The 144,179-nt window shown below is 32.1% G+C and overlaps 1 long non-coding RNA gene across 1 annotated transcript; it reads right to left on the reverse strand.

The window, feature by feature from the left end:
- Positions 1 to 137,901: 137,901 nt before the first annotated feature.
- LOC115881301 lies at positions 137,902 to 138,273 on the reverse strand. The gene is made up of 3 exons (XR_004050021.1): positions 138,221 to 138,273; positions 138,072 to 138,172; positions 137,902 to 137,961 (listed from the first exon to the last, which is right to left on the reverse strand). It is a non-coding gene; the product is annotated as an uncharacterized LOC115881301 (long non-coding RNA).
- Between the last annotated feature and the right edge of the window lie 5,906 nt (positions 138,274 to 144,179).

Genomic DNA, 144,179 nt, shown 5'->3' on the forward strand with positions numbered 1-144,179 from the left:
TTTTAATACCTATATTTATGTTTAATCAATATTCTTACTAAATCTCACTTTTTTAAATTATACAGGGTGACCCCTCCTATATTACACTGCACTAAGAACAACTTAGTTGCTCTTTATGAATAGCGTCACTGAATGTTTGTCGACATTACTGCATTGTTTTTTTTGTGTTTTTCTGGTTATTTAAGTGTTTTTAAATGTATAAAACTCATGTATTTTTAGGCAAGTAAAAGAAGAATATCCACTTCTACTCTCTATATGCCATTCGTACAGTTTTATTAATAACAAAGAAAGTCTATTGAATAAAGTAATATAATAAGTAATGTAATATAGTATAGTAAATTGTCCTGATGATGCAAATAAAGTTTGCGAAATGTGGACAAAAATAAAATAAAGACTTCTGTTCATATTTTTTTCGTTGCCAACCTAATTATAAAAAAAAAACAGTAACAGTAAACAGTATCTACCAATTTGAATCGATAACACTAGAAACTAGACTTGGAAATATTGTACCCAAACTTAAGAAATAAGTAATAACATAGCATTTTAACTACTAAAAAAACGAAAAAAAAACGGCGTCCAGTTGGCTGAGAAATGACGATCGATGACGTTTCCCATATAAATCTATACTAATATATAAAATCCTTAAGTGACTGACATACTGATTAATCACGATCCTGCTCAAACCACTCAACGTAAGAAGCTCAATTTTGGCATACAGGTGGATTCTAGGGTGTAGAGGTTCGATAAGAAGGGATTTTTCGAAATTCCAGTTCCAAGAGGGTGAAACCGCCCCTCAAATATTACAATATTTTTTGTTTAAAATACGGTCAAGTTTCCGAAAAAACGCTTAAACACGTATATTTTATTTTGTTTTTTTACATATTTTAAGATTTTTTAAAAACGTATACAGGTGTTTCAAAAAATCTGGTCATTGATTAATCACGATCCTGCTTATAGCGCTTGACGTAAAAAGCTGATTTTTGGAAAACAGATTGACTTTAGGGTGTAGATGTTCGATAAGAAGGGATTTTTCGAAACTCGAATTCTAAAGGGGTGAAACTATCCCTGAAATATTAAAATATTTTTTATTTAAAAACCGGTGAGCTTTTCGGAAAAACTCTTAAGCACGTATATTTTATTTTGTTGTTTTACATATTTTAAAAATTTTTATAAATTGATACAGGGTGTTTCATAAAATATGACCCTTGAGTAATCACGATTCTGCTTAAACTGCTTGACGTTTAAAGCTGATTTTTGGCAAACGGATTGACTGTGAGGTGTAGAGGTTCGATAAGGAGGGGTTTCTCGAATCTAAAATTCCAAGAGGGTGAAAACGCCCCTCAAATATTACAATATTTGTTATTTAAAAAAACGTTTGGTCTTCAGGAGAACACTTGGACAAGCATAATTTATTTGTTTTTTTACATATTTTGAAATTTTTTAAAAATCATACAGGGTGTTCCAAAAAGTTGTGTAATCTCTTAACCACGATTCAGCTTAAACTGCTTGACGTAAAAGCTTATTTTGGCAAAACGGATTTTCGAAAGACAAATTCGAACGAGATGAAACTACCCTCAAATATTACCAAGTTATATAATAATATCGCCATATTGTTTTCTTATGCTGACATAAATGTGAGAAAATTTTATCCAGTTTGTATGTTAATGGAAATTCTTGCTTTGCTTTATTATCACCATTACAAATGATTAATTTGACGCGAACGAAGTCGCTGGTACACGCTAGTTTACATATAAAATGACACCGTTTACGCCATTTTTTTTTCGATCATACGGTATTTAATTGTGCATATATGTATAAACTGAGTTAAAGCATTACAATAATAGTTACTTTTATACAAGACGATAAATTGGTATTTTATCGTCGATCGAAAATATTAATTGAATTAATTTCGGAAGACGATAATGCAATTTTATCGTCGTGTATAAAACAATCTTTTTTTCCTTAGCGAGTTACCTTTTAAAAAATATTCAGAAATTATTATTTCAAGGAATTTATTACGAGTAGAAAAAATATTGTGCTGGGTTGGCGTTGGTTTCTATGTAATTTGACAAATAAATAAAGCTGTCTCTTTAGTTGTCAGTTTTGAGTCAATATTTTTTAATTCTCTTTCGTGTCTATTGCTGATTGAATTGGAGTCAGAAATGGCTCAAAACGAAATAAGTAAATTACCAACAGATATTCAGGGCATTTAAATCCCGAATAACTTATGAAAAAGAATACAAAATTTTTCAAAAATGGAAGCAATTAAAAAACGTGCGAGAAGAATTAAAGCTTTTAACCTATCCTCACTGTTAAAGTATCATTTAATCTACCCTTGGGGTTAAAGTATACTATTTTTGATAGATATAAGGCAATTTTAACAATTGCTATGGAAAAAAAATATATTTATATGAAAGAATATCATCACTAAAAACATGAATTTCATAAAATACATTTTTTTATATTTACTCGTTGCGTTAATATTGTAAATTATAACAACTAAATGGCGATAATATTGTTAATGTGCTACCATAAAACGCAATAATTACCTTGTTAATCAATACTTCTAACTAATTAATATTTATAATTCAATTAACTAGAATTTTATATCAAATATATAATAGGGTTCAATATAATTTGGTCCAATTCAAATATAATCACGTAAAATTTTATTTTTTAATAAAAACTGATAAAAGAAATATTAAACAACATAAATTGATAAAATAATAAATATAAAACAACAATATGAAACAAACATAAAATTCAAAAACAACTATACCGAAAAATATGTTGAGCAAAATTAAAAGAATATTATGTAGTGATAAAACAATAATCATGAGAAAAAGCTTTGAGAAAAAAAAGTATCTAAGAAAAAAAAATATATTACGTCATTAATAAAAAGTATTAAACAAAACAGAAAAAAGTCCAAAAATATGTTAAATTATTTAAATATAGTAAATTGAATAATTTGATATATTTAAAATAATAAAATATGGATTAAAGTTCAGAATAAGTTGTTCTCCAGTCCATTGCAATTAATCAAAAGTTGAATCCACCCCCATTTTAAAGTGTAAAAAATATTAGCATAATTTTGAAAAAAAAATATCAACGAGAATCAATAATTGTGAAATAACTTAAAAAAGTATTAGTACTCACCCTGATCGTCATATCCAATAGGCACAATCCACAGAGTAATTCACAAAACGACAGCAATAATAAGGTAGTATAATTTTTATTATTGCAACACAATAACTAATCAATAAATAAACTTCAGTAAATATTTAGTATTAAAAACTTTGATACCCTTGGAGAAATGAAGCCTTAAAATTTTGACTGCAATTTCACAAAATTGAAAATATTTCAAAAACGGTACGGTTTAAGTGTAATAAACCTTTACCAAATTTACCTTTATTTTAATCGTAGAAACTAAAAATGTAATAATACACAGGGTGTTCCATTTAAAACAATACAACTTTGATATTTTTTATTTATTTAGGACACTCGGTATCTTGTAAAAATATTTTTAAATTGTAGCTCTAATAGTTCTTCAACGAACCCAAAACTTACAATTTGTAAAAATCTAATCGTTTAGCTACAATACTCCGTGTCGTATGTGGTGAACAACCCTGTATATGAAAACTCTGACTTAAAGGTTTTCTATAAAGACTTAAATCTCTTCTAAAATGATTTAAATTTTGTAAAAGACTTATGCTTGATTTTCATGCATCCGTTATCCGACGATACGATGATACGATATTAATTTTATTGGTTGAAATTAAAGACTTCGATTGGTCAGAAACGGTTAATGAATCGCGTTTGTTTAAGACTTTTTAAATTTCGTAATAAAGACTGAAATCACAATTCATTTTGAAAATGACTTATAATCAAATGACTTAAGTCATTAAAATGATTTAAATAAAAAAAAACTTAAGTTTTCTGAGAGGCTCTAGCTCTGTATCTGATCACAATAATTACTTAATGAGGTAAAATCAAAAAGCTTCAACTTTCTGTATATGATTTTTTGATTATTTTGAATTTTTACTTGAAGGCCAAGCAGCAAGAGACGACGGCCCAGCAGCAAGAGACGTGGCAACACCGAGAGGACTGCGCTACAGCTTGAAGACTATGGTCAGTGGTAGATAGCAAAAAGACAAAACAACTACTAGAGCACAAAAAGAACCTAGTAGGTACGGATAATTGTAGGTGTCGTCACCGGAAAACCTGCTGTGCCACTGTCCGGCACTGGAACACAAGGTTTTCTGTTTAGGGCAAGGTTTTTTTGGAGGGACTAGAAGAAGCAGCACAAGCCAACATCAGCGACATCGGGAAGCAAGCATCAAGAGAGGAAGGTTTGGTACAAAAACACAGGGTATCGCAATGGACCCAAGGCCTCCGAGTGAGGGATCAAACATGATCCCAAACCCCAACAACCTAACCTAACCTAACCAGTAAGAACCAGAAAATAATATTTTTTATAGATTTTTGTATATGGTTAGTTAGTTATCTATTCTGCCCCCTGTATCCTATGAATAATCTTAATAGACCGTTAAATATCCGATTAAAAGAACATTAAAGATTATTTAATTATGTCAAGAGTCATACTCGTTAAAACATTAAAATTTTAAGGTGAAGAAACATTAAGAACTTTCCCGGCTGTATACAAACCAGTTGCACTATACTGCAAAGTATAAAGGATTCTATTTTTACTAATGGTGAAAATATCTGAACGGTTTTAATGATAATGAACTTGTTGCAAGGTTGTAAGAAATACTTAATATTATATTATCATTACGATGTTCTAGAAAAGAATTTAGCATGTTCTACTGTTATCATTATAAAGATTTCATTTTTCACATAGCGGAATCCTTTCGTTTAAAGATGCCGTTTGATAAAAAAGGCGTCAGGTTCCCTTAGAGAATTATATGGCCCCTCTAGTATTCAGGTACTACATTTTTTGTCTCTTGTTAAAAAACGCCACATTGCATGATTTTTTTTTGAGAAAAAAAAAATTTTTTTTAATAGCAGACCTACAAAATATACAGGGAGTTTCAATGTTCCGTGGACATAGAACAACTACATAGTTTTTGAATCGAAATAAATAATTAATTGCACACAATTTACCTCTATAAAAAAGTGATTGGTTTGTGCGTTACATTTAAGCGCCTACATATCTGGTGTGCGAAAAAAATATTTTCAAGTCAGTTTCGGAAAAAACTTTTTTTTTCAAAAAGTATGCGCGGTGGCGTTTTTTTACAAGAGACAAAGAATGTAGGAAATACCAAAATGGTCATTTTACGAAAAAAAAAAAACAGTCATCTGTGGATTTGGAAAATATTTCGACATAAATTTATGTAGACTTTGTGTACTTTCCGTACTTTTTCTTGATTTTCGTGAAAGTCAAATATTAAAGCGCTTAGCAAAACATAGGCACCCCAAATCTCGTTCAAATCTGAATAACGGTTCTAGAAATATAATGCCCTCTAATGGACAAACGAACACTTTCATTTAGAGGTAAATTAGGTCCAAAGAACTTATTTTGATTCCAAAAATGCCTACATAGTAGTTCTATGTCCACGGAATATTTGGACACCCTGTATATTTTACTGTACGGTGTGACGTTTGGTCCTACACATAGTTTTGAAGAGTTGACAATGCTAAGATGTATTTTTTACTAAGAAGAAATGATAAACATTTTAATAATGTTGTCTTATTTGCGGAGAATTGAATTTTGAAATTAAATTAAGGTATCTAAAGTTCTGAAGTTATCACAATCCCTCAAAACATAGAGTGGGGTAAAAATACATGGGATAGTATCAGAAATATGAAAAATGTGTCATATCTTATGCTTGGCTTATGTGAAACATGTATAAAATTATTATTTTTAATTAATATATTTTTTTTGCTAAATCACTAATAATTAATTATAAACAATATTTTTTTATGAGATCTGAAACTTAAAATATTTTCTTTTAATACCTATATTTATGTTTAATCAATATTTTTACTAAATCTCACTTTTTTAAATTATACAGGGTGACCCCTCCTATATTACACTGCACTAAGAACAACTTAGTTGCTCTTTATGAATAGCGTCACTGAATGTTTGTCGACATTACTGCATTGTTTTTTTTTTCTGTTTTCTGGTTATTTAAGTGTTTTTAAATGTATAAAACTCATGTATTATAAGGCAAGTAAAAGAAGAATATCCACTTCTACTCTCTATATGCCATTCGCACAGTTTTATTAATAACAAAGAAAGTCTATTGAATAAAGTAATATAAGTAATGTAGTAAATAGTATATATAATAGTATAGTAAATTGTCCTGATGATGCAAATAAATTTTACGAAATGTGAACAAATTTAAAATAAAGACTTCTGTTCATATTTTTTTCGTTGCCAACCTAATTATAAAAAAAACAGTAACAGTAAACAGTATCTACCAATTTGAATCGATAACACTAGAAACTAGACTTGAAAATATTGTACCCAAACTTAAGAAATAAGTAATAATATAGCATTTTAACAACTAAAAAAACGAAAAAAAAAAACGGCGTCCAGTTGGCTGAGAAATGACGATCGATGACATTTCCCATATAAATCTATACTAATATATAAAATCCTTAAGTGACTGACATACTGATTAATCACGATCCCGCTCAAACCACTCAACGTAAGAAGCTCAATTTTGGTATACAGGTTGATTCTAGGGTTTAGAGGTTCGATAAGAAGGGATTTTTCGAAATTCCAGTTCAAGAGGGTGAAACCACCCCTCAAATATTACAATATTTTTTTGTTTAAAATACGGTCAAGTTTCCAGAAAAAGCAGCTTAAACACATATATTTTATTTTGTTTTTTACATATTTTAAGATTTTTAAAAACGTATACAGGTGTTTCAAAAATCTGGTCATTGATTAATCACGATCCTGCTTATAGCGCTTGACGTAAAAAGCTGATTTTTGGAAAACAGATTGACTTTAGGGTGTAGATGTTCGATAAGAAGGGATTTTTCGAAACTCGAATTCTAAAGGGGTGAAACTATCCCTGAAATATTAAAATATTTTTTATTTAAAAACCGGTGAGTTTTTCGGAAAATCTCTTAAACACGTATATTTTATTTTGTTGTTTTACATATTTTAAAAAAAATTATAAATTTATACAGGGTGTTTCATAAAATATGACCATTGAGTAATCACGATTCTGCTTAAACTGCTTGACGTTTAAAGCTGATTTTTGACAAACGGATTGACTGTGAGGTGTAGAGGTTCGATAAGGAGGGGTTTCTCGAATCTCAAATTCCAAGAGGGTGAAAACGCCCCTCAAATATTACAATATTTGTTGTTTAAAAAACGGTTAGTCTTTCGGGAAAACACTTGGACAAGCATAATTTATTTGTTTTTTTTTTACATATTTTGAATTTTTTAAAAATCATACAGGGTGTTCCAAAAAGTTGGGTAATCTCTTAACCACGATTCAGCTTAAACTGCTTGGACGTAAAAGCTTATTTTTTTTTGGCAAACGGATTTTCGAAAGTCAAATTCCAACGAGATGAAACTACCCCTCAAATATTACCAAGTTATATAATAATATCGCCATATTGTTTTTTCTTATGCTGACTTAAATGTGAGAAAATTTTATCCAGTTTGTATGTTAATGGAAATTCTTGCTGTGCTTTATCATCACCATTACAAATGATTAATTTGACGAGAACGAAGTCGCTGGTACACGCTAGTTTACATATAAAATGACACCGATCTTCATGTCATAGACACCGTTGACGCCGTTTTTTTTTCGATCATACGGTATTTAATTGTGCATATATGTATAAACTGAGTTAAAGCATTACAATAATAGTTATTTTTATACAAGACGATAAATTGGTATTTTATCGTCGATCGAAAATATTAATTGAATTAATTTCGGGAGAAAATAATGCAATTTTATCGTCGTGTATAAAACAATCTTTTTTTCCTTAGTGAGTTACGTTTTAAAAAATATTCAGAAATTATTATTTCAAGGAATTTATTACGAGTAGAAAAAATATTATGCTGGGTTGGCGTTGGTTTCTATGTAATTTGACAAATAAATACAGCTGTCTCTTTAGTTGTCAGTTTTGAGTCAATATTTTTTAATTCTCTTTCGTGTCGATTGCTGATTGAATTGGAGCCAGAAATGGCTCAAAACGAAATAAGTAAATTACCAACAGATATTCAGGCTGAGGCGATAAACGCCATATCCAAACTACATACTTCCATTTAAATCCCGAATAACTTATGAAAAAGAATACAAAAATTTTCAAAAATGGAAGCAATTAAAAAACGTGCGAGAAGAATTAAAGTTTTTAACCTATCCTCACTGTTAAAGTATCATTTAATTTACCCTTCCGGTTAAAGTATACTATTTTTGATAGATATAAGGCAATTTTAACAATTGCTATGGAAAAAAAATATATTTATATGAAAGAATATCATCACTTAAAACATGAATTTCATAAAATACATTTTTTTATATTTACTCGTTGCGTTAATATTGTAAATTATAACAACTAAATGGCGATATTATTGTTAATGTACTACCATAAAACGCAATAATTACCTTGTTAATCAACACTTCTAACTAATTAATATTTATAATTCAAATAACTAGAATTTTATATCAAATATACAATAGGGTTCAATATAATTTGGTCCAATTCAAATATAATCACGTAAAATTTTATTTTTTAATAAAAACTGATAAAAAAAATAAATATTAAACAACAAAAATTGATAAAATAATAAATATAAAACAATATGAAACAAACATAAAATTCAAAAACAACTATACCGAAAAATATGTTGAGCAAAATTAAAAGAATATTATGTAGTGATAAAACAATAATCATGAGAACAAGCTTTGAGAAAAAAATGTATCTAAGAAAAAAAAATATTTCGTCGTTAATAAATAAAAAGAATTAAACAAAACAGAAAAAAGTCCAAAAATATGTTAAATTATTTAAATATAGTAAATTGAATAATTTGATATATTTAAAATAATAAAATATGGATTAAAGTTCAGAATAACTTGTTCTCCAGTCCATTGCAATTAATCAAAAGTTGAATCCACCCCCATTTTAAAGTGTAAAAAATATTAGCATAATTTTGAAAAAAAAATATCAACGAGAATCAATAATTGTGAAATAACTTAAAAAGGTATTAGTACTCACCCTGATCGTCATATCCAATAGGCACAATCCACAGAGTAATTCACAAAACGACGAAAAAAAAATGTAACAACCTAAACAAACACCATGCAAAAATTCCTCCAGTCCGACACTGGCCACTGCAAATAAGGATGGTACCATTAAAATAACTCGTACTTTTATACCGCGCACTCAAGTAGGAGATGAACCGAAGAGAAGGGGACATCTCTTACAATAATGTGTAATAATGTAACAACCTCAGGGATCTAAAAGTGCACTAGGAGTGTGCCGGAAAGTGGTTTTTGCCCAGAGTTGGTCATTTTATTGGTTTAAACTATTTCTTATTAGCACATTATACAGGGTTTCTTTTTTATATTATAAAACGTACCATTTAATAGAAACCCAATTATTTTACTTAATAATAAGCTGATAAGAGATAGTCTTATGTGGATATTAGCTTAAGTAATGTACAGGATTTCGTGTGTTTTACAAGGTTTCTCGTTTATGTGTAGATATACAAATACCGGGTGTATCTCAAAAGTGGCTCAGACCTATAACTTTTTTTTCAGATAAAAAAACGAGATTTGGTATGTTAGTATATGACATAAATTAGAATTGATTGACGTATTCAATTGTTTTTGGTCACTTCCTGTTCCACCGGAAATGACTACAACTTTTGATTTTTAAATGGTACCCTCAGTATTTTTTTACTTTATTCGATAGAAAATGAAATTCTGAATAGAATGACATATCATATGTCAACTTGGAAAAATAGATTTGATCGTCTAATGTTTTTAGTGTCTTGTCCTGGCCAGTTAGAAAATGCTCAAATTGTATTTTTAATCATATCTCAAATGGAACGAGGGTGGCTCATTAGCATATTTGGAAAAAGCATTTTTTACGAATAATTTTTGATACCAGACGCTTGGTATTTCGAGTCAAGTTTGAGTGTTATTTTTTATCGAATAAAGTAAAAAAATACAGAAGGTGACATTTAAAAACCAAAAGTTGTAGTCATTTCCGGTGAAACAGGAAGTGACTGAAAACAATTGAATACGTCAATCAATCCTAATTTATGGCATATACCAACATACCAAATCTCGTTTTTTTAACTGAAAAAATAAAGCCACTTTTGAGACGCACCCGGTATACTCTTTTCACATCAATAGGCCATATTTTATGAAACTAAAGATTTAAAAAAGGCGTCTATTAATCTCAAAGAGACCTGGTTTTATAAAAACAAAAGAAAAAGCAAAAAGACTCAAAGTCTCAGTCTCAACATTTAATGTAATAACAATAATATAAAAATAATAATGTAAACTAAACTTTGTACTGATACTATATTTCTCCTAGCGCTCTTAGTTTGGTTTGGATATTTTGGTTAACTACATGATGAGCGTAGTAATCATGCAGCTGGATCCTGTACCATAAGAACACCCTGTACAACAAAAGTATTAATTAAAAAATACAAAAAATACTTGTTCATCGCCTTCTGGCATTTCTTGATGATTTTGTTTAACAAAAAATTAAAAAGCTTAAATGAATGATGTTTATGTTTTTTTTTAATTTTTAGTAATGTTCTATGTTCTTTTAGTTTTTCTCAAACACTTTTAGAGCGCTTGCACACACACCGGCAAAATCGGTGCCGGTGCCTGTCCTGAAAACGACTGCAATATAAATAAATTAGCTCCTTCACACATACTTATATACGGTAAAATAATGGTGGACCGGCAAATATAATAGAATTAAATACAACTGTCCGAACGGATGCAAAGCCGGCAATTTTTGATACCCCTGTATACATTTCAGGAAGCAATTAGATTTTTTAGTAAAGTTTATTTCTCTGGCTTGAAAGCCAGCACAAGAATTAATTCTAAAAAGTAATGTACAACGTGTTGACAAACTTTTTTATTATAGCATGCATATTTAAATATATTTAAATATCTCAAAAACCAAAGCTTTTAAACATATCAAACCCTTATAATAAATGCCTTTTTTTCCAAAATCCAAGAAATATTCAAAGTCCAAGAATCCACAAATGAAGTAAAATGATGTTCCATCAGAAAACATATAACTTTGGTATGGATCTTACTTTTGAAACACCCTGTATATTTCAAAATAATTTTAAAATGTGCACATTGCCTCCCCACGTATACCCATAAAATATTTTGTTTCTACATCCTTCCGTTTTCGTATAATCAACCAAGCGAATGAGGTGCTGTATTTAAGATGGAATACACTTTTTCCACGGTTCAAAAAGTTGTCGGAAATAGGGGTTGCCACGTTTCAATGTTTTTCCTACTAATTTATACGGGTCCGGCAACAATGCCTCGAACGTCAGACAACTGTAACTCCTATAATAAAAAAAAACTTACAAATTTTGTATATGTGGCTAAGAACACAATAACTAACAACTTACCAAACTAAAGTATATACTAGGATGTATTTCAGGAAAATATTTTAACTTCTACAGGGTGGTTCAAAAAAGTGTGAGTAAATCGGGATGATTTATTTCTAACGGAACACCCTGTATATTATTGCATTTTTTGCTTCCTTTCTGATCGCTATAATACATAATCAAAGAGGTATTATTAAATGTGTTTTGATAGTTTCAGGAATATTAATAAATAAATAAAAAATAAATATTTTGTTTACCCTTTAGCTACTAAATTATTAAAAATACAAGAAATGTCCTAAAATCAAAACTATACTAGTTATTTACTATAGTTGGTCTGTACTTACTTTGCTATAAGTATCGCAATCTTAAACCATACAGGGTGTTCCAAATTCTATGCCAATTCGCCATTCGTTTTTTTTAATGGAACCGCTAAACATTCAACAATGCTTTAAATACAAATAAAAATTGTGTGTGCACTATGTGCGCATATTTGAAGTAAACCCTCTTACTAACAGCTATTAAAATGAAGGATTTGACCGATACATATTTTTTTATGAATGCTTTTTCTTTTTTTTTAACTTAAAAAAAATTAAAGTTAATATAAAATCGTATACTACCTATTCTAGCTTTATAATTTACAATGTTTTTTTAATTACTAAAAAACGATAACTCTGTTACCCGGCCGGCTGGCTTTGGCAGCCGTGGCCATTAAACCAAAATACTACTCTATATCTCTGACTACTACTAGGTGCTACCACAGATTATACAGATTATAAACTTTGTTTTTTCTTTATTGTTTTTCGTGGTTCCAATTTTCGGAATCGGGTACTAGTTGGGTTACTAGCAGGCCCTGCGCACTCTCCGCGAAACGTCAAACCACGAAATTAGTTCGACTTCAAGACACCGTGCGCTAGTGTCGCCTGGCGGGAGAAAGCGACAACCAATAAGAATTTTTCTGTTTTATGATTGGTACTGCTCAAAAGAGGGGCGACCGGCTGAATTTTAAAATTCTTCAATCTATCCCCGTCGTCCTTTGGGCTTGTTCGTGGTTCGATCTAAATTTTTGTAATTGTTACGAAGTGTTATTGTGTTGACTTTTTAAAAATGGTGTTATATTGCTGTGTGTTGGGCTGTAAATCCTCTAGTAGATCGTCGATTTTACATAGTATGCCAGTGGATAAAGAGGTAAGTGTACTTATGTTTTTGACCCGTTTAATAATTCGTATATGTAGTATATTTTTTTAGGGTTATGCAAATCCAGGAGATCCTCTAAAAAAACTTGCATTTGAAGTATTTTAAAAAAATAAAGTAAAACATAAAAGCCTTAAATAAAACTAAACAAGTCCCTTTATAAAGTTTAATGTTTTTATTGCTTTTGTTGATAAATATTGTTTATATTATAATGTAAAATGTCTGTATAATGTGTATGTATGTAACGTAAAGTACTAATCTATATAACGAATTATTTTTTATTCAAATGTTGAATGGATAATATTATAGTATTATTTGATGATTTTTAATAAAATTTTTGTGTTTCATATTGGTTTTTGTATTATTGTGCCGTATCAGTCTTATTAGAAATATTATATAGATATTGCTTTTTTCTAAACGTGAAAGAATTAATACTGTTTTTTTTTTAGTTTTCTGTAAAATAAAAGTTACATTTTACAGAATACTAAAAAAAAACAGTATTAACTCTTTCACGTTTGGTAAAAAAGCAATAATGCAATTCAATTTTAAATTCCCAGTACCTGGCGGGAAAAATGAAGATTTAGTACGTCTTCAAGTCACCGAGCGCTGTAAAACGCGTTCTCGATAAATGACGAGAGTTGCCAATCTAAATGTTTTTGTTCTGTGGTTACTAGTTTGCGCACATAGCACGCCCTGTTATGGCCTCTAAAATTGTGCACAGCGCCTGACCGGCACAGTTATTAGAGAGATATGGGAAAACCGAATAGCGTCATGCAGTATTTACGCGTACCTTATCATGGTTACGATATGCGCGAGTCAATTTTTAACGCAACACCCGCTAATAACGTAACCGCCTGACGTAATTTGCGGATCAAGTACACCAAGCGCTATTTCTAAATAACGTTTAAAAATTGCTTAAATGGGCATGTGCGGGTATTTGACAACCGGGGCCGGCCGACGAGATCTTTTATTTTAGGTTATGTTTGAATTATTACTTCAGTTTTATTAGGTAATTTGGTATTTAGGTAGCTGGAATTAGTTTTAATCAAATAAATATGGCCCAAAATATGGATTCTACCTCTTCTAATATTAAATAACCTATAAAGAGGCTTAGGTTTACAGCAGATGACGACTTAGCCTTTCTAAGAGAATTTGTTGCTTGTTGCCCTAAACCCACTGGCAGACGTTGAACAATAAAGCACTGGAAATAAGCGCTTTAGCCCGTTAGTTTTAAAATACCTAGTAAACAAAACAATTTCAAAGTTTTAAATTCAAAGTTAGGTCAAGTTTCGCCACGCGAACAGAATTCTTTCCGATCCGATAACTATAAATGAAGAGAGTTAATACCACCTCACGTAAAGGAAATAACACCTGGCCTTATTAACGTCCATGCACGCTGTTCGGTTTAGCGAGATCTCTCTATTACGCTGTTTATTGTTATTTTACGCGAGTTTATTTTTGCGCACAGGAAATTTTACTCGTTTGCACATCGTCATAAAAAATAATTTTCGTACCACGAATTAGGGACAAGATTTTTATCTGTATACTTATAGGATACCGAATCTGTGGTGCTACTAACCAACAATTTGTTTTGTATGGTCTGTTTTTGTTTAAATGTTTTGTTCATTATTCATGTTGGGGATTTATTTTTAAATTAATGTTATTCGTTAGGCAACCAGTAAACTCATAGAATATGTATTTCTTCTGCATAGTCAAAACTGTCACTCTAAATTGTACCTAACCAAATCGTCACTCCAAATCGCCGTCTTTTTTAGACAGATGTCTTTTGTCATTATTCAGTTCATTATTCGAATTCTCAGAATGTTGTTACCAAAAGTTTCATTAATAAACTAAAATTTTAATCAATCACAATTGTTTATCTCCATCATTTATCGGATTAATAATACAGAAATATGTAATAGTACAGTTCAATTACAAACAATTCATTATTTATAGTGATTTACAATAATTTTATTAAATTATACCAATATACTCGTTCATTATTGGTTTGAAATAAATATGACAGTGTCCCCCAATGTAAATGCGAGTTACTAACACTAAATTCTAATTCTAAGCTGGCAAACGAGTTAGATGCTTTACCTAGACCGTTATTCAGAAGCTACAAACCTATCGAAGAAAATATGCTTGAAAATTTACTTCCTAGCAGAAAATCAGACCATTGGTACACATCAAGGTTGGTACAGTATCAAGTTTATCGCAGTGATTTTCTTAGCCGCGTATGGCACAGATCGCTACCCAGGGTTTCCACAAGCTTATTTTTCATCGTGGTAGATTATCACGAGATAGCGGGGTTAAATTGTTTTACAAAGGGGTAGATGTACTCCGAATGGGGTAGCTGAGGCCCCCCAACACTGCCGCTTCACTTTTCCTACCACTAGCTCGCGCGTCACGGCCGTCATTCAAGGCCGTGTGTCACCATGGTGTTCCCGGTATACATATATATTTTGACATGTTTATTTTTAGCTGGTTAGTATTGAAAAACATAAAAAGTTGCTTTGAATGTGGTAGACAGACTTTTTGTTTTAATAAAATATAGTATTAAACTATTTCAGTATTATCAAATAAGAAATAATAAAATGTATAAATACACGTAGTCATACAGTGAGACATAAACATCTTCTGTTTTATTACCAGGATTCAGGATGTACCATGTCGAAAATAATAGAAGGGTATTTAAATTTTTTTGCTAGACTAAACGTAAAAGTTATATGCAATAGCAATAAAACTAATAGAACATTATTATTAATAATTATGTAAATTAAGATACTTATGAATAAATTGAGTTTTTTGAAGAACTTAATTTTAGTTTTTAAATATACATAGAACATGAAACATAAAAATTAAAAGTATTTCGGACTTCCAATGTCTTTATTTATTTTGCTTACACAACGTTGCAAAGTTTAGTAGGTGGTAGTAGTTTTAGGATTTAGTTTAGTTTACACTTGATAACAGTCAGTGATACTTCTGACAGAAACGTTGTGTAAGCGTAAGCAAAATAAATAAAGACAATTGAAGTCCGAACTTCTTTTAGTTTTAATACTGAATCATTGTCTACCACATTCAAAATAACGATGAAACATCATTTCCTAGCCCAGTGATGAGGCTAACCTTTTGAGCTCGGTGTGTCAAAATTTTAAAAAATCGAAACACAAATTTCGTCGCGTGTCCAAGCCGCGTCCAAGCTACTGGAACAAAATGTTCGCGAACATATAAAATTAAACAGATACTAAGTGAAAATTGTGAGATAGGTAGATTTATAAATAATAAAGCCAACAAGTACAGCTAGCCTAGGCCTATTAAAGAGCGCGGAGCGCTGAACGGCTAGCTTGTACGCCAGAGCGTGCGTCTGCCTATGCTAGAGCGCGCGCGTTCTTTTTCCGACGGGTGTCGGTAAATCAAAAGGAGCGAACGGCGTGCATTTCGGCCATAGATTTAGGAAGAACAGATATCACATTGTGCATTTTAACCCGATCAAACAATCGGAGGTTGACTACGTACTGTAAAAACCAACTGAGATAGAGAAGGCGACATTGCCACATCTCAAATTTGCGCCTACCTATCTACTTCGTTTGATTTGCAGAAAAGGTATATCAATAAATCTCAATTTCTTAATTAAATTAATAGTTTATTTTTAAAGAAGCATGCGTAATAATATGGTTATTAACCAGAGGATATATGCGTTACTATTAAAGGATATATTTACTGTTTAATGTGCTGAAACGTCTAGAACTATTATTGGCAACGTCGCTGCTAGTCTTCCAGAATGAAAATGAGCCGTCCGTCCCACCACCCCTCGCGACGGCCATTGGTCAAAACCTAGCGTACTACGTTTAGCGGTGTGTTTGAAGTCGGAATCAAGGCCGAAGTGAGACTTTTCAGTGGTTTTCAGTAGTTTTTGTTTTTGTTTAACGTACTTTTGAATCTGCGAATTTTCAATATGGTAGGACAGTGTCAAATATGTGGAAAAATAAGCTCAAATTACCCGAATTTGTCTTTTCACAGGTGGGTATTGTTTTCGTCATTGTACATAGGCGTCCCACAAGGGAGCCTCTCAAAATTAAAATAATTTCTAATTATATTTGTTGAATTTTGATCTATTAAAACAAGAACGTAGTAGCCGGTAATTGAATTATAATTCGTCTCAATTACTACCTAACTGTTGTAGATCATAACAAATTTGAATATAAACGTTGCATTTGAAACGTTATTATAAGCCAGAAAGTGACATTTTTTTTTCTTAAAATTGCGTCATATTTTGGTCATTATATAAGAGATATTGTAAAAAGGAATTTTGCTCAACAAAATAAACAAAGGTGTTTACCCGAACTTTTTTACATTTTACTGCTTTTATTATATCTGCCCCTTCGGCCTTGTTTGAAAGACAATTTTTTTACCACCATTACAAAATACCTCTTCCCTAGAGTTATTTGTACGGTGTGTTTAACTTTTTGTCAGAATGGGACGAACTGTAAATAATTTTTAGGCTACTAATTTTATACATATCTATATACAGAGTAACCCAGGCCTCCAAAAAAGCTTTTTACCATCATAATACAAGAAGAAGGCCGAAAGAGTCAAGTTTTGTCTTATATTTTCAAAAAAACACAATTTTCTCATTAAATATTGATTTTAGGTATAGGAAGTTATTAATAATACAAGATTAAACAACTATTACACCGTACTTCACAGGAAGCTATCGATTGCGAACTAACTAGATCGTTACTAATTACTAATTTTGAAAAGTTCTTTTTAAGATCAAAAAAGGTAAAACTAAAACCTAAACTGTCATTTGAGATTAAACGGGAAGTTCTAAATAATGTTGCCTATTCTAAACAAGAAAAATTTATTTATACGTTTTATAACATCTCTAATTAAATTTGGACAAAAAGAATATTTCTGTTTGCTGTAGGTAATTTTCTCAGGAAAAATACGTAAATAAAAATGATTTTTTAAGTCAAAAAAAGTCAAAAGGACAAGTTATTCCAAAAAAGGACTGTCCTTTTCAAAAAAGGACAGGTGGCAACCCTAGGTATTTCTGGAATGGAAATTTAATGGCAAATCTACAACTTTAGTTTGAAAATATGTTCCGGCTACCTATGTTTACAAAAATGTCTAAAATGTGCTTTGCCATCGCCTCCATATTCTGAAAAAAAAATGAAAGAAAAGTCACCAACCACAAACCTAATATAGAACTGTTTCAGAAACTTGAGTCACCCTGTAAATATTCAAAAGTAACTGAAAGTTTATATAGAAGTAACTGAAAGTTTAAATTGAAAATCGACGTTGGAGCGATTTTCGAAGACTACCTACTAACGTTTCAACATAAGTATATATGGGATATTAATGATATTATTATATTAGACCTTATAACAAAACTCATCTGACGAAAAAGTGTTAATGTAGTATATTAACATGGAGTAAAAATTTTACTAATTACTTTACTTTTACTTTACTAATTAAATTCCTTCCAAAAAACGATACGCCACTGGCCATTAGAACATTCCCAATGCGCCTAGTTGCCGGGGTCGGAAATTTTAGACTTCTCTGTCTCTTCTGTCCTTGTTTGACACATTGGAATGTTTGATACACTTCCAATGAGTATTTATGAATGAAATGTTCGGTCTATCTTTATAATGTCTTTGATTTCGGCGGACATTGTACCGGACACTTGGAAGGGTCTCATTTAATTTCGGCCGTCCATCTGTGATTTTTATTTTTTACCGAGTATTCGACAATGGGAGACGCAGTTATTGACTGGGATCGTGAAAAACATTTACAACTAATTTGTTTACACAAAGAAAAGATTTTATAATTTTAATTTTATTGTGGGTTGAGTGTGAATAGCTATGTAGCTAGACTTCGTCCATATAATTTCATTTTTGTTAATAAAGACCTTTATGATTATTTTTATTAAAAACCGGAATTATTATGGGATTCTGAAATTAAAAATTACTACTTAATAGGAAGTTTGACATCGGAAATGAAATTTTACCATTACATTTTTAGAAATAAATATACCGGGTGTTTCTGAAAAATGGTTCACTTCTATAACTTTTTTAATTTTTTAGATAAAAAACGATATTTGGTATGTTAGTATAGGACATAAATCAGGATTGATCGACGTTTTCATTTATTTTCGGTCACTACCTATTTCACCGGAAATGACAACAACTTTTGATTTAAATGGTACCCTCGGTATTTTCTTACCGTATATGATAGAAAATGATATTCTAAATAGAATGATATATTATATGTCAACTTTCGACATTTTCAATTTAAAAATGGCCATAAATAAACGTAACGACAATTTTACTCCAAATACCAAGTATGTGGCACCAAATTATTCGTAAAAAATGCTTTTTCCAAATATGCTGAGCCAGCATCGTACCATTTGGAAAATTTGAGTTATCATTAAAAATACGACTTGGGCATATTTTAAGCGGTCATGAAAGGATACGAAAAAAATTACGCGATCAAATATATGTTTCCAAAGTTCTTTGATTACAAATTAATAGTTTTAACTCAGTCTTGGCACTCTAGATTGAAATTTAAAATGCTATTTTTATTTAATTGGAATTGTCTAAAATTGACGTATGATATGTCATTCTATTCAGAATGTCATTTTCTATCAAATAAAGTAAAAAATTACTTAGGATACAATCTAAATATATAAAGTTGTAGTCATTTCCGGTTAAACAGGAAGCGACCGAAGGTAATTGAATACGTCAATCAAACCCGATTTATGTCATATACTAACAAACCAAATTTCGTTGTATTATCTGAAAAAATAAAAAAGTAAAAAAGTGAGTCCCTTTTGAGAAAGACCTGGACCTGTAAATGAATACAGGTCTTAAAAATACACTATAACGAATAATCTACCAAAAGACCCCTGTAACCCTCCGCCTGCTAAATATTGATTCTTCAACGACAAAAGTTCTTAAACTGTTTACCGGTTAATTTATTTAATAAAATGATTGCACTCGAAATCCGGGCACTCGAAAAAACAGCGACTACCTAAACGCATCCTAGATCTATAGAGCAAACTGGTTGTCGCATTCTTCCCCGCGCCTCAGTCCTCGGGACCGATGCGATGGGCTGTGCCGTCGTTTACGACCTGCTGCTACGAGTATATAGTGTGAATTATATATATTCGCGAACGTTTTGTTCGAGTAGCTTGGACGCGGCTTCCACACATCACAAAAGTAAAAACTAAAAAATAGGATATTTTTAATTTTTGTAAATTGATTTTTTTAATGCCATTGAAAATTCAAAACCCAAAATTATGAAACCAAGGATTTACATTTAGGGACTTGTTTTACTTAGTAGTACTTACATACATACACATGCACGTGTAGTTTCAGAATTAAATTATTAATTATCAATGTAGCTAAAAATATTATTATTATGAGAGGCAAATATTTGAATTATGATTTTTTTTATCTTTGAAGATGCGTGTTACCAAAAATAGGCGCGCGTGTTAGCATTGGAACTGGTTTTGCTAAAACTGTGTTTTTTTTTTAATTACTAAAATGTTTTTGCTAAACTATCTACCGGGTGCGTCTCAAACTTGCTTTTTTAACTGAAAAAAATAAAAAATTAAAAAGTTATAGGGGTGAGTCACTTTTGAGACGCAACCAGTATAATATAAAATGAATGTAAAACAAGCAAATTCAACTGAATTATTTCTTTAAATTTACCATCGAAAAAATTACACTCAGATGCAAATAAAATCCAGCGGAGAAATTTTTGGCCAAGTTTAAGATGTTATATTTTTTTTTAATTTTAGGCCTCTTTCCTTGTTTTTCAGCAAACTATATATAAAACAAACATATCAATTTTAATTCGTAAACTCAGTTTATTATAAACTTAGTATTTGACTTAATCGAAGAGTTGTTTTTTACCCATTTACTCACAAAACTATTACACACTGTGCAATAGTTTTGTGAGTAAATTTTCATAAAACATTATTTTTCGATCAGAACCATGTCTCATAAATAATTTTGTTTCTTCAGTCATTTCAACACATGCCTTGATTGATTTTTAAGAGCAAAATGAACTTGCCACAATCATTTTGCAATTTTTTCAATTATCGCTACTTTTTGATGTTATTCTTCATAATGACGAGGTGGCTTTGGTGATTATTGTTATGTACGATTCTATATGGTTCTTAGTGTCGAAGATTGTGCAAAAGTCGATTATGAATCAGAAATTATGAATATTTGCTTAGTCCTTCAAGAAGAATGGAAAAACATAACAAAAAATATATTTGCAGCCTCATAACAGTATGAACTGACGTCTACAGATAGTATTAAACAAACAGTTGTTTTTTTAATATCCTTAGTTCTGTTAGTGTTACTAATATTTATCAAAACCTAGCTTGTATCGTTAAAATATTTTTAAATTTTAATATAGAGTTCTAATCAGTGTCGATATGACATTACGACAATAGACACCAGAGCCACCTCGTGATATTGAAAAGAGATTGGTCTAGAGACCAAACCAAACCAAACCCTTGAGTATTTTACTCCACAAACTTTAATTTTTGTTAAATTAATAAAAGGTATATCACACAGCCACCTAGATTTTTTCAAATAATAAAGATTTACTGACGCAAAATCATAAAAATTAAAATATCTGGGAAAATCTTTGTCTGAGGGGTGGGCAACCTTAATAATATTTTGAAGATATATAAATTCCCCATTGAACACCGGAAAGATATACTAGGTGTTCCAGTTAAAATAAAGGAGTAACTTGGCTTTTTAAAGTACTAATGTTCCATATTAATTTTGTCTCACCCTGTATAACTTTTCGGGTTAAATTTCAATTTGGTTTAACATACAATGGTTACTGTAATTAAATATCAGGCTATACAAGGTCAACTAAAATTTAGGTAGCTGTTATCGAAATTTAAAATTTACTCTTTATTTTCACAAAATGTGAAATATGTAAAAATCCTTAGATTTTAGATATATGCTTCTTTAATAAAACTCACCTTTATTTTTTTCCTAGAATCCAAAAATCAATTAATATATAGGGTGTTCCATTAGAAAAAACACAACTTTGATGTGTAACTTTTTTTGGACACACCCTGGATAATTCTATATATTTTTATAAAATGCTTTCAGTTAACCTACATACGCTGCCAAAATTTCATTTCGATATAAACTACCGTTCTCCTTGGAGCTTCCGCGGCGTATGAAAGGTGCCACCCTGTATATGACATAAATTAGGATTGTTTGACATATTCAATTGTTTTGGGTCACTTCCTGTTTTCTGACTACAACTTTTGATTTTTAAATGGCACCCTTGGTATATTTTTACTTTATTCGATAGAAAATAACATTTCGAATAAATATTTTGATATTTTCGCATATGGCTTATTTGAAATGGTAACATGCGGTTCATAACGACAATTTCACTCAAAATACTAAGTGTGTGGTATCAAATTATTCGAAAAAAAATGCGTTTTCCAAATATGCTAATGAGCCACCCTTGTTCCATTTGAAAAAATTGAGATATGATTAAAAATACGATTTGGGCATCTTTTAACTGGCCAGGACAAGACACGAAAAACATTAGACGATAAAATCTATTTTTCCAAGGCCCCTTGATTAAAAATTAGTGTTTTAAACACAGCCATGGCACTCTAGATTGAAATTTAAAATACGATTTGTTTTTAAGCAAAAATGTCAAAAGTTGACATGTGATATGTCATTCTATTCAGAGTGTCATTTTCTATCAAAAAGTAAAAAAATACCAAGGGTGCCATTTAAAAATCGAAAGTTGTAGTCATTTCCGGTGAAACAGGAAGTGACGAAAAACAATTGAATACGTCAATCAATTCTAATTTATGTCATATACTAACATACCAAATATCGTTTTTTTATCTAAAAAAAAAATAAAAAAGTTATAGGGGTCAGCCACTTTTGAGACCCACCCGGTATACAGTTTGCTGAAAAATTCATGGAAATAGGACCAAAACTAAAAAGTATAAAACTTTAAACTTGACGAAAACATTTTCTGTTGCGTTTTTTGCATCTGAATGTATATTTAATTAAAAAATAAAATTTATAGTTTACTGACACGAGTAATACGATTTTTCTCTAATTATACTTTATAAAATTGATTTGATGTTATGAATCAGAAGATGTGAGATCAGATATTTTAATCAAGAATTCATCGAATGACTTGCAGATGAACGCATTATCTTAAATGTCAATGCATTTTGCATACAAAATGCAACTGGATAAGATATTTGTTTTTAAACAATACTCCGTAATATAGAACTTACTACATAATTGAAATATCCATCATTTTACAAAAAATTTGTACTTTTATGTGTTAATACAAAAACACTATTAAAAAATTGTAGACTTTACATTTATTTGCCAAATAAAGTAAGTGCTTTTCTTTAAAATGATGTCTGGAAAAGTAGCAAAAATCGAGATACGCTTTTTCGCTATAAAGCCGACCATATAGGGCACCGCGGGGTATTGGGAGCCATTGGGTAATGGGAGCCATTGTGTAGTTTTGAATAACGCGCCCTGATCTGAGCACTGACAGTTGCGATACGCGGGATCCCCCATTAAATGTTTCCTAAAACCACCACCGCTTTGTTTTGGTACGATTCAATGTCTGTTAGAGAACGCATCGAGTTTACGGGACTTCCTTATAGCGTGCACGTATTAAAAAATTAGTTGTATTTATATTTTGCTTTAGAACAAAATAGCGGTGTTAAACAAAATCTACTGAAGTGTAGGTTCGATGCGCAGTTGTTTTGCTTCTGTTAGCGCATTTAATTTTGTTATTTTTAACTTGCAAATATGTAAACAAACGGGGTAATCGGAGCCAGATTGGTCTCACTTTCCCCATGGTGGTTCAATTTTATTTTGGAATATTATAAACATATTTCCTTATTTTATTTTAAAAAAGGTATAATTTAAATTTTGTTTTAGAATATTCCAGACATATTTTATGTCTTTTGTTTTAACTAAAATAATTTAAATTTTGTTTTAGGATGTTCCAAATATATTTGAAACTTTGGTTTCAACTGAAATAACTTGAATTTTTATTTTAAAATATTTCAGACATATGTATTTTTCTCTTGTGTTTTACCTAAAATAATTAAAATTTTGTTTGACAGTGTTCTTAACAGATTTAAATATGTAAAATAAAGTGGCTTCAATTTCCCCACTGTTATGGGTAAGAGAGCCAATGATAGGGTTTAGTTTTTCTTTTGCATACCAGTAGTGTTTATCTAAAACAGAGAACTGATACTTATATTTTATTTTACACATCACAAACTATCTAGAAAAAGAAAATTGTTGCCAGCAGTGGAATAAGTAGCATTTTATTTCAGGTTTTCCTTAGGTGGCTCTTATTGCCCCGCGCTACCCTACCATATACCGTTGTTTACGATATTTTCCGATGGTGGCAGCACCGACGGAGAATGCACCAAGCCTAATATATTCATTTAATGTATAAGTTACTTCCATTGTATTTGTTTTCCTTGATCATTGAAAATTTAATTATTTATCAATTTATCCCTTGCTACTTTAAATTGATTAACATACAGGGTGCTACAAATTCGAGATACGAGAATTGGTATCTCGATAACCCTAATAGATACGAACATGGTTAAATTGAGGCAAAGTTGCGCTTTGGGATGTTCACAAGATGCCATCAAAAAAGTTTTTAAAAACTTCAAGGATTGCTGAGTTTTTTGGAAAAAACGGATTTTTTAGAAAAACAATTTTATTTTTTCCTGTCGTCACTTTTTAGAAAATCAAAAAACTAATTGCACATTCTCATAGCCACTTTCTTACGGCTATCTGATAGTATTTTTAGATTTTTAAATTAGCTGATAATTTGTGAGATACAGAGGCCGACTTAATTTTTTTAAATACGGACCTGCATTTTTTATTTCAGATTTTAAAAGAACTCGGTCTCCTGAGTGCAATGATATGCCACACTTTATATTTTTTTTTGTTTTGGGTACCTTAACAACAAAAAACTATTTAATTATTATTTAAAATAATTTCAAGTCCGACTCTGGTTTTTTTAATTATTTAATCTGATTATATTCACCGCAACAATATTAATCAGGCTAATTAACATTGAATAAGGAAAATCGAGCCAATTGGAAGATTCAAAAAAATTATATCCAGGTCAGCAATTTAAAGATATTATTTTTATTTTTTTTTATTGTGAATTTTAAATCGCAGTGTTCGATCTAATAATATGCGTAATATTTATCGTAATTATTATACATAAATAAACTTCTACAAACTAGTTTCTAATGCTCTACGAAAGGGTTACCACCATCCCTATTGCACAAATTTATTTTTCGTTCAATTTTATTTATAGCTCTTTCAACTTTCTTCTTATACTTCCGAAAGCAGTTTGAACTCTTTATTGTAAATGTTGAGATGTATTGATTTCACTTTTACAAATGACGTGACCCAAGTAGCATTTGGACGTTATCTAACGTCGGGTATACGTCGCGTTCAATAAACCCGACGTCGGGTACCAACGTCGGTTCGACCGCCTGACGACCTTTATTTGCACCTAAATGGGGAATACAGATTCGGGTCGCCTCGACGTCGGTATCTGACCTAATAGGGAATGTAATTCTACCAATTACCAACGTCATATTACGTTGGATTTTAGTCACTTAAAATTCATCGCTAAGCACTTACATTACGTTTGGTTTCATATTCGCTACCAAGAATACATAAAACCCTAACCAAACTACCTAATTACAAATGGATTCATAATCACTCCTCGAATATAACTATAAGTGCCTACCTAATTTCATATTATAATAATTCTGAATCATTAATCAGACATCAGTTTTGTCAACGGAAGTCACTTTTTATATATCTGATTAAAATACTCCGGAAAACAACGAGCGCCTTCAAAATTAGGTAGATTTATGAAATAAAAATATCTATAAAAAAGTAACTCGCAAAATATTTTTTTTAATTTTCTAGCTGGTTTAATCATAAAACTGTACTGTGGTTCTCCCCAAACTCAACCTTATCAATATTATTCTACTAGAAATCGAAATGAGAATATAAATTTTAAAAAAACAAAAAACGATTTTAAAATGGCTGACTATCTGATACTTGTTAAGAATGGCGGATTTCTGTGTCCGACTTAATATGAACTACCAATATACCAATTCCAACCGGGTCTTCAACATTAGTCGTCTCACACGACCGAAGTCATCAAACCGGACGACCGGCAATCGTATTATGACGTATATAATTCCAACGTACGCCACGTAACCTCACTTTGCGTATCAGTGATTTGTAGATTTGTACAACTATATTTTAGTTTTTGTTTTCTCCTTAAAAAAAATGGGCAGCCACTTTTTTAAGCCTAACCTCACATGTGGGAAGAGAATGGGGTCTGCTGGTTTCCTAAGCTAAAAAATGAAATTAAGATGCACCAGTGTAATGCAGCATCTCTTCCGGATAAAAAAGCATTTATGGGTGGAGGCAAGACATCACTACTACTATTATTATTTTGTAAAAGCCTCGAGCTCTTTCTGTAAAATGTAGATGAATGTCTAAATGCCTTTTTAGTGTTTTTTTAGGCGTAAATTAAGTATGTTTACTTTTGTAAAAACTTTTTATTAGGTTATATTCCTGATGTTCATTAGGTCGCAAATACTACTTAATGGGTTGTATTTACGGACGTAAATAGAGATACGTAAATTAGGTTATAAATATGAACATAAAATACAACAAAATATAATTGGACGTTACTTTAGGGATTATCAGTGAGACGTATCCTATTCGGACAACGGGGAGACGTCGGACTAGTTATATGTACGTCGTGCAAGCCAACGTGGGAACGACGTTGGGAAATTAATAAAAATGGTACGTTGTGATTTTGTACGTTGACAGATCGTTGGATTTACCGACTCGGATCCAACGACGTCGCTTTTAATAGGAAAGCGACGTCACCGGTCGTATCACCAGCACCTGACCTAAATTTGCACAAAGTCTGACGTCGCTTCAGGTCAGATTTAGTTTGAAGTCAGATAGATGCTACTTGGGGAAGTAATGTATTCATTTGTATATTATTTTTTATTATTTTATTGCACTTGATTTTCAATATTCAATGTTTTACTCCACGTCATTGTTAAATTTGAAAGCTTATCAATATTGTAACGATGAATAGATTAAATATTTAAAAAAAAGAGCCGAACTTCAGAGTTCTTTCAAAATCTGAAATAAAAAATGCAGGTCCGTATTTAAAAAAAAATAAGTTGACCTCTGTATCTCAGAAATTATCAGCTATTTTAAAAATCTAAAAAATATTATCAGATAGCCCTAATAAAGTGGCTATGAGAATGTGCAATTAGTTTTTTGATTTTCTAAAAAGTAACGACAGGAAAAAATAAAATTGATTAAAAAAAACGTCTTTTCCAAAAAACTCAGCAATCCTTAAAATTTTTAAAACTTTTTTGATGGCATCTTGGTAAACATCCCAAAGCGCAACTTTGCCCCAGTTTAACCATCTTCGTATCTATTACGGTTTCCGAGATACCAATGATCGTACCTCGAATTTGTAGCACCCTGTATAGCGATAATTATTGAGCAACATTGATATGAAATACACTCACAGTACAATTTACTTACAATTGGTTATCATTGAGATCTTCAAAAGTAAAATGGCACATTCCAATATTTGTTTTTGCTACGCTGGTCATAAAAAATTACAAAAAAGCGCATATTTATTTAAGGTTACATACGAAGCTACTGCTTAGATTTAGAATGTAAAATAGCTCAAGATAATCCTAACGCTTCTTCGTAATGGGCGACGTTAATATAAAGAAACTAATAGTTTCATTACACTAATGACGATGCGTAGGATAAGGAATCTTAATGTTAGAACTCGAAGAATTGTTAAAAGACTAAAGTAATATTTCAAATGCCAATGCATCTTGTGGCGAACAATTCATTTGGCATGGGAAGGTTATACAGACATCAATTAAAAATCAATAAATTAGAATGCGGGGGTGTATAAATAACAGAATCGATTGCCTATACACTTCTATCTCATCAGTGCAGATAAAATATTGTATTCATTCAAATTTGAAAAAAAAATAATCTATTGACAATCTATTTATTTACGGAGATAACGGAAAATGTTAACTATTATACCATACGGTCGAAAAGAAAAACAGCGTCAAAGACCGCTGAGGAATGATAATCGATGATAATTATCACCAAAATTATCATCGATTATTAATTGTTAATCTCTAGACTTTATGTAGGTAGTTGGCCCATACTCTTTTTTATTTTATAATGGCGCTTGTAGAATGTTTAGGAGGGGAGTTAATCACCGCGACCTTATAGATCTATTGTGTGTTCCCCTTTCTTGAGTTATTACGAGTTATAACTCATCATACAGTCTCAGGGCTTTAACAAAATCCAGTATCTGAGACGGCTCCACAGAGGCCAGCTCTCCATCCTCGACATCAGACGTACCAAGGTTCATGGCACGAATGGTCGTCGTCTCGGTGCACTCAGTGATAAGGTGTTCTGGTGTTTCCCCATTTTCCCTACAGAATCTGCATTCGCCGTTGTTTCTCAGTTTCAGCCTACTGAGGTGTTCGTTGAGGAGACAGTGTCCTGTTAGAAACCCCGTGACAATCCGAAGATTGTTTTTACTTAAATCAAGGAAAACCTTTGATTTTTCTCGGTCATAAGTTCTGAGGAACTTTTTCCAGTGTCTTAGACCGTTGGAGGACACCCATTCCAAGTTACGGATGGAGTCTTCCAGATTCTTCCGTTCCGCTTTCAGTTGGTTTCCGTTTGGAAAACAGAACGGTTCTGGTCCAGTTAGTGGAGTGTTCGCTCCTTTTCTAGCTAGATCATTTGCTTTTTCATTGCCTTCTATCCCTTGGTGAGCAGGCACCCAGAGTAGGAGGACTTTATTTTCTTTGCCTAATTTGTTGAGCTTCTCTAGGCATTCTTTGACCAACTTCGAATTGATGGTTACTGAGTTGATCGCGTTAAGTGCTGCTTGACTATCGGATAGGATGGCAATTACCTGTTTTCGATAGTTCCTATCTAAGATAAATTGTACGCATCTTTCGATAGCGCAAATTTCTGCCTGAAGGATACTGGGGTAGGTGCCCATTGGTTCGGAGTATTTAGTTTTCGGCCCAAATACTCCTATCCCTGTCCCTGCTTTGGTTTTGGAAGCATCAGTATACCACGTGATGGTATGGTCTTTTATATACAATACTACAGTGAGGTGCTTCTCAAAGTTGTAAATTCTTGGTATGTCATCCACTGGGAGTTCATAATGGCGCTTACTACCACTTGTCCTAAAGAAGGTTGTACTTTTTTTTACTTTGATTAAAAATGATTTTTCATTGCAGTTTAAAATTCAAGAAAAAACATTTTTGGAAATAGATTTGTGTCCCTGGATACGTGCTATCATTTTTGAATCTTTATAAAATTATTATTAATTTTTGTCAAGTTTTATGTCAATTTTTAGTAAATGACGTCTAGAGTTGTGTCTAGAAAATTGTCACCAATAGTCATTCTCCAGTCGTCTTTGACGCCATTCTTTTTATCATGCGGTACAAGAACCAATCAATAATTTTACTTATATCATAAGCATTTAATTTAAAAATTGAAGTAGAGGGTGTCCCATTTTGGTTGAAGTCATACGGTACTTCCGTTGTTAGTGAGGATATAAAGATGCGGTTTACACAAACCTGTCCCATTTTTTTGTCAAACGAAAGATGCTGTAAACAAAATTTTCATAGCCCTCTTTGTTTCTGAGAACACCCCCTGTATCTTTTTTATTGAGAAAGGTATCAAGAAACTGAAAACTGTTTATTGTAGAACTTTTTGTAATGAGCTTCTCAAAAATATTTAATACTTTATATAAAAATTCCCATTCTCCTCTGACAACAGATTGATGTTCTTCCTCCAAGGGTATACACCCTTCCACTGTTGGGGTTTGGCCTTCCTTGCCCTTCACAGTCGAGGAGCTTGCCTCCGGCTGAGGTGCCCATGAGGTGGAGGCTGGAGGATCTGTCTCAACCTCTTTAACATGGTATCTTCTTAGACCTGATCTTGTTCTGTATCTATAATAGAGGATATATTCTCTATTTCCTCTTTGGATTTGAGGTCAATTCCTATTGTGAGGACCTGACCATGTATCCATGTAATCCTCTCTCGAGTTGATGACTCGCCAACTCGATTTCTTTACATTGGAATTATGAGCCTGGATAAGGCTCTGCAGGTAGATGGTGTCCTTTCCCTTGCTCCTCGGTAGAAAGGCTCGGTTAAGCCAAGACATTGGTGTTCAAACAATAGTCTACTCATAAATTGTAATAAATGTAATAGGCTGAGTGTCGCTTTAAACAAAAATCATATTAACTTTTAATATAAAATGTATAACCATAATATGCTAGTTGACAATAAACTTTCATGTGATTATCATATAGATCAGACAATTAAATCTGCTTTGAGATTATTGGGATTTTTAATAAGAACAACTAAAAATTTTAATAACCCTCAGTGTCTCATGATGATGCGGCACTTGTCAAATCGAATCTGATGTACGCTTCTGTTGCTTGGTCGCCTATTTACGTCACACAAATTGACAGACTGGAAAAAGTTCGGGGGCGATTCTTGAAATACTCTTATTAGCCTTTAAAATAGATGGTGTTTACCCGACTAGAGGTTATAGTAAAAAATGCGCTGTTGAATAGATTCTCGCTGTTGTCTCTTCAAAATGAGAGAGATGGTTTTTTTACATAAACTGTGTAAGTAATGGCGCAATTGACGCGACACAACTGTTACAGAATATTAGTTTCATCATCCCTAGATTTAATATTCGCCATCAAAGTTGATTTCATCTTACTGTTCCACAGACCAACTTATCCACAAAGGCGCCATTGTATCAAGCATGTTCAAACTATAACACTCTTTTACTATCTTCCGATGAATTAGATATGTTTAACATTTCTGCAGCAAGTTTCAAGAATAAAATTAAGCGGTTGCTGTCTAGGACATCTGAGTGAGATCTATACAGCCGAGGGGTGTCTCACTCGGGTAAAAAATGTACACGTACTGCCAAAATATCCTTCCACTGCTAAGTGACTGCCAATAACTATGAAGAAGACTGCCTGTGACTGCCATGGCATTATTATAGGTGACTGCCATAAGACTGCCAATGACTGCCAGCGAATGTTCAAGAAAATGTTCATGTAATTCCAATAGTGAGACACCCCTCGACAGCTACTTAGTTAAGCTGCTGCCACCATTACAAGATTCGATCATCTGGTTTTTGGCGTTCTTTTAATATATTACTTGGTAATTTGTTTAAAGCGAATTTTTCTCTATTTTTTTGTTTAAACTATTTACTATGAATTGTTGAATTTATAATTGTCTATGTTATTTGTATAATGTTCTGTATTCTCTTTTGTTTGCTTGTTTGTTTCTTTACTTTGTTTGTTTAGTTTACCTTTGTCTACAAATTGTAAAATTTTTTGACAATAAAGGCATTTATTTATGTATTTATCTATTAATTGGGATCCTGTAATCCTGTCAGACAATAAAGTTATTATTTATTTATTATTATTTATTAAGACATGACCACAGACAGTAAAGGGTGCCTGGTATGATGGACAGGATAGCCACATCCGGCATCGTTATATGCATTGGTGCAATTCCCTAGCCACGACGCTACATCCAGTGACAAGAGAGTGAGATGCTTCTTAGACCGAGCCATAGTGCTAGAGGTGATTCCCACGAGCACATGATTTAGAAGCTTCCCCACCAACGACAAGGTCTTGCATCTATTAGAGGAAGACATTACTTTCTAAATTTTGATTAAAATCTGTAGTGCAGCAGTTAACCTGTTATACATGACAACATCTATGACGTATTTTAAAAAAATTTCAAAATATTGTAAAATGGTAAACAAAAAGACACCAAATAATCTTATGCTTTGAAATTTTTATTTTTATGCATGGGACAATAATTTAGTAATATATTTTTAAAATAATACCTATAGGGAAATTAAAATAACTTTCGTTGCACATCATAATACGACCACCAGCAAACTCCATAAGACGACGCATGGTGTCAATGATGACGTGCAACGAAAGTTGTTCCAATTTCCCTATACAACAAAATCCTAATGTACAAATTTTAATATTCTATGAAACATAAAAAGCAAGTCTCACATTTACTTCATAATACTGGAAATCCTATTAAATTTCTAATGCACATTTAGGGCAACGCGGAAAGCAACTTAATGTTTTTAAAATTTCCTATTTATGATAATTGAAAGACAACATTTTACTAGTATCTAGGGATTAAAATACCGAAGATACCTAACTAACATCTACTGATTTGTTATTTATGTTATTTGATAAGTGAACCATCAAACTTTGTATAATATGTATGTTTTTTTAAGTTAAGCTTAACTATAAGATCTCTGTTTTATTCCCTTGATTGTAGCAAATCCTAAATAAAAAAAAATAATTTAATTCACAAACATAAAGCATTACAGAATGAGAGGTATTCGTTAAATGCCAATGTACTTTATTTAAAGCCACGTTTTGCATAAAATAAATATAAAAAACGAATTACAATTACGACGAGAAAATTAAATATCGATACATTGATTACGTTTAACTGTGCCTTTACTCTTGATAATCGGTTTTTACTACTAGAAACAAAATAATATACTTATTTATTTTTAAATGGTAAAGTAAAGAAAAATATAGATGACAAAACACAGATAATCACTAATTCGATTTTCAGTTATTTTCGGTTAAGCCAAAACCCTAAATTATCATCGATCGTCATTTCCCAGCCATCTTTGACGCCGTTTTTCCAATCGTATGGTATTTTGTAACGCTGCTAAAGTAGAAATGGATTTATATATAATAAGGTATTAAAAATACAGATTTTGCTATCTTTCTCAATTAATGAGGTCTTTCACAATAAATGCATCATAAATACCTACAAAGTATAAAATTTAAACACATAGGACAATTGAATAAAACTATAATAAGCTAGATTTCTATGCAATTTGACTAACAATAGAATTTCACACCTCAAAGTTATAAAAATCAACTATAAACCAATGAAATGCGGGGGAGTGCAACCAAAACATGCTAATTATTCTACAGATCTTCTGTAGGATGATACACATTAATTTTATTGTTTTCCTAGACTTTTTTAATTTTTGAAAATATTTCTATTTTTAAAAGTGATATTGAGATGTATTGGGATAATAAATCTTAAGCAAAGGTCAAATTAAAATAATTCTGTCTATTTAAAATACTAGACACATTTATGTATCTTATTGCAATTAAAATTTAAGCTTGTTTCTTAAAATAGTTTTAACTTGTTTTTTAAAAGAGCTAGATATAATGGATAATAACCTACCTATTATAGGCTTGCCCAAGTAGCATTTTTAGACACAAAATCAAAACAAAATCTCTGCTGAGAAACATTGCGAAACAGTTCCGTCACATTTTTTATACAAATGTTACATAACATACGTAACATAAATCGCTTTTTGCTAAACCAAAACATTTTACCAAAATATGGTTTCGCTACTTAAGCTATAACAATAAAGATCTCAAGGTCACAAATTTTTCGAACCTTTTGATGTGGCTCACATTTACAGATTTCGTACCCGTTTTGTGCCTGAAAAGTTTCCATAATTTATTTGATATTCTGTCAAATTGATAGAAAGTGACACTCTGAATAGAATAACACTCTGAATAGAATGACATATCATATGTCAACTTTTGACATTTTTGCTTAAAAAATATTCGTATTTTAAATTTCAATCACTCTAGATGCATGGCTGTGTTAAAAAGAGATTTGATCGTCTAATGTTTTTCGTGTCTTGCCCTGGCCGGTTAAAAGTTGCCCAAATCGTATTTTAAATCACATCTCAATTTTTTTAAATGGAACAACGTTTTTTAAAGGTGACTAGTAGCCTTGTATATGAATTTTTAAAGTAGCTCAACCTAAGACGTTTATGGATGTAAAGCACCAGATGGCGGGGCGTATTTCACAGTCTTTTACTAGAGAAAAATATTTTTTGTTACTCTGAATTTTGAAGCGACCAATAAAAACAGAGAAAATAAAAATCGATAATTTTCGGACTGTGCCAATTGAGTTACTAATCGACCAGATACTTTTGTCTATTAGATATGCTATAAAAGCTGAGGTAATTATACAATTCGACCATTGTAAATACCACGACAAATTCCGCAAGGCCGACGAGGGCGATGCTTTCACTGATAAGAAAAAAAAATGTTTGTTTAGATAATTTTCGAGATATTTTTTCTTTCTGAATGCACATTTTTAAAGTATTTTATATGCTTTGTCCGCTTGATCTATTATACTGGTCGCACGTATTGAAGTTCTGTTTCTTCTAGTTTTAAAAAATGTTCTTATTTCTTTATAGTTGTAGTGGTTGTAGTGTAAAATTAGATTAATTTTATTAAGTTTAATTATAATGTTTAGTGTAGAATACCAGAAATAGTTTAGTAGTGTTTTTATAGTTTATTATTTTATAGTTAAGTAGTAAGTGAAGGGATAATTTGGTTATTTTTTCTTTTTGTTTGATTAATTAGTAAGTTTGATAATTTTTTCAGTGTAAAATACAAGAAGTAGTTATGTAGTGTTTTTATAAGAGATTATATTCGTTTATTTTGTAGATGAGTATTAGGTGAAGGTATTTGGGAATTTTTTCTTTTTGTTTTTCTTCTAATTGTAGTAATTCTATTAAGTATTGTAATAGATACATATCTTCCTTCAACTTCGTTGAAAAGTGCGTTATCATATAATTTTGGTTTTCTGGTAGTAGAATATACGAAAAAAAAATCAGATCAAATTTATTTTAAATTAAATTAATCGAGTCTTATTAATCAAATTATTCTAGTCAAATAATAATAATAGTTAGTTTCTAAATATGTACTATACAAGGTGAGTTTCCTACGATGTTCTCTATGGGTATCTCGGAAACTACTGGAGATAGAGAGTCGGTTAAATGAGGAAAGAATTGCAGTTTTGTGGGGTCATAAATATGCGCATTTCGGATTTTTCGGAGAAGTTCAAGGCTTACTAGACATTTCGAAAAAAACAAATTTTGGCTATTTTAAAACTTGTCTCTAATTCCAATAATAGTATAATCGAATAAAAACGGGGTCAACGATGGCTATGAAATGAAGATCGTTGTCATTTTATATGTAAAATTATATGGGAAATATCATCGATCGGGAGATATCATCGATCGATAAAAATTGTAGATCGAAGAAAATTGTAGATAGAATCACATACCTAATGAGTTTGTGTTTTCTGTTTTTTTTCCAAAGCCTTTCATTTTTGACATATGACACAAATATTATGTTTTTTTTTAAATGGAAACCCTAGTTGGCCATGACTTCATAAGAAGCGCCATTCTTTAAGCTTTTCAGCGATATAGGTATAATATGTTTTTTTCGAAAAATTACAAGTTATGGCCAATAATTTTTTTCTTGGCTAATTCCCATACCAATAATACAATTAGTTATGACTCAAAATGTAAAAGTTTTATTATGTTTTCAAAAAAATATCGTAAAATTGGTAAAGCACTCAATTTAGAATAAATAATCTAAGAATGAAATGATTCTTTTATAAACCTGCATTAAATCAAATTAAAATAGGTATGTGTAACTTTTTTTTAAATATTAATAAAGCTAGCATTATCATAAATTATAAATAATAACAACATATCGAAATAATAATTTCTTTGTTAATACGGTTTAGAATTCTTAAAATAACAGAAAGCAAAAATAATCCACAATTTCAAATAAAATAAAAGTTTCACAATTCTTAATCAGCTGATCACTATTAAAGTTCGCAGAAACCCGGGGGCTATATTATTACATTACTCTGAGGAAAATAACGAAAATAATCGATATTTTTGACTCCGCCCCGAAAGGTTCACGATTTGTCCTCCAGTTGGCAGCACATTTCGTCTAGTCGGTTGAACAACTTTAAGAATATATAAACAAGGCTAGTAGGTATATTTGGAAAATGCATTTTCTTACGAATAATTTGGTGCCACATACTTGGTATTTCGAGTCAAAATGTCGTTATGAACGGCATTTTACAATTTGAAATAAACCATATGCGAAAATGTCAAAAGTTCACATATGATACGTCATTCTATTGTTGCGGACCCGTGTGTGGACTCGACCTAACCTAACTTTATGTCCCGCCCTCAGATGACCTTCACATCGCATTAAAGAATAGACACCGTAATGATTCATTCGGACGTTCGAGAAAAATCGAGTTCCACTGGAATGGAGTAGTACATACGAGAACAATAGAAACCTTCTCTATGCACCTAACGATCTATGGACTATTCTAGAAATCTTAGCTGTAGGTATAAAAGCCGGCGGCTGTGGCCTAAAGAGGGCAGATATAAACAAGACGAGTACAGTTGACGCGCGAAATTGAAAATAAATTCCTGTTAGATAAATAAATAGATAAATTGTAAATAAGTTTGTAAATAGTTCTTTAAGACTTTTATCGTTATTGTTTTTGTTAATTAGTGTAAATAAATAGTGTTTAAATAAATTGTGTCTTTATATCCACACGGAACCGACGAAAAACGTAACACTATTCAGTCACAGAAAAGCTCATGAAAGAAAACGCCTTGCGTGACCATTTTCTTTATGTGTGTCGAATACTCGTCAGCGAGTAATGGCTCTATGCATTCTATTCAGAGTGTCATTTTCTATCAAATAAAGTAAAAAAGTAAGGAGGATGTCATTTAAAAATCAAAAGTTGTAGTCACTTCCGGTGAAACAAGAAGTAACCGAAAACAATTGAATAGGTCAATCGATCCTAATTTATGTCATATACATAAAAACATACCAAATCTCATTTTTTTTATCTGAAAAAACAAAAAAATCTTTGGGGTGAGCCACTTTTCAGACGCATCCGGTAGAGAAGGCGTAGCATTAAAAATAAGGTCGACATTGTTGATCGTTGTTTTCATTTTGAAATCCCATAGACATAGACATTTCAGTTTGGTATTTTGTTTCTCTCTATTTTCACATTTCGAAATAGTGGCTGCTGAAAACGGAAACATATTGGACACAAATTGCAGAAAATGTTTCGAAACATTTCCTCTAAAAATTTTGATTCCACATCGAAACATTTCAGGAAACGGCTGTTGCCATAACATTGGTAACACATGTAATAAAGCCATATCAGTGTGTGAAACCCCTCTTTAAGATCGCTTTCACACACGCCGGCACCCTCGATTAAGCATGTTCGGTCTTCCGGTATACGGGTACCAGGACCGGTACTTTTGAAATATTCCGGTATCGGTATCGTCTTTTTCAAGACAGGTATACCGATTTTGGTACCGGTACTGGAAGAGCGGCTTGAATCGGTCCCGAAAGACCGGTTTCAATCGATACCGGAGGACCGGTTACAATCCGTACAGGAAAATAGATTAGTGATAATATGAAAATCAAAAAACCTGTATAAAACGATTAGTTTTTGGTCTATAAAAACGATAAGCTGGATCAATAACGTTATAACGGTAACAGATAGATTTACGATATATTCCGAGAAATCTAATTTATTCCCCAAAATACCGTTTAAGTTACCGTATTTACTTAACACACAGTGTCAGCAGGGGTGGATGGGCCATATGGGAAAACGGGAAAATTCCCGGTGAGCCGGTGGAAAGATGGGCCGGTGGGCCGGTCCCGATCAGAGCTCAAAAAAGATTGTATTAGCAATTGCTTTTAAATATAAACCCCAATTTGTAAAATAACTAAAAAAAAAAAAAAATGTCTTTCTCTGGGGACACTTATAATTTTAATAATCATCTGTTGTTTGTTCGGTTTGAAAATTTTTATTATACAAGGTGAGTCTATAAGTGCAAATATTTTCAGGGCTGGTAGATAATAAAATAAACATAATATATTCTCTTCTTTATCGAGTTTCAAATAAGTCTAATCGAGTTATTAAAGTTTGGAAATTGAAAAAATGATTATTTAAAAATTGAGCCACCTCAGTTTTTCGGTATTTGGATCTCTTTTAGTGCCGTAATATCAGAGATTAAGAAACCATATACCGTAGAAAAATTTGCGGTGAACAGGAAGTTCTAAAAGTTTTCTAAAAATATACAGGAAAATTTGAAAGAAAATGCTCGATTTTTAACATCTTTTTGTAAAAAAAACTCATAGACGAGTTCTGGGGTCGAAATATATTATTTTTTTTTTTGTTTTTATATTTTATTCACTTATATGACTCACCCTGTATGTTTGCCAACTATTCTTTTATTAATATCTGTTCTTGCAGCAAAAAAAAAGAATGAATAGCATTAGGTAAATTTAAATAGTCTCGATCTAAATGTATACTAAGAGTACGGTAGCGTAGATTGAGAACTGAGGGCCTCGGTGCAATATTTTTCGAGCTACCCTTTGTAAAAAAAGTAGACGAATTTGACGCGAACTCTGCGGTTGACGGAGAAAACATATCTATACTTGGTTTGAATTGGGGACGGACTGGAAAGCCAAGTCTGAGAACTAAAAGCCAAGTCTAAATTTTGTTTAAATGTTAAAATGAATTTGTAAACAATTACTGAGACAGCAGAGAAGAGTTAAATAGGTTTAAACTAGATTAGATAATAAATAGCCATCAGTCTGGAAAATCCAAATATTCTTATTATGGACTGTGGAACACATTTATATCCACTGGCTAGGTATTGCCTAGGTTTTTTCGTTTAAGTCATGGCATTATCATACAAGATGATAAATGTAGAAAAGTATAGAGGAAACGTTTCGTGATAAGAACTATATAATAACCCAAAAAATGCTGCAGTTTTAATGCCGACCGCGGTTCATTCAGTTACGGTTCACACGTGTACACGAGGAGGCTGGTGCTGTAGCAGAAAAGAGAGAATTTCTTTCTACAATGTGTAAGAAGTATATACCCGAAAAGCTAAAAGTAATGTATTTCACAGAGGATTGTGTCAGCTGAACTGAATGAATCAGGAAGTCTTATAGTGTTTCAAAATCGTGACTCAAAATCGAAGCTTATTCAAGATCAAATTACCGTTATCGATAATGGAATAATGGAAATAAAGCAGTAGAACCCTGTAAAGCTGAGCCATTTTGTAGTAAAAATTCTGATGTCCGACCCAATATTGGTCTTTACGGAAATTTTGATCACATTACCTAATTTTTTTTTTTTAAAACCGGAGACAAAAGAGCTTTTTCGCACGAGCGAAAAACGCCCTTACTTATATATTAATAAATAAAATATGTTTCTTCGTTATGGTCATTTTGTTTTTGTGGATTTGGGCCGGTTGCCTGTTTTTCCCGGGCCGGTTTCCACTTCCCCATCCACCCCTGGTTACAGGCACGACATCTTTCTATTTACATTTTTTAAAACGGTGTCATTAGGTATATGCTCATTGGGACAAAAACCAAAACTGTTACTTCGGTCTTTCCGATATTCCGGTCATTCGGTCCAACCTGTCTTTCGGTCCATTCGGTCTTTCGGTTCAACCAGTATAATAAAATTGTTTAGTATCGGTCCCACCGATCTAATTGTTGGAACCGGTATACCGGTTGTAAGACCAGTACTTCGTGGTACCGGATTTCGGTACTGAAATCTTAGGACCGAACATCCCTACCCTCGATTAGGTAGCTTAAAATTTAATTGGTATCGACGTGGACAGTTGGTAAGCTGTTACGGATGGGACATGGAATCTCATGTACTTTTAAGTCAATATGCCTATTTGTTTAGTTACTGGTGGCTGGCCTTAGATATTTTTGATTAGCCGGTTTACGAGTTATCGTCGATTTCTTTTAAATATTTCTCCTTCTTATGGCCCTGTATTTACTTAATATGAGCACCAGTCAAGGTAAAGATAACTGTCAAAATGAAGTTTCTGAAATTTACCTATTTAGTGCTGTATTATTATTGAAAAACCTATTCCGACATCGGAAATCTTAAAGATGTATTTATAAATACAAATTAATATGAATTAAAGTAAAATAAAGTAATCAATTACAAGGTTAATTATAGTATTGGTTGCTGGGAATATTCAATAACCTGTATAAATTATAAGGTACTATTAAAATATAAACTTCATTTGACAGTTATCTTTACCTTGACTGGTGCTCATAAGTAAATACAGGGCCATAAGAAAGGAGAAATGAAAGGAGAAATATTTAAAAAGAAATCGTCTATAACTCGTAAACGGGCTAATCAAAATATCTAGTTATTCTTTGAATGTGGGTTTTAGTGCTCTTCAATAAACCTAAATAGAATTATTCTCTAAAGTAATTAGGGAAGCCAATAATTGACCCCATTAAAATTTACATGGGATTTCCTATGTCCCGCTCGACGATGCAACACCCGGTATACCATACCTAACTAAAGCATTTCATCAAGAGTAAACATCATATTTTTTATGACCAAAAACTAAATCGGTAGTATTTTACATTAAAATTTACATTATCTGCATTGCAGAAGAACGCTTCTTTGTATCTTTACATATTTCTTATTATACCATTTACCATTTTGAAGGTTGTACCGAAAAGAAAGACCTGGTATTTTGGCTTATCGCGTTAAATAGGCTCACGAATTCTCTCGGTACTTGCGTGATATATTTTTCCATGTCTTTATAAAGTACGATGGGTTGTTGCAAAGGTTTGCTTTGTGATGAGTAAAGATTGTTATCGAACGAAAGAAGACAAATATATTATTTGGTTATTTCGCACGAGTCGAGGTCGTTCTTGGAGCAATGAAATTGTTTTAATCTTGATTTTTTGTTAAGGTTTCCCCATAAATTTGAGACTACATTGCGAATTTATTTCATTCAAAATAAAATATCATCCGTAGGTAAATTCTACATTCTACTTACCTGCCATTAAAATATATCAATAAGGGAATATATGACAGTAAGTCTACCGCCATAGTAAGTCAATGCGTATCAATGCAAATAACTACAACAACAACACTCCCTTTAATGTTGGAAACAAAAGTGTAGAAAACGTAACAACATTTATTTACTTACCTCGGAAGCATTGTAACAGCAAACGGTGACGCAGATGCGGATATTGTTAGCAGAATCAGGAAGACGCAGCAAGCTTTTGGCCAATTAGAATCAATTTGAACCTCGACAGACACTAAACTAAGAATCTTCATTTCTAACCTCAAACCGGTACTACGATATGGTTGTGAGACATGGAGAATAACAAAAATATCTACACTGAAAAAATTAATTTCTGTATTTGATAACAATATTGAGGGTCATTTTTTCCATAGATTACGGTAGTAAAGTTACCATGCGTTCCTTAAAACTTGTTTGTAAAATCGCTGTATGGCTATTTATTTAATTGTAAATTTATCTTTTATAAAATCGCCAACCTCTTGTACTATTACTATACCGGGTGCGTCTCAAAAGTGGCTCACCCCATAACATTTTAATTTTTTCAGATAAAAAAAACACGAGATTTGATATGTTAGTATATGACATAAATTAGAATTTATTGACGTATTCAATTCTTTTTGGTCACTTCATATTTCACCGGAAATGAGTATATACAAGTTTTGATTCTTACTAAACTAATATCACTGCAGCTACGGTATTTTTTTACTTTATTCGATAGAAAATGATTCTGAATAGAATGACATATCATAATATGTTAACTTTTGACAATCTCGCGCCCAATAAAAAACTGTATTTTAAAATTCAATCTAGAGCCTCATGGCTATGTTAAAATCACTAATTATTAATAAAGGAGCCTTGGAAAAATAGGTTTGATCATCTAATGTTTATAGTGACTTGTCCTGGCCAGTTAGAAAATGCTCAAATCGTATTTTTAATCATATCTCAATTTTTTCAAATGGAACGAGTGTGGCTTATTAGCATATTTAGAAAAAGCATTTTTTTACGAATAATTTGATACCACACACTTCTATTGGTATTTCAAGTCAAAGTTTCGTTACGAACCGCAAGTTATAATTATTTCAAATAAACCATATCCGAAAATGTCAAAAGTTGTTGATATGTCATTCTATTCAAAGTGTTATTTTTTATCGAATAAAGTAAAAAAATACCGACGGTGCCATTTAAAAATCAAAAGATGTAGTCATTTCCAGTGAAACAGAAAGTGACCGAAAACAATTGAATACGTCAATCAATCGTAATTTATGTCATATACTAACATACCAATTCTCGTTTTTTTAACTGAAAAAATAAAAAAAATTATAGGGGTGTACCACTTTTGAGACGCACCGGTATAGTAACAACAAGATATTATTATAGTGAATTTATACACTATTTGTAATAGTCTATTACAATTACTTTTGTAAATTCACAAATCGTTAGTAGATATATACACACACCGGAAAAATCTAGGGATATCATTTTATTAAAGTTAAAAATAAATGTTTTGAATAAACAACCACATAGTTGTATGCCGATTCTTTTTACTTCTTCTATTTCGATTGAAATGAAGTAGTCACACTAGTTATTTCTAAATTTGGGATATTTGCAGAAGTGTTTGTGCATTTTTTGTCAAATGTATAAAAAGCACCTAGCATCAATTGTTCGAATTTAACCTGTACTGGCTATGTTTTTATGATAACTGGCCAAAATGCATTCAAATAACTCTGTTTAGTATTAAACGACACTATGGAGCGTAGACATCTTAACAGAGACGAAATACTAAGGGCCATGGGTATGCTCGAAGCTGGAATGCGCCAAATCGACGAACGCAAAGTGTAATATTACGATTAAGTGCACGCTACCGTGAAAATGCTGATGTTGCTGAAAGGCACACAGGGCGACATCGCATTACTACCCCTCAGCAAGATCATTTTTTACAATTAAATGCTCGACACCGACCGACTCTTACAGCACCAGAGCTTGGTATAGTTCTCCAGGAAACACATAATATAACCGTTAGTCCTGACACTGTTCGCAATAGATTAAGAGAGATCAACTTAAGAAGCAGACGCCCCTGGAGAGCTCAACCCTTAACGAGAGGAAATCGAGAGGTACGATATTTATGGGCTCAAGATCATGTTCAGTGGTCGAATGAACAATGGGTCAATGTTCTCTTCACGGATGAGTCACGCTTTGGTATTCATTCAGATTCGAGAAGGCTTAGGGTATGGAGAGAACCGGGAAATTTTATTCGGTTGGATCATGTTCAGAAAGTGCACCCTTATCAAGGTGGAACAGTTGTGGTCTGGGGAGGAGTCCTGTTAGGCCGAAAAACCGATCTCGTTAAATCTAAGGAAGGTATAGGAACCGATATCGTAAACCTAATTAATATGAACCAAAATTTGTGACGACTTTTCTGTCGTTACCCAAATAGAATGAAAAAAGAATCCGTTGCTCAGGGTTAGAGGAAAGCTGGGTTCGTAGGTAAGGCTTCTGACTCACAGTGACTTTCTAATGTTGTTAAATATTAAAATAAAAAATGATAATATATAGGCTGCAGAGATTTTAATATTGATGTTAAGAATTCAAATAGGTATGGTCAAAGACAGTGAAAAGGGCGCCACTTACTTTGTTTATGAGAGTGGTAAAGTAAGAAACCAAAAAGAAAAATACGATATCACAAGATAGCTAAAATAAAGTAATCAACAACATTAAGGGTCTATAATGTTTATCAGGAATAAAAGTCAGAAATAACTATCCTACATTAAACATTTATTGAAAACGAACACAAGTATCATCAATTAGTCACAGTGATGCCAATTTTTAAATAGATTTGAATTTAGTAACTGTATTCTTTGAACTAAGTAAGCTACTTAATAAAAACAGGTGAAATTTATGTATGTCTCAATACGATGATGTTTCGAAACATGTAGTGTACAAAAACCTTTAAAATGAATACGTGTTAATAATTTTCATATAAAATATCATAGCTAAGTATGAGTGTACTGTACGAATCAAATTATAACTTATAACGTTAAATTAAAAATAATTTTGACTACAATATGTGGGATAAATAGTGATAATTTACCAGGTTATTAAATCTGTTGCCTCAAAAATTATAAAATAAAAGCGTACCTTGTGTATCAAACTTAAGACTTATCTGTACATAGTTTCTTATGATGTAAACAGGTAGTTAGGTATTCTCCAGACTAACAGAAGTGGATGCAGATGACTATGGCAGGAGAAGTCTTCGATATCAGCCAAAAGAAACGATTGTAATGTCAGGAACACTGTCTTAAGGTCTGCATAGGTCCATACAAAATAAAAGTGGGTGAAACATACAATAATTACTGCGTTATTACTGCATACCATGTGGTAATTACTGAGTACCATGTGGTAGTTACTGTGTACCATGTGGTAGTTACTGAGTACTATGTGGTAGTTACTCTATAAATAAAAAATAGTTCTCAGGACAGATACTCAATAAAAGAAACAACTTACGGTCTGAAAATCAGCTTTACATAAATATATTCAAACCATATGCCGATCCAAACCAGTAATTAAATACTCAAATAAACGAAATAAAAAACGGAAATAACTGAAATAGAATTTAGTTAGATAGGGCTATATAAAATGGCGGATAAACTTACGGTGATCATTCCAGGAAGAATCCAAAAAAATACGATCTATACTCTGAATTGCATACTTTACAAGGTTTTCAAATCTCCAAATCGGACACCCATGCAATCGAAATCGAAAAGTGGATTCAGAGTGCTTTTCACTGGAAAATTTGTCGGACGCCGAAACGCGTCTTCTTCCAGATCCAAATTCCCAGGAAAAAAGACCTTCTTCTCAGTTTCAGAAACGAAAACCCAACTGTCATAAATGAAGTTTGACATCTAGCGAATAGATGCGCTAATAAAAAATTAAATATCGGGAATAAGGGAAATGCAATTAAGGAAGTTTGGCATATAGCGAATAGAGGCGCTAATAAACAAGACAAGTAAAACTGTAAGAAATGAAGTTTGACATTCAGCGAATAGATGCGCTAATAAAAATTAAATATCGAGGCAAGTGAACTGTAACAAATGGAGTTTGGTATCTTTGGCATCTAGCAAATAGATGGCGCCAATACTAAGAACGTTAAATCTAAGGAAGGTATAGGAACCGATATCGTAAACCTAATTAATATGAACCAAAATTATCCAAAGCGTCGCTATTGGATACACTCCTTTTGCAAAAAGAGACAAAGGAACAGTGGATTTAGTGTTTTTAAGGAATTGAATATCTATCCTGAAAGATTTCAAGCATTTTATAGAACCAAAAAAGAAATCTTTGATGTGCTAGTTAGAAAAGCCTCAATCATTGATACAAAACGTATATTGAAATCCGGATCGTCCTTCATTTTTGCCAAATTCGAGTAACGCGTTAATAGCACGTGGCGAAAAGTAGAAGCAGTTTTATTTTTGAAGCAGCGGCATGGCATGCTACAATTTTCTGACAGCGCTACTTCAGTGTGCGCTGATACACTTATTGTCGTTTGTTCAATTTGACGTAACTTGCTAGATACATGTTACTTGCCAGGTTACGTGCCACGTCAGATGCTACGTCACTTTGGTGGGGGCTCTCACTTGGCACAAACCTGTCGTTGGAAATGAAGAAAATGAATTTTCCTTAATTGGCTCTTTTATAGAAAATCCATATATCTACAAGTCATCTTAAAATAAATCAAAGAACTACTTTTTCGTTTTTCTTGATAGAATAGTAACTAATGTAAATAGCTACTAAAAATGTCACTAGAAACTTGCCATGACGACAACGCCCTCTTGGTTACCATTTTATTGAAAAATTGCTCTTTATTCAAAATCTGAACTAGATAGGTATAGGAAACCCTAATATAGTTTGAAAGAGCATTTGAATCTACTTCGATTTATTAAAAAAATACAGGGTGTTGTATTTGAAATAACCAAATGTTTATGTAAAATAAATATTTAAAATTTTTGATACCCCTGTATACATTAAACGAAGCAATCAGATTTTTCAGTAAAGTTTATTTCTCCGGCTTAAAAGTCAGCATAAGAATTAATTCTGCAAAGAAATGTACAGGGTGTTGAAATGTTTTTTTTTATTATAGCATGCAAATTTAAATAACTTTAAATACAGGGTTGTTCACCACATACGACACGGAGTATTGTAGCTAAACGATTAGATTTTTACAAATTTTAAGTTTTGGGTTCGTTGAAGGACTATTAGAGCTACAATTTAGAAATAATTTTACAAGATACAGAGTGTCCCAAATAAGTAAAAAATGCTGTAGTTGTATTTTTTAAATGGAACACCCTGTATATTTATTCTATTTTTAGATTCTACGATTGAAATAAAGGTAAATTTTATTAAGGTTTGTCACACTTAAACCTTACCGTTTTTGAAATATTTTCAATTTTGTGAAATTGCAGTAAAAATTTTAAGGCTTCATTTCTCCAAGGGTATCAAAGTTTTCAATACTAAATATTTACTGAAGTTTATTTATTGATCAGTCATTGTGTTGCAATAATAAAAATTATACTACCTTATACAGAGTGTGTAAAATTTTATTTTAAATAATTACTAGCTTTAAACGGCAATAACTTGTTTAATTTAAATGGAACGCCCTGTATATTTTAGGAGAATCAGATGCATAATTTAATTGTCTACCAAATTGTATAATGCCACTTTTTACCTATCCCTTCAAGTTTTCGTAGAAAATGCATTTTCTTATAATTTAAACCTCATTTATCAATATACCCATGGAATATTGACATTTTAGATTGTTTTTAAAGCAACAAATGTACAAAATGTACAGGCTAGTAATATTATCGTTTTTAGCAAAATGATAATATTACTAGCCCATTTGTATGCAAAAAGTAAACTATTTAAATCTTCATAAAAAAGTATATCATTAATTAATTAACCACCATTATTTCCGCCCAAATACCAATTAATTACATACTTAATTATATTCGTGAATAAATTATTCTAAATAAATGTGGATTTGAATCAAAAATCAATATAATAATAAGTTACAAAAATGAATGTCTCTCTTGTTACAAATAAGCATTTGTCAAAAAATTAAATATCATTTTTAAGGTGTTACTTTTTACCACACTGTCTAATACACATAAAAAATTAAGTTTTTTAGTTTTTGGAGCAATTATTATTAATCAACGCAAACAGTCAATTAATGTAGTTTGAATACTGGAATCATATTAATTGGTCCTCTTTAACAAATATTTAAACAGTTTTTTTTTATTTTTTAATGAAATAAACAAACTATATCGACAATATTAATATCTGTACTCTTTAAAAATTTGGTACATCTTCAGTCAGTATTCCATGGGTATATTGATAAATGAATTTAAAATTACATGAAAATGCATTTTCTACGGAAACTTGAAACTATAGGCAAAAATGGAATAATACAATTTGGTAGACAATTAAATTGTGCATCTGATTCTCATAAAATATACAGGGTGTTCCATTTAAATTTAACAAGTTAGTGCCGTTTAAAGCTAGTAATTATGTAAAATGAAATTTTAGACACTCTGTATAAGGTAGCATAATTTTTATTATTGCAACACAATAACTTATCAATAAATAAACTTCAGTAAATATTTAGTATTAAAAACTTTGATACCCTTGGAGAAATGAAGCCTTAAAATTTTGACTGCAATTTCACCAAATTGAAAATATTTCAAAAACGGTAAGGTTTAAGTGTAATAAACCTTTATCAAATTTAGCTTTATTTTAATCGTAGAAACTAAAAATGTAATAATATACAGGGTGTTCCATTTAAAAAAAATACAACTTTGATATTTTTTATTTATTTGGAACACTCTGTATCTTGTAAAAATATTTTTAAATTGTAACTCTAATAGTCCTTCAACGAACTCAAAACTTACAATTTGTAAAAATCTAATCGTTTAGCTACAATACTCCGAGTCGTATGTGGTGGACAACCCTGTATATCAAAAACCAAAGATTTTAAGCGCAATAGTTCAGCCTATCTTGGGTTCCACCACCCTCTCTGTATTTCGGTTGAATACTATACTTACATAATTAAAAAAAATGAGTCAGTGATCAATATAAAATCTAACTATGTCTATTAGATGACTATAAGCCCATGTCTTCTAACGATGCTGTCTGAATTATCTATAGGAGATCGTTGCTAATCTACGCACATATTCGTCAAAAATTATGAAAGTGGTAATAGAGAAAAGTGGAACTGAATGTCATAACACCACCGACTTAATAGTTTTCTATTGTTTTTTTGACGTTAAAAGGATCGATGGATTTGATATATCAATTCCGTGCCTTTTGTTATGAGACTCGATAGATTTTTATTTATAACAAGAACGTATATTTTTATAGATGGAATTTTGATGTTTCTCAAGAGGTCACTTAATTTACAATAGGTTCTGTTGTAATTGGGTTTATAGGCTTGAAGCTTTATAATTTTTGTGTTGAATGCTAAATATGAATAGTCTGTTAATCTATAAGCTTAATCAGTGGATTATTAATTGTCACTTAAGTGTTATGATATAACTTAATCGGCTACAGCATTATTTTCCCATACAGCACGTCCAAATGAAATTACGTTTCTACTAGGGAGACACATGAGAAACAAAATATGTTAAAGTGAACCTAAGTGTTCATCTAGTTCTAACATATACATATGAGATACACGCAGGTTTATATTGATAGAATTGTGTGATACAGTGTTTACTAGTTGTATACCGTATGCACTCAAGATTCTAAAGAGTTTTTTGTATATAACAAATAATTATTAAAATGATGAAATCTGACGTCGATATATGAGACATACAATGTATATGTCATATGTATGTGTGATACTTCGTATCATAGTTGTGCCTATAGTACACACCTTGTAAAAATGTGACGTATACACAGAATATAAATTTCTATATAGACACTTTGTAATAGTGTACTGTTGTGTCTACATTCTAGCATGAAATGAAGGTGTGCGAACGCGCGGATAGCCTCAGCGTAGACACACCGACCAAGTGTATCTTATATGTTCTCTCTCCTTTCTCCTTTCTAGAAGTGGTATGTGTTAGCAGCCATTATTGTTTTATCATTCGAAAGCTTTATATAAATGTTCTGTTTGTGTGTAGTTTAAAAGAGATTTTAAGGTAAGCACAAGTTTTTAATTACTTTGTTACACCTTCCTAAGAGTATTATTAATATTATAGCAGCGACTCTTCCCTTACTCGATACCCAATTTACCAAATTTTGACTCCAATGAATGAAAACTCCAAATATTCTCGTATAATGATAAAGAGGTTAGCTTTGCAATATAATTTTTTTTAATTTGAAAATAATAATCTAAATGGACCAGAGAAAGAAAGATTCTTCACTTCAAAGAACTTCTTACACTGATATTCGGTAAGTTATTGATAGATCAATATACAGGTATGTTTAATATTCAATAATCAGTTTCATATAAAATTTAAGGGTGAGATTGTCAATCTGAGATTGTTAATCTCGAACAATGAGTATGCTAACAAACTAACTGCTTGGAGGGAAAAGAAGAGAACAAAATGACTAAACGAGGTCCACCAAATCGTGGCGATATACCATTGTTTACCATTTTAGTATGTTGTTATACTAGGTACTTATATTTTAATACATTTTGATACAAATTCTGTTCTTTTACAGTGCTTTCTTACTTCTGGTTTCTGCAATGTAAATAATAATTATTATTGTGTTATTTGCGCTAATGCGTTCCATGATATAAAGAAATATAAAAATTTTATTTTTAACCACTTAATCCGTTTTATGGAAAAAAAATGGTACATTTAATGCAAAACAAAAATGGAACAATTTTAAGGCTACTTCTCTTGAACTTACGATCGAGATACTTTTGGAAAATACAAAGTTTTGCCTTCCTATTTTCGTTGAATAAATATTTCATAAAAAGAACGAAAATTTAGGCATCAAAACTTGTATTATTTCCTAAATTCGTTCATAAGAAGTAAGCAAAATGCATACATATACACGCAGTAGTCACAACTGCAATGTGTAAACAGAGTTTAAACGTAATACACAAGCACTGTGTATCCTACGGCACACTGTGTATCCCTTACTTTGTGTACACGTAAATGCTATACTGTGGCCACATTGTGAGGCGAACGTTTAACCTTTGTGCATACGTGTTGAACTACAATGTGTAAACGTATCATATTTACATCGGTGGAATTGTGTCACCCTGTGTCTACATCTAATAATGTAAACACATCGTAAATGTGATTTGATGTGCTGTATGGGTTATAATTCAAAATATACTTACTAATGTGTATCAATTTTTCACAATACTATGTATCCTTTGTTATATGCTTCTACAGTATGTCCCCGGATTGTCTTTACAAGAAGAAAAACTTTTTTATTATTGATATTTTGAGTAAAATGCATTCTTTATAAAAAAAATTTGCTAGTGTTAAAATGGTTAATCGCGTTTATACTTTTCCAAATTTCCTAAAAAGTCCTAAAAATCAGAAGGTGTTTCTATGGTAATATCATTCCAATTTCATTCTTTGATAGATAGTTATTGATAGAATTTTATTCCACGTCATATTTTTTGCTATTTTAAAATGTTAAAGCACAAAATTTATTTAGTTGAATGCTACGGAAAGGGTGATAATAGTTATCGGAAAATGTTATACTTTAACAATATGGTTTAACATCAGCAAAAAATATGACGTTAATTAAAATTAAGAAGAACCATGTGATAATGAAAATATCAATGAATGATATCGAAATAATAATACTATAGAAACGCCTTTTGATTTTTAAGACTACACTAAAATTTAACTATATTTTCATGTTTTGTTTTAATTTTCTCTAAAACGGTATGGAAATCTGGAAAAATATAAACGGGATTGACAATTTTAGAAGAAGCAAAAATTTTTATGAAGAATAAAATATTAATTATAGGCATTTTCCTCTGAATATCGATAATAAAAAAGTGTTTCCCCTTGTAAAGACAATCCGGGGACATACTGTATATGCGTTAGAGGTATTTCAATTTTTATTTGTTAAGATCATACCATATACCGATCTGGTCATCGAAACTGCATGGTCTAGGTTTTAAAGTGTAAGACAGTGATGTCGAAAGCTTAATGGAAAATCAAATGTATTAAAAAGAGATAAAAATTGGGTTGATTCATTTCTTCTATGCGGTATTGCCGGATTTCCATCAAAATTTCTAACCGCAGAAGTAGGTGTTTATGAAAAATATTGCATCTAGGGTTGGAACTTTATTTTTCTAATTGTGAAAATTACTTGTGTTACTCATTTTACTACAGCTGTAATCATTTGCTGCTAACATGGTTAGCGAAACGTGCATTCAGTGCAAAAGTAAAGTGTTTTGGTATATTGTGGTGAATTAGTGTTTTAATTTGTTGTGGTAATACAAAGGTTCCAATCCTAACTGCAAGACCTAGCCCAAGACCAAGCGTGCAAGACTCTTGCGGTCTTTTTTTTTTCACGTTTATACAGGGTCCGGCAATAGTGCGTCGGGCATCTGTAGCTCCTAGAATAAAAAACTTAAGAATTTTGTTTAAGTGCAAATCTAAAGTATGTTTTAGGATGTATTCCAGGAAAATATTTTAACTTCTATAAGGTGACCCAAAAAAGTGTGAGTGGATCGGGATGAATTTTTTTAAACGGAACACCCTGTATATGATTGCGTTTTTAAGATATGAGTAAATATGTTTCTATAGTTTCAGAGATATTAATAAATAAATAAAAAATATATATTTTTCGGCCTTTCTTAAAAAAATTATTAAAAATACGAGAACTGTCCTGAAATCAAAACTACATTAGTTATTTACTTTAGATGATCTGTACTTACTTTGCTATGAATATGGTAATCGTATATCATACAGGATATTCAAAATTTTACGTCAAATTTTCTAAAATATAAAATAATTTTTCTTCGTTTTTTTAAATGGAACACCCTGTATATTATTTTTTCAATGAATGGAGAATTAAAAAATGAACATTTTTTGTATTTGGAGTATTTCAAAATGTTTAACGGTTTCGCAGATATTCGCGGTTTTATATTTCATATGGCATTTTCCATAGTAAATTTTTATCAAAGCCCCACCCAATGAATTTTCTCTCATATTTTACCGTTGAGAGTAGTAGTGGGAACTATCGAATGAATACTATCGAAACATTCGATAGTTGCAATTCATTCGAATAATTCGATAGATTTTCTAAAATATTCGTGCCCAAAATTTCAGAATAATTTAAGCTTGCGTAATATTCGGTAAGAAAATTTCACACCTAAATTTGAAAAAAAAAATATTAATCCAACATGACATTTTAAAATAATTTCAATTTGTTAATAATATTAACAAATGTTATTATATTTTTAATTAGTTACATCAAATGCTAAAACTCAAATGGGTAATATTTCAATATATAGACATTGTAGTTCATTCACATTATGATTGTAGATCTTATGTTTACCTTTTCAACTGTCAAAAAATTTCCACTAAAGTTTCGTGGCGCCTCGAAAAAATTTCCGGAAATTTTTTCAGTTGCCATGGTAACTAGTCAACATTAAAGCATGTTATTGGTTGAAAAGTAGAGGTGTGAAATTTTCTCTCATATTTTACCGTTGAGAGAGCCATATGAAATAATACTGCGTGTATCTGCGAAACCATTAAAAATTTTGAAATACTTTAAATTCAAAAAATGTTTATTTTTTAATTCTCCATCTAATAAAAAAATAATATACAGAGTGTTCCATTTAAAAAAACAAAGAAAAATTATTTTATATTTCAGGAAGTTTGGCGTAGAATTTTGAACATCCTGTATGATTTAAGATTACGATATTTATTAGCGATGGGAACTATCGAATAAATTAGACTATCGAATGGTTAATGAATGAATGATTTCAACTATCGAATGGTTTTATTCGAATAAAATCATTCATTCATTTGTATACTAAAGCATATGTGACAACCTCGCTGTGCGACTAAATGGTTATCGTTGAGCCACGACTATCGAATGCTTTTGACAAATGAAATTTAGTATTCGTTTGATTTTTGTATGCGTCAGTGCATTATTAGTTCTTCCAAATTTTTATAACTTCACCGTATAAATACTGTGCTATTTTTGCGTTTACTAAAATAGTTAAAATACTAAAATAGTAGTTATTTTTTAATTTTATTTATTGACGATTGTGTGCATGTGCAGGTGGTCAAAATTTTTCCGAAAAGTTGTGTGGTTTTCCGTAGTCCGATCTTTCAATTATTTAATTTTATATGGTATATGGTCTATTTTTTAATGGGAAATTTTGAGAAGTAGCAATTTTTAAGAGAGATGAGATGAACTTAAATTAATTTTAAAAGTACATATTTGTATTTTAGATGTTTTAATAATATGAATTAGTTGAACTTAATAATCATATTAAAGTAATGTGGTTAAGTAAATGGTTATCGAACTCAAACTATGGGGTGAGAAAATTAAAATGAAAGTTTTACACGTGCCAATTTAAAAAAAAAGTTAACGATGTTTGTATTTTGTTTATGCTAATTCTCTTACATGTAGTTTTTGCGAAGAAATATTTCATTTATTTTTTAAAGTAAATGCCAGTAAAAGTAAATATAATTTTTAAATAGTAATATAAAGCACCTAATATAAATAATTTTGATTTCTATTTTTTATTTATATTTTTCTTCCATTACACTGCATGCTTAGAAAATTAATAAATGTTTATATTTCATGATTTTAAAATTTGTTGTTAATATCAAATTAGTTCTGTAATTATTATTATTTAATAAACCAACGTTGCCACACACAAAGATTTAGAGACTAAAAAAATATTTATATTAAATGATTTTAAATTTTATTGTTAATAGGTATAACAAATTATTACTGTTATTATTATTTATTAAACCAGTCTTTGCTTAAAAACATTAAAACTTATTTTCCTACATCCAAAATAACAAGTATTATTGCAGTGTAACAATAGAATATTAATAAAAAATGCAGAATATATAGACATACTATCCCTAACTAACTAAAGCCAAACAATAATATTCTTTGCTAATATCAACTAATACCAAAATATGGCAACAGCGCCCTTCATAATGTATTTTTGTGTAAATACTAGCACCTCAATAAAAAAAATAATGTGTCCTTATCTATATCTGACTCCGCAAAAATCAAAGATGCCGGCTTCTTTCATAGCTTTGCCACCGACCGCTGTCGGGTTTCTCGAAAGAAACCTACGTCGCCGGGCGACAACTAAAATTCAGTTAATATTTTATTATAATCGATCCTGACGAATAAATGAATTTCATAAATGAATGAATTTTATAAATGAATGGTTTTTGCTGCCGAATTATTAGAATACAATATTTCAAGGCAGATGACGGATCTATTCGATATTTTTTATTCGAATAGTTTGCAACGAATGTTTTCTTACTAACTATCGAATTATTCGAATGAATTGCAACTATCGAATGTTTCGATAGTATTCATTCGATAGTTCCCACTACTAATATTTATAGCAAAGTTAAGTATATACCATCTAAAGTAAATATCTAATATAGTTTTGATTTCAGGACAGTTCTTGTATTTGTAATTTTTTTTTAATGATTGTTGAAAAATATAATATATAAATTTATTTATTAATATCTCTGAAACTATCCAAATATATTTATTCATATCTTAGGATTATAGAAAGTAATCTGAAAGGAAGCCAAAAATGCAATAATATACTGGGTGTTCCATTTAAAAAAAACCATCCCGATACACTCATACTTTAGGTTTACGCTTAAACAAAATTTTTAATTCCAGGAGCTACAGATCCCCGACGCACTATTGCCGGACCCTGTATGATAATATAAATTGCTTATTTGTTCAAAATTCTTGTTTTAGTTTATTACAAATCGTGTTTTTCCGACTATTGCATTAAGTTTTAAAGAAAAAAATGCTGATTCATTATGAAGGGTCCAGGGAAAAACAGGTGATAAGCCACATCTTGATAATTTTACAGGAGAGCGTTGGACGGCTGGTGGTTAACAGGTTCTTCCCGTGTATTCTATATTTTATTTAGACATATATCATAGGATTAAACAACTTATTGCCCAGCGGTGTTTATACATTTTTGTGGGACCAGATAGACCTACTGTAATATTGTAAAATCCTAAAATTAAGAAATTGGCGCTTATCAAGTTTTTCCCCTCTGGACCTTTCATATAATATATTGAAAAATCAAAGTTTCTTTTTTATCAGTGAAGAGAAAAATTATAATTTCTTTATTAAAGTTTTATTAGCTTTAAATTATTAAAAATCCTATTTATTTGAAGATGTTTATGGTAAAAGTGCTATTAAATTCCGTCGTTAGGTTAGGTTAGGATTTTTAGCCTACCATACCTGTTGGTATTAAGATCAGCAATTACTTATTAAAATCAGCAAATAAAAGTTTTTTTTTTAATTTTACTCAAAATCAGTTATTTGGGTCTGAAAACTTGATTATTAGCAAAGCGTAATAATTCGGTCCAACCACTTATTGACAGTCAGCAACAATAAAATTAAACAAAAATAATTTAGTACATAAATTTAGTATATGAACACGTTGAAATGTAGGCTTAAGATATTCTTACTACTGCAACTTTTGAACTACAGCAACTTTGGAAGCCTTTTCCTATAATTTATATTATTTATAATCTGTTTTTCTAATTGTGCAAGACACAAGTTTAGCTATAGATCTAATAAATTAACATTATTAGTAGTTAATAGAGTACTCATTACCGTACTATATATATCATTAGTTTATATATCATTACTACTAGAGAAATACAAGCGGAGAGTTATGAATACGGACAACAGACAATGCTACTATTTATCGACTTTCAGCAGGCATATGACAAAGTTAAAAGGCCGGAGGTATTTAGAGCATTAACAGAATTAGGGGTTAGCAAGAAACTGACCAAGATGATAAAATTGACACTCCAAGAGACAGTAAATGAAGTTAAAGTACACAAGAAAACAACGGAAAAATTTATAATCAGGGACGGGTTAAGACAGGGGGATCCACTCTCTCCAGTACTGTTCAGTGTAGTATTAGAAAAAGATATACAAAAGATGCGGGAATCAACAGAGAGGGCCTTCTGTATACAAAAAGACACCAATGCTTAGCCTTTGCCGATGATTTTGTTATCTTAGCAAGAGATCGGAAAGAGCTGATATCGGTGACCAAAAGACTAGAAAATCAAGCGCAAAAAGTAGGCTTAGTATTTAATGAGAAGAAAACGAAATTTATGGAGTGGTCAGATAGGGATTTTGAGAAGGGAAGATGTTTACAAATGAATTCTAGTATGTCCTGAAACGATACAAGTTTGAGGAAGTAGACACATTCACATATCTAGGAGCCGTATTTCTAAGGAATCCAAATGTAACTCAAGAAATTATGGCAAGAATAATGACAGGAAATAGATGTGTCAGCGCACTACAGAAAATTATTACGAGTAAGAACATTTCTAGAAGTTTAAAAATCAGAATGTACCAAACAATGATACGACCCATAATGCTGTATGCATGTAAAACGTGGACGTTCAATGCAACGAAAAGTTCGGGGCTAGAGATTTGGGAATGAAAAATAGTGAGGAAGATTTTTGGAGGAAAGAAGATAGACAACATATGGACCAGAAGAACAAATGAAGAATTAAAGCAACTATATCGGACACCGGGTATAACGGAAATAGCAAGAGCACAAAGACTGAGATGGCAGGGACATATTGAAAGAATGGCTGAAGCAAGAATTCCTAGTATGATAATGAAACGTGAAATAGATGGAAAGAGAAGGAGGGGTAGACCGAGAATCAGATGGAAAAAGAGATGGACTTGAGAAGGATAAGAGTGGATGGGTGGAGAATAAAGGCAAAAGACAGAAACCAATGGAGAAAGATAATATATAACCAATCAAGCTATGAGCCTTTTAGCACAGAATATCTAGCTACGCATGCTAGCTAGATATTCTGTGCTTTTAGGCTTTTAGAGCTATTGTATAATAATTCGGTCCAACCACTTATTGACAGTCCGCAACAATAAAATTAAACAAAAATAATTTAGTTTATAGAACATGTCGAAATGTGGGCTGAAGATATTCTTACTACTGCAACTTTTGAACTACAGCAACTTTGGAAGCCTTTTCGTATAATTTATATTATTTATAATCTGTTTTTCTAATTGTTCAAGACACAAGTTTAGCTATAGATTTAATAAATGAACATTATTAGTAGTAAGTAGAGTACTCATTACTGTACTATATATCATTAGTTTATATATCATTACTTGTATATAAGGTATATAATAGCTTATTAGTTTACAATAAATATGAACTATACAAACAGTTATCTACTTGATCTCACTTAAAATTTATTTCAATTTGGTAGCCATGATGTAACTTGCAATGGGTTCCTTTATAATAAACATGCAATAATATTCTATGAGTAGATATTTTATTGTTGCTCGTGTTAGATAAATAATGTACAACCACGAGCATTTTGTAATAATGCGTTGGCGCTACAATGAGAGTCAAAATAGAGACTAATAGGCCAAAAATGTAAATGTTTGTAGATTTCGTCTTTTAAACTTGTTATTTTTGTGATACATATCCTGAGTTAAAAAAACACAACAGACAATACAAAAATAAATCTATCTTTTAAAAAAGAAAAACGAAATTATTGGGTAAACCTACAGTAAGATGACATGTTTTCATGGCTAATCTTACTGTATGTTTGCCCAATAATTTCGTTTTTCTTTTTTATTACAGTCCCCACGATAACATCCTTTGTTTATATCTGTTAATATACTATACGACTGAAAAAAAACGGAATAAGAGTTAGCCTGATGAAAATGAAGATCGGGTCGATAATTTTGGGTTGCCTCGTATAATTGGCAGATCGGAACTTTCATTTTTAATTTAGAAAGAGATACTAAAAAGTCAAATAATTTAGCTACATATTGCTTAAAATGATCAAAATCGGTCCACTAAAACCATAGACTTAAAATAAAATATAGACTACACTATTTACATCTCAACGCGGTCAAACAGTCTTTTTTGTACACATGTTTACTTCTGGGTACAGTCGACCAAGCCTTCCTCATCCAGCCTATGTTGTCACGTCTTTAATATTATCAATATTTTTTTTCTCGTTATACACATATATTGAGATATTAATACTACATTTTATATAGTATATATAAGATAAGTTCTTTACAATATGACAACACCGATTAGAGGCGAGGGAGCCTATTCATTCGTTTATTACCTTGTAGTACGCGTCGCACGTGTGCGGAAAGCTTTGTTGCCGCTATGTCCCCGGCTGTATTAACGCATTTTCTTAGCTTGTAGTCCTTAAGTGTTTATTTTATTGACTTTTTCTGTTCAAGAACTATAAAATATGGTTCGTCAGTGCCAAATTTGCATGAAATTTGACTTAAATAATCCATTTAAGTCTTGAAATGACTTTCGAACGTTAGGCAACTCTCAATTTACCCATTGGGAGTCAGTGGCGTTGTTGTAGAAAGGCGCTTATTTTGATAATATTTTACATGTTACATTACATTATTTACTTACTTACATTGTATCATAATTATAACCCTGGTAATAATTCATAATGTTTTTATTAAAAATATATTCCGGTTTATTCTAAAATTATCTTCAGAATCTAAAATAACATACAAGAATTTTAAAATCATATTACTTTATGAAACAATATTTTTTAATATACCGGGTCGTCTCAAAAGTGGCTCACCCCTATAACTTTTTTTTTCAGATAAAAAAACAGATTTGTATGTTAGTAGGTATATGACATAAATTAGGATTGATTGACTCATTCAATTGTTTTTGGTCACTTCCTGTTTCACCGGAAATGACTATAACTTCTGATTTTTAAATGGCACCCTGGGAATGTTTTTACCTTATTCGATAAAAAATGACACTCTGAATGGAATGAAATATCATATGTCAAATTTTCGCTTAAAAATCGTTTTTTAAATATCAATCTAGAGTACCATGGGTGTGTTAAAAACACTAATAATTTTTAATCAAGGAGCCTTGGAGAAAATAGATTTCAACGTCTAATGTTTTTCGTGTTTTGTCCTGGCCGGTAAGATTCCAAAATCGTATTTTTAATCATATCTCAATTTTTTTCAAATAGAATAAGGGTAGCTCATTAGCATATTTAGAAAAAGCATTTTTTACGAATAATTTGGTACCACATACTTGGTATTTCGGGTCAGATTGTCGTTACAAATCGTATTTTACAAATTCAAATAAACCGTATGCTAAAATGTCAAAAGTTGACATATAATTGTCATTCTACTCAGAGTGTCATTTTCTATCGAATAAAGTAAAAATGTACCGAGCGTGTCAGGAAGAGTGCCATTTGAAAAAGCAGGAAGTGACCGAAAACAATTGAATACGTCAATCAATTCCAATTTATGTCTATACTAAAATAGCAAATCTCGATTTTTTATCTGAAAAAATATATTATTGAGACGCACCCGGTATAAAACTTTAAAATACATCAAAATTTTAAGGTGCCCGTTTTTCGTGCCGGTGAGTGTAGATAGGTTTAAGATAGGGTGGCCAACTTTCAAAATAAAGATATAGGACGAGAAGGTAAAAAAGGGGCATAGGCGTAACATTTTTTGAAACCTCGCCCAAATGTCTAGAATTTACCAAAAAGTTGGTCAACGGTATGCGATTGATGGTCTTCCGTACTTTCCTAAAAATATTTATTCACAAAACTTGCTAAATTAAAACAAACCTTTTCAACAAAACTTTTTTTTCAAAACATAAGCTAACTTACAGCATTATCGCTTCCACAAATATTTCTGGTACATAAATATTTCTTAATTTTCTTTTCTGTACAAATGAATGGGAGTAGCGAAGGACACAGATTACCAATTTTTTAAAGCATTGTGGCGATAAACAAATGTTTTTTGGATTTTGAGTTTGGTATATAAAAAGAGGACTTTTCAATACCTGAGAGAAAAGAGGACAATGGGATCAAAAAGCGGACTGTCCTCTGGAATAGAGTACGATTGGCAACCCTAGTTTAAGAGTTTATTACGCTGTACTGTACTGTTCGGGTTGTTCTCTAATCCAGTAATATTACGATTTAAACCCGACAAAATTCAGAAAGTTTTGAAAATTGGTAGGTATGTTGGGGATAGCATGAGGATTACTAAACCGAAAAGTTCCCACCCCTAAATAATGTGCGTCATCACCCAGGGCATCGTTTCTACCCCCATTTTGAGTTTTTTAGATAATCTCGGCAACGGTGCAATTCTCGACAAAAATACCTATATAGAAAATTGTTCTTCATAAAATTCTCTATCAAAAAGATAATTACACTTTTTCTAAAGTTAATAATAAAGTGGCAAATAGGGCGCAAACAAGAAATAAGCGTTAAAACAGATGCGGGGCTGGTTCTTTGTTTGTCATTGTTGGGGTTAATATACCGCCAACTTTTTTCCACCCCCAGTCGGTAGGTTTGAGCATAACTCCTCTCCATGTTTGAATTTGGTGAAAAACCCGATACGAGTGTTGCCAAGCTGCAGGAGAAGTTGGTGGTAGTTTAGACAACATGACCACAAATTACCTATAACAGATGCGAAAGAAAGCGACTGCATCGGAAACCGCTCGGCAAACCCCACACGCCTATTGAGTGGTGTAAATACACCAGTCGTTTTGTCCGGTAACCTATGCTGCGTCGTATTCGCTTGCTGGAATGACATAGTGCGTGGTTATATGTTTCTTTTTAAAAACGGGTGTAGGATTTTTGTTGAACTTTTGAACTGTTATTTCTAAGTTTTGGTAATTTGTATATCTTATTTAAAATGGGATACAAATGTGTTTATTTACTAAGGAAAAAAAAGATATTTATAGTATAAAAAAATTAATTTATTTAACAAAATTTAATTAAAAATGTGACAAAATAGTACCTTTCTGTTGGTTCTATCGGACTTTTTTCGACTATATAAATCTTTATTTGTAAACTTTAATACATCAAATATTTTCAATCTAATAAATCATTTAATGATGTAAATAAGAGGAAATTTCTCACATGGGTGGTCCAATTCTATAGTTTTCATTATATCAAACAGCCTCTGAGAAATGTTTTCAACTCAAAATGCCTTTAATTATGTTTGACTACAGCAATTAAAAGGGTCTTCAAATACATCAATGTGATATTTGTCTAAAATTTGCAAAAGAATCTGAATCTCTGGATAATTCGAAATTATTTACCTATTTAAAAGCCTTTGATCATGAAAGTGGAAAAATTTGTTCATTTTATTTACTGGAAATGGAAAAATTATTTATATTAAATTTTGATGAGTTTTGCACTGAAGAAAACATTCAGAGGCTGTTTGATATAATGAAAACTATAGAATTTGACCACCCATGTGAGAAATTTTCTCTTATTTACTGATTTATTATTACTTAGCTGCTTTATTTGTTATCATTAAATTATTTATTAGATTGAAAATATTTTATGCTTTAAAGTTTACAAAAAATAAAGATTTATATAGTCGAAAAAAGTCCGATAGAACCAATAGAAAAGTAACTATTTTGTCACATCTTTAATTAAATTTTGTTAAATGAATTAATTTTTTATACTATAAATATCTTTTTTTTCTTAATCTCCTACGAACTGATATAATATGACGAGCAATCTATTAAATTACTGTGAGATTATATGCCTCGATAACATATTGGTGCAGATTATTTTCACCCAAACAAATAATAACCCAAACTATACATTGATGCGGATTGTCTATGAACTCTTTCTGAAGGTTGGTAATCTGTTGTAGTTAATTTGTGACATGACAATGTTGTTGGCTTTACCAACCAGTTTGTTGAAGTACATAAATCGGTATTCATCTAGACTGCTTTCTGCTGAGGTGCAGTTGTATAAAGCTAAAATAAATTGATCTGCTACGTTTGCAATTTCTTCATGAGTAGATTTCTCATAATTGAAAGTTTGCACAATATGTTGTAAATCACTTCTTTTAGCGAATACATTGATTGCATTTTCCTTTGGAAAATAAGCCGAGATTGTGCCACAACCGCTAATGGCGTGTTCTGGAACTTTATTGACAATCTGGTATAAAGCTGCTTTATTTGTTTTCCTCATTAGGCCTTTCGCATCGAAAAGAGGTACTGAAGCTAATTCGAAACTAAAGCACATTTTTAATTCCAGGCTAGAATGAACGGTGCAAATAATTCTTTGAAATAGTAATGTTGAATCAACTTGAACATCATTGCCATTAATTTTCATTGTATTGCTCAAACTAGATATCGGCTTTACGCGATTTGCACAACGCACTTTTAAACTTTTAAATAAAATCCCGTCTTTAACATTTGATGGATTAGGCCTACAGGGGATACCACTTTAAAAAAAAACGCATCCAATACTTTACCTTTAGGGTGATGAGGAAATAAGTACAAATCACCCTTTTTATAGGGGTTATAGGAGAGAAGAACGTATATTAAAATTCTAAGTATAATTTAGTGGTTAGTACTTTTTGTTAACGTTAAACTTTAAATTAATTGAACTGTAGATAGTGCTAGACATAACCAACCCTTATATCTGCGCCCTATTTGCCACTTTATTATTAACTTTAGAAAAAAAATAGAAAACAAATTTCTTGCAGTAGAGGTATATAATAAAATTATATAAGGATTCTTGCCTCTTGCCTCTCTTGTGGATCTCCCAAGCTCACCTGATGATGGAGTAGGGCTCCGAAACCGGTAGTGAGAGCAGGTTGATCCGCATTATGACAAACACAGCGTAGAATTAAATTTCTATATTAGCAGTTAAGTGGCAAGAATCCTTATATAATTTTATTTAGAAAAAAAGTGTAATTATCTTTTTGATAGAGAACAATTTTCTATATAAGTATTTTTGTCGAGAATTGCACCGTTGCCGAGATTATCTAAAAAAACTCAAAATGGGGGTAGAAACGATGTCCTGGGGGATGACTCACACTATTTAGGGGTGGGAACTTTTCAGTTTATTATTAATACATATGATGTCCTGTTTATTTCCACCAATTTTGAAAACTTTATGAATTTTGTCGGCTATATCGCAATTTGAGCCATAATATTACTGAACTACTCAAGGGTCGGGTAAAGCGGGTGTGTGGCCAAAGGAAATATATATTATAACAAACAACAAACAACGCTTTATTGTACAAAAAGCCAAAACAGCTTCATCGACAAAGCACTCACAAACAACAAAATCACAAAAAAATACAAACAACAAAAAATACACAATACAAATAATACAATTCAAAAAAATTTAAGTCTTTAAAATTACAAAAAGAATATACATGGACAATTTTAGAACAGTACACAGTAAATAGATATAATTTTAAAGTTATAAAATATTAAATACTTGATCTTTGACCAGTGTGTGAGATGATCAAAATTTTAAAATTCAAAATTGTTCATAATTAAACATCAACAAAAAGTCCTTTACCGCATATTGGGCTCTCTCCAGTAGGTATGATTTTAGAGCTTTGCGAAATGCGGGAAAGAATGAAAGCGATTTGATATTCAAAGGCAGATGATTGTACATTATTTTGGCATTGTACAGTATTGAACCTTTAACTAGTTCTGAGCTCGGATAGTTATCTAAGTGGATAGTTATGAGATGGCCTTTCGGGAATAGCAGATATGTGCTTGCGGATTAAGCAAACGGATTCAAAAATGAATAAAGAAGAAAGAGTCAGTATTTTCAAATTTTTAAAGAAATTCTGGCAGTGAGTTCTACTGTTTAGTCCCAATAAATATCGAACTGCTCTCTTTTGAAGTCAGAAAACACGATCAAATTTTGTTGCGCAGCAAGTACCCCAGAATGGAAGGGCATAACGAAGATGTGACTCAAAAAGGGCATAATAGGCTATTCTAGAGGTTAGAAGTTAAGTTCCTTAGAAACTGATCTTAGCGCAAAACAGGCAGCGCTTAGTTTCTTTGATAGAGCTTCAATGTGAGAGTCCCATTTTAACGAGTTGTCTACAAGAAGTCCTAAGAATTTACAGAGTCCACGACGTCAATAGTAGTGTTATTAAGTACAAAAGGTTGTATAGTACTTTTATATGACAAAACTTTAGTTTTTGATAGGTTGAGGCATAGGAGATTAGAATCGCACCAAGACTTAATGGTGCGTAAGTCATTGGATATAGTATCATATAGCGCCGCAACATCTGGGCCGCTCCAAGTGAAACTGGTATCGTCCGCAAAGAGGCAGATTTTACCGCTAATGTCTAGATTTGCAATGTCGTTGATAAACACCAGAAACAAAATAGGGCCAAGTACTGAACCCTGAGGGACACCACATTCTATTATATTTCAGAAATCTGCCTAAGGCTTAGCCCGATCCTGTAGTGTCAAATCACACTCAAAATTTCAAACACACGTGCTTTCATTAAGACTTGATTAAGGATTGCAGAGCTTCAGCATTTGCCATAAAATAGCGAAAAATTTGTTACAAAACCATATAAATTATATATCACTGTAATCACAAAACTTCAATATATTTCCATATTGTAACGGAATTTTAAATTATGTCTTTATTTTCCAGAAAATTTAGTCCAAACATAAGGAATATTTTGTTGATGTTTGACTATCAAAATGTTAAAAATAAAGAAGGTGTCTAAAAATGTGCTACAGTACGGACATAGTATAATCCTTTATCTTTAATTTCCTTCTTCATTTGTGTAAAAATACCTAGCCAGTTTGACATAAAACGTTAAATGCCGAACGCTTATTTTGCTACTTTTTTTGGACTTGTGAAATAGACTCTTGAGTGTAAATGCCAGTCTATGACGAATCGTTTTTAGAATTAATGAAGGGGTGATAAAAAAATTTTAATTAGTTTTTTGTCTCAAGAAGAGACATTAAATTTTGGGGTCACCTGCATATATTTGCACTTATCGAGGAACCGCCGCTGGTTTTATGAGTAAGTACATAATTAAGTACTTCATTTAATTCCTGATTACAGTAGCTACTATGAAGAATTACTTTTTTCACGTGCACGCAGTAAAATATACAAAAACTGTGCATTAATAAAATGTCAAGGAGGTGATTAAATAAATATTAAGTTTCTATGGCCAAATCAAAGCCAGATTCTTCTAAGGATCTTTCGTTCTTTGTTGACCTCTTAATCAGCAAAAACTTAATTTGTCTATTAATATTACTAGGATTTTTTATTGTTAAATTCTTATGATTGATTAAAATTTTTAACTTGTAACTTGTATTGCATTCGTCAAAACATATAAATGATTTTCAATATGAATAACATTCAAATATGAGGTTGAGTTCTTGAGTCTATTTTTGTGTGTAATTGGTTGTTTTTTTGCTGACTATCTATGGAAAAAAATTAGGTAAATAAAAAATAACAACATAAAATATTGTTAATACCGGGTGCGTCTCGAAAGTGGCTCCCCCTTATAACTTTTTTATTTTTTCAGATAAAAAACGAGCTTTGCTATGTTATATGACATAAATTAGAATTGATTGACGTACTGTTTGACCAGCGGATCTGAAGCTACGGAAGGAATGCGAGAAAAAAAAAATAGATATTGCCACGTTTATCTATAAAATTGCAAAATTGCCAGACATGAAGTATAAATTTAATATATTTTTATTATATATAATGTGTTTAGCATATATTCTGACGTATATTACTAAGGAATTTTAACGTAGTTCATATTGTTCAATATGTTTTATTTAATAACTTATTTCTTTCATTCTGTATAACCTGCTTATTATGAAAGTTGAAGATTTTTCATGGATATCATTGGCAAACCGGCATCGCCGCTTATGGCCGCCTATTCATCGAACATGATTGGCGAGAGTACGTCACAGAATTTGTTACCACGCAGTTGCCATGGCTTTTACGCCTTTCCTATTCTCTTGCTTTATCCCCAACTTCACGGTCTCTTCTGAAAAGAGTAGGAATATTGAATACTATTGAAATATCCAGTGGCGGTGTCATTCTTTTGATCATTATTACTTTATTTCATTATTTTATACCGGTTATCCTAAACTTTATTCCTATATTTGATAGTTAAGTTGTGTTTTATTGTTTTGTTATCTTGTTATAATGTTTTTCGTTCGTAGTTTTTACTTATTAATATCAAGTTTGATCGTATATTTGTGTTTTAAAATGAATAAATTTGTTAAGGGTAAGACGCTACATAGCCAGACAAGAGAAATAATAGCTAATTTATATAGGTAAGTAGAATAATAATAATATAATTATTAGAATATTAAAATTAAATATTGGCTAAAATGAAAAGCACACATTTTACCTAAATATTTTAGCTAAACTAAAATAAATATAAATAAACGTGGATGAAATCTCATTTGGTTTATTTCCTTGTGTTCATAATAGGGTTTGCGACGAAGAAGCTACAGAGAGTTCGCTTAAGTTGCCGCTTAAACGTAAACTTGAGCGGATATCTCTTTATACCGGAGTTAGCGTATCGGCTATAAAAAAATTCACACAGAAGATAAAAAAGGCTAGAAACTAACCCCGATAAAATGATATCAAGCCCTGGAAAGAAACGACCACGTGAGACTGCTGTTGAAAAGCTCGACGACTTTTTCCAAGTGGTCAGGAATTTGATAAATAGATTTTATCTCTAATTCAAACTCGTCCCCACAATTAGAAAGTTTTTGCAAAAATTGCAGGAAGAATCAAATTTTCCTTTGGCAGGGAAACGCTTAGGGGGGTATTAAAATCAAATGATTTTTTTTGGCGTAAATGTCAAAATAACAGATAAATATTAGTGGAGCGGCCCATTATATTGCAGAGAGAGATATAAATATATACGCGAAATTCGAAGATATAGCCAATAGCCAAGTATTATCTATTTGGATGAAACATATGGGTAGACAATGACCTAACCTTTAAAAAGTGCTGGCGGAGCGATACCATATCTGGTGTAATAGGCAATATTGGATCTACTGGTGAGTAAAATTATGTTTTGTTTGCGCTTCCAAAGTTTGGTTGCAAAAATTTTTTTGCTTGAAATAGTTATATCTAAAATTATGTATTATAGAAAAAAAATATAGTTAGTACAGATATATAAATAAATATACCTCAAGAGTCTTGATCATCTGCTGATGGCAGACATGGTTAGCGAAACGTGCGTCCAGTGTAAAATTAAAAGTGTTTTGGTGTATTGTACTGATTTCGTGTTTTATTTTCCTGTATAACACCAAAGGTTCCAACCCCCAGCTGTAATTATTTCTTCTATTATATTAACAACACAATAATAAAATGATTCAAAATATTTAAGGGAGCTTTAATAAAAGCTTTTAGTGTTTATCTGCTAACTCAACAGTAACGATTCAAACAGCATAAAGTTTTTTGAAAAAAATTATTAATCTGAATATTATATTTATGATACACATTATTTTCATATAACAGCGTACGCCCATGCCTATTTTATGAATGAAATTGGGCGTGTTTTGTTTACAACTGCGTTCCCCTGCCGATACCCCGTAGCTACAGACCCGTTGGTCACACTATACTCAATAATTGCTTTTGGTCATTTCCTGTTTCGCCAGAAATAACTACAACTTTTGATTTTTAAATAGCACCCTCTGTATATTTCTACTTTATTCGATAGAAAATGACACTCTGAATAGAATGATATATCGTATATCAACTTTTTACATTTTTGCCAAAAAAATCGTATTATTAAATTTCAATCGCAGAGTGTGTTAAAAACATTAATTTTTAATCGAGGAGCCTTGAAAAAATATATTTGATCGTAACCACCGTAATAACAAGGCCGGACAGCTGTGACGTAAAAAATCTCGTGACGTCACCAACTGGAGGCTCAACTCTATATAGCAGCGTTGATAATTACCCGATAAAAGTTCAAATTGTGGATCTTTTTTCACTCGCCAGATATATTTCGAAATTTTAAAATGTCTTTTTCGTCATCATGAAGTTTTAAAAGAGTTCTTAAAAATATTATAGTGTATAAAAATAGTTTTAAAAGAATACGGAAAAAATCATACCAGTCAATAAATGTTTATCTCTCACTTTTTATCAATCAAATTTAATAAAGGAGTATTTTAAGTTCACAATAGTGTATAATATGAGAAAAAACAATAAAAAGATAGATATTGTTTATAGTATATGTTATGTATGTTATCGATATTTCACGCCCCCTACTCCGGGGCGACGGCGCCTGTCGTAGCACGTAGCGGAGTGGTATTGCCACATCGATAATAGAAGGGGAAAAAAGTTATAAATCTATAAAAATGAGGTGTTTAAAACTATAAAGTGGTTATAAGTGTGTGCCATTATACAATTTAAAAGGTATAATGCGTTATAATATCTAAATAATAAGATGTGAATATTATATTTAAAGCTATATTTCTTCTGTTTTCTCAAATATATTTATATGTATTTTCTAAAACTTTTAATTATCTTTTACCTCACCTCAAACCTTTCATATTTGAAAGTTACATAAACTACACCTTCTACATCGATTAACTACATGTAATGTAGTTTATGTAGTTTTTAAGAGTAACATGTAGTTTTCCGAACCCTGATAGTAATACTGATCAAATTATTAGCCATGCTTGTTATTTACTAAATTCTTTAAAATGCGATGAAAATAATAAAATATTTAATATAATAATAACCAAACCAAACCAAACTTTTATCTGTGTTCAATATTAAAATTATTACCTTGAATTAAGTAACAGGTTGAGCTTGAAGTAATAAAATATTGTTTTAATGAGTAAAATATGAGGTATGTTTTACCAGAGAACTTGCAAACTGATCCTCTTGAAAGTAGGTTTGGAAAATATAGACAGTTAGCCGGGAGTCAGTACAGTATTTGTGTTCGACATTTAAATGAAGACGAAAAGAAACTTAAGATTCAGTCATTAATGTCCCTAAAATAATTTAACATTTTCAGACAAAACTGATATTGAACAAAATTCACTTACAAAAAACCTTACTAAAGGCAGTCTTGGGTTTCCAAAAGATGAAATAACTAATATAGTTTTATTTGAATATATAATTTTTAACAAAGTCTTGCAAAGCCATGAGGAGTTTCTCAAAATACACAACAAAAAAATATTTTTATCAAAAATATCTTTGGATTACATTAAAAGTAATAACACCATTATTAAAATTTCCGCAATGTACTATTTATAATGCTAAGTTATTGTAAAAATTGTCATAAATTCTATTAGAAATACACGTCTGAAAAACTACTGTTGTCAAAAAATAATGATAGACTTGGAAAAGGAAATAAAAGAAACTTATACAGCATAAATAAATAATACAATGACGATGGATAATGTGAGATGGGATATCAATCTGATGTTTTTCAAATTTTATGTTTAATTATTATTTATTAAAAATTCGGTGCAATTAAAGTTTATATCCATTATATATGTATAAAGTGTATCAAATGCAATCAAAGTTTAGGCCTCCAGTTGATGACGTCACGAATAAGCTCTCCGGCCTTGTTATTACGGTGGTTACGGTCTGGTCCTGCGGCCGATTAAAAAATGCCCATATCGTATTTTTAATCATACCTTAATTTTTCAAATGGAACAAGGGTGGCTCGTTAGCATATTTGGAAAAGCATTTTTTTACGAATAAATTGTTTAAGGTTTTTTTTTGCGAAAAAAAAATTCATAATCGTGCTTCTGGGGTCGAAATATATTACCCCGAAAAATATTTGCACATATTTATGACCCACCCTATAGATGTGAGTCACTTTTGAGACGCACCCGGTATACAAGGTGTCCCAATATTCCGTGGACATAGAACTACTACGTATTTTTAGAGTCAAAATAAGTTCATTGGACACAATTTCTCCCTTCCGTCCTTCACTCTACGTGAGAGTATGGTGACTGTTCCCCTCACTTCCTCGGACCAAATTGTTCGACACTGCGCCATATGTGAGGGTTCGGGGAGGTTGTGGCCCACTAGGGTTTTGACTTGGTCTACCCACTTTTTAGGTGACCTTCCACGTGATCGTCTTCCCTCTACCGTCCCCTCTACCATCAGTCTCTCAATTGAGGTGCCACTCCTGGCAATATATCCAACATATCGGAGGATTGACTGATTTAATCTGGTAACCAGACATGTCTCAATTTTTAGTTCCTCTATAATGGAAATGTTTGTTCGAATTATTGTTCAACTCCACCAACGACCGTGTTTTTTTTTCGTAAATTGATTTTCGTCATTTTCATGATTTTTTATTTAAATCATGACGATCTGCGAGATATACCTCATTAAATTATAAGCAATTAAAATAGAAATTATAGTAGTTTTAAAATGTCAGATCTTGATCTAGCTTACACACTATCTTAACCAACAATGATGAAAATATCTGTAAAGTACCATTCTCTTATAATATAATAACCTTTTAAGTTCAAAGATGTCATATTTAAATTAACTTTACGAGTTAACAATTAATTTATTCTTTTAATAATATAATTAATTATTTAACAAGTTTATTTTCTTAGAGAGCTGTGATCTATACAAACAATTTACTCCACTATGAATAAATAAATAATATAAAAATAATGTTCTCCCTTGAACATGAAAAAACCGATAGTTAGAAATAAAATAAATTTTGTTGCATTTTATAAAGAAAATATAAATCATGTCATCATGTCATATCCGAATTATGAATTTTCGAGAATATTATGAAGAGGCTGAATTTTACTTTATAGATCATACATGGCAGAACTATAAATTTTGAATATTGCTCCATTTTGAATTTGGCTAAATGCCAAAATATACAGAGTCCGGCAATAGTACGTCGGGCGTCTGTAGCTCCTATAATAAAAAAATTGGGGATTTTGTATAATTGTAAACCTAGGCGTCCAGACCAAGACGATAAAAAGTAAACACGATTTTGAGACAAAAACAAGACAAACTTGCGACAAAAATGGGGAAGTCTGGCAAGAAAAACTTGAGACAAATTGTCCACACTGCAAGCCATCCACATTGCGCCGACAACTTAGTCGACAAAATATACGAACAAAACATAGACACTTTGATCTTTGCCTACTCGAGACGGGACATTGAAAAGTCTCCGAATTTTGAAACAAAACAAAAATGTATTGAATTTGTCGCAATTTTGTCGTAAAACATGAATGTTTCTGTCTTGTCGTTGTTTTGTCTGCTTGGTATGGACCAATTAGGACGTATTGGCGATAGAGGTGGGAATTCTAGTTCCTTGGGAGGAACTAGTTCCTTAGTTCTAGTTCCTCCAGAGGAATAGTTCCTTGAACTATGTCTTTAGTTCACAATAGTTCCCCACTAACATTGACATCCCCCTTGCTTGCTAATGCGTTTCGTTGTCAGTCAGAACTATTCACAGTATGATCTGTATAATTTTTATAATGTACGGAGATATAACGATTGTGTAATTGTGTATGATAAAAACATAAATATAGGTAAGTTTTATTGCAGATAAAAAAAAATAAAAAAACCCAAATCAGAATTTAAAAACTATATCATAAATCAATTGGAGCAAATATTACAAAAATTTTACGAAAAATTGCATTTTTTCTTACTTCAAGCTTGTCTAAAAATTCAGAATATCTACTTGGTTTTATAAGATATTTCTTAATTTTAGGGACCTAAACTGAAACATTCCCATAAAATATTTAAAAAACAAACTAAAAATCAAAAACAGTATCCACGACAATTTTCTGTGGTAATTATGCCGCGCCGGCTGTGGCAATAGACAAGGCCGAATCTATCGTCGTCGCCTTGTATTATATCTCGGATCTTCCGACTGAATAGATTCCGGTGAACTAGTCTTTTAATAGTTCCTCTATGTCCGGATCCGATAACATACGGCTGGCACTCCCCACGCCTGCCTAGCATCAATCGCGCTTGCTGATCCATACGTAAACTAGTCTTTTATTTAGTTCCTCTATTTCCTTTAGGTCCGGATCCGATAACATACGGCATACGGCTGGCACTCGCCACTCCTGCCTAGCATCGATCGGCTGGCCCGATCCGTTCGTATGTAAACCAGTCTATTTAGTTTAGTTCCTCTAGGTCCGGATCCGATAACGTAGGGCTGGCACTCCCCACTCCTGCCTACCATTGGGCTACGCGCGCTAGTCGATCCGTCGCATATTATTCTATATCGGTCACAGTCTCGATCCCGGAATAGGTCCTGAGGAACTAGTTCTTTGAGAAACCAGGAACTAGTTCCTTTCATTCCGGGGTCGGAATAATTCATTGGAACTAGTTCGTTCACGAACTACACACCTCTAATTGGCGAAATAGGACGGCATTAGAACACTGGACGGCATTAGGATGTATTTCAGTAGCTCAAAAAAGTGTGATTGGATTGGGATGATTTATTTTAAAGGAACACCCTACACATTATTGCATTTTTGGCTTCCTTTCAGATTACTCTACATAATCCGAAGATATGAGTAAATAGATAGTTTTAGAGATATTAATAAATAAATAAAAAATATATTTTTTAGACTTTATTAAAAAAAATATTAAAAATACAAGAACTGTTCTGAAATTAAAACTATATTAGGTATTTACATTAGACGGTCTGTACTTACTTAGCTATAAATATGGCATTAATATATAATACATCGGGTGCATCTCAAAAGTGGCTTACCCTTTAGTTGTAGTCATTTCCGGTGAAAAAGGAAGAACAGGACACAAACAGGGCACCCTCTACTAGGAGATGCGAAACCTTGTCGTTGGTGGAAAAACTCCTAGTCCGGCGGTAAGGGGAATCCTCTCTGACGACGCGACGCTTTGACTGGTTGTAGTGTCGTGGCCAAAGAATTGCAGCAAGACAGGGATATAGGACTACCCGGCATACCAGGCACCCTCTACTGTGTGTGGTCATGTACCACGGGCGGAAGGTGTAGGGCGTCTTGACTTAACCGCTCGCAACAAGAGGAGACAACCTCACCAAAATCCCTAATCCTACGATAGCGGGACCAGGTCAAAGGAATGCGTGGGTAAATGGGAGACTAGCTTCTACTGGTCTCAACCTTGGGGCACCAGGGGGCAACACATTGTATTTCCGTCTCCCTTACTTCTACATGCCGAGCTTTGTAGAAGTGGACCGACTAACCCCTGCCGTGTATCACCAGCTTTGACAGAACTTCAATGTAAGGACATCAAATTGGCGAGTCATTAATTCGAGGAAGGAGGACCATGATCAGGTCCTCACTATAGAAATAACCTCAAATACACGGAGGCAATAGAGAAAGAGATAGATATACTCTATTATAGATCCGGGACATCACCGGTATCAGGTCTAACATGAGACACCAAGTTAAAGAGGTGGAGAAAATGGAGACAGATCCTCCAGCCTTCACCTCAAGAATGCCTCAACCGGAGGCAAGCTCCTCGACTGTGAAGGGCACGGAGGGCTGAACCCCAACCCAGACAGTGTATACCCTTGTAGGAGGTAGATTCCACTCCTCAGAGGATGAACAGTTGTTGTCAGAGGAAGATGAGAAATACTGTCCCGTCAACAACAGGAAGATCCCCATGTATGATAAGTTAAAATTCAAGAAAGGGGGGCACAATAGACCCTTAAGGTCGCGGTGATTAACCCCCCTTCCACTCATTCTACAAGAGTCGATTTAGACACTGTAATCATCGCCATATGGCCGAAGACCGGGCTTCGGATTCCGCGTAAACAAAGTAGGCCCCTCCCAGATTAGCCTTGTCAGCAAAAAGGAGATAAGTTAAATTGATTTTTATTTTAAGACATAATATATGTTATGTTCTTTATTTTATTATATTACAAAATAAACTAATATCAGCTAAATAAATAATATTGAGTAGAAAATATAATTCAGATAAATAACCTTTAGAAAATTATAGCCCTAGTTATAAGGTTATTAAATCACGCTAGTCACGCTGTTGAATTGTAGGATCCCATACTCTTTTCAGTTCCCAGAAATATAAATATGAATGTTTGTTATTAGAATGGGCAATATCAACGGATCTGCGATTCAAAAGTCATTGTTGAATCGAGATGTCCTTAATTGAAGATCAGATTGCTATTTTTATACAAACCGTAAAGTTTAGTAAATATCTTTTAATCATAAATATCCTAACATTTTCTACTTCCATTGTTTTAACAGAAGGAATATCATTTTAATATAATAACAGAACGATTATATTTTTTGCTATATGTTTCAGATTACCTCACATCTGAATCTGATACACTAGACTAATGTAAGATCTTTGACTTATCATTTGAAATAGCTTAATTTAATTTCAGCTCTAGAAAGTTAAAGCCTACTCGTGAATATAGAATTAATATACCGGGAGTTTCTTAAAAGTGGATTACCCCTATAACTATTTTAGTTTTTTAGATAATAAAACGAAATTTGGTACATATCATATCTATGTCACTTTTGACCACGTCATTCTATTCAGACTGTCATTTTCTATCATATAAAATGTAAAAATACACCGGATATCATTTAAAAATCATAAGTTGTATAAATTTCCCGTCAAACAGAAAGTGACTGAATACGTCACTCATTCCCGATTTATGTTATACAGGGTGCTACAAATTCGAGGTACGAGCATTGGTATCCCGGAAACCGTAATAGATACGAAGATGGTTAAATTGGGGCAAAGTTGCGCTTTAGACGGTTCACCAAGATGCCATCAAAAAAGATTCAAAAATTTCAAGGATTGCTGAGTTTTTTGGAAAAAACCGATTTTTTTGAAAACTAATTTTATTTTTTCCTGTCGTTACTTTTTAGAAAATCAAAAAACTAATTGTATATTCTCATAGCCACTTTATTAGGGCTATTTGTTAGTATTTTTAGATTTTCAAATTAGCTGATAATTTGTGAGATACACAGTCCAACTTAATTTTTTTAAATACGGACCTGCATTTTTTATTTCAGATTTTCAAAGAACTCAGTCTCCTGATTACAATGATATGCCACACTTTATACTTTTTTTTGTTTTGGGTACCTTAACAGAAGCAAAACTATTTTTTTATTATTTAAAAAAATTCAAGTCCGACCCGGTTTTTAAATTATTTAATCTGATTATATTCATCGCAACAATATTGATCAGTGCTAATTAACACTGAATAAGGAAAATTGAGCCAATTGAAAGATCCAAATAAATAATATCCAGATCAGCAATTTATAGATAGTATTATTTTTAACTTTTCTTATTGTGAATTTGAAATTCTCAGTGTACGATCTAATAATTTGCATAATATTAATCGTAGTTATTATGAATAAATTAACTTCTACAAACTAGTTTCTAATGCTTTACATAGTCTACATGTTTGAAAGGGTTACCACCCTCCCTATTGCACAAATTTATTTTTCGTTCAATTTTATTTATAGCTTTTGAATAGATCTTCTTATACTTTCGAATGCATTTTGTACTCTTTATTGCAACTGCCGAGATATGTTGATTTCACTTTTTTGTATAATTTAGACCTGTCGAATTACTTGACGTCATCAGACGGTCCAGGTACCTCGCTGGCTATTATTTATTTTTCGTTCAATCTTATTTAAAGATCTTTGAACATATCTTCTTATGGACGACAGGAACCTCGCTATACTGTTCTACCATTACGGTTATACTGCTCTACCATTTCCAATCCATCTTCCAGGGAAATGATTTGATTGTTTATATTACATTTTATTTATATTATTTTTTATTATTTTATTGCATTTGATTTTCCGTATTCAACCCACGTCACTGTTAAGTTTGAAAGCTTATCAATATTGTAACGATGAACATATTAAATATTAAAAAAAAACAGAGCCGGACTTGAAATTAGTTTAGGTGTCCAAATTTCCCAAACAAAAAAAATATATTAAGTGTGGCATAATATCATTGTACTCAGGAGAGCGAGTTCTTTGAAAATGTGAAATAAAAAATGCAGGTCCGTATTTAAAAAAATTAAGTTGTTCTCTGTATCTCACAAATTATCAGCTGATTTGAGAATCTAAAAATACCATCAGATAGCCCTAATAAAGTGGCTATGAGAATGTGCAATTAGTTTTTTGATTTTCTAAAAAGTATCGACAGGAAAAAACAAAATTGATTTTCAAAAATACCCGTTTTTTCTAAGAAACTCAGCAATCCTTGAAATTTGTAAAACTTTTTTGATGGCATCTTGGTGAACATCCCAAAGCGCAACTTTGCCTTAATTTAACCATGTTCGTATCTATTACGGTTACCGAGTTACCAATGTTCGTACCTCGAATTTGTAGCACCCTGTATACTAACATACCTAATTTTATTATCGAACCTCTACACTCTCAAGTCAATCCGTTTTCCAAAAATCAGTTTTTTGCGTCAACTGCTTTAAGCAGGATCGTGATTAATAAATGACCAGATTTTTCGAAAGACCCTGTATACATTTTTTAAAAATCTTTAAATATGTAAAAAAATAAAATAAAATATACGTGTTTAAGCGTTTTTTCGGAAACTTGACCGTTTTTTAAATAAAAAATATTGTAATATTTGAGGGGTGGTTTCACCCCCTTGGAACTGGAATTTCGGAAAGTCCCTTCTTATCGAACCTCTACACCCTAGAATCAACCTGTATGCCAGAATTGAACTTCTTACATTGAGTAGTTCGAGCAGGATCGTGATTAAGGCTCGAACTCACTGACGACCAGGTCGCAACGACCTGGCCGTCGCGCGTCGGCTGGCCGGATGCATTGCGTTATAGCTGCGGCCAGATGAACGACCAATTTCAACAGAGTTATCAGATCTAACGATTTTTTACGTTTTACCAATTAGAAAATATTGTTTCAGAAAGAATTAAGTTTCAGAAAATTTGCATTTTAGACCGAACGAACCGAGCGCGCACGAACAAGCAAAACAAATAGGCAGACCAAAAAGCATTGTGTACGCGCGACCGACAAAAAGGGAGATATTCTGTTTCTTTTTTCTACTGATATGGACTTCTACTGATGGCTCTTATCGACTTTAGAAGTAAACATATTATGGCCATCGTAAAAAAAGTGGTCAGACACTGGCTCTAAATATAATCAGGTAGAAAGTTTAGCTTCCAGTTATTTCAATGTTTACGATATAAATTCCTCTTTTTTATTGTTACTGAGAATCTATAACAGTAAATACTTCTATTTTATAAATGTTTAAGTTACTTTTACTCTTAATTTTAAAAAAATGAACCTATAATAGAAATATAGTCTAATGGACTCCGTTTGAAAAACGTTAAATTAAATATAATATTTAAAATTCAGTTGTCCTCCTTGCATGTACATGACTACAATACAATTAAAAAAACTAATTTATTAAAAAAAACAAGTGGTTGTAGAAAAACTTTAAGTATGATTTTTTTTTATTTTTTAACATCGAAACTCGAAGGTATGATAACACGTATCATACCAACCATAAATAGAATATGTCATATAAAAATGTTTTGAACTTTTAATAGAATCGACCCTTGATAAAAAAAGAGTCTAGATTTAAGTTTCCCTTTAATCCAGTCTGTATACTATTTCTTTGGGTTTTCTGCACGTGTGCAAAAACTACACTAAAACAGTATATCTTATAGAAAATAAAATATTGTGTGTTGAATTTGAGGGATTTCTTCTGAAAAATTATTAATTCGGAAGAAAACCGGCAACAAGCGACAGAAAATAATAATATTTTAGCACAGTGTTATCTGTGATTATAGTGCAGTCTACTGGTCGCAACGACCAACGGACGGCCAGGACGTTGTGTGCGCTGTATCATTTGATTTAATGGTTTTAATCAGTGAGTCAGTCACTTAAGGATTTTATATATTAGTATAGATATGCATGTCATAAAAATTTGTAAGGGGTATTCATTGGCACCGTCATTGGGTACAAATTATAATACACTATCCGACACAGAATTATAAATTATTAAATAAATATAAATAAAACCTTTTTTCTTCTCTCCTTTGTTGTGTTTGCACATTGGGTTTACCAAAATGCTGTTAATTTAAATTTAAGTTACATATTTTAAACTAATAAATAATATTAATAGGCCTGCTCTAGAGGAATAACTTCCATAAAAAAAGTACTCAGTCATAATTGAATTTTTATGTAACGTGTCACTAAAATAAATTACCATTCATATGCTGATAAAATCTTCATAAAAGATAAAGTTCTGAATCATTGTTTTTTTTTCAGTGACAAAATGTAAAAACCAAGCCCTCGAATCATCATCAAATCTGCTAAAAATATCCTAAAATACATCCGCATTCTGTGTGTTCTGGTTGTCCATGTCTATTATCCGAAAAATTTAGTTATTTCTGTGTCCGGTGGTTATGATAATTGGATAAATTAGATTATTTTTTCTAGAGGTCTTTTTTAGATGAATAATCCCCGTGAAAGTTTTATAGAAATTGGTGTAGAAACTTCCTCCTAATTATGTTACGCATCGGGTGTAATCGAAATTCGATTTATAATATTGTTTTTAGTAGATACCTGTCGCTTAATTGAATGTCTAAAACGTAACTCCTTTGACAACTGAAGTTCGGGAATTAAGGCTGTATTCCGTTGCTTACCTTGGTCATGGTTTTATGTTCCGTTTCTATCGGTTTCCTGAAAGTTTTCTTATTACGGAACACGGTTCCTGAAAAACTCGGTTATAATTGTCACCAAACTAACCAGCACGAGAAGGCTGGTTTTTCTGGTTTTGTTTGTTAATCAATGTCATTTATGTGACAGAAATTAAGCAAATATTGGAAGTTCGAGTGAAATTCTCATTTAATTTCTAAAATTTGTTATAATATTTTGTATTGACATCCAAAAGCAATGAAAGTAGGCAGTAAAGGTAAATAAATTTCATTATTTAAATAGAATGACTTTTTAGGACCATTTAAACTTATCATGCAGCCATTGTTTCTTAAAGTCAGGAACATTTAAAGAAAACATGAAAAACAAGACAACAAGTAATCGTGAATGTTTTGTAAGCTATAATATTATGTATAATATAATTTATATGTAATAAAAATATTGATTAGATTTGTTATTTTTATTATTGATCTGTTTTAATATTGGACCTGCAAATCTTCACTTGAGCCACAGAATATCTAGCTACGCAAAACTAGCTGATCTAGCAAGATAGCAAGATCTAGCAAGAAATTAGCAAGACAAACTAGCAAGATCTAGCTGTAAATGCAAAACCAACAACTATGGCAAAGCCTGCGGATGCAGAAAAGCAGGATTAAAATGTTCAATGATTTGTGCATACTGCAATGGGAAATCCTGTGACAATGTCACTGAAGTGTCTATAGATATCCCTCTGGCGGCTGAAGATGAAGAGTTGGACGTATTGAGAGACCACCCTGATAAGCCCAGCACAGCAGACACGGTCGACTTTGACATCAATGTGCCAGATCCGTCGGGCTTGTACAGATAAGTTAAAGTTTTTAATTTATCTAGTGGAGTAGGCCTCCGAGGAGATCACGTTAAAATAAACGCGCTAGGTACTTTACCTCTTCGGTGGTGTGGAAACAAGCACGCATTTTCAATAATTAAAATTAATTATTCATAAATTAATGAGCGAATTAATGATACGAGACTGTTTTATGACAAAATTGAAGAAACTAAACTAAAACTAGTTTTAGTGAATCCTAATCGACGTTTGATTTCGGAAAATCGACTATACATAATATATCATATTTTACGTAAAATTGTAAAATTTCCAGGGATTTTGTGCCTAAACGGTTGACTTTAGCGAAAATCTTCATAAAACCTTTTTTATAGGAAATTTTATTGTCTTTAATTTTACTCTCATCAAATTTTCGCGTTAACCGCATAGTTTTCGAGATATTTACAAAACACCTATTTTGGGCGCCATCCTGGCAAGATGGCGGCGCCGGCGGCAAGGCTGGAAATGTGCATTTTATGGATTTTAGTTAGGGACTCCAAAACCTATAAACCTGCAAAATTGCAAAACTTCCGGACTTTTTTCCAAACAAAAATCCCCAATGACTGAACTATTATTAGGGTAATATTTATTAGTGACCGGTCGAGTACATAAAAACGTTGTTTTATTGGAATAGAATCATACACTTTGGTTAGGTCTACAAAAATCATGTGAATCTCTCCACCTATAACTAACATTTTTTCACTTAGTTATGTTATGTAGAAAATATTATCTATCGTCGAACGACCAGCTCTGAAACCCGATTGCTCTTCTGTCTAGTAGAAACCATAATCGTTTGTTATTAATGTACTAAGTAAATTATCATAAAACCTGTTAAAATATCTCAAAATACATTCTTATTCTTCATTTAATAATTGATTTATTTATTTCGAAAAATTAAATTAGTTTTTGAGAACTTACTTACTTACTACTTAACAAATACCCTTGATATTTTGTAGGAATCGATGTGAAAATTTGCCTTTAATGATGCTACAACGTCGACTAGAACGATCGAAATACCATCCTGTTTCCGTTTCGAAAAGATTTATTGTTTCAAATTACACGATGCTTCACGAATTAAAGAACGATGTCTCCGACGAGTGAGAAAACAATTATTCAATGCTTTTTATAGTGAAACAGAAGGTTAAAATTTTGCCTTTATAATAATAAAAAAAATCAAATAGCATATACACTCATCGGCACGAAAAACGGGCACCTTAAATTTTTTTATGTATTTTAAAGTTTGATATACAGGGTGGTCCGAAATGTATTCCGGAAACTTCGGCAGCATATTCTGCAGATAAAAATAAGTAAAAAGGTTCGTATAAATGTATGTCCTAAAATGCTTAGTTTCGGAGATACAGGATGTAGAATTTTCATTTCTATTTCGGGATTTTTTCCAAATAATTTCTGAAGTAACGTCATTATTTGGATGAAAGTTGGTGTCTGAAAGTTTTTTCACCTGACAAATTTGATTTTGATATCAATATGACTCCTTTTTTTGTAGAAGTCGCCAACTACATATTTTCAGACTAGTGTGAAGAGTAGTCATTTTTCTTCCATACCTGTAGTAAAAAAATATACATTCACGATGTTTTTTACCTAAAAAAGGTCTCTTGGTAAAAATTGCTACGAGTAAGGGTTCTCGAGATATTTTAGAATCGAAATTATTAATACCTGTCATCATTGACATAAATTAAACACGTTGACTAAATAGTTATTAAGCTGAAATTAGTAGTGGGAACTATCGAATGAATACTATCGAAACATTCGATAGTTGCAATTCATTCGAATAATTCGATAGTTAGTAAGAAAACCTTCGTTGAAAACTATTCGAATAAAAATTATCGAATAGATCCGTCATCTGCCTTGAAATATTGTATTCTAGTAATTCGGCAGCAAAAACCATTTATTTATAAAATTCATTCATTTATGAAATACATTTATTCGTCAGGATCGATTATAATAAAATATTAACTGAATTTTAGTTGTCGCACGGCGACGTAGGTTTCTTTCCGAGAAACCCGACAGCGGTCGGTGGCAATGCTATGAAAGAAGCCGGCATCTTTGATAGTCAGATATAGATAAGGACACATCATTTTTTTATTGAGGTGCTAGTATTTATACAGAAAATACATTATGAAGGGCGCTGTTGCCATATTTTGGTATCAGTTGATATTAGCAAAGAATATTATTGTTTGACTTTAGTTAGTTAGGGATAGTATGTCTATATATTCCGCATTTTATTAATATTCTGTTGTTACACTGCAATAATACTTGTTATTTTGGATGTAGGAAAATGATTTTTAATGTTTTTAAGCAAAGACTGGTTTAATAAATAATAATAACAGTAATAATTTGTTATACCTATTAACAACAAAATTTAAAATCATTTAATATAAATATTTTTTTTAAGTAGTAGCAAAAAATATAAACAACAAATTAGATGTGAAAATTATTTATATTAGATCCTATTTAAAAATAATATAGTCTCTAAATTTTTTGGGGGGCAACGTTGGTTTATTAAATAATAATAATAATTACAGAACTAATTTGTTATATTAATAACAAATTTTAAAATCATGAAATATAAATATTTATAGATTTTCTAAGCATACAATGTAATGGAAGAAAAATATAAATAAAAAATTAGAAATCAAAATTATTTATATTAGGTGCTTTATATTACTGTTGAAAAATTATATTTACTTTTACTGGCATTTACTTTAAAAAATAAATGAAATATTTCTTCGCAAAAAACTACATGTAAGAGAATTAGCATAAACAAAATACAAACATCGATAACTTTTTTTTTTTAAATTGGCACGTGTAAAACTTTCATTTTAATTTTCTCACCCCATAGTTTGAGTTCAATAACCATTTACTTAACCACATTACTTAAATATGATTATTAAGTTCAACTAATTCATATTATTAAAACATCTAAAATACAAATATGTATTTTTAAAATTAATTGTAAGTTCATCTCATCTCTCTTAAAAAATTGTTACTTCTCAAAATTTCCCATTAAAAAATAGACCATATATCATATAAAATTAAATAATTGAAAGATCGGACTACGGAACACAAATTGTCGGAAAAATTTTGACCACCTGCACATGCACACAATCGTCAATAAATAAAATTAAAAAATAACTACTATTTTAGTATTTTAATAAACGCAAAAATAGCACAGTATTTATACGGCGAAGTTATAAAAATTTGGAAGAACTAATAATGCACTGACGCATACAAAAATCAAACGAATACTAAATTTCATTTATCAACGATAACCATTTAGTCGCACGGCGAGGTTGTCACATATGCTTTAGTATACAAATGAATGAATGATTTTATTCGAATAAAACCATTCGATAGTTGAAATCATTCATTCATTAAACATTCGATAGTCTAATTCATTCGATAGTTCCCATCGCTAGCTGAAATCATAAATTTGAAATGTTTTTGTGCCAAAAGTTCAACAGAAACTCTTTTATCATAATTTGTTCGAAGAAGCTCATAGCGATTTTTACCAAGAGATATTTTTTATGAAAAAAATCACAGAAATGTATATTTTTTCACTCTGTATTTTTATAGAGGTACGGACGAAAAGTTATTACCCTTCAAAACCGTTAAAACACATGTAGGTGACGCCCCCTATAAATAGGAGTCATATTGACTCATCAAAATCAAATTTCTGATATCAAAAAACATCCAGACATCAATTTTCATCCAAATATTGACGTTACTTCAGAAATTATTTGGAATAAATCGAAATAAAAATTAAACTTCTACAACCCTACACCCTGTATCTCCGAAACTAAGCATTTTAGGACATACATTTACATAAACTTTTTTACTCACTTTTATCTGCAGAATATGCTGCGTTCCGGAATACAGTTCGGACCACCCTGTATATTGTGTTCTAGTGGACCGATTTTGATGAATTTTTTAAGTTTGTAGCTAAATTGTTTGACTTTTTAGTACCTTTTTCTAAATTAAAAATGAAGGTTTTTATCCATAGAGTTAAAATTTTTATCTATCAAGTATACGAGGAATAACATAATGTTGATATTTTGGTGAAAGTTTGGGACACCCTGTGAAACATGTTAAGACAGTAAGAAATTTAAAAATCATTTTATCATCTAGGTACATATCCTTTATTAATAGTTTTTTTTTGGTGCATGTCAGTAGCTTTATTTTTTTAGATTAGATTAGCTTTATTACTTTAGATTTTTAAATTCCTTGCTTTGTTAACACATTCGACAGGGTGTTTTAAACTTTCACCAAAATATCAACATTTTGCTTTCCCTCGTATAGTTGGCAAATGGGAACTTTCATTTTTAATTTAGAAATATACTAAAAAGTCGAATAGCCTAGCTACAAATTGCTTAGATAAAAATATATTAAACTTTAAAATACATAAAAATTTAATACTATTAGCCGTGTTTCGTACCGATGAGTGTATATCGAAGTGGTCCTTTTATAAAAGTATTAATTTAGTCTAGAATTAAGGTAAGTAATTTTATCGATTAAATTTACAATAGATCGACCCATTGTAACAACATATACTTTAAGAATGTCTCGGTTTATTTATTTCTCCGAGCTTTATAAAAAAAAGTGCTTTGACACGGGCTCAAAAACTGACACGAAATAGAAATTGCCCAAGACGAAATTGAACGAGACAATAGGAGACGACAGCAGACAACCGAAAAGCACTACCTTCACTATCATTTTCTCTCTAATTTTGCAGGTAGTATAGAGACATTTTACGAAATGAACATAAGCAGAAACAGGATAAAATTAGACAGTTTATGGCACGAACGGTTGTCTCGGCGCACTTAGTGATGAGGTTTTCTGGTGTTTCTCCATTTCCCCAAAGTATCTGCATTCGTCTTTTTTGCTTAGCTTCAATCTACTAAGGTGTTCGTTGAGGAGACAGTGTCCTGTTAAAAAACCCGTGACAATCCGTAGATTGTTCTTACTTAAATCAAGGAAAACCTTTGATTTTTCTCGGTCGTAAGTTCTGTGAAAGTTCTTCGATTGTCTTAAACCGTTGGAGAATTCCCATTCCAGGCTACGGATGGAGTCTTCCAGGTTCTTGAGTTCCGCTTTGGACAAACATTAAAAGAAATATCACGAATACAATAGACGAATTTCCAAACGAACTAACAAAACCGCATCGACGATCCGAATCATACTCACTATGCGTGCATCGACCTATCGACGCATTAAGCTCCGCGCGCACTGCATCGGATCGGGCCGGCGAGAAACGGCGAAGGCGATGACTCGACTATCGTAGATAGGTAGAGGTAGGAATCTGGCCTCTACAGGCCGAAATGTTTTAGTGGACGCCGGCGCCGTCTATATGTACGATGGTCGCAGTCGCTTTTGCTGGTCGGTCCGATCCGATGCAGTGCGCGCGGAGCCTTAAATAGACGAACGCATAGTGAGTATGGGATAACGAACCTAATCGAGGCATCGCATCGACAAATGGTATATTATTCGTACTGCCCCCTATTTCTCTCAATGCCCTTTTTTTACACACCAATGCTGTGTCACTGTCCGGCACTGGAATACCGACGCGACGGCGCAAAGTGCGGTATTTGAGACCGATAGTTGATCGAATTTTTTTTATGTAGACCTTATATAAATTATTGCTATTTTCAATTAAAGAGGAAATAACATGAACAAAATAAAGGATAATTCGTCGATTCTAAAAAAAAGAAAGAAAAATCACTGTCCAGTGTTTCCACGGTCAATGCCACTAATGCCAGTAGTAATATCGCAACTAATACTACTAATGCTACGACTGATCCGCGACCAATGCCCATACCACTAAAGCCGCTACTAATGCCAAATTTTGCTATACTGCTAATGGCACTAATGCGATCGCTTTGTACACAACAATGCCATCGCGGTTTACACCTTGCATTAGTATATCACTGATTTGCAAATTAGAGGAAACCAAGAATGTTTTTCTCATTTTATCAGCAAAGTCCCAAAAAGTCGCAGTATTTTATTTTACTGTATGAAAGCCCAATATTTACTAAGTAAAACGTATATAGACAGTATGCTAAATTCTTCGAAATGCGCAACTAAATCTCTAAGTATAATAAAAATGTCACAAATTTAATCAAATTTCCTGAACGCCTAACTTTTAGTTGCAAAAAATAAATAATATGTTTTTGTAGAATACATACCTGCAGCTTGCTGAGCCAGTTTCAATCAAAACAATAATATAAACGTAAAAGGAGCACAAGAACAACAATTTATAATTTTAAACATAAAATTTAGCCATTTACCTCTTATCTGTGACAAGTTACAACTTTGACGTTTCGTTGAAACAAATGAATGCAACTAAACACACCCATAGCAACGCCATTCATGGCAGACATGATTTAACTTATCATTTATCTTTTTTTGGGAAATCTTAAACACATTTGCTTTTTCGAATTTCGATCACCTTTTTCATGCTAATACTCCACCGTGTGGCGACGCTTTAAATCTTTAGGGCGCGTTTTTTTGGAGGAACTGGAAGAAGCAACAGAAGCCAACATCAGCGACATCGGGAACTTTACAAAGAGCTGGAAGCGCTTTAATACAAAGAAAGAACGAGAGGAAGGTTTGGTACAATAATAAACAGGGGTATCGCAATGGACCCAAGGCCTCCGAGTGAGAAATCGAAGAAGATCCCAAACCCCAGCAAGCTACCCTAACCTACACACCAATCTCAAAATATAAAAAATATCCGTCTATCTCTAAAATGTTTAATAAAATTTAGTGTTGGCAACTTTCTGAAATAGACGATAGTGATTTCCCACGAAGACGGTGAAAATTTCCCGTTCTTTCTCAAAACTCCCGCGAGTTCTTGAGAACTGTGTTCTCTGGATTTGGATCCAATATAGAGTCGTCAACACAATACAGATATTATTTTTTAACTGAAAATTTGAAAATTTTCCAAGCAAATTTCGAAATACTTATACTGTTCGTTTTTTTTCCCGAAAAAAAAAACTCATAGGCGTACCTATTCCTGAGATCGAAATATACCACCCCTAAAAATATTTACACTTAATTAAAATTCACCAGGTATTCAATTCTCAATTCACAGAAAATGCGTATTTAGTTGCGGTAATGCTAGTTTGAATTCTGCTGATAAATGTGTATACGATAACTATTTTTTACCAACAACACACGAATTTAAAATTTCGAACTTCCCATCACGAATATGGTGTTTTGGTTTAAATATTCCCTTTTCCTTCTGGATCTCGATATTTCCCACAAATCGGGAAATTTTCGACGAGTTGGCATCACTGAATAAAATTGTTAATTTGGCAACAATGTGTCTTTGGTACTCCTACCTGGTCGTACAGAAAAGAAATATTTATTTACAAGAAATATTTGTGGAAACGATGCTTGTTTAGCTTTTTTATGTTTACATACCATCAGCTTATATTTTAAAATAAAAAGTTTTGCACAAAATTTTAAATGCCTCATTTTAACAAGTTATAAGTATAAATATTTTTATGAAGTAAGAAAGATCATCAGCCGCATATTGTTTACATAATTTTCAGGTAAATTCTTGATATTTGCGCGAGATTTCAAAAAATGGTTAGCCTGCCGCCCTTTTTGACTCTCTCGTCATCTTTTTCTTTATTTTGAAAGTTGGCAACCCTATCATACACACTCTGCACGCATCCTCGCATCGACGCATCAAATCGACGCATCGACGCATACTGAGTATGGGGCTTAACAAAAAAGTAGTATCATCAACATTTTCACTATGATCTTTAGTAAATAATGAAGATAATACTATTTTTTGATCGATAAGTATTGAAATAGTTCTAATACCTTCAAATCTTTCACAACAACCAATTAAATAAATGTAATGGTATGAGATATTATATTGCTGTTGCATATTTTTCAACGAGAATACCATTTTTTCATCTCAACATTACATACTTGACATATACGGACATTTTTCTTCTTCGAAAGAAGTACGAAGCAATTAGACCACGTCTCGTCCAAGAACAAGCTAATGTCAACTACAACAATAGTTTATTAGCAATGAACAAACAAGGTAAACGAGAACATCCCGATTGCTCAATAATTTTGCATTGCACTGAGACAGTACAAAGCAGTTGCTAATATCTCTCGACTTTTTGCACGTAAACTAAACGGGATCAATTTAACAGCACTCGAGTCAAGAGGTCGCGTTAAATACCAAAGCGAATGGGATCTGGTACTTACCGCGAATATATTTTATGTAGGATGAAGAAAAACATGAGGATGAGTGTTTGATTGGATCTCGCGATTGGCTGTTTGATTTTGATTTACGTGGCACGGTAGACAAATTGAAATAAATAGATCTACTTAAACAAAGTGGTTTTTGTTGCAATCAGTTGAAATGCCAAAGAAAAATCGAAAGGTTTACTCCAGTTTTAGGTGAAGATGAGAACTTGACATTTAACTATAATTCGGTTAGTCGTAATAATATGTTTCGATTATTGATTTATTCTAGTAGAGTAATCTTAATGTTGCATAAAACCCTATATTAAATTAATGGTCAATTAAAAATGACCTAAATAAGTTTTATTACTTTTAATAAATTGATTATACTGGTTTTCAAAAGTAGCTACCCCTATAACTTTCTTAGTTTTTCAAATAAAAAAACGTGATTCGGTATGTTAGTATAAAACGTAAATCAGGAATGATTGACGTATTCAATTGTTTTTCTTTCTGTTTCACTGGAAATAACTACAACTTTTGTTTTTTAGACAGTCCCCTCGTATTTTTTACTTTACTTGATAGAAAATTACTTTTTGACTTTCAGAAGGCTTTCGAATCGATATATCCTAATAGGCAATAATAGAAGCCTTAGCGAAACAAGGTATTGACAGGCCGAAACAGAAACTCTCACAAAAACAAAATACAGAAACTCACCAATATACAGGGTGAATTTCCTACGATGTTCTCTATGGGTATCTCTAAAACTACTGAAGATAGAGAGTCGGCTAAATGAGGAAAGAATTGCAGTTTTGTGGGGTCATAAATATGCGCCTTTCAGATTTTTGAAAATGTTCATGGCTTACTAGATATTTCGAAAAAAACTAATTTCGGCTATTTTAAAAATTGTCCCTAATTCCATTACAATCTATTTTAGACAAAAAGTTTTCAGATAAAAGTTGTAGATAATCACAACCTTAATGAGATTGTGTCCTCCGTTTTTTTCTAAAGCCTGTCATTTTTAAGATATGACACAAGCATATGTTTTTTTAAATGGGAACCATAGTTGGCCATGACTTCATAAAAAGCGCCATTTTTTAAGCTTTTTAGAGATATAAGCTATAATATGTTTTCTTCGAAAAATGACTGAGTTGTAGCCAATTCTTATCATTTTTAAACAATTTCACTTAGTTAGCCATGGAAACAAGTTCAATCGCCGTTGCCCTCACAAATGTGAAGCTGTCACATCCAAATTTTGTGAGAATAGGTAGTAATTCACTTTTAAAAGATGCAACTCAAAACAATGGCGGTTTTTTTGAACATTTTCTAAAATAACTTAAAATGTATGTAGTGGTATTATTTTTTTATATTTTAGTTTGTATAATGTAAATTGTAAAGAACCGTTTAATAATAGATTCTGACTTTTTATAAGTTATAAATCATAACAGAAGAAGAATACCATGCAATCTAAGTGAAATTAGTCTAAAAAGATAAAAATTGGCTATAAATAAATTTAGCTTTTCAAACATGTCTTAAAACCCGTTCTCTAAAAACGTAACATTCACCGGTCAACGTATCCTCGGAAATGTATGGCCAAGAAAAGTTGAACCAATAAACCTACACGCTTTTCTTCATTTCAAAAATTCATATTTACAATTTTTGTTTATTTTAATTTACAAAGTTTGGATGTGACAGCTTTACATTTCTGAGAGCAAAGATGATTAAACTTGTTTCCATGGCTAACTAAGTGAATTTGTTTAAAAATGATAAGAATTGGCTATAACTCAGTAATTTTTCGAAAAAAAAATATTATAGCTTATATCGCTGAAAAGCTTAAAAAATGGCGCTTTTTATGAAGTCATGGCCAGCTATGGTTTCCATTTAAAAAAACATATGTTTGTGTCATATCTCAAAAATGACAGGCTTTAGAAAAAAACGGAGGGCACAATCTCATTAAGGATGTGATTATATACAACTTTTATCTGAAAACTTTTTGTCTAAAATAACTTATAATGGAATTAGGGACAATTTTTAAAATAGCCAAAATTTGTTTTTTTCGAAATATCGAGTAAACCATGAACTTTTTCAAAAATCTGAAAAGCGCATATTTATGACCCTACAAAAAACCGACTCTCTATCTTCAGTAGTTTTCGAGATACCCATAGAGAACATCGTAGGAAACTCACCCTGTATATAAAGAAGCCAAAGGAAGAGTAATTGGGGATGTCTTTTAGGTGTATCATTACTCTTCCTCAAGTTACCCAATGGGAAAGGAGTACGACAGGAAGACGCAATATCCCCAAAGGTGTTAACAGCAACACTAAAAGAAATCTTTCGTCAACTGGACTGGACCAACAAAGGACTAAAAATAGATGGAGAAAATCTTAACCATCTAAGATTCGCTGACACTGACGGGTAAAACGCCAGCATTTTTTTAAGTTCATAGCCAACTATGATTTCCATTTAAAAAATTATATTTTTTATTGTTTCTGACAAAAAGAGCAAGCATAGAAAAAAACTGACTACGCCACTGGATTGTGCCTAAAAAAGTGCCTTAATAACGTTTTTACAGAATTTTATTATTCCGCAAAATAAAAAAGTTATGGGCAATTTTCAAAATGGTAAAAAATTCAAAAAGACCCCGTATCTCAGTTGGCAGTGAAAATATCAACAGGCGGTTTACGCCATTAATCGTGTCTCAGAAATCGAGCCCATGACATCTATGTCGGTTTTACTCTATCTGGTCAGGAAATAGGTTTTCTCTGTTAAAATAGACCAATTTCGACCACCCTGTACAACGAACTAGTGGAAAGAAAGGACATTCTAATAAATAACACAACACTGGAAATAGTAGAAGAATATATATATATATATATATATATATATATATATATATATATATATATATATATATATATATATATATATATATATATATATATTTGGGACAACTAATACACAGCTCGGGATCTCTACTACCAGAAATCAAGATAAGGATCTAACATGGAGTACTTGTGGAAGAAACTCAATCATATTTAAATCTAGAATGCCACTCTATCTAATGAAGAAAACATTCGACCAATGCGTATCTACTGCCAGTCATGCATGCGAAACCTGGACACTTAAAACGGACATCCGGGACATCATGTAGAATGTAGAATGTAGAATGTTTAGGAGGGGAGTTAGTCACCGCGACCTTAAAGATCTATTGTGTGTTCCCCTTTCTTGAGCTATAACCAGTTATAACTCATCATACAGGCTCAAAGCTTTAACAAAAGCCAGTATCTGAGACGGCTCCATAGAGGCCAGCTCTCCATCCTTGACATCAGCCGTACCAAAGTTCATGGCACGAATGGTCGTCGTCTCGGCGCACTCAGTGATGAGGTGTTCTGGTGTTTCCCCATATTCCCCACAGAATCTGCATTCGCCGTTGTTTCTCAGCTTCAGCCTACTGAGGTGTTCGTTGAGGAGACAGTGTCCTGTTAAGAACCCCGTGACAATCCGAAGATTGTTTTTACTTAAATCAAGGAAAACCTTTGATTTTCTCGGTCGTAGGTTCTGATGAACTTTTCGAGTGTCTTAGACCGTTGGAGGACACCCATTCAAGTTGCGGTTGGAGTCTTCCAGATTCTTCAGTTCCGCTTTCAGCTGGTTTCCGCTTGGAAAACAGAACGGTTCTGGTCCAGTTAGTGGAGTGTTCGCTCCTTTCCTAGCTAGATCATTGCTTTTTCATTGCGTTCTATCCCTTGGTGAGCAGGCACCCAGAGTAGGAGGACTTTATTTTCTTTGCCCAACTTGTTGAGCTTCTCTAGGCATTCTTTGACCAACTTCGAATTGATGGTTACTGAGTTGAGCGCGTTTAGTGCTGCATGACTATCGGATAGGATGGCAATTTCCTGTTTTCGATAGTTCCTATCTAAGATAAATTGTACACATCTTTCGATAGCGTAAATTTCTGCCTGAAGGATACTGGGGTAGGTGCCCATTAGTTCGGAGTATATATTCGGGATATCATAAGAAAACTGCAGGTCGCACAACGCTCATGGAACAAAGTATGCTGGGAATAACCAAGAGAGACCGTAAAAGAATAGAGTGGATACGACAAAAGACCCAGCTAGGTAATAGATGTCATCCACAGAGTAAAACAATCCCTCAAATGGCAATGGCTCATATCTGGCAGTACACCTGGCAAGAAAAACGGACAGCGGATGGACCACAAAAATTACAGCATTGTACCCACGACTAATTAAAATACCTACAAGAAGACCGAACCTGAGGTGGGACCATGATACTAGGAAATTAGTAGGGCACGCATAACCAACAATAGACAACAATATGCCCAACTACAAAGAGAGTATCTAAATATGTGAGGGAGGTTACACCATAATTGGAAATGGTTGAATAAGCTGAAAATGATGATGATGAATAAAATAAATTCACATTTCTTAATAAAAATAAGTACATACATACATACATACAGCCGTTACTCGCCGACGAGTATTCGACACACATAAAGAAGATGGTCACGCAAGGCGTTTTCTTTCATGAGATTTTCTGTGACTGAAAAGCCCGATACACTCCGGACATTCAAAAATTTCATTGCTTTGTTGCCTCTTTACTTTTTGGACCTTTGACCAGTGTGTGAGATGATCAAAATTTTAAAATTCAAAATTGTTCATGATTAAACATCAACAAAAAAGTCGTTTACCGCATATAGGGTTCTCTCCAGTAAGTATGATTTCAGAGCTTTGCGAAATGCGGGAAAGAATGAAAGCGACTTGATATTCAAAGGCAGATGATTGTACATTTTTTTGGCATTGTACAGTATTGAACCTTTAACTAGTTCTGAGCTCGTGGTTGGCAGATAAAAATCGTGCTCCGCATTCCTAAATGGATAGTTATGAGATGGCCTTTCGGGAATAGCAGATATGTGCTTGCGGATTAAGCAAACGGATTCAAAAATGAATAAAGAAGAGAGTCAGTATTTTGAAATTTTTAAAGAAATTCTGGCAGTGAGTTCTACTGTTCAGCCCCAATAAATATCGAACTGCTTTCTTTTCTTGTCCGAAAATACGATTAAATGTTGTTGCGCAGCAAGTACCCCAGAATGGAAGGGCATAACGAAGATATGACTCAAAAATGGCATAATAGGCTATTCTAGAGGTTGATAAATTAAGTTTCTTAGAAACTTAATTTATGCAAAACAGGCAGCGCTTAGTTTCTTTCCGAGTTGTCTACAACAAGTCCTAAGAGTCCACGACGTCAATAGTGGTGTTATTAAGTACAAAAGGTTGTATAGTACTTTTATATGACAAAACTATAGTTTTTGATAGGTTGAGGCATAGGAGATTAGAATTGCACCAACATTTAATGGTGCGTAAGTCACTGGATATAGTATCATGTGCCGCAACATCTGGGCCGCTCCGAGTGAAACTAGTATCGTCACCGAAGAGGCAGATTTTACCGCTAATGTCTAGATTTGCAATGTCGTTGATCAGAACCAGAAACAAAATAGGCCCAAGTACTGAACCCTGAGGGACACCACATTCTATAGGCTAAAACAAAAACAATAATGTATAGAATAAATTCTAAAACAATGTTGGGATGGGTCGATATTTAAATTACAGAGAGCGATCGTATTGCCCTACAGTTAGATAAATAATGAATTTTCCCAATTAATATACTTTCATTTCGTACCTACACACCAACCAAGACACAACATAACCTTCACTTTTACAAACTGTATACATTCTTCCATTTCACTATTGTAAGATGATCGTATTATTATAATAGTTACAGTCTGCCTATAAAGGTATTACAGCATTCAGAATAAAAAACTAATCGAACAAAATATCAATCTGAAATAATTTATTAGTTTAGTAATAATTGTTATTTGTGTAAGAAAATACGCATGACCAGTAATAATATAAAGAACATTTTTAAGAAAATTTAATCACTAACGGTTTCCCCCCAACTGTAATAAGACATGAATTTCTTTATCAATAAATAAATTTCATAAACTTGGTTATCAAAATAACATATAGAAAGAAAAAACGAGTACATTGCACCACAAATTGTACTTAGATTTTTGTAAACATAATATGACACTCAATTATTGTTATATTAGCTAAGTTATTATTTTTTCCCAACTCAGTTTACAATAGTAAGAGCAAATTGTGCCAAAAAAATAAATAGTTAGTAGTAAAATGAAAAAATTGGCACCGGGAGGCACGTATAGCCGCCCATACTAAAATATGTTAATAAAAAGTTGGTAGGCAGTTCTTTTAGTTTCAAAGGAATTTTTCCATTTTTTTTTATCTCAAAAACTGCGACTTTGACTGATTTTGATGTTATTACAAATTTTGTTGCAAATATTATTCCTAATCTTAAATTGAAAACCGTGTTTCGCTAGCTACTGTAATTTTGGAGTTACGATTTTTTTTAATTTTTAACCCCCTCCCATACCTTTCTCGCGCTTATAGATACTCATAAGACTTTCTTATCGCGCTCATTTAAAATCTTTATTCGCGTCAGGCAAGTATTAAATCCCATTGAATTCGTCTGGCAATTAACACATATTTTTTAATATCATCTAATAAGAACGCTGTAAAAATTTTAGAATGCCTAAAGTATGTTTTCCAGGTATAATAATTAAACATATTTGGAATGGTCGGGTTACACTTTAAACCCGAAAAAAAAGTCTGGCATACTTATTTCTAGGTTAAATAGATGCTAAAATTTAAGAATAAACAAATTTCAAGTTGCCTAAAGAATGTTTTTTGGATTTATTTTTTTGCAAATGTTATGGGTTGCGCAGTAGCGAAATACCCCCAACCCCCAGCCAGACTTAGGATTCTGGGTTCACCAGTTAATAAACTATACATTTTTAGTTATTCTAGCTTGCCTAAAATATGTTCTCTAAATATGTCGTCAGCTCTTAGGCTAACAATCTGAATATTCTCTGACACAAATTGTGAGAAATTACCAGCACACTTGTTCGCTATTTTCGTATAAAATCAAGCATAATTAACTACTTTGAAGATCTTGTAATAGAAAAAAGCTACAACGTGAAAAAAGCTACAAGTACCATTTTAGATGCAAAATGCAGCATTTTTTCTACAATTGTGGGTTTTATTACAATTTATTTTTTCCGTGTTTTTAAGAATAAATAATGAACTATTTTATATGTAGGTCCTACAAACAGGAGGGGGGAGGACGCGAAGGCTGGGCCCGAGTGGCAATCGCCACCCTGACTATATGGCCAGTACGACCCTGTATAATGGTATTTATTTGTTTCTTTTAAAAACCAAATAAAGACAATAAAAAAACAAATGAAAACTTAATCAACGTTTTTCCCGAACCTAAATCCCAAGAAAATCAAACATTTTAGAATATAATGTAGAAACAAGGTTCAAGAACATTAAATTTGCCAAGGATTGTATTTATATCGACACAAGTATATGTATATGTCAATTAGGATTGATTGGCGTATTCAATTGTTTTCGGTCAATGACTACAACTTTTGATTTTTAAATAGCACCCCCGGTATTTTTTTACTTTATTCGATATCACTCTGAATAAAATGACATCTGATTTTCATTTTTTTTTAAACGGGGACGTCTAGAAATATAATGATATAATTAATGACCTCGTGAAATGCCGAAACTACAGTTTATACCAAATAAACTTTAGTCACGTGATTAAGCTTAACCGGCACAGCGTTGTCCACTTTTATATACAGGGTGAGTTTCCTACGATGTTCTCTATGGGTATCTCGGAAACTACTGGTGATAGAAAGTCGGTTAAATGGGGAAAGAATTGCAGTTTTGTGGGGTCATAAATATGCGCCTTTCAGATTTTTGAAAAAGTTTATGGCTTACTAGGTATTTCGAAAAAATCAAATTTTGTCTATTTTAAAAATTGTCCCTAATTCCGTTATAATCTATTTTAGACAAAAAGTCTTCAGATAAAAGTTGTAGATAATCACATCCCTAATGAGTTTGTGTTCTCCGATTTTTCCTAAAGCCTGTCATTTTTGACATATAACACAAACATATGTTTTTTTAAATGGAAACCATAGTTGGCCATGACTTCATAAAAAGCGCCATTTTTTAAGCTTTTTAGCGATATAAGCTATAATATGTTTTTTTCAAAAAATTACTGAGTTATAGTCAATTCTTATCTTTCTTGACACTTAGTTAGCCATGGAAACAAGTTCAATCGTCGTTGCTCTCAGAAATGTGAAACTGTCACATCCAAACTTTGTAAATTAAAATAATCAAAAATTGTAAATATGAATTTTTCAAATCAAGAAAATCGTGTAGGATTATTGATTCAACTTTTCTTGGTCATACAGTTTCGAGGATACGTTGACCGGTGAACGTTACTTACGTTTTTTAGAGAAAGGTTTTCAAGACATGTTAGAAAAGTTAAATTTAGATACTCGCGCATTAATAGAGTGGTTCCAACATGGCTTTCATTATGACACACCAAACCCCCCCCGCAATGAAAGAAATATTCAAAATTATATCATAATTATGTAGATTCAGGGATAGAAAGAGGTGGACGAATTGCATGGGCCTGCTCGATCACCTGACCTATTCATTTAAAAAAAATTTATGCGGTATGGTTAACAACAAGGTTTGCAAAAGAACTTATGAATTAAGAGAGGCACTCGAAGAGGCGGTACAGGAGAAGTTTAATTAAGTCGACCGGTCGCGTTCTGTGAGAACATCTAGAAATTCACTTTTAAAAAGATGCATTTATGTACTCAAAACAATTTCGGATTTTTTTAACATTTTCTAAAATAACTTGTAAGTGTATGTAGTAATATTACTTTTTTAAATTTTAGTTTATGTAATGTAAATTGTAAAGAATCGTTTAATAAAAAAAATCTAATAGTCTTTTTATAAGTTATAAATCATAACAAAATAAGAACACCACGCCAACTAAGCGAAATTAGTCAAGAAATATAAGAATTGGCTATAACTAAGTAATTTTTTGAAAAAAAAACGTATTATACTTATATCGCTGAAGAGCTTAAAAAATGGCGTTTTTTATGAAGTCATGGCTATAGTCATGGCCAACTATGGTTTCCATTAAGAAAGAACATATGTTTGTGTCATAGGTCAAAAATGACAGGCTTTAGGAAAAATCGGAGAACACAAACGCATTAGGGATGTGATTATCTACAACTTTTATCTGAAAACTTTTTGTCTAAAATAGATTATAATGAAATTAGGGACAATTTTTAAAACAGTCAAAATTTGTTTATTTTTAAATATCTAGTAAGCCATGAACTTTTTCAAAAATCTGAAAGGTGCATATTTATGACCCCACAAAACTGCAATTCTTTCCCCATTTAACCGACGGACGCTCTATCTCCAGTAGTTTCCGAGATACCCATAGAGAACATCGTAGGAATCTCACCCTGTATTTTGTTTTAATCAAAATATCTTAGGAAACAAAAATAAAGTAAAAATATATAAACAATTATTATTTACATCAAGAAAACTCACCTTCTTAACAGAATTAAGAGACATAAAGGGCCATTACTACCGCTTTCCCATTCAAAATATTCTATGAGATAAGTTTTTTACGGCTATTAAGATATCTTGTACACTTCGCACTAAAATATGTTCTAAAAAGAACCATGTTCGACTGCAAGGTCTGCTAGTAAACATTTTTACGCTTAAAGTATCACAACACCCAAGTAGCATTTTCACGACTTGCGACCACATGTTTACTAAACACAACGTTGGATTAGTTACAAAAAATATTTAGCTCCGTACCTTAGGTATTAAAATAAATGTAAACGTTGTTGTAACGTTGTGCCGACGTTGAACTAGTACTACAACAAAGTAAAAGCTTCTGCGACGCCGAATAAACGTTGTCTTGTAAACTTTTTTGCTTAAGTGATCTTTAGGTGATTCGGACAACGTAGTTACAATGTTGGGCAATAAAGAATTTTCCGACGTCACTTTCAGGACCTATTCCAACGTTGCGCAAACGTCGTCTGTTTTATTAATTCAAAGGTTGTTTAGATTCCCTTATTCTTACGCTAGTAGGACGTCGAGCCACTACCTTTTTGCAACTATATTGAACCATAACTTTAAATCTTAAATTTTCACTTCATTGATCTGTTGAGTCAGACAGTTCAGTGCTGTTTTTGTTTTTATAAAAAAAACTTAATTAAAATGGGACGTAAGAAAGGCACATATAAAACTAAATTTAAATATACATTGACATATTACCGATACTTTATCCACTCCTTCGTTTATTTAGAATATAGAGAGCGGCACAAGCTAGACTCTAGGATGACTAAATTAGGCAATCTTGCGACTAGTATAGTTTGCGGTGACGCACTCCTCAAGTCGACGTATAAAATATATTTCTGTTTATTTAAATGTTTTTTGTCCGCATTCCTTTCATAGACACAGATCCAGCAGACGTACTATATACTACCTGTTAAGGCTGAACTGCGACTTTATTAGTCCAGCATGCGACTACCCGAACTACTCCATCTTAATCTCCAAAACAACAAAATGAAAGCCTCCATGTTGTTGAATAAGAAGCTTTTTTAATACATTAACTGGAAATATTTGACTCTAAACAACACGCGGAAACAATTTTTTTTCGACTGCGAATAAATTATTCTCATTTTACTAAAAAAAAAATTTCAAGAAATTTTTTAAAACTTCTTTAATTTTAAGGCCCATTAGTATTTTTCAAAGCAGAAACAATACATTTATCAATAAAGTTGTTTGCGTTTAATTGTTTTGCCTTGGGTAACGAGACAGAGTTGGTTAAAGTGTTTCAATAATTATGATCTTCAAACATGGTCTACACTTAAATACTTTTGTTTTGTTTTCCTTTACTGCCATCTTTACTGCCTTTACTACCTCTAACTAAATCATAAAAATAATATTTTTACTATAATTATCCCAATTTAGGATAAAACGCGACTTAGACGCCATATTATTATAGTTTTGTATTTCTGTGAATTAGGATTTTAAACAACGTTGCAGTTTGTACTAAATTAGGCTGCTAGCCAACGTCGGTATCCAACGTCATTTCGACCCAAAAATTATTCTCCAAACTAGTGCAGACTACGGTTGGCACGAGGTTGTATCGACGTTGCGCCCCGACGTTTGGTCGCGTGACACGACGTTGTCCCGATGTCCAAATGCTGCTTGGGCAGTATTTATTTAAACTAAAAATTCATAATAAAAAACTAAAGTGTCAAAACGAATAACAATGTCAGAAAATAAATAAATAAATGCGGCAATTTGACATTTTTTACAGCAGAGCTGCCACCTGAATCCCCAGCGAAAATTTAAATTCCACTTAGTCAACACGGCGCCGACTTGCTAATGGTTGGCAACAATGAATTTAAAAATCGCGCCCCCGATCACGTAACTAAAATTTTTATTTGATATGAACCATAGTTCACCAAGTCATTGCAAATTTGTTTCGCCAAATTAATTTTAACGTTATCTACAGGTGAGCAACTGAGCAATCTCAAAAAAAAGTATGTTTATGGCTACCGGTAGATGAAGATTGATGGTGACATATAAAAGCCGTAATATATCTTCAGTGAAAACCTATAAAAGAGAATATTAATAGACATTGCAAAGGTTATATGGAATCAGCCAATGATATATTTTAGTATAAGGATTAAATACAAAACACGTCGTTAAATCTAACACTAAATAAAACGGTTTAAGTTTTATGCAAATCGATAAATTTTAATGTCACAAAAAATCAACGGTATAATAAAATTGAAACAGCGAAGAGCAGAACAACTACATAAATGAAATGATATTTTAAATTGCCTTCAGAATGTGTAGTAGAGGAGCCCAAGACGCTAATTAGCAACTCATTGAAAGCAGGAATTATAAAATACGATCCTGCTGGGGCTACTACAATCCTGCTTTATCCTGCTTCAAATCCCAACTCAGCTACACCTACCAATTTTGAGCTATAGTTACTTTTATTTTGGTTGCTGACTTCCCAGTTGACAACACATGAGAAGCAGGATCGTCAAAACTGGTTCCTGCTTGCGCTGCTGCATCCTGTTGCATCCTGCTCTAAATTTCATCCCAGCAACACTTGCCGTTTTTAAGATACAGCAAGTTTAAATCTGATTGGTGACGTCGCACATAGCAACACAATAAAAACCGGATGGCCAAAACAAGTTCCTGCTTTTGCTGCTATAATCCCCTATACCAGCCACTCTTGCCGTTTTTGAAATACAGCAAATTTGGTTTTGATTACTGGAAATCGGGAATTGGGGAATTGGAGTTTTCCAATCATGTAACCTGGAAAAAATCAAATATAAAATACTTGTAATAATTCCTTTCACAACGAGACTGCCAGTAAATTACGTAAGAATACCCATGGGCTCATTGGGGATGTGAACTGGAAAAAAAACATTAAACAAATATCTATGAAAAATTAAATTTTTATTAAACAAAAAACTAAAAAAAACTATAAATCACGAAAGATTACATCACGTGACAATTTTACTGTTTAACAAAAACAATCGATACCGCCAATTCAAATGTGTTAGGCAGAGACAAAAACAATACAAAAGCTGCGGGACATACATATACATACATACATACATACATACATACATACATACATACATACATACATAATACATACATACATACATACATACATACATACATACATACATACATACATACATACATACATACATACATACATACATACATACATACATACATACATACATACATACATACATACATACATACATACATACATACATACATACATACATACATACATACATACATACATACATACATACATACATACATACATACATACATACATACATACATACATACATACATACATACATACATACATACATACATACATACATACATACATACATACATACATACATACATACATACATACATACATACATACATACATACATACATACATACATACATACATACATACATACATACATACATACATACATACATACATACATACATACATACATACATACATACATACATACATACATACATACATACATACATACATACATACATACATACATACATACATACATACATACATACATACATACATACATACATACATACATACATACATATACATACATACATACATACATACATACATACATACATACATACATACATACATACATACATACATACATACATACATACATACATACATACATACATACATACATACATACATACATACATACATACATACATACATACATACATACATACATACATACATACATACATTGCAAATTAAATAAAAGCTTTTAAAAACATTTTTAAAAACAAGCTTTTATTTAAATGCTCTAAATCAACTTATAATCTCATTACACAATTTATATGATATAAAATGGGGGGGCTAACTTTTTTTTACTTTTTTAGAGGGCTTAGCTCCCATCTAGTTGTACCAGTACTTGAGACTGTTTTACCAGCGAACTGATAAAAAAATAAATAGTAATTATCAGGACCGGACTAAGCGAAGTTGCCGCCCCAGGCCAAAAAAAATTGCCGCCCCTTAACATTTTTTTTTAATTAAAAAAATTACGGATATAAAAAACATTTATTTGAATACAGGACCAACAACAGAATAGACCGACAGAACAGATCAACACAGAACATTAAATAAATATTAAAATATTCATATAAAATGACAACAAACGAATCGCCAAATTATCAATTACTTCATCGTAATTGACCGTTTTTAAAAGGTCGGACTCGATATGTAAAACTGCCAAATGATTTAGACGTTCTGTTTCCATAGTGGACCGTAAATAAGTTTTAATACGTTTCAATGCGGAAAACGAGCGTTCAGCAGAACAGTTAGTAATAAAAGTACATGTGAAGATTCTTAATGCTATGAAAGTATTTGGAAACAGGTCTTTAGCGTTTTTTTCATAAATTACTTTAAGAAGCTCTCTAGCAGATGGTTTCGCGGACTTAATGCATTTTATAAATTCACGAAAATGTATTAATTCATTAGGCATTGACTCATCTAAATCATTTGGATAACAGGTTATTAAATGTCTGGACTTATCGGTAATGTCGTCAATACTTAAAGTAGATAAATCACTAAAGAAACCAAATTTGGTTGAAAACTCATTGTAGGCACTTTTCCTGTAGGAAAAATTTCAAGGATTAATTTATCAATAATAACATTAAATACATTTATCCTAAAATCGTCCCTAGCATTAAATAGAGTTTCATTATCACTGGTTTCAGCAAAATTGTCGTTTCCGTTTCACTTTTCTCTTTTTATCTGCCGCATATTCTTTCTCACCGAACAATTCTATGGCCCTTCTTTCATATTCCTCATGATTTAGTATTTTCTAGATTTCTAATTTCAGAAAAATATCTTTCCAATGAGCTATATAAATCTGCAGCAAGTTGTAGATCAATATCCACCATTTGAAGCTTTTTATTGACCGCATCTAATCTATTTAAAACATCTTTCCAAAATACCACCATAAAACCCATTTCTAGGCTTTTGAATTGTTTAAGGAGACTAGAAGCATATAACGGGGTTTTAGGCTTTTCGTCTGCAGAAATTGACTCCAACGTGGATTTTATTTCATTGGAAGACAAAGATAGTGATTGGCAAGCTTTATTTCGTGCAGACCAACGTGTTTTTGATAAATTTTTTAATGTTTTTGAATTTATTTTTTTATATTCGAGGTATTTATGTATTTATTATCTGGATGCATGGTACAATGCAGTAAAAAATAACCCTAGTGAATTATATATTATAAACAATAATAATAGTTAAGTAAATAAATATGTAATCGGCTAAGGCAATATTCGAAATATTTTATGAACAAATAAAAGTTAAAAAAAAAGATAAATATTTTGGTATGCTCAAAATTTGCCGCCCCTAAAAATCTGCCGCCCCAGGCCCGGGCCTAGTTGGCCTAGGCCTAAGTCCGGCACTGGTAATTATAATATATTCAGTTTAAAAAATAAGATCTTTGATGTAATAATAAAAACAGGAAATCAATTAAGTATGGGAAGAATATTTTATACGTGGTACGTCAAATCATCGATAAATCCTCATATCGAGTTCGAACTATAATTTGCCTATTTAATAATAAACGCTGCTACTCACATTTCAACCTTCACTTTTAACTGCATACATTCTTCCATTTCACTATTGTCTACATTCCGCATTTTCCTCAATAGCTTACCATAATCTCTGTCGAATTTACGATGAGAACGATAACATGTTTCTCGTTTAATAATTTCACCCTTGAAACTTTGTTTTTTGCTTATTAAGATTGATGGATGTTAAATTGTTGATTGTACAAAAGGTAGTTTAGTAAATTAATAAACCGGAAAGCAACAAGTAAAAATTAAATTATACTTAAGTACTCTTCTACTGTATAAAATATAAAGCCTATGAAATATGAAAAAAAAATCAGAAAAATTAAAAAAAAATAGTATCATAAAATACCATACGATAAAAAAAAGGAATGGGGGAATAACAATAGCCCTAGACGTAGTACTCTTCTTTACTTTTCGTTCTGTGCGTTCTGCGCTAAAGGTACTCGGCTCCGCGGATGGCGGAGGGCAGAAGTCAATTCTAGACTAGCGTGGGACTCTGTGTCTGCTCTAAATACTTGAGGCGGACGTAGCATTGTTACGTTGGCCTGGATACCAGGGCACGAGGATCACAAGGGTAACGAAAAGGCAGATGAAAGGGCCAAGCAAGACTCATCAATGCCATTTATAGGCCCAGGAACCCTTCTGCGGCGTTGCAAAGGCGGTCACGGGAATGGTCACAGAACGATGGGTGGCCAACAAATCTCTAGAATCGTGGAGAAACTCACTAGGGGCGAGACAGGCAAAAAAGTGAATTGTAGAAGATTCTCCAAAATTGACGGTAGATCTGATAAGCAAGGACAGAAAGACAGTCAAAGCTGTAGTGGGTCTACTAACAGGGCATTGTAAGCTGAATAGGCATCTAAAGCTGATGGGACTGACAGACGAAGTTATATGTAGGTTCTGCCAATCTGAAGAAGAAACGACAGAATACATTTAATGTCATCGGTGCGGCAGCCTGGCAAATGTGCGGTTCTCGGTAATAGGCAATGTTAGGCCATTGCCACGGAGCTACATGGAGGGTTCAGTCTCAGGAGAATATAATCTAAAGATCAAAAGAGGACCAGAATAGATCTAAGAAGGTCGCAGTGGATCAGGCCGAGAGCCACCTCTAGGAATCTAATCTTCTTTATTTTTTAATAGTGCTTACTGCCTTACAAACTTGTGGCATACTGTGCCAACATGCTCAACAGCAGCAATGGATGTCATCCTACACATAACATCACTGCACATTGTCATCGGTAGTTAGGCCAATGTGACAATGATTAGAATGATCATTCACGGATTCAGCACTGGGGTATTTTTAGGTCAGGGCTTGGAACACCGTCAAAAACAAAATTCCACTCCTCCAACTCCCTGTAGTATTGAGCAATAAAAAGTATTGGAAGAGAGAAACGTTTGCTCGGCGTGTAAAAGACCATACGTGGTATACTGATGCTCCCAAAACCAAATCAGCGACAGGGATAGGAGTATTTGGGCTAAAAACTAAATTTCCCGCTGGGGATTCAGATGGTAGCTCTGCTGTAAAAAATGTCGAGTTTCCGCATTTATTTATTTTCTTCCTGACATTGTCTTCCGTTTTGACACTTTAGTTTTGTATTACGAGTTTTTGGTTTAAATAGATAGTGTTGTGATACTTTAAGCTTAAAAATGTTTACTAGCAGACCTTGTAGTCGAACATTGTTCTTTTTAGACCCTCTTTTATCTCGAAGTATACAAGATAGCTTAATAGCCGTAAAAAACTCATCGCAACTTTATTAAAATATTATAACAGTTAAATTTCCTCTCTACGACCTCTGTGTGCTAACTCATAAATTATCGCAAATAACTATTATTTTTGCATCATGTTTACTATAATTTTATTGTTAAATATTATTTTATTTAAATTTTACGATTACGCAACCCGATATACACCGCAATATTAAATTATACAGCTACAGCTCCACAATATTGTCACTGGATCCGCCCTGCAGTAGGCTTTTTGTCGAGCTCTCTTTATCTTTGGTCATCACCGGTCCGTCAATTGTCACTGTCAGATCAAATCAGATGTTTTTGGATTTATTTATCCTTTTTTTTGGTTATTGAAATTTTATAATTATCAGATAAAATTTCGTAGTTAAATTGTTTAATTTTGATGTGGATCGCAGTGTGCAATTCGTTCATTTAATTGTGGGAATTTGTGAGTTAAGTTCGTTCATTGACCGGATATGAAATATGGCTGTGGAAAATATTCTAGAACATCGTTTTTTATTTATGCCATTTTGTGAGTGGGACTAGTCGAGATATATAGTTCTCTATCTATATCCTGGAGGAAGATTTCCGGTTGAAATCTGATTTTGTGAAGGAAATCGAATCCTTGCATCACTTCTTATGTTTTTCCCGACCGAAGAACATCGTGTGAAGAACTGGCTGCCTGTTTCGTGAAGCATTCCCTGTTGGTAATTAGCAGGTCTTCCTAGAGAAGGACTAAGTCTTCCGAAACACATTTGCTCAGAGACGTGGTTGGATTTTGTTGAATTTGTATGGACCACCGACCAAATTTCCGTCAAGGGATTAAATAGCCCAATTTTCACCCGTTGTTCCGATTGCACGTGTCCAAGAAGTCCCTGAGAGTTCCAAGGTATGCTATAATTCTTCTGCCTATTCTAAGTCAATGCTCAACTGATTTTTATTCGTATTGTTGACTGGTTTTCGACTTTTCCACGCCCACGTGGTGTAGAGAGATTAGTTGAGTGTTATCTTTCTTGAATCTTATTTGGTTGTTCGTAATTTTAGAGCAAGAAGACCGATCCAGACCGTAGCACAGAACAGTCCAGAATTCCATCCGTTCCTGTTGTTCGTGTAGAAGTACCCGTTGGACACATAAACCCTCGTTGAGGTAATGTTCAGATTTAATTAGTCCATCTTTATTACCTTTATTAACTCCTACACGTTGTGCTAGTCCTTGTTCTATAATTGAGGCTCTTTTCTAAGACAACCAATATTATTTAGGGTTTTTATGTCACCGTTTGAAGTCCTACACCTGCCTGGTATCTGTACATTTGCTGACAGGCTCCAGTGACAGTACCCCGAGCTGCTGTACCCTGTTGTAGCCACTCCATAGCTATACACCGTAGCTCAGCCGGAGGAAGTTTCGAGTAGTTTCAAGACATTAGAGTAAAGCTTGATTTTCATGCATCCGTTGTCCGACGATACGTTGATACGATATTAATTTCATTGGTTGTATTTAAAGGCTTCGATTGGTTAACCGTTTCTAACCAACCGAAGTCTTTAAATTCAACCAATAAAATTAATATCGTATCATCGTATCGTCGGACAACGGATGCATGAAAATCAAGCTTAAGACTGTTTAGATAATATTAGATTTAGTTTGATACTTGTAATCCACCCAGGATATTGTACTTAGCTTAAGTAAGGGGGATTATGACGTCATACTTTTAGTTAGTTTTTATTGATTTAAATTTCATTTCACTTTACATCTATTTTTATTTACCTTCAATTTCATTTCTTTATATATTAACTTTGATATTTAATAAATTGCTTAATCATTTTTAGTAGTATTATTTGCAGTCTAGTCTCATAGTTAAGTAAGAGTCACTTAAGTTCAAGTAATTATAGTAATATTTGGAGTACAACTCAACAGTTCGAGGTTAGTGTTGAAGTCTACTTAATAGTAACATCTTTTATGCCGAGTTCATAGAGTATAATCTCGTGGCGCCCTTTTATTAAGATCTTTGAACCCCGACCACCAGGCTGTTAAAATTAAAAGCTAGTGGCCCCTATGCAACTCATTACCGATTAACTAAACTTGTGTTTTGTGTTTTATTGAACTTCGAATAAGAAAAGGACGCGGCAACCTTTTATGTCCCTTAGGGGCTGTTAAGAAGGTGAGTTTTGTTGATGTAAATAATAGCTGTTTATATAATTATAATTAATTTATTTTTGTTGTCTAAAATATATTGATTAAAAGAAAATATGTAAAAGTGAGCAAAGTTGTGCCGATCAAGCTTAATCACGTGACTAAAAGTTTATTTGGCATGAACTGTAGTCAAACAATATTTTAAGCTAATCATGCATTCAAGATGCTAATATAAAATAGATATGTGATTAATAAAATTGTTGGAACAGACTATCATCATATTTTTTTATTTTCTATCATATAAATTTGTGGTGTACCGGAAGTTTATAACTTATAAATTAAAGAAAGACATTTATTGGACAATATAATGGCCATTTCTATTAATAATTTATATGCATAGCCAATCAATTATCTAAATAACAGTAGAATTATGGCTATGATGATATAGCGATCGTTTACAAGGCTAATTAATTAAGAAGACATGAATTTAAATAATAAAAATATTATATTATAAAAAAATGGGCATTAGGAATACCATTCATCACAACACATAAATAAATGTAGCATTTTTTTAGGTTTTAGGTTTTAAAATGTAGTACTGTACTATATTATATAAAGCGATCCAAAATGTTTGAATAAATATTCCGATTTTGTTCATTTGGTTGGCAATAAATGTACGAAATTCAGTAAATTCAATAAAACATTTATCAGCTATTATTATAAGCGGCAAACTTCCCCTAGAATATGCAAGACTTCTTTGGTGGGGAAGCTCCCGGTCAGGTGTCTAAGGAGCATTTTGCTATCCTGTCTCTGGCTGCAGTGCAGGGTTACCACAAGAAAATGTTTGATTGTGCAGAACTTGACCATAAAAATGTGTAGCATTGTATAGCCATCCATGACCAATAACCGTAAACTATCCAATAAAACATATGTTCGTCAAATTTTAAAGCATGATTACGAGTCTCACTTCCACTCGTTTGTATACGTCAATATATTCATTTCCCATTTCGTTTCCTTTCATGCCAGCAAGGATTGCAGTGATGTCAACATTGATGCCGCGAAACTAACGATTTTATAGACATATTAGATCGGTTAATTCTGTTTAAAAACTATAAACTATTCAGGACTGTTTAATCAGCCAAATTTGTCCATAGAAATTGCAGTCATTGCTGACAAGGGAGGAAGTGAAATAGGAATTGATTAATATTCACGTATGCAAACGAGTGAAACTGGGACTGTGATCTACAGTGACGTAATTGAGCAGAAAAATTTGGTCAAACTACGTATTATGTATTATTTAAGGGATTAAGCAATCCTGTCTATTTGCCATTTTTGGCTATTGTCTATTTGTCCTTGACTCGTGACCCAATTCTCCATACTCTGACATTTTACTGAACAGCTGAAAACTGATATTTGTCAGTTCAAAATTTAAAGTACACCTGCAGTCTATTTTGATCTACAAATTTAGATAAAACTTAAAACTAGCGATGGGAACTATCGAATGAATTAGACTATCGAATGGTTAATGAATGAATGATTTCAACTATCGAATAGTTTTATTCGAATAAAATCATTAATTCATTTGTATACTAAAGCATATGTGACAACCTCGCCGTGCGACTAAATGGTTATCGTTGAGCCAGGACTATCGAATGCTTTTGATAAATGAAATTTAGTATTCGTTTGATTTTTGTATGCGTCAGTGCATTATTAGTTCTTCCAAATTATTATAACTTCGCCGTATAAATACTGTGCTATTTTTGCGTTTATTAAAATAGTTAAAATACTAAAATAGTAGTTATTTTTTAATTTTATTTATTGACGATTGTGTGCATGTGCAGGTGGTCAAAATTTTTATATATTATAATTTTATAATATATATATATATATATATATATATATATATATATATATATATATATATATATATATATATATATATATATATATATATATATATATATATTTTATAGTATATGGTCTATTTTTTAATGGGAAATTTTGAGAAGTAGCAATTTTTAAGAGAGATGAGATGAACTTACAATTAATTTTAAAAATACATATTTGTATTTTAGATGTTTTAATAATATGAATTAGTTGAACTTAATAATCATATTTAAGTAATGTGGTTAAGTAAATGGGGTTATCGAACTCAAACTATGGGGTGAGAAAATTAAAATGAAAGTTTTACACGTGCCAATTTAAAAAAAAAGTTAACGATGTTTGTATTTTGTTTATGCTAATTCTCTTACATGTAGTTTTTGCGAAGAAATATTTCATTTATTTTTTAAAGTAAATGCCAGTAAAAGTAAATATAATTTTAAATAGTAATATAAAGCACCTAATATAAATAATTTTGATTTCTAATTTTTTATTTATATTTTCGTTCCATTACACTGCATGCTTAGAAAATTAATAAATGTTTATATTTCATGATTTTAAAATTTGTTGTTAATATAACAAATTAGTTTTGTAATTATTATTATTTAATAAACCAACGTTGCCAAAAAATTTAGAGACTATATTATTTTTAAATAGGATCTAATATAAATAATTTTGACATCTAATTTGTTGTTTATATTTTGCTACTACTTAAAAAAATATTTATATTAAATCATTTTAAATTATGTTGTTAATAGGTATAACAAATTATTATTGTTATTATTATTTATGAAACTAGTCTTTGCTTAAAAACATTAAAAATCATTTTCTTACATCCAAAATAACAAGTATTATTGCAGTGTAACAACAGAATATTAATAAAAAATGCAGAATATATAGACATACTATCCCTAACTAACTAAAGCCAAACAATAATATTCTTTGCTAATATCAACTAATACCAAAATATGGCAACAGCGCCCTTCATAATGTATTTTCTGTGTAAATACTAGCACCTCAATAAAAAAAATAATGTGTCCTTAGCTATATCTGACTCCGGAAAAAATCAAAGATGCCGGCTTCTTTCATAGCATTGCCACCGACCGCTGTCGGGTTTCTCGGAAAGAAACCTACGTCGCCGGGCGACAACTAAAATTCAGTTAATATTTTATTATAATCGATCCTGACGAATAAATGAATTTCATAAATGAATGAATTTTATAAATGAATGGTTTTTGCTGCCGAATTACTAGAATACAATATTTCAAGGCAAAAGACGGATCTATTCGATAATTTTTATTCGAATAGTTTTCAACGAATGTTTTCTTACTAACTATCGAATTATTCGAATGAATTGCAACTATCGAATGTTTCGATAGTATTCATTCGATAGTTCCCACTACTACTTAAAACCAAAAAAAATCATTTTTGGTAGCTGATTTACTGTTCTGCTATTATTTTTTATACGAAATATGTAAATTCTCAAAATATGTAGCTCAGGTAATTGTGGCGTACAACCACTGAATTTTGTATGTGCAACCATTGAAGCAAATGTGTTGTAAAGTACACAATTGTGTAGCTTGTGGGAGAACTGCACCAAGACATAACGATGCCGTATGGCGGGGATGATCAACTTTTCTCTTGTCTTTTCTTCGTTTGTCGCGATCGACTTATCATAGGCGTAGTCTAAGAGGGAGAAAGGGGTGTAAAATGCATACAATGTTTATGCACTCTATTTCAGTACAATGGGTATTCTAGCGGGGTATGGACAAATCAGTAAAAATAGATATATGTTCAAAACTATTTTCTATTTTTTAAATTATTTATAAGTTTTCGACATATTATAGGCTCATGAAGAAAATACATTTTCAGACCCATCTTTGATTTTCCGATACTTTTTAAATATAGATTTTTACTAATTTAAAATACAATTTAATTTTTTTACCAACTGCAATATGTAAATTGTTGTACTATTTGTTTATAAATATGAAAAAGTTGTTATAAAGAATATGCACAGTATGGCTAATAATTTGATTTCAATATTTCACGTTTTTTTTGGGTCAGGAAAATTTATCATGAAATAATAATATGACTTACTTTGAGATAATAAAGCAATAGCTCGCTGAGTACACCTCATCCAGAAATATAGATATACTGCTTACTTCACTTACGTAAAAAACAACATAATAGTATTTAAAGCTTCAAAAAACTCATGTCTTGGGGAATGAAAAGAACATGGATAGCAACACTAAATCACCACAATACACCAAAGCACTTTTACTTTTACACTGGACGCGCGTTTCGCTTCGACCATGTTAGCATCATCAGCAGGATGATTAAAACTCCATACCGGTCGTTGGTGTAAAAGTATTTTGGTGTAAAAGTTAAAATGTTTTGGCGTATTGTGGTGTTTTAGTGTTTTATTTTGTTGTTGTAACCCCATAGGTTCCAACCCCCAACTGTAAAGAACAAGGATATTTTTTAATAATATTTGCTAGGATATTTTTTTCGGTGAACATTTTTCCAAATATCTTCTTCAAATTTTCTGGCTTGTAAGATTAAGTCAGTTTGTAAAATTTTAATTTTATTTCCTAATGCCTTTTGATCCATATGAAATATCTGACTTTTTTAGCTTATGCGTTTTAAATCTTTTTTAAGAAGAATTCCGGGAATTTTTCCAAAATCTTCCTCAAAAACTTTACTTCCTCAAAACAATTACTTTTTGAATTTTGGCGGTGATCGAGGAAAATCGAAATCGCGATCGACTTGTTGGCCACCCCTGCCATATGGGACTACACGGTCCATCATACCAGGCACCCTCTACTGTCTGTGATCATGTCACATGGGCAGGGTGTGGAGGGTCTCTATACCCTGACCAACAGGAGAATTAAATCGTCGTTAATTTTTTTTCGGCGCCCCAAAAATTCTTCATTTTGACTAAAAACTACGGATAAACATTTTTTTTTGTTTGAAACAAAAAGGACATGTGCCGACTCCCAACTGAAGTTGCCACTGAAATTGCCACTTCATGGAAAATTTCAATTAGCCCGTGTTCTTTTTGTTTAAAATCAAAAAAAAATCCCCCGTACTTTTTCGTCAAAAGCAAGAATTTTTTGGGGCGTCGGAAAAAAGTGTTTTTTAACGACCACCCTAAAGGACATGGCAATCATCTAGAGGGAGGAGGGCCATGGTCAGGTCCTCACAATGGGAATTGACCTCAAATCCAAGGAGGAAATAGAGAAAGAGTTCTATCTTGGCCCTCTACCAGACAAAAGAAACACTTTTGTATAGAGTTAAATTGTCTCCAATGAACTTATTTTAATTCCAAAAATGCACAGAAGTTCTATAACTTATTTACTTACAGCCATTACTCGCTGACGAGTATTTGACACGCATCAGAAGATGGTTACGCAGTTATCTCTGTTAACTGACTTTCCAATTGATTATGCATGCTTATCAAACTGTCGAGGTAATTGAATTCCGCTACATAATCCAATAGTTCTTCTCCGATTTTTATAGCATTGTTGTGATCTTCAGGGGGAGTGCTCATGATTTTAGTTTTATTGACCCAAGTAGCATCTATCTGACTTCGAACTAAATCTGACCTGAAGCGACGTCAGACTTTGTGCAAATTTAGGTCGGGTGCTGGTGATACGACCGGTGACGTCGCTTTCCTAATAAAAGCGACGTCGTTGGATCCGAGTCGGTAAATCCAACGATCTGTCGACGTACAAAATAACAACGTATCATTTTTATTAATTTCCCAACGTCGTTCCCACGTTGGTTTGCACGACGTACATATACTTGAACTAGCCCGACGTCTACCCGTTGTCCGAATAGGATACGTCTCACTGATAATCCCTAAAGTAACGTCCAATTATATTTGGTGTATTTGATGTTCATATTTATAACCTAATTTACGTATCTCTTATTTACGTCCGTAAATACAACCCATTAAGTAGCATTTGCGACCTAATGAACATCATGAACATAACCTAATAAAAAGTTTTTGTAAACAAACTTAATTTTTTTATTATGCCTAAAAAAACACAAAAAAGGCATTTAGACATTCATCTACATTTTACAGAAAGAGGTCGAGGCTTTTGCAAAATAATAATAGTAGTAGTGATGTCTTGCCTCCACCCATAAATGCTTTTTATCCGGACACTGGTGCTTCTTACTTTCATTTTTTAGCTTAGGAAACCAGCAGACCCCATCCTCCTCCCACATGTGAGGTTAGGCTTAAAAAAGTGGCTGCCCACTGCCCATTTTTTTTAAGGAGAAAACAAAAACTAAAATATAGTTGCACAAATCCACAAATCACTGATACGCAAAGTGAGGTTACGTGGCGTACGTTGGAATTATATACGTCATAATACGATTGCTGGTCCAGTGCCTTCTATTAAAAGATCAGCCTACGGGCGAGATTTATGACGTCACGCTAGTTAGATATAACGGATTAATAAATATGTTGTAGAATACATGGAAAACATAATTATTCCTCAGATTTTTGGTTTGTATTTTAAAAATGATATAGTTTAAATGAAATATACATAATATACAGTTAATAACTACAACATATATACCTATTTATAGTAATAAATACTTTGGCAAATAAACTATGAACCATACAAATGCAGCAAATGTTTTACAATGTACAAATAATGTATAGGTACATAAGATAATGGGTAAAATGTAAATATATTTTTAAATTTTGGGGTTTGAAAATCGATCTAATTTAACAAAAAACATTTAATATCTACTAATAGTGATGTATTATTATTTGCATTCACAAAAATTTATATGTATATTTTGCAAGTATCAATGTTCGAAAAATTATATTTACAAATACAATATTATCTAAAAAGGCGTCAGCGATGGCTATGAAATGAAGATCGCTGGCATTTTATATGTTAAATTATTCTAAAATTTTGATTTTCTTGGGATTTTTAGGTTCAGGGAAAAACGCTGATTAAGTTTTCATTTGGGTTTTCATTATTTTTATTTGGTTTAAAAAAAACGTTTCGGCTAACTATAGCCTTCACAGTGTTGTGTCATATGAGAAAAATAGTGTCGAATATAATCCAAAAATTACTTATACAATATAATTCACACCTCATAATGTTTACTGCAATTAATAAACTAATATAAACTTATCAAAAGATGACCACATATTTTTTAAAATTATTATTCTTAACACTAAAATTATCTACATTGACTATGGAGTACGCAGTAAACATTATGTGCGTGGTGTGAATATTTTATATGCAATTTTTGGATTATATTCGACACTATTTTTTCATATGACACAACACTGATGGAGGCTATAATGTTAGCCGAACCGTTTTTTTAAACCAAATAAAAATAATGAAAAACAAATGAAAAATCAATCAGCGTTTTTCCTGAACCTAAATTCCAAGAAAATCAAAAAATTTAGAATATTTAGAATCAAGGTTCAAGAATATCAAATTTTCCAAGATTATAAAATTCTAGTTAATTATTTTATGTGTACAGTTATTTAGGGAATGTCATCGATGTTCATTTCAAGCCAACTAGACGCCGATTTTTTCGATGATACGGTATAATTCTTACGTAAAATGTAAATAACATTAGACCAATTAAAACAAAGAAATATGAATTTCTTAGTATTTTTAGTAACACCTTTATTCTTAAAACTTAATTTTGTATCATGCAAATATACCAATTTTATTGTTATTTTATTCATATTGTATTCAGCCATCACTTAAATATTTGATATTAATTTGGTATTATAAATAATCAATACTATTCATTAAAAATTACTGAACAAATATATGTTATGCTTAACATACATTATAGGTATATTATCAAACAAAAACACATTCTTCTTTTAAACTGTATCAGTCTTATCTTTACAAAAATCTTTTCAAAATTTGAACTCAAAATAATAATCTTTTTCATGATCTCTAATACACATATTCTTTATTTTTCCCTAGATCATAATACCTACTTACGTGTTTGAATCTATCGAAGCTGAACCAGCAACACTTGGAGTGGAGATTCCACAATATGAATAAAATAAACATAATTGTCCAGTTTTCATTAATACCATCATGGGAGAATATTATTTTTAAATTTATTAAAGATATTTTCAATAAAATTCTCTTGATTTATAACTCGTACCCACTTTTCTTGCTCTTCCGGACACTTTAGGCTGCCTAGTATAATAACTATCCTTAGTAACTATCCTTTCCACCAGGAACACAACAAAGATGAGGCATAGCACCAATAACACACTCCACTTAAGCTTTATTGATGAATTGTTAGAGTCTTAAAAAACACACACAAAAATCACGATAAGTAAAAAATGTATGGGCACTTTTAGGTTAAATCACTTGCACAACGTGTAATTTTTAAAATTTCTATTTTTTTATGCGAAACCGAGAGTGACCATATATCTGGTAGTAGTTTATGTCACTTCAACACCAAAATAATTAGTTTTTTGCACTACAATAATAAATAATACCAAAAATCAAAGAGTTAAAACCAAAAATCAACCGACAAAATATGAAACGGAATCTAACCCAATATCTAAGTATGTACAGCTGATGAAGTAAACGAAGATCCGCCCGTAGGCTGATCTTTTAATAGAAGGCACTGGCTGGTCGTCCGGTTTGATGACTTCGGTCGTGTGAGACGACTAATGTTCAATGTTGGAGATCCGGTCGGAATTGGTATATTGGTAGTTCATATTAAGTCGGACACAGAAATCCGCCATTCTTAACAAGTATCCGATTGTCAGCCATTTTAAAATCGTTTTTTGTTTTTAAAATTTATATTCACATTTCGATTTCTAGTAGAATAATATTGATAAGGTTGAGTTTGGGGGGAACCACAGTACAGTTTTATGATTAAACCAGCTAGAAAATTAAAAAAATATTTTGCTAGTTACCTTTTCATAGACATTTTTATTTCATAAATCTACCCAATTTTGAAGGCGCTCGTTGTTTTCCGGAGTATTTTAATCAGATATATCGAAAAAGTGACTTTCGTTGACAAAACTGATGTCTGGATTAATGATTCAGAATTATTATAATATGAAATTAGATAGGCACTTATATAGTTATATTCGAGGAGTGATTATGAATCCATTTGTAAGTAGTTTGGTTAGGTTTTTATGTATTCTTGGTTGCGAATATGAAACCAAACGTAACGTAAGTGCTTAGCGACGAATTTTAAGTAACTAAAATCCAACGTAATATGACGTTAGTAATTGGTAGAATTACATTCCCCATTAGGTCAGATACCGACGTCGAGGCGACCCGAATCTGTATTCCCCATTTAGGTGCAAATAAGGGTCGTCAGGCGGTCGAACCGACGTTGGTACCCGACGTCGGGTTTATTGAACGCGACGTATACCCGACGTTAGATAACGTCCAAATGCTACTTGGGGATGTTTAAAGTAAGGCCCAAAGCCTCGTATGCCCAGGTATGTGTTCAGCATTTCTTGTAATTGCTGTAACGTTTTTGCAACTAAAGCGCAGTCACCAGCGTATTGAAGTTCTTTAAATTTTGTACGTGCTTTTGCCCTGAGTCTTTGAGTATATGAGTTTATTTGCACACTTATAGTTTTTGCACACTTATAAGTCCTATAGTTCTATTTCTACGGAATATTAGGACGCCCTGTATATCCAAGATTTTGTTTTTTTAATATTTGAGGCGCCATCCGGCCATTTAAGCCTTCTTCATTTAAATATTTTCACGGCCGTCGATATAGTTACATATAATCTGCGTGCAAAATTGCTTAGATCACCGAATATTTCGAATTCGCCAAGTTCATTCTTCTTTTGTTGTTCGCACACTTCTTAATTGCCACCAATTCCGATTATTAATTTTGACCTAATCGAGTGGCCATTGTGTGCTCAGTGCATCCCACATTAAAAGGAGGATGTTGTCAGTCGATTTACACACGAAGAAGACTTGCGACATGATATTTCAATTAAGAATGAATCCTTCAGTTACGCAAACGTATGTACGCTTATTCCTATTCTTTTCTCAGTGGCGGTATTGTATCTTTTCGCTTATAGTGGCGACAAAAGTGCCTTCATTAAGCTGGCAGATTACCTCTCAAATTGTACTTTTTCTATGCGATGTTATGTAATGATTACGGCAATATTGAAATAATTGCACATCAAGATTTAAAAAACATAACTTGTAGTACCTATTTGATGCGTATTTAATGTTAAAGCAACTTTGCAAATTCTATCAGATATTATAATAATTCAATATGTATACAGGGTGTGTCTCAAAAGTGGCTCACCCCTATAACATTTAATTTCTTTTTTCAGATAAAAAAAACGAGATTTGGTATGTTAGTATATGACATAAATTAGGATTGATCGACGTATTCAATTGTTTTCGGTTACTTCCTGTTTCACCGGAAATGACCACAACTTTTGATTTTTAAATGGCACCCTCGGTATGTAATTATTTTATTCGGTATAGAAAATGACACTTTGAATAGAACGACACATCATATTGTCAACTTTTGATATTTTCAAATATGGTTTATTTGAAACATGCGGTTCATGACGACAATTTAACTCGACATACCAAGTGTGTGGTACCAAATTATTCGTAAAAATGCTTTTTCCAAATATGCTAATGAGACACCCTCATTCCATTTGAAAATATTGAGATATGATTAAAAATACGATTTGGGCATCTTTTAACCAGCCAGGACAAGACACTAAAAACATTAGACGATCAAATCTATTTTTTCAAGGCTCCTTGATTAAAAATTAGTGTTTTTAACACATCCATATGGCACTCTACACAATTTGTTTTAACCAAAAATGTCAAAAGGTGACATAAGATATGTCATTCTATTCAGAGTGTCATTTTCTATCAAGTAAAATAATACTGAGGGTGCCATTTAAAAATCAAAAGTTGTAGTCATTTCCGGTGAAACAGTTTCCGGTGATATACAGGGTGCTACAAATTCGAGGTACGAGGATTGGTATCTGGGTAACCGTAATAGATACGAACATGGTTAAATTGGGGCAATGTTGCGCTTTGGGATGTTCACCAAGATGCCATCAGAAAAGTTTTAAAAATTTCAAGGATTGCTGAGTTTTTTTAAAAAAACGGATATTTTATGAAAATCAATTTTATTTTTTCCTGTCGATACTTTTTAGAAAATCAAAAAACTAATTGCACATTCTCAGAGCCATTTTATTAGAGCTATCTGATGGTATTTTTAGATTTTCAAATCAGCTGATAATTTGTGAGATACAGACACCAACTTATTTTTTTTAAATACGGACCTGCATTTTTTATTTCAGTTTTTGAAAGAACTCTGTCTCCTGAGTACAATGATATGTCACACTTAATCCTTTTTTGTTTTTTTTTAAATATTTAATCTATTCATCGTTACAATATTGATAAGCCTTCAAACTTAACAATGCCGTGGGGTAGAACATTCAATACGGAAAATCAAATGCAATAAAAAATAAAAAAATCCATACCCAACCAAATTAATATTTTCAACCATTTACACTAGAGTAAAATATGCATTCGGAAGTATAAGAAGAAGATATGTTCAAAGAGCTATAAATAAAATTGAACAAATATCAAATTTGTGCAATAGGGAGGGTGGTAACCCTTTGAAAACATATTGTTGTTGAGTATTAGAGAGTAGAGCATTAGAAAGTAGTTTGTAGAAGTTGATTTATTTATAATAACTACGATTAATATTATGTATTTTATTAGATCGTACACTGAGATTTCAAATTCACAATAAAAAAAAGTTAAAAATACCTATCTTTAAATTGCTGACCTGGATATTATTTATTTGAATCTTTCAATTGGTTCGATTTTCCTTATTCATTGTCGATTAGCGCTGATCAATATTGTTGGGATGAATATAATCAGATTAAATAATTAAAAAAAAAGAGTCGGACTTGAAATTATTATAAATAATAATTAAATAGGTTTGTTTTGGTTTGGTTTGGTACACAAAACAAAACAAAAAGTATAAAGTGTGCATATCATTGTACTCAGTAGACCGAATTCTTTCAAAATCAGAAATAAAAAATGCAGGTCCGTATTTAAAAAAAATAAGTTGGCCGCTGTATCTCACAAATTATCAGCTAATTTGGAAATCATTAAATAGCGGAAATGTGCCCGTGATGGACCCCCGCCTATGATGAACCACTAGCTATATTTTCAAATTTACCGCGGATACGAACTGTGGCCACCTAGGGTAGACTGGTTAAAGTTTAAAATTAGTTGTTTACATGTGCTTATGCAAATACAAGCTGTTTTTGTGAAATTAAAAAATAAACTTATTACTGGTAAGTATTGATGTAACAAAGTAGCATGATATGATGTCAAGTACCTTTTTTTACGCACAGCTCGAATCTGCTGTTGTTGCGGTAGGTTAAAAGAACTATTGTGTAATAAGTGCCGGGCACAAATTAGGGTTATGTCCAATATTTTAAAAGTTTGGGATTTTTAAATGGCGTATTCAAAATGGCCTATGATGGACCCCTTAGCTGTTTCCTATGATGGACCAGGGGTCCATCATAGGAAAATCATAGGGCCATCATAGGCAATGCATTTTTTATATTTTTAAGTTATTTTTTTTTCTTTATAGACATGGCATCTAACAAACGGCAACAGTGGAATGAGGAGGACATGCGACCGGCTATTATTAACGTACAAAGCCAAAATATGGGCTATAAATTAGCTGCAAAGACCTTTAATGTTCCCAAGACAACATTGCGAAGACGCTTAGAGAAACAAGACAGCTCCAAGGGTTATTTAGGAGGGCGATAGGCCACTTTCTCCAAAGCCATAGAAGACGAGATTGCAGGTCATATAATCGAAATGGAGACAAGATTTTTGGACTAACTTCCAAAGATTTACGGCGGATGGTATTTGAAGTAGCCGAAAAATATAAAATAAAACATTGTTTCAATCGGGAAGTTAAACTGGCAGGTTGGAAGTGGGTTAGGGGATTCCTAAAACGCAATCCAAAATATCTTTGAGAAGCCCAGAAAGTACGTCATTAGCTAGAGCCCAGGCATTTAACAAACCTAATATAGAAGCCTATTTTAACGCACTATCCAATATTCTGGAGCAGTACAACTTTTTGCCCGAAAATATATACAATATGGATGAATCAGGTTTGACTACGGTGCAAAAAAAAATGCCAAAAAATTTACGCTGCAAAAGGTCGGAAGCAAGTGGGTGCTCTTAGTAGTGCCGAGCGTGGACAGCATGTAACTGTAGTATGCGCAATGAATGCCATAGGAACTTACGTCCCTCCTGCTCTTATTTATCCTCGTCAAAGGATGAATGAGGAACTAATGAACGGTGCTCCCGCTGGTAGCATAGCTTTTACGCAAGAAAAAGGTTGGATGACCAGTGAAATTTTTTGTAAATGGCTAAAGCATTTCGTAAGATATACGAAAGCGTCTAATGAGAATAAAACTCTTTTACTTCTTGATGGTCACAGTAGTCATAAAAGTCTTGAATCTCTACAAATTGCAAAAGAAAATGGTGTTATTGTGTTTTGTTTTCCTGCACACTATTCTCATCACGTTCAACCTTTGGATGTTGGATTTTTTCGTCCACTTCATACCTACTTCGATCAAGAAATCCAATTAGGGCTGCGTCAAAACCCGGGAAAAGCAGTAACCCAATTCAAAATAGCAGGTCTTCTAAACCAAGCCTATTTAAACAGTGCAGTCCCATTAAATGCGATAAATTCGTTCAAGAAGACGGGCATCCATCCTTTTAACCCCCATGTTTTTGAGGACTGGCAGTTTGCACCAGCTCTAGCAACAGATAAGCAGATTTCCGAAACTCGAGGCGATATCAACGAAAACCAGATGGAATTAGACATTCAAGACCAACCAAGTACATCTGGTCACAACTTGTCTTCATCATCAGTTCTAGACATCTCGGTAAAAGAAATTTTGCCCCCACCACAAGCAATAGCCATTGGTGCTGATAAAGGAAGCAAGAGAAGGCGTGGAAAAACTTGCCATTTAAATTCAACCCCAGAAATTTCTGAACTTAAAGATAAAGTAATTGAGAAGGAAATAAAGTTAAGAAAACAACAGGGCAGGGCAGTAAAGCGAAAACTTGTCATTGCAAATAATGACGACAGCTCTGATGAAGATGAAACCATCTTAGAAGAATTTTTAGGACGCGAAAAGGATGAATCCGATGCTAGTTGTCTATATTGCAATGAGTTATTCTCTCAATCACGTGACGAAATTATTTAGTAGCAAATTCACCTCATATATATTAAATTTGGAAATAAATAATCGATTTTCAAAAAAATAAATCTAATAACTACAAAAACTAAAAAGTTATAATGGAATTTCCTTAAGGGGTCCATCAAGGGTACATTTCCCCTACTATCAGATAGCCCTAATAAAGTGGCTATGAGAATGTGCAATTTATTTTTTGCTCTTCTAAATAGTAACGACAGGAAAAAATAAAATTGATTTTCAAAAAAATCCGTTTTTTCCAAAAAACTCCGCAATCCTTGAAATTTTTAAAACTTTTGCGCAACTTTGCCCCAATTTAACCATCTTCGTATCTATTGCGGTTTCCGAGATACCAATGCTCGTACCTCGAATTTGTAGCACCCTGTATAAAATTATTATACTTAATGTATAGTAAAATACTTGTTAAATGGGGCAGGTGCCTTTATGAAAAAATCCAAATTTTCGAAAAAATCAACGGTTCTCCATAAACGTCTAACGTACCATCGCCATGAATCACCCTATATTTTATCTATTTATTGTACATATTTGTATGTTCTACTTTAATGATTTTATTTATTTTATCTTTGATTCAATAATAAGTAAATTTTTGCAACCTTTGTTCGTAACAGGAAATTATTGAAACAAATATTATAATTACGTTTTTTTGTATAACCAATCTATAAAATTAATGCAATGTGCCTTTATGTATAAATTTATATTTTATATTGACAGGAATCGCATTTCTTGGGGTATATTAACGACCCATCTTATAACTCGAGAAAGTCAAGCTTTATGTAAGCTTAATAAGCCTAAAACAGACATAACTTTACTTCGTTTTTGCATAATACGTTTGCACCACTGCAAATTCCCCACGAAATTGCAGAAATTCACGGATTCCTAACCGAGATGCGCTTTTCGATTTTTTAACGACTTTTTTTTGCTTGCAGTACGACGAGGTAAAATTATGGTCGCAAAATGCCATTTTTAAGGTCGTAAAATTTTCAAAAGTAATTATCCTTGCTTGTTATTGAGGTAAAATAGGAGGATTTTTATTTTATTGCCGCTTACGTACTTGACATGTGTGCAGTTCGTAGCGGTATACAGATTTGCATTCGGATTGCATCACATCGAGAAAAAATCACAATCACATTTTATTTAAATCAGGCTAATATGTTTATAGTATGAATATTAGTGTATCGTCAAACGTAATGAATTTTATGTAAAAACAAAGTTATGCAATTTTATAATTATTACTACCACTTCTCAAGTAACTAGATGATACACAGGGTGAGTTTTCTAAGATGTTCTCTATGGGTATCTCGGAAACTATACTGAAGATAGAGAGTCGGTTACGCATGGGGAAGGAATTGCAGTTTTGTGGGGACATAAATATGCGCCTGTCAGATTTTTGAAAAAGTTCATGGCTTACTAGATATTTCGAAAACAAATTTCGGCTATTTTAAAAAGTGTCCCTAATTCCAATATAATCAAAGACATTATAAAGATAGACCGAACATCTCATTCATAAATACTCGTTGGTAGTGTATCAAACATTCCAATGTGTCAGACAAGGACAGAAGAGACAGAGAAGTCTAAAATTTCCGACCCCGGCAACTAGGAGCATTTCGATTGCTCTAATGGCCAGTGGCGTATCGTTTTTTGGAAAGCATTTAATTAGTAAAGTAAAAGTAAATTAATTAGTAAAATTTATACTCCATATTAATATACTACATTAACACTTTTTCGTCAGATGAGTTTTGTTATAAGGTCTAATATAATAATATAATTAATTTACATATACCTATGTTGAAACGTTAGTAGGTGGTTTTCGAAAATCGCTCCAACGTCGATTTTCAATTTAAACTTTCAGTTACTTCTATATAAACTTTCAGTTACTTTTAAATATTCACAGGGTGACTCAGGCTTCCGAAACAGTTCTATATTAGGTTTGTGGTTGGTGACTTTTCTTTCAATTTTTTTTCAGAATATGGAGGCAATGGTAAAGCACATTTTAGACATTTTTGTAAACATAGGTGGCCGGAACATATTTTCAAACTAAGGCTGTAGATTTGCCATTAAATTTCCATTCCAGAAATACCTAGGGTTGCCACCTGTCCTGTCTTTTTGGGGCTGGGTCACTCTGTATATAGGTATGTATAAAACTAGTAGCCTAAAATTATTTACAGTTCGTCCCATTCTAAAAAAAAAGGTAAACACACCATTACAAACACAGATTAGGTATCCTATAATATACAGATAAAAATCTTGTCCCTAATTCGTGGTACGAAAATTGTTTTTTATGACGATGTGCAAACGAGTCAAATTTCCTGTGCGCAAAAGTAAACTCGCCTAAAATAACAATAAACAGCGTAATAGAGAGATATCGCTAAACCGAATAGCGTACATGGACGTTAACAAGGCCAGGTGTTATTTCCTTTACGTGAGGTGGTATTAACTCTCTTCATTTATAGTTATCGGATCGGAAAGAATTCTGATCGCGTCGCGTCCGCTATTTAAACTTAACCTAACCTTGAATTTGAAACTTTGAAATTGTTTTGTTTAATAGGTATTTTAAAACTAAAGGGCTAAAGTGCTTATTTCCAGTGCTTTATTGTTCAACGTCTGCCAGTGGGTTTAGGGCAACAGGCAACAAATTCTCTTAGAAGGACTAAGTCGTCATCTGCTGTAAACCTAAGACTCTTTATAGGTTCTTTAGTATTGGAAGAGGTGGAATCTACATATTTTGGGCCATATTTATTTAATTAAAACTAATTCCAGCTACTTAAATATCAAATTACCTAATAAAACTAAAGCAATAATTCAAAACAATTCAAACATAACTTAAAATAAAAGATCTCGCCGGCCGGCTCCGGTTGTCAAATACCCGCAACACATGCCCATTTAAGCAATTTTTAAACGTTATCAGAGGTTATTTAGAAAGAGCCCTTGGTGTAATTGATCCGCAAATTACGTCAGGCGGTAACGTTATTAGCGGGTGTTGCGTTAAAAATTGACTCGCGCATATCGTAACCATGATAAGGTACGCGTGAATACTGGATGACGTTATTCGGTTTTCCGATATCTCTCTAATAACTGTGCCGGTCAGGCGTTGTGCACAATTTTAGAGGCCATAAGTGGGCGTGCTATATGCGCAAACTAGTCACCTAACTAGTGCCCGATTCCGAAAATTGGAACCGCGAAAAACAATAAAGAAAAAAGAAAGATTATAATCTGTATAATCTGTGGTACAAATAACTCTAGGAAGAGATATTTGTACAGTGGTAAAAAATTGTCTAAATAAGGCCGAAGGGGCAGATATAATAAAGCAATAAAATGTAAAAAAGGTCGGGTAACACCTTTGTTTATTTGTTGAGCAAAATTCCTTTAGAATATCGTATATAATGACCAGAAATGACAATTTTAAGAAAAAAATGTCACTTTCTGGCTTATAATAAAATTTCAAATGCAACGTTTATATTCAAATTTGTTATGATCTACAACAGTTAGGTAGTCATTGAGACGAATTATAATTCAATTACTGGCTACTACGTTCTTGTTTTAATAGATTAATTACAAATATAATTAGAAATTATTTTGATTGTGAGAGGCTCCCTTGTGGGACGCCTATGTACAATAACGAAAACAATACCCAACTGTGAAAAGACAAATTTGGGTAATTTGAGCTTATTTTTCCACACACTTGACACTGTCGTACCATACTGAATTCGCAGATTCAAAAGTACCTTCAACAAAAACAAAAACCACCGAAAAACACTGAAAGTTCACTTTCGTCTTGATTCCGACTTCAAACACACCGCAAGCTAAACGTAATACGCTATAACGGACCAATGGCCGTCGCGAGGGGTGGTGGGACGGACGGCTCATTTCATTCTGGAAGACTAGCAGCGACGTTGCCAATAGTTCTAGACGTTTCAGCACATTAAACAGTAAACATGTCCTTTAATAGTAACGCATATATCCTCTGGTTAATAACATATTACAACGCATGCTTCTTTAAAAATAAACTTTTAATTTAATTAAGAAATTGAGATTTATTGATATCCGGTAAAGGTTTTAAAGTCACCTTTTTCTGCAAATCAAACTGAGTAGATAGGCGCAAATTTGAGATGCGGCAATGTCGCCTTCTCTATCTCAGTTGGTTTTTACAGTACGTAGTCAACCTCCGATTGTTTGATCGGGTTAAAATGTCTAATGTGATATCTGTTCTTACTAAATCTATGAGTATAATATATTTTAAACAAAAAGTTTTCAGATAAAAGTTGTAGATAATCACATCCTTAATGAAACTGTATCCTACGTTTTTTTTTCTAAAGCCTGTCATTTTTGACATATGACACAAACATATGTTTTTTTAAATGGAAACAATAGTTGGCCATAATTTCATGAAAAGTGCAATTTTTTAAGCTTTTCAGCGATATAAGCTATAATATGTTTCTTTCGAAAAATTACTGAATTATAGCCAATTCTTATCATTTTTAAACAATTTCATGGAAACAAGTTCAATAGTCGTTTCTCTCAGAAATGTGAAACTGTCACATCCAAACTTTATAAATTAAAATAAGCAAAAATTGTAAATAGGAATTTTTCAAATAAAGAAAAGCTTGTAGGATTATTGGTTCAACTTTTCTTGGCCATACATTTTCGAGGACACGTTAGCTGCTAAAAAACGTTACTTTAGGGAACGGTTTTCAAGACATGTTAAAAAAGTTAAATTTAGAGACTCGCGCATCAATAGAGTGGTTCCAACATGACTTTCATTATGACACCCCCCTACCACTGACAAGAACTTATGAATTAAGATAGGCACTGGGAGGTACGGGAGAAGTTTAATGAATGTATGTACTCAAAACAATGGTGGATTTTTTGAACATTTTCGAAAGTAACTGTATGTAGTGATGTATTTTTTTAAGTTTTAGTTTTGTGTAATGTAAATTGTAAAGAACCGTTTAATAATATTATCTGTCTTTTTATAAGTTATAATATATAATAATAAATAACAGAATAAGAATACCATACCAACTAAGAAAGATAAGAATTGGCTATAACGAGTTTTTCTATGGTTTAACTATGGTTTCCATTTAAAAAAAAACATATGTTTGTGTCATATGTCAAAAATTACAGGCTTTATAAAAAACCGGAGGATACAATCTCATTAAGGCTGTGATTATCTACAACTTTTATCTGAAAACTTTTTGTGTCTAAAATATAATGGAATTAGGGACAATTTTTAAAATAGCCGAAATTTTTTTTCTAAAACTTTTTCAAAAATCTGAAAGGCGCATATTTATGACCCCACAATTTTTTCCCCATTTAACCGGCTCTCTATCTCCAGTAGTTTCCGAGATACCCGATTTCGTAGAAAACTCCACCCCGTATATTTTTTACACAAACTCTATCATTAACGTCTGACGTCTTCTATTATTGGACTACCCTTTACTTTCCTAAAAACAGTAGCACTATAATAAACTAAACCATTAATAAAAATATGTAAACGAGATTTTTTTGCGAGATGGTTCAGTCTCATGCATATGTATGAAAATATTCTTTGATCCACTAAACCATTTATCATCGAATATCTAGTAGCCGCAACGTTGACTGACAACAACACGAAAAAACGTTACGGTCCGGACTAGCTCTCTAGTAGGGATGGGTGATAATGGACCTCTCGATAAGTTATCGCAATTCACCTACCGATATAATTTAACTATCGATATGTCGATAATTATCGATATATCAAAACTATAAAATAACTATCGAATTACCGATAGTTATCAGTTTATCGATAAATATATAATAATATCGATAGATATAGATATAGTCTGTCCAACGAGAAGATCCTTGACAGTGATAGATGTATCTGTCATTTTAATTTCAAAGTAGTTTATTTTATTTTACAAAGAAATAAGTTGGTACAACTGGAACGCATAGCAGGAAATTAATATATTTAAAATTTGACTGACAGTGAAATTTGAAGGACAAGTGATTACTTCAAAATATTATGAAAAAACTGTATAAAACTAAAAAAATGTAATCGAGTTATTTTATTTAATAAAAAACGGTATGTGTTAATACAAAACAAACAAGAACAAGACGCCACATACAAAAAAAAATATAAAGAAGAACTATATCTTACTTTCAAGCTTTATGAAACTTCCCGCATTTATGATTATATTTATCAATATAACTTATGTACAAATACAAATTTGTAATATTCCGCAGGAATAAATAAAACAACATAAATAAAACAAACTATTTTATTAATAATAACATTTACCAAATTTTATACCTTAAAGGTTGATTAATTAACTTTAATCTTAATTTTTTTAAACCAATAGGTACCTTTTGACATTATTTTTCTGCAGTACTAAAATCCATTATTTACCTATCGTGTGATGTCGATATTTTATAGCTACTCCAGTTTTTAGTATGTGTTTAGTATGGTCCTTCTACCATATTCGAGATGCACTTATCTACGACGAGATGGTATACGAACTTTGTTGATGGTAACTTTATTGGTGTATAAGACTTTCTGCCTGGGCAGCGAGTATTAACCATAAACTGTGCTCTCGGTCTACAGTTAATTTTCATTCAATTTTTCCTCCACTTGACTTCTAAAGACACAAAACACACGTAATAACTCGAATCAAAATGCATCGTCTTCCAAAACGCAGCATTTGACTAAAAGTTGACACAAAATTCTAACCTATAATTTGGCAAGACTTTGACAAACGTCAAAAATCTAAAGGCGAGTTCATACGCATCGGCGTGCGTTTGTCATTTATCGTTCCGTCAAACCAATAAAATTGAAATACGATCTGTCATTTTTGAAATAAACCAATAAAACTGGTTAAAAACAACAAGAGACGACGCACGACGGATTTATAATTAAACTCATCCATAGTTAACTTAAAAATTATTAGAAACTTTTTTTAGTTAAATAAATAGATTGGTATGAGACGTCATCTGCTTTTCTTGTGTCATCGTCTGTCGAAATCTTACCTGAGAAAAAAAACAGAGTATATATCGATAGATACTGATATATCGATAACATTTTCTTTCCAAAACCTGACCGGCTAAAAATACTGTAGCGGCTGCTTCTAGAACTTTCGGAAATTATCTGTAGCTTTTTAGAACATCGAGACACACATTTTTTACACGTAAGTGTAAAATATGGCGCACTACCCAATTTGCCAGGTTTCTTGACACTGTGAACAGGCATAGTGGTTTTATGTTCTGCTAACAGATGTCGTCACACACCTTTTGACACTATCAATGTATTGAGTGATATACATATGTCTATAAGTGTCTATACCGTGTGGTGCATCGAAACACGGGACAGAAAATCCCATGTAAATTTGGAAAAAGTCCTTTTTTGAGTGTTCTCCACAGGAAGAAGTCGTTCGGTGAAAGATCCTGTGGTCTTTTCCTACTGAAATCCCAATTGACAGGAGTCAATGTTTTTCTTCTCTTCGACATGAAGTATATTCAAGTTATTGTTGTTTTCTTCCTGTTCAATTATTTTTGTCTTCACACTTCCATCTGCTTAATACAGTGCCTTTAGTTTCAGACCTCTGCTTAGTTTATTCTTTAAACTGTTGTCTTATTCGGTAATCGCTTTCTGACGACTGAGCTACGGACAAATCCACAGCGGGAATACTTTTTTTAGCAAAATGCCGTTTTACCATGGCACTTTTTTAGAAGTTGCGGAAATCTTAATTATTTTATACAAAATTACTCTATTTAGTACCTTCGCTTCACATTTTTGTAAACAAAATGTGACATCGAATTTGACAATGACACAATAACATTTTTGCTGGTATTATAATTGTAGGTTTTTCTGGCCCGTATTATATAAATGTTACAAATTTGAAGGTAGGTTTTACAAATAACTTTTAAATGACCATTCCAAATGAAACAAAATTCTAGAAAAAAGTACAACTTTAATGCCTCCTCCAAAAAGGCTAATACAAATTTTGCATAAAATTATCAGGGGAGATAATATTTCACCTTTTCAAAATTTACATGGGATACGTGTTTACGAGTTCCGATGCACCTCTTCCTATTCTTTCAGAATAACCTAAAATATAGGAATTTGTTAAAAAATGCATCTCCCCCTAATTACAGAACCATCTGAACCTAATTTGGAGAGTCTATGTCGATAGGACGCACAGTGCTTCGAACATATGGCTCTAGAGGACAAAAATGCAAAACTTCTCTTTTATTGTAGGCAATTTATTCAAACTAGGTTTATTTGACACAAATGATGAGTACTCTCATTGTACTAAATGATGATGTTCTTAGTCCCACGTTTATGAAAAAAAATCTTATAAATAATAAAAATGTGGGAGCTGTGTTCCATCTAAGGAAATAATAATTTATAGTATGAAAACGGTGTAAGTATTAAATAAATCCTTGTGATAAAAAGAATTGGAATAACATTAGAACATGATTCCCACAATATAAGCCAATATAAGATAAAAATGTTTTTCTTTAATGAAAAAGAAACAATAATGCTATATTTAATTAAAAAAAAACTTAAGATACTATAAATTTACTTTAGGACAACAAAATGCATAGATCGTAACTACTCTGATTCAGAAGAATCACTGCTGACAGAATCTTCCAAATTTATAGTATCCATATTACAGGTAGATGAAATATCCGCACATATAAGATATTTCTGTACATCATTTTCAAATATGTTACTTTTTCGCGTTGTTACTGTTCTTTTTGTTGGTATGAGGGGTTCGGATGTTAATAGTTACCTCTTTAATAGACCATATCAATATATTATTTTTCGTTTTCTTAGGTGTGAGGTTTTATAATAAATTGAAAGATGGAAACTTTTTATGCGACGTTTCGCTCCAAAATAGTGGGCTTTTTCAGGCACATATGGTCTCATTTGACTGGAATGTTCATCAATATCTAATAAAGAACACATTTTTGAAATACAAATAATTTTGAGTTCTTGTCCTTATGATCGCTTCAAGTATTAACCAGATCGGCATTGCTTATCAATTTTACTCCATCTAGCTTATATTATAAAAATAAAGTTCGTCGCAAGCAGACGCAGATTGAACTATACAAAATTAAAAAGTGTATTAATATGACAACAAAAATATTCAATAAATACGATATGTTTTGATATGTTTTTTAATGCCTTTTGAAGTTTGAAAACAATAAAATTTTTATACCCATTTAAGAATCATTTTAAAAAATAAATAAAAACTAAACAATAACGAACTTGTTTAGAAATAAATTTAAAGTACATACCTTGTTTAACAATATCCATAGTGGCTTTCAATTAAGTACGTACTAACTCGGTTACGTTTAACTCCATATACAGAACTACTATGAATGTTATTCTTTTCATTGATATAAGATAATGATCGCAAAATTTACTTTTAGTGAAAATATTTGCTAACAAAAAAACGCTGTTTATGAAAAATAATATACAGGATGGTTCAACATTGCTATAAGTATAAAATTATATATTCAGATATTAGTAAATTTTAACTTTTTTTCGATTTTTGTCCATGGGACTGTGGGACGTGTCCAGCACTGTGGGACGTGTCGATATATCGATAATTTTGAATTCACCTATTATATATCGATAACTATCGATAGTTATCGATACATCGGAGGCAATCCCATCCCTACTGTCCAGCTCTCCTTAGATCAAGAACAATTAGGATTTTTACGGCAATAAACAATAAGCTGATAGATGACGGAGACGATTCAAGGATGGTAGATTGTCGAGAGACGAAAAACACACAATCTCTTTCGCGAAGAATGCGAGGAAATTATCATATTTTGACTGAGAAGCAGCGGACTGACACAGGATGTTACGAAAGGAACGGGCGGACCTAGACCGACAGATTATAGAAGGAACTTTTGGGGCTTTGCTATTATAATATTATCTAGAACGCGTTTTATTTTAGGTAATATAAGAAAGCGATCAACGAGTCTGAGAGAATAAATAATAGGTACTTACGTTGAGATTAGTAGTGGGAACTATCGAATGAATACTATCGAAACATTCGATAGTTGCAATTCCTTCGAATAATTCGATAGCTAGTAAAAAAACATTCGTTGAAAACTATTCGAATAAAAATTATCGAATAGATGCGTCATCTGCCTTGAAATATTGTATTCTAGTAATTCGACAGCAAAAACCATTCATTTATAAAATTCATTCATTTATAAAATTCATTCATTTATGAAATTCATTTATTCGTCAGGATCCATTATAATAAAATATTAACTGGATTTTAGTTGTCGCCCGGCGACGTAGGTTTTCTTTCCGAGAAACTCGACGAAACAGGGCGGTCGGTGGCAATGCAATGAAAGAAAAGCCGGCATCTTTGATTTTTTGCGGAGTCACATAAAGATAAGGACACATTATTTTTTTATTGAGGTGCTAGTATTTACACAGAAAATACATTATGAAGGGCGCTGTTGCCATATATTGGTATTAGTTGATATTAGCAAAGAATATTATTGTTTGGCTTTAGTTAGTTAGGGATAGTATGTCTGAATATTTTGCATTTTTTTTGTTAATATTCTGTTGTTACACTGCAATAATACTTGTTATTTTGGATGTAGGAAAATGATTTTTAATGTTTTTAAGTAAAGACTGGTTTAATAAAAATAATAATAACAGTAATAATTTGTTATACCTATTAACAACAAAATTTAAAATAATTTAAAATAACCATTTTTTTACGTAGTAGCAAAATATAAACAACAAATTGGATGTCAAAATGATTTATATTAGATCCTATTTAAAAATAATATAGTCTTTAAATTGTTTGTGGCAACGTTGGTTTATTAAATAATAATAATTACAGAACTAATTTGTTATATTAACAACAAACTTTAAAATCATGAAATATAAACATTTATTAATTTTCTAAGCATGCAGTGTAATGGAAGGAAAATATAAATAAACAATTAGAAATCAAAATTATTTATATTAGGTACTTTATATTACTATTTAAAAATAATATTTACTTTTTACTGGCATTTTACTTTAAAAATAAATGAAATATTTCTTTGCAAAAAACTACATGTAAGAGAATTAGCATAAACAAAATACAAAAACATCGTTAACTTTTTTTTTAAATTGGCACGTGTAAAACTTTCCAATTTAATTTTCACACCCCATAGTTTGAGTTCGATAACCACATTTACTTAACCACATTACTTAAATATATATGATTATTAAGTTCAACTAATTCATATTATTAAAACATCTAAAATACAAATATGTATTTTTAAAATTAATTCTAAGTTCATCTCATCTCTCTCTCTTAAAAATTGCTACTTCTCAAAATTTCCATTAAAAAATAGACCATATATATACCATATAAAATAAAATAATTGAAAGACCGGGCTACGGAAAATCACACAAATTATCGGAAAAATTTTGACACCTGCACACGCACACAATTGTCAATTAAAAAACTACTATTTTAGTATTTTAAATATTTTAATAAACGCCAAAAATAGCACAGTATTTATAAGGTGAAGTTATAAAAATTTGGAAGAACTAATAATGCCACTGACACACACAAAAGAATCAAACGAATACTAAATTTCATTTATCAAAAGCATTCGATAGTCGTAGCTCAACGATAACCATTTAGTTGCACGGCGAGGTTGTCACATATGCTTTAGTATACAAATGAATGAATGATTTTATTCGAATAAAACCATTCGATAGTTGAAATCATTCATTCAGTAACCATTCGATAGTCTAATTCATTCGATAGTTCCCATCGCTAGTTGAGATATGCTGATATAGAGAGATCATGGAACAATTATGTTTACATAAAAAAATCGCTAAAATTAAAATGCAAATAATTATAATAAATGGAGATTTTGTTTTCTAAGAGAGCTAGCTTTATATTTACAGCAACAACATAATATAAAGACAATGAATATAATATATTTATCCTTAAATTATAAAAACACTAATCACCCTTACACCTCTTCAAAAAACTGCTTAGATTAAAATATTCTTCGTCTTTCCTCTAACTACGTTTTCAATCGATTACTTAATTCGTATCAGCTTCACAAGAAGCCACGTGACGTGGGGTCATTTTTTACTAAATATATTATGGTAAATTCACACATGGGGGGTTTTGTGCATATGCCTAGAGACATGTAATTTTATTCTGTGTATTCTTTGACATTGTAAACATTTATAAATGTTTATTTTAAACAATAAGACTGACAATGTTATTTGTATAATATTTTGTATTCTCTTTTGCTTGTTTGTTTGCTTACTTTGTTTGTTTACTTTATCTTTGTCTACAAATTGTAAATTTTTTTGATAATAAAGGCATTTATTTATTTATATTTATTTATTTATTTACTACAAGATGAAAAACTTGAAAAGAATCCATCTAGATGGAAAGAAAATACTGCCATCACAGGAAATGAAATATCTGGGAATAAACCTGGATAGTAAACTTCTCTGGAATAGGCATATTAAGAACATTACCAGCAAAGCCACAAAGGCTCTCATGATATGCAGAAGACTGGCGGGAAATAGGTGGGGCTGCGCCCCTAACATTTTGCGCTGGATGTATACCATGATAGTAAGACCCATGATTACTTATGGAGCAGTTGCTTGGTATACAAAACTAGAGCAACGTACAGCAAGGCAAAACCTGTGCAAAGTGCAGAGACTGGCATGTATTTGCATCACAGGTGCCATGAGAACATGTCCAACAGCAGCAATGCAGGTCATTCTACACCACTGCACATTGTCGTCGGTAGTTATGCCAATGCGACAATGATTAGAATGACCATTGACGGAAACAGTACTGGGAGAATTTTCAGGTCAGGGGCTTGGAACACCCTCAAAAAGAAAATTCCACTTCTCCAACTCCCAGTGGATGACATACCAAGAATTTACAACTTTGAGAAACACCTCACTGTAGTATTGAGTAATAAAAAGGATTGGAAGAAAGAAACGCTTACTCAGCATATAAAAGACCATACCATCACGTGGCATACTAATGCTTCTGCAAAAACCAAAGCAGGGACAGGGGATAGGAGTATTTGGGCCGAAAACTAAATACTCCGAACCAATGGGCACCTACCCCAGTATCCCTCAGGCAGAAATTTACGCTATCGAAAGGTGCGTACAATTTATCTTAGATAGGAACTATCGAACACAGGAAATTGCCATCCTATCCGATAGTCAAGCAGCACTTAACGCGATCAACTCAGTAACCATCAATTCGAAGTTGGTCAAAGAATGCCTAGAGAAGCTCAACAAATTAGGCCAAGAAAATAAAGTCCTCCGACTCTGGGTGCCTACTCACCAAGGGATAGACGACGATGAAAAAGCAAATGATCTAGCTAGAAAAGGAGCGAAAACTCCACTAACTGGACCAGAACCGTTCTGTTTTCCAAACGGGAACCAATTGAAAGCGGAACTGAAGAATCTGGAAGACTCCATCCGTAACTTGGAATGGGTGTCCTCCAACGGTCTAAGACACTCGAAAAAGTTCCTCAGAACTTAAGACCGAGAAAAATCAAAGGTTTTCCTTGATTTAAGTAAAAACAATCTTCGGATGGTCAGGGGGTTTCTAACAGGACACTGTCTCCTCAACGAACACCTCAGTAGGCTGAAACTGAGAGAAACAACGGCGAATGCTGATTTTGTGGGGAAAATGGGGAAACACCAGAACACCTTATCACTGAGTGCGCCGAGACGACGACCATTCGTGCCATGAACCTTGGTACGTCTGATGTCGAGGATGGAGAGCTGGCCTCTGAGGAGCCGTCTCAGATACTGGTTTTTGTTAAAGCCCTGAGACTGTATGATGAGTTATAACTCGTTATAACTCAAGAAAGCGGAACACACAATATATCTATAAGGTCGCGGTGATTAACTCCTCTCCTAAACATTCTACATTCTATATTCTACTACAAGATTGTATTTCTGATGTAAATTTAATTTTTACACTCACAAAACTCATTGTGAAAATAATATCGTTTAGTAATCATCATTTAATATTAATAAACTGTTTTACAAAATTACAATTTTTGTGAAACTATGCAAAAATATCTTATTTTTACAAGTTTCTTATTAAAAATACTCTAATATATCAATATTTTTTTCCTTAAAGCCATGCAAAATCACTTGCCATAAGTCATTGAAATATTAGAGCACAGGTAGGTGTAGAAAACAAATGAATCTGACGAGGAATCTTCACCAGTGCAAATCAATAATAATTCCTAATAAATATAGTAACTATCATAGCCCTAGTAAAACTTGACATGTTAAATAGTTTCCCTCTAAATATTTTGGTACTATTATTTCCAGTACAAAAAAGTTTTTCCCTGATAATCATCAATACTAAATATGCAGATGCAGATATAAATATGATGGCATTAACAATTATTTTAATAATAATTACCGTTTATAATAAATAGATATAATTAATTAATTATACCGCGCCAATAATGACTTTTCTAGATAAATAATATCTTTTTTATATTCAATCAATAAACTAGCCGAAGGATAAACAAGGAAAAGACCGCTCATAAGCGGAAATTTAATTCCAATCAACGTTTCTGCAAGAATAACAATTAATTTTATCATACGTTGGTACTATCTTGATGATATTCGTATGCAGATTCAGAGATGGGGGGGGGGCAGCAGGTTGTCTAGGCGGTGTTGTCAAAGTACCCTTTTCTTAGAAAACACAAAAAAAATAAAGAGTCCCATATACATTTTTTGCATATTTTATGATTATAAACAATAATTTATTTCCTGTAATAGATATAGTTTTATATAAATAAAGTTTATACCAGGGATGACGAACCTTTTTGAGACGAGGGTCAAATATTTTTTTTCATATTTTTTAGTACCTACTAGCTCGTGGATCACTAACGCCCATTTGCACCAGAGTTAAGGTTAAAAAAATTTAACTGAGTATTTTTAAAACTAAACATATTTAAAATTCAATTTGCTTAGCTGGGAAAGGCGTTGTTTGTTAATTTTTTTTCAACAAATAAAATGTGAGTTAAGATAGTATCAGACACAGCTACTTTTGTTGAGCAATTTCATTGCAGCCGCTGTACTTCTTGTACTTCTTCGTACGTTAGGTTCATACACCAGCAGAAAGTAGCCCAAAACGCGCAGTTTTTATGCAGCAGCTGCCTAAAAAAGTTGCAGGTCGACACTACATGCTTTTCATATGCTCACACCAAAGCGCTACTTTTGCAACATATTTTGGTAGCCGCAGCCTTGGAGGGGTAACTTTCAACAGTACACCACCCACAGCTCAAGATATCGTTTGTGTACCTTTTGGGAGACGGTTGCGTTCTTTTAACATTGAAAATGTTTCTGTTATCCTATATAAGGGAGCCCAAATCGAATTAAAATGCTACATTTGCCACACCATGACGTCATATATACAAGGGTATAGGAAATCTCGGCGCAGCGGCGGCAGTCGGCCAGCGCGCGCAAAAACCATTACTTCGCTAATTGTTTATTGATATATCTTTATTAGTTTAAAAGCAAACAATATGGGGTTTGCTTTAATACCTTGTCAAGACATAAGCGAAACTTTTAAATTGTTTCTTTTTTTCATTTAGGCCTTCGTTTTTCGTTAAATGAAAGTTATATTAAAAAAAATCTATTTTTAAACCAAATTTTCGCATGATTGAAATGATTATTCATGTTTAAAGTTTTTTTTGGTCATAAGCGCTAATGGAAATGTTTTTTTGTAAATAATTATAAAAAATTACTCCCTACGAAGACTTTATTGTGTACTGGATCAAAAAATAAGTATTTGTTTTCTCTATACGGTGGTATTAATATATCGATTTTTGATGATAGTGCCCTTTTACCCGGTCTAATTTTGTACTACTTTCGGAATAAGGGTCCCCATATCATGTACTGTACTTCCATCCCTGAAAAATTCAGCTTGTGACACCGAAGTGAGAGGTAACGTCAAAATAAGCTTTAATCTACCTACATCATAGGTAGGTGTAGGTAGCGCCAATTCTTTTAAGTTCTTTGCTGACCTAGTTACGAAAAATTGGTAATTTTTTTTTAATGAAAAATAAGTTGGCGTTAGCGAATTCAGAAATTGATTTAGTCTTTGGTTAACAATACAGTTTTTCAGGATTATCAGGTTGACGTTAAAGTTAGGTTATTAGGTGGTTGTCATAAAAACATAGATTATTGAAATTATTTAATAAGAATAAAGGTATTTTTCCGCAGATCCGAAGAGATTTTACTTAAAGGTATTTTATAAACTTTCTCAGTGAGAATATTAACTCCCCTGTTTCTTATATTTCAGTTAAAAGGGACGTAAGAACTATAAGAAGTGAATTTTTGTTTTCATGTTTTGACGATATCTGAGAGTTCCTAGAATTATCGAGATTATTGAATAATTATAGTTGTTTAATAAGTGAAATTAATAGAAGACTTGGAAATAGGATGATGCGTTTCATGTTATAGTTTAGAGATCACATGGTTCATATTAAAAAAAAAACAGTTTATAGATCACCTGATTTCTCTTAATTTGTTTTTATTTCAGTACAGTTAATCACAAATTGAATTGATGTGTGCAAAAACAGCTACCTATATATTTTCAAACATCTTATTTAAATAGTTCTTTTATATACTGTTAAACTGTATCAACTACAAAGTCTTTAGCAAACAGTTATAAGGTAATAAATTTTGTAGATATACCTAATTTATGAAAATTTATATATAAAGATTAGAACACAATGCTCTGAGGGAAAAAGAAATACTCAAAAACTCATTAAATATACTTTATTAAAAATAACAACATACAAAAACAGTCATCCATGCAAACTGTAATAATCAGAACATTATCCACATTATACCTTTATTAAATTTGTGTCACACTCCTGTCAGGAAAGCCAGAAATGTTTGTTTAGCACAACCACAACTATAAGGTTTGGAATCAGTACTAAATTTTATACCTAGTAAATGATGCGTCAAGTAACAAATATAGGATAAAAAAGAATTATTAATATAGAGTGTACTATACGATGTCCTTCTGCTTATTTATGAAATGACTTTCCTTTCAAATGTGAGGAATACCAGTAAAATAAAACATAATTTTTGGTTTGGTTTGGTGTTTGATATTCTAACTACATCTATTACAAACCTTAAGTACTTACACCTTAAGTACTTTTAGTGAGTAACTGTAGTTTTTATTATTCTTTGTGTATCCTGTAAAGTAAAAAATATATATATTTCAAGAAATATAAAAACAATGCAATATACATATTATCTATTTCAAGTGTTATTTGATCTTTGGTCCCATTACCAACATTATTTACCTTTATTACGTTATTAGTAGATCTTCTCTACTAACTCAACTTTTAAACCTGTTTATATTTTAAAACTGATTTACAACAATCTGTAATGCCCGCGCTGTTTCCTGAAATATAAGTTTTAATCTATTTATTATCATATACATATTACAAACCTGAAAATTACTGATACGAGGAAACTTCTCCAAATAATTAGAGACCTTTTTACAAACATCTGGACTAATTTATTTTCACGAATTTGTGGACGAGTCAATGCTTTCTAATACGTTTTTAAGCGTTTTACACATTTTGAATATCTTCCAGCCTATTCCTCATTTCTCGATCGGTGAAAAGATTATTTATAACTATATAATTAGTACTGCAGGCTGCAGGTTAAATAAAAGAACAAAACCAAGTAGAATTTGTAAATAAAAACTCCAAAAATAATGTAAATATTTAGAAAAAGGAACCGTAAACGTCAGTCAGCCAAGTGTCAGATTTCAATTAGCTTTACCACAGATTATCAATTTGAACGATTTGAACTACAGTCGACTCCAGTCTAGAGATTTTCGTTTTTTAAGCCTCCCATACTGAAGTCCGCCATATTGGGAAGTTTTAAATGAATACAAGTATACTCTAGGTATATTCTACCTAGACGGTAGCTGAACTAGCTGACAGTAGTAATTAATTTGTTATCCGATAAGTAGTTGTCATTATATAAGTTTAATCATCTTATACCTCCTATAACGGTAGGTTTTGGATTTTTCCTGATTGGTTTGTTAAACAAAAATATACTGGGCATATAAATGTCTGTTACAGGTTAATTCGTTAAAGAAATATGTTACACACATATTATTTTAATAATAATAGTATAATAGTAATGGCTATATTATGTTATAACACATACATATGTATTGAATGTACTTATTTTAACCAATGCATTGTTTTGTTTTTTTAATCTCACAAATAAGAAATGTTTTATAGTTTTTATTATAAAAAACAGTGATTATACAATTTATTTACACCCCTTACACTGTTTTCTGTAAGGGGTGTAACCAGGAGTATATTTCGTAACCTCTTACGATATAAGAGGGCACAAAGTGTTTTATTACTTAATGCTTAAAATTTAATAATATATTTGTACATAAAATAAAATAGACTAGAAAGTCAATTAATTAATATTGACGTAATTACTAAATAAGTACAAGATTTTTTTTCTAATTATTTTAGTGTATTTTTAGTCACCTAATTATAAAGGAGAGATATCCAACCATTGCATTATTTTACTCACAAATAAATGTTTTATGGTTTTTATTATAAAACAACGATTAATTTATTATACACCCCTTAACCCAAACACTCCAAGGAGGATATTTCGTGACCCCTTATTTAAAGTGGACAAGCTTTATTAGTCAATGTTTTAATTACCCAGCGTCTTTAATAAAAATCTAATGTAATTTTTCATAGAAATGATCTGACATAAAAAGCAAATTTTATCAAAAAACTTTTTGATTATCTACAAGGAGTAAACCGCTGACAAATGTCTGTATACTAATGCCAAAGTAATGCCAAAAATACAAATTAAATACCAAAATTTCTCATATAATGCCCCACTAATGCCAAGCTGATTCCAATATAATACCACTAATACCACGAATAATATGTAACACATTTGTTTCACGAATTAACCTGTAACAATACTGGTAGGTACGTGCACAGATTTTTTCCTAGGTAACTTAAAAGTCGTTAAAAAGTCTAATTATATTTAAAGAAGATATAATTCCAACAAATTACATTATAAGGCCAATAATGCACAAGTAATACCATTAAAATTTTAGCGTTTTTAACTTGTGTAACATATTTCTTTAACGAATTAACCTGTAACAATAGTGGTAGGTACGCGCACAGATTTTTTCGCTAGGTAACTTATTAAGTCGTTAAACAGGCCTATAAAAGCTATAACAACATAGGTAACTAATATTTATAATTTAATTCGAGTTTTAATCTCAAATAATAAATGTTTTTACTGGTGTATTTCTGAAGTGTTCATTATTAAAAGTAGATATTCTTCAAGTTATGCGAAGTAATAAGTAATGTTTCCGGTGAGACCGCGTATATGTCACCGGATTCTGGTTAGTATAAAGACTTTTTCTATAGAAAGAGTTTTTTCTATATTTTCCTTTCAAAATAAGACTAATTTCTTCTTATTCTTTTAAATATTACAGTGTTTCTTTTTCCTAAAATGTTATACTTAATTTTCGCTTAAAATTAAAAAATCACAAATGGAGGAAAATATACGTTATTGAATAAAGTTTATACAAATCACTTTACCATAACAAAAAAGTAAAAACATGTCATGGCGGAAGATATTCAGGTGGCATTTCACACATTTATCTATTAAAATCGAGATTAAAATAATAAACTTGCGTAACATGTTATACACGAGATAGAAAGTTTCAGAATCGATTAATACGCAATACGCTACGCAGTCAACTTATTCCTATGCGCGGATGAGCGTCTTCAAGACTCTTCCTTCGGCCAGGGTCACGACGCCGCCGAAGAGGAATCGGCCTACGTTTGGCTAAACAGGCTGGACACGGTGGAGTACGATATTGGCGAGTCTGAATATTTATAAAAATTTGCAAAGTAAAATATGTTGGAAAAATAATTAATCCATACATATATAAAAGCTAAAGGGTTTTTTTGTTGCATCCATCCCGCCGAAAGCGCTTTACCAATCTTGATGATTCTTTTTTTAAATGAATGGTATATATGTGTAGATTTGTTATGAAGTATTTTTATAGTGCTTAATGGCTATTTCTTTGTGTAAAACGACTAAATACTAAAACATACCTGAAAAACACCTACACACAATACCTCCAGAAATAAATTAGTTGTCATTGTCAGTGGTGTGTCAGTTAGATTATATATTACGAATAGTATAAGTCTTTTATCTATGATATTACGTTTTTAGATATTTTAGAGTGAGTTCATGTCGCCAGCTTTAGATACATAAATATTAGCACAAAGGTTCGTTTAAACGACATTAGTGAATTAGCTACACAAAGCGATTTTAGGAAATTCATCCTCTTAGAGAGTAAAATTATCTCGGAACAGTTTGTTGTATGAAAATTCCTTACTATTTGAATTGAAGAATGAAATCCTACAAAAAGAATTAGAAGAAATTTTTGAAATTCATCAACCAAATGGGTAAAGTTAGTAAAAATTTATATAAAACTTGGTGACCTCTGGATTATACACATAAAAATTGGCACAAAGGTAAAGCGAATTTATGAAATTTATACCCTTAGGGAGTAGAATAGGGAATGAAAGTTTGCTGTACGAAAATGCAATACTATAACATTATAAACCAGACAGTATAAAATTATATACAAGGGTTTATTTAGTGACATCATAACGAAATATATCTTCCTCAATTATCCTTCAAAGAATAAAAAATAACCTATAAAGAGAGTATTAGTGCTCTTAATAAATAAAAAAAGATGAAAAATAAAAAAACATCTATGCTCACTAGCTCTCTATAAAGAAGTAGAAAATCATTTAAATCAATGCATGAACGATTCGAGGTGTAACGCGAACGTAGAACGTAGTCGCGGGAAAAAGCTAGTAATTTATTAAATTATTTTATGTAACTGATTAATTTTCATTGAAAAGGAATTTTTGTAATTCGCCACTATATTAGTTAAAAACTAAGAAACTCATCAATTTTAAGTTTTGCGATTTTGACTTATACTTTTTACAAAATCTGAACACATTTTATAAGAAAAAAAGCTTTTGATAATATTTGTGTAGATTGACTACAAGTTGTATAACATAAATTTCTCTACCTAGTGGTCTGCAGCATCGCCTTGTGGTGCAAACGTGGGCCTGTTAATCTGTGACGTGACGCACAACAGCCAAGAAAAACAGAAGCGTGGCTAAGAATTTAGTAATTTAAAAAAAATGTCTTTTAGATACAGTAGTAGGTGTTAAAAAGTTTTGTGTTTAAATGGGGTTTGCCTTTAACAGTTAAAAAATTATATCGTAAAATGTAACTTTCCGTAAGAATTCTATATCTGTCATCGATCATGATCTGTCATCATGTTAACCTGATGTTTTGTATGTTATTTTGTTTTTCGAGGTTTTTTTTGCCAGCTTGTTTTACGGATAGGTGCGATTGCATAATTATTATTATTAATGTTTTATTTAATTTTAACATTACTACTTTTCAGTAAATCTTTAAATCTATTGTTTTTTGTTGTCTGTTATTTAAAACATATGTGTATGTAATACACTCATATTAACACTAATCATATTTTTATTGCTTTATTCCCCCGGTTGCATCTTTGTAACGGATCAGAATTTTTTTTAAATGGATGAGGGATGTGTGGATGAAATGAGACAGTGTTAGCAGCATGATGACATGTGACTTGGCGGCAAAACAAGCACACGAGTGTGGGTCGAATGGATAAGAAAAGACGAACATATTGCATCCAATAATTTACTTACTGAATTGCATGATCAAGACGAGTAACACGTGGCACTTTAAAAATTCTATTAAACATTTTACTTGTTCTCGGTTCCAAATCGTTGTTTTGGATCTCGACGACATCGCAATTTGTCATCGCAACTGAAAAGTGTATACATTTCAGCATACCAACACTGCACCGATGTCCGCAGAAAGTTTCAACTAATTAGTAAGCTTTTGCTGCACTTGCAACCTTCCTCAACAACTGTTCACACACGGCTATTTCTTAAACTGCACGCAACAAAAAAGTAGCCTACGCAACCAAGCTGCGTTCGCAACGTTGCAGGTTGCCTAGGTATTCACACTTGCAGCAGATCAAGTTGTGCAGTTTTTTAATGTGCTGCGCAGCAAAAGTAGCTATGTCTGATACTACCTTTAAAGGTGCAAAGGTATATACACTTTATTTGATATTTTGTAAAAACTGTTGCTTTAATTCTAATACCATAAAAGCATTTGTCATCATTTGCGTAACTTTAGATCTACAGGGAGAACGACAGACGACAGTTTGTATTGCAATGAAATTTTGTGAGCATAACTAGGTTAATTCAGAGCACTTTTTAAAAATATAGAGATCTCTGAAAAAGTTACATATCAAAGTTGTGTTTTTTGTAATGGAACATCGTATACAGGGTGGCCCATCGAAAACGTTCCGCAAGGCATAACAGCCAGGGTAATTTTTGTTTCAGAAAATTTAAAAACATGTCAATCTTGTTTGTGAGGGGGACAACTTTTGCCCCAAAAATAATTGCAAAATCTTCAACCCTCTAAGCGGGGGTGTCATCCCCCAATTTTTTTCAAGTGGTACCGCAATGAAAAGGGCTGTCTATTCTCTATACTTTCCCGCTTTGTTTTTGAAAATCGGTCGAGTCATTGAGAAAATATGAAGGATTGAAATTTGAAAAGTTTATTTAAACATTTATCAGAGTAAATGATAAGGATAAATTCCTTCGACCAATTTGCTGTTTTTTCTTATTATTTCTAGATGTTTACGCATTTTTTCACTTGCCACGAGGTTGAACGATCAGGTTAGGTAGAGTGTAGTTTCTTTTTGAACGGTGTAGTTAATTGGCAGAACTGTCGTTACTGGGCTGAGGACAACCCCAGGGCTTTTCACGAGGTGCACACACAAAACCCTCAGAAATTGAAAGTGTGGGCTGGTATTTTTAGAAATTCTATTGTGAGTCCTTTTTTTCTTCCTGGAAATCTAAAAGGTGATATGTACTTGGATTTACAGAAAATACCATCGACCCAGCTCCCAACTAACATCATAGAGAATCCTGGATACGTTGAAGCAGAAATAATATTTCAACAAGACGGTGCACCTCCACATTACCCTCAAAATGTGCGTAATTATTTAAACAATAACTTTCCCGTTCGGTGGATAAGACGAAGGGGTGCAATTGAGTAGCCTCCCCGGTCACCCGATTTGACTCCTTTAGACTTTTTTCTATGGGGACACATAAAAAGTAAAGTGTATAGCACTCCACCCGCCTCATTAGAAGACCTGCGAAGACGAATTATTGATGTTTGTCGCGAAGTTTGTCGGAAGTTCTTCAGAATGTTCTAGAACGGATTGAAAACAATTTGTTTTACTGTATGGAGGTTGA

This window comes from Sitophilus oryzae, unplaced genomic scaffold (assembly GCF_002938485.1).
Source record: "Sitophilus oryzae breed Bouriz unplaced genomic scaffold, Soryzae_2.0 scaffold_1714_pilon_pilon, whole genome shotgun sequence".
NCBI lineage: Eukaryota > Metazoa > Arthropoda > Insecta > Coleoptera > Curculionidae > Sitophilus > Sitophilus oryzae.